Here is a 144,179-nt window from a genome sequence, read left to right as displayed (position 1 = left end):
CTCTTTTTCTTATTCTGACGTCTTAGCAATGGCTTTCTTGCTGCAACTCGACCTATCAAACCTGCAGCTCGAAGTCTTCTCTTTACAGTTGAAACTGAGATTTGCTTATTACGATCACTATTAAGCTGTGCTTGAAGCTGTTGTCCTGTGAAACGCCTATCACGTAAGCTGTTGACTCTCAGAAACTTGTCTTCTGATTCTGTTGTGGCTTTGGGTCTGCCAGACCTCTTCCTGTCAGAGTTTCCCCCAGTTTCTAAGTGCCTTTTGATGGTGAAGAATACTGTACTCACTGACACCTTGACTTTCTTTGCAATTTCTCTGTAGGAAAGACCAACATTCTTAAGTGTTATGATGGTCTGTCTCTTTTCCATTGTTAATTGCCTTTTTCCCGCCATTTTTATAGCAACACACTACTTTATGCAGTGCACAACAGCTTTACATTGTTAACCCATTTCTTGTTCCCTGAAAAAGGCCTTTTTGTAAAATTCTGAAATGTACATTCAGTTTTGGGTAACCTTACTTTTTTTTAACCTCAGGCAGTTCACCACTTACCTTTTGTACCATATCAATCTATTCATTGGACTTGAACTGCTAAAATTTCAATAAAAAACTAGAAAAAATGGGGTGTTCTAAAACTTTTGACCAGTAGTGTATACTGGTCAAGCATTAAATCACATCCACTTGCAAATAACCATTAGAGTAACACAACATATGAGGAAGGCAGTAAACTAACTTTCTCACACATACAACCATAGGATTTGCAACTGAATTGTGAGGCCAGAGGGCCCTCACATGCTGCCTCATGTTGCTGCCAGCCAGGTCAAAGGAAATGGGTGGGACTTATAGAGTAGGCCATGATTAGTAGTGAGTGAAGTCAGGTGAGTTTGGACCATGATTGGGAATGAATGAAGTCAGGTGAGAATGGTTGAGTCCATGCCATGAAAGTGGGCCACTGAATAGTATGGCTCTATTCTACACAAGTAAAAATGGAATCATATGCTTCCATAGCTGGCCAGTGCTCCGTAGATGGTGCGGGCCAACATACTGTAGCTTCTGTTAGCAGTCCCCCAGCAGGCCCCGAGCAGCCGGGTGAGTGGGTGACTGTCCGAAAGAAGCGTAGCGCTAGCTCTAAACCGGGGAGTGCACATGACGGCGGTCGCGCTAAACCGGAGCCTTTGGCTAACCACCAACATCTTTGCCTTTCTAACAGTTTCTCCCCACTCAGTGATACACCAGCTGAGAAGCCAACTCTGGTTATTGGGAGCTCTATACTGCGGAACGAGAAGTTGGCGACTCCAGTGGCTGTGGTCGTATGTGTCCCTGGGGCCAGAGCGGGCGATGTAGAATCCTATCTAAAGCTGCTGGCTAAAGATAACCGTAAATACAATAAGATCATACTTCACGTAGGTGGTAATGATACCCAATTACGCAAATTGGAGATAACTAAAATTAAGGTTAAGTCACTTTGTGCATATGCAAAGACAATGTCGGACTCAGTAGTTTTCTCTGGACCCCTGCCAAACCTAATGTCTGATTAGGAGAGACGGCATTCATCCCACTTTGGATGGAGCCGCTCTTATATCAAGAAATCTGACCAAGTCTATTATCGGTCATAAACCATGACAACCCAGGTTTGATATCAGTAATCAGAGGTGCAGTGCTACGCGCTCCTCTGTGCTTCCGTTAGAGCAGTCGCCGCTCATAGTTCCATAACCACGATGTCTGTCCCCTGATTCAGATCAGTTAAATTAAAAGGTAAACAAAAGAGGAGCTATACTTAACCTAATTGGAATTAAATCTAGCACTGCAATGATAGAACAGAATAGGAAAATTAGATGTGGACTATTAAATATTAGATATCTGTCTTCTAAAGCAGTATTAGTAAACGATTTGATATCAGATAATCAAATTGATCTATTCTGTCTTGCGGAAACATGGCTGTGCAATGAAGAATATGTTAGTCTAAATGGAGCCACTCCTCCCAGTCAAAATAATACTCAAATTCCTCGAGGGTCTGGCCGAGGAGGGGGAGTTGCAGCCATTTTGGATTCAAGCCTGTTAATTAATCCTAAATCTAAACTAAATTAGAACTTGTTTGAAAGCCTTCTTCTTAATCTTCTACATCCAACATGGAAAACATTACAGCCAATTATATTTGTTGTTGTTTACCGAGCTCCAGGTCCGTATTCTGAATCTGTATCTGAATTCTCTGAGTTTTTATCATGTGTAGTCCTTAAATCAGACAAAGTTCTTATTGTAGGTGATTTTAATATCCATGTGGATGTTGAGAACGATAGCCTTAGTATTGCTTTCAACTCACTACTAGATTCAATTGGTTTCAGTCAGAGTGTGCATAAGGCCACTCACTGTTTTAACCACACCCTCAACCTTGTGCTGGCATATGGCATCGAAATTGAAGATTTAATAGTATTTCCGCAGAATCCTTTATTATCAGACCATTCGTTAATAACTTTTGAATTCCTACTACCCGACTATACGAAATTAGATAAAAGCTTCTACGCTAGATGCCTATCTGACAGTGCTATAGCTTAATTTAAGTAAGATATTCCAACAGCATTTAACTCAGTTACATGCCTTAACAGAGGACTCATATGTCAACTTTAGTCCCTCCCAAAGCTACGCTACGGACGACTTTAGACTCTGTTGCTCCCCTCAAAATGAAGATGATTAGGCAAAGGAAACTAGCGCCTTGGTATAACTCCCAAACTCGCAAATTAAAACAAACTTTGCGAAAACTTGAAAGTAAATGGCGTTCCACCAAACTGGAAGAATCTCGTTTAGATTGGCAAGACAGTCTGAAAAAAAATGGGAAGGTCCTCACAAATGCCAGATCAGACTATCACTCATCACTAATAAAAGAAAATAAGAACAACCCAAGGTTTCTTTTCAGCACTGTAGCCAGGCTGACAGAGAGTCACAGCTCTACTGAGCCATCTATTCCTATAGCTCTGAGTAGTGATGACTTTATGAGCTTCTTTAATGATACAATTATAACAATTAGAGATAAAATTCATCACCTCTTGCCCTCAACTTCTAACGGTTCACCTTTAAACGCAGGACTGCTAGAAAGAACGATAAGACCTGACATATACTTAGACTGCTTTTATCCTATAGACCTGCAACAATTAATGTTAAAGGTCTCTTCAGCTAAGCCATCTACCTGTCTCTTAGACCCCATCCCAACGAGGGTACTTAAAGAAGTGTTACCCGTGGTTAACACTCCATTAGATATGATCAATATGTCTTTATTAACAGGTTATACATAACCTGTTAATGCACCGCAGTCATTTAAAGTAGCTGTGATAAAATCTCTTCTGAAAAGACCCACCCTCGATCCTGAGGTCTTAGCCAACTATAGACCTATATCTAATCTCCCCTTTCTCTCCAAGATCCTTGAGAAGGTAGTCGCTAATCAGTTATGTGATTTTCTACATATGAATAGTTTATTTGAGGACTTTCAGTCAGGATTTAGAATGCATCATAGCACAGAGACGGCACTGGTGAACGACCTTCTAACTGCTTCAGACAAAGGACTTGTCTCCGTACTTGTCTTACTATATAGTGCTGCATTCAACACTTTTGACCATACCATCCTGTTACAAAGACTGGAACATTTAGTTGGCATTAAAGGAATCACACTAAGCTGGTTTAAGTCCTATTTATCTGATCGATCTCAATTTGTTAATGTTAACGATGAATCCTCCAGGCACACCAAAGTAAGCCATGGTGTTCCACAAGGCTCAGTGGTTGGACCAATTCTCTTCTCCTTTATATATGTTTCCTCTAGGCAATATTATTAGGAAACACTCAATTAACTTTCACCTTAATGCGGATGACACCCAATTATACCTATCAATCAAGCCAGACGAAACCAGTCAGTTAGCTAAACTTCAAGTATGCATTAAAGATATAAAATCATAGATGACCTACCATTTTCGGATGTTAAACTCCGACAAAACTGAAGTTATTGTGCTGGGCCCTAAACACCTCCGAACCTTATTATCTAAAGATATAGCTACTCTGGATGGTATTGCCCTGGCCTCCAGCACTACTGTCAGAAATCTAGGAGTTATTTTTGATCAGGAAATCATAAAGACGTTACCTCCAATTTGTCTGCAGCTGGTCTTTTCGCTTTTGGAATGGCATTTGCCTTCAGATACCGGGACTTGACGCTCTTTTCGGTGAATTCGTCCTCATCAAAATGTTCGCTGCAAACACGGTAATCTCTCTCACGTAATGTTCGCAAGGGAGTTTTCACATTAAGCTGAAGTGCAACCAGCCACAACTGTAAAATCTCCCAGTTGCAGAGGGGTAGACAATGAAAGCTCAAGCACAAATATCTCTTCATTTGGTTGCCGCAATATGGAACGGCACAAACTTGAACCATTTTCTCAGATTACTCCTAATCTAACTCCAAGCTCGGTCTGTCATCTCTGCGAGCTCCTCTCTGCTCGTTGCCTAGTTACCTATGCGCATGCGCAATAGCTTTTAAACTTTTGTACTGCAGACGGTCGCTCTGGTATGCTGGCTGAGCTGTGGGGTCAGGTTACAGCATGTTGCTTCAGTCATTATTATGGACATAACCACGGCAAATCGTTTTTTGGGGGGAAAAATAGGTTTTGGAATATGTCAGGATTGTGAGTTCTGTTATGTTCTGTTTCCTGTTTTATTTTGAAGTCCTTATTGTCTCCTTTGTCTTGTCTGGTTTACTTCCTGTCTTTAGTTTTCCCTCCCTTGTGATTGCCCTAATGTGTTTCACCTGTTTGCCCAGCCTAGTTTCACCTGTCCCTTGTTAGTCCTCGTTACCTGGTTTATTTAGTCTCTGTGTTGTCTTTGTCTGGTGTCGGATCATTTCATTCTTTTTGCCCTGTTTTCTGTTGCCGTGTTTCCTGTTGAATGTTCTTCTCTGTGCTGTTGTGGATTTAGTTTTTCATTTGTTCCTGCCTGGCTACCTTCTGGAGGACACTTTGTGTAAGACTCTTTTTGTTACAATAAATCACCTCAAACTGCATTTGGGTCCAAGCGTAGTCTTTCCTGACTAACCCTGACAGAAGGCAGAGGCCCTCAGGCGGCCGGCGACACAGGCAGAATCTGTCGGGCGGCCAAACTGGTCGGCGAAGGTAGAGCCCCTCAGGCGGCCGAACAGAAAGGCGAGGAGCCTCAGGCGGTTGGCGGCAAGGGCAAAACCTCTCGGGCGTCCGAACAGGTCGGCGAAGGTAGAGCCCCTCAGGCAGCCGAACAGGAAGGCGAAGGTAGAGCCACACCGGTGGCCAGGCAGGACAGCGAAGACAGAGCCCCTCTGGAGACCGAGCAGGACGGCGAAGAACCTCTGGAGGTTGAGCAGGATGAGGAAGACTCTCAGGCGGCCGTCGGCGAAGGCGATACCCCTCTGGCTGCCGTCAGCGAAGGCGATGTCCTTCTGGCGATGTCCCTCTGGCGGCCAGCGGCGAAGGCAGAAACCTTCTGGGGGCCGGGCAGGCGAAGGAACAGCTGGGCTGAAGACAGGCGAAGAGTCAGCCGGACTGGAGACAGGCGACGAGTCAGCTGGGCTGGAGACAGGCGCCGACAAGGTAACTGGAGCAGAGGTCGGAGGGACCGCCGACAAAACCCGGGGGGCAGGAGTCGGCCGATCCGCCGACAAAACCCGGGGGGCAGGAGTCGGCCGGACCGCTGACAAAACCCGGGGGTAGGAGTCGGCCGATCCGCCGACAAAACCCGGGGGGCAGGAGTCGTCCGATCCGCCGACAAAACCCGGGGGGCAGGAGTCGGCCGGACCGCTGACAAAACCCGGGGGCAGGAGTCGGCCGGACCGCCGACAAAACCCGAGGGGCAAGAGTCGGCCGGACCGCTGACAAAACCGGCAAAGTCTCTGGGGCGCCGGAGACCGGCAAAGTCTCTGGGAGGTCGGGCGACGTAGACTCTGGGAGGTCGTAAGCGGCGGTTCTGAGCGGCCGCACATCAGTGGCGATTCCGGGCGGCTGCACGTCAGCGGCGATTCCGAGCAGCTGCACATCAGCGGCGGTTCTGGTACACGGGGCGGCTCACGCTCAGGTACACAGGTTAGCTCCGGCTCAGGTACACGGGTTAGCTCAGGCTCAGGCACACAGGTCAGCTCAAGCTCTGGAACACTGGACAATACTGAAGGCTCTGGAGGACAAACAGGCCAGCAGACAGGGAGGCCGAATTCCATCGCTGTAGCCTGCCTGCGCACCTCCATAAGGTGCCTAGCGAAGGCAGGATCTTCCTCATGAAGACTATGAAAAAAGTCCATCAAAAATTCTCCCACTGTGTCCATGGGGTGAAAAAGCGGTACAAACTCCATAACTGCTGGGTCCATATCTGGTTGGATCATTCTGTCAGGGTTAGTCAGTAAAGACTAGGCTTGGACCCAAATGCAGTTTGAGGTGATTTATTGTAACAAAAAGAGTCTTACACAAAGTGTCCTCCGGAAGGTAGCCAGGCAGGAACAAATGAAAAACAAAATCCACAACAGCACAGAGAAGAACATCCAACACGGCAACAGAAAACAGGGCAAACAGAATGAAATAAGCGATACAAACACAGCACACACAGAGACAACACAGAGAAAATCACTAACAGGGGGACAGGTGAAACTAGGCTGGGCAAACAGGTGAAACACATTAGGGCAATCACAAGGGAGGGAAAACTAAAGACAGGAAGTAAACCAGACAAGACAAGGGAGAGAATAAGGACTTCAAAATAAAACAGGAAACAGAACATAACAGAACTCACAATCCTGACAGAATATTGGATTGTATGAGTTCGGCAATTGTGTGGACTTCACCAGAAAACAGGAAATCAAAAGAGGTATGTGCACTGGCTAAATTAACAAAACTTGTATGCCTTTCTGTCACATCTACTGCAGTCAAAATTGCTGTGTTCACTCAGAAGGAATAACTGCACTTGGGTAGGCACTTGTAATGACATTTCAAACATGTTTAGAGGCTAAAAACAAGTTTAAAACTTGCCCTGTTTAAGCCTGTTGGGTGCTAACTCTAGTAGGGGGATAACACGGTGTATGCAGCACCGATTGTTTTCGTTTTTCTTGCTACTGACAGTACTCCAAATTTACAAACAGAGCTACGTGTTGAAATCGACCGGAATTCTCCTTTGAGACTCTCCAGCTGATCCAGAATGCTGCAGCGCGTGTTCTGACAAGAACTAAGAAAAGAGATCATATTTCTTCTGTATTAGCTTCTCTGCATTGGCTTCCTGTAAAATCCAGGATTTAATTTGAAATCCTTCTCCTGACCTACAAAGCTCTAAATGGTCAAGCACCAACGTATCTCGAAGAGCTCATAGTACCTTATTGTCCCACTAGAGCACTGCGCTCCCAGAATGCAGAGTTACTTGTGGTTCCTAGAGTCTCTAAAAGTACAATGGGAGCCAGAGCCTTCAGCTATCAGGCTCCTCTCCTGTGGAACCAGGGGTCCGTTTCAGAAAGCAGGTTTAGTGAAAACTCTGAGTTTGTTAACCCTGAGATCTGGGTTTTCCGTTTCAGAGAGAGGTAAGAGAGGTAAGAGAGGTAACTTAACCTCAGAGTCAGTTACTATGGTAACTGAGTCTGTGAACCTAACATGGTCGGGAGCAGGTTTTCTTCAAGAAACTTGAGGTTTCTTCTGTCTCATTTCCTCATTCATTCATTCAGTCTGTATCAGGCGCATTTTAATGCAGTTTGTTATCTGCATGAATAAAAAAACTTATTGTTAGGCAGATTATAAAATGTTTTTGGTTACACTTTACTTTAACTTTTCTAAATAAGACTGACATGACACTGTCATGAACGTGTCATAAAACATTATAAACAAGTCATAAACGTTTATGACAACTCTTTTTTAGTAAGTGTCATTCGGTTTTGTCATGACACGTTATGGTTATGGTTAGGGTTAGGGTTCATGTGTCATGACTGTGTCATGACAGTGTCATGTGAGTGTCATGTATTCATGACAGTGTCATGTCACTCTTATGTAGAAAACTTCAAGTAAAGTGTTACCATGTTTTTTTCTCAAACATGTCATGTCCTTTTGTCGACGATCCCGTTGATGAAAAAGCTGTATTACTTCACAGAGAGTTTACGTCGGGAGATGATATTCAGTCCCGACTAAATGTATTTTCATTTCCACATTTTTTCACAGTCCATCAGATATGTAGATACCTTATCCGTCCTCATATCACTAACATCCACCATCGTGGACATGCTTTAACATCCCAGCAGATTCTTTATGTTGCATTACGTTTTTTGAAAATGGCAGTTTTCTTTATTGGTGTGTTTAGGGATCATACTGTAATAGTAAAGCCGCTGTATGCAGAGCCGTCAGAAAAGTGTGACTCGCTCTGAAACGTTTTTTAAACGTTTTTTGTAGTGTTCCTTGAACAAAAACCAGTGAGAGCCATTAAAAAGAAATAAATTATTATAAATTATAGTTCTGTTAATGATCATGGTGCTGCAGCCTCAGAATGGGATATAGTAGTAGCTTACTTTTTCGCCCGCAGGATTGCACCCTAATGAAATTATAGGTGTAATACAATTCCAGTTTTCACCAGTAATATTATAAGTTAACTGTGATTAAATATGAAATTAATACACTGTTAATGCTTACGCATTGACTCAAGCAGCAATTTTCTCCCACACCAATTCTCTCTCTGTTGCAGCAGAAACCGCTGTCTTGCTTTTTTAACGAAATGCATGTTCAAACTCGCTGTTTGTGCCCATGAGTATTTCCGCCGACCAGTTTGTTTGTGGTTGTTACCATGGTGAATCGTAGTATCATGGCTCCATTCAAACTGCCTTTTTATTGTGGTGGTGCACGCGCGTGAACATACTCCGAGTTGATTGAACCAACTCATATCAGCTGTTCTGGAACCGAAAACTAGTTTCCCATCTCATGGTAAATCAACTCAGACATCTGGGTTACACTCAGAGTTTGTTAAACCTCCTTCCTGAAATGTACCCCAGCTCCCGGTCTGTGTTCGGGAGGCAGACACTGTCAACACCTTTAAGAGTAAACTTAAAACTCTCCTCTTTGATAAAGCTTATAGTTAAGGAGTGAGGAGTTGGCCGGCGGGGGAGGGTGTGTGTTGCTGCAGACACGGAACCTCTTCTTTGCTTCTCTTTGTAGTCGTCAGATTCACCAACCCTTATAGAACTGGCTCAGGTCTGTCTTGCACCAGTTCTTAATTATGCTGTTATAGGTTTAGACTGCCGGGGGACTTCCTTCCTTTGACACACTGAGCTCCTCTCTCCTCTCTCTTTCCATCTGTGTGCATCCATGTTCCAGAAATGCGAGTTACTAACCTAGCTCTGGGGAGCTTATTCCCCGGAGACCTTATGTTTTTTGTCGCCCAGCAGTTTTCCTTGGATTAGGGTGGCACCTACATCATGGTTGCAGCTGTCGCCGTGGTCCTGCTCCGCGCCCTGCTATGCCCTGCTACACCCTGCTACGCTCAGCAGTGCCCTGCTACGTCCTGCTACGCCCTGCAACGCCCTGCAGTGCCCAGCTACACCACAAACTACTACAACTACTATTTCTAGTCATAGTTCCATCATCTTTATTGTGACTATTATTACCACTGTTCATCACACCCCCCAACTGGCATCGTCAGACACCGCCTACCAAGAGCCTGGGTCTGTCCGAGGTTTCTCCCTAAAAGGAATTTTTTCCTCGCCACCTTCACACTAAATGCTTGCTCTTGGGGGAATTACTGGAATTGTTGGGTCTTTGTAAATTATAGAGTGTGGTCTAGACCTACTCTACCTGTAAGTGTCTTGAGATAACTTTTGTTATGATTTGATACTATAAATAAAATGTAATTGAATTTAGAGCCAAGGCAGACCATACTGTATCTAAGGCTGCATGTTGCCTTAGACCAGTTTTGGGAAAGTTACTTCCAAAATGTAATACATTATTGATTACTAGTTACTGTCATTTGAGAGTAATTAGTTATATTTCAATATTACTGTCTCTGAATTGTAATGCTTTACACTACTATTGCATTACTTTTGAGTTCCTTTAACCAAAATAAAAGCAGAAGTATGACTTGGCAGGTAGTTAGTGAATTTCACCACAGTCTCATCTTTATCCATTATATACATCATAATTTATTCATAATATTTTGTATTATTAATCTGAATCCGCAAATTAACTAAAGCTATAAAATAAATTCCTTCAACGCAGCGTAAAAAACTCCTGAAAATAATGTCACAAATGTATCCGTCTCTGCAGTGATTTCAACCACCCAATCCAGCAACATGAATTAACGCTGGTAGACTTTTTTTTCTGTGCCGAAATGTTTTGCGTTGTTGGTGAATTCTTAAAAAACATACGGCACTAAATGTCGGGTTAAAATGTTTTGTAACTCGCGTTACTGAGATTGTGAAATTTTATTAGTAATGCATTATATTACTGCGTTACAGCAAAAAGGAATAAATTACTGTAATTGTGTTACTTTTGTAACACGTTACTCCCATCACTGCCTTAGACCCTCATCAGCCAGGCTTACAATCACCAAAATGTTGTTTGCATTGGCCAGTCTCATTGTCCTCTTACTGTATAACAGTGTTCACTCAATGCGAGGGATGAAATAAAAAAAAAAGCCACTGGACGCCGAGTGCAGAGTGAATAATCACTCCTACAGATTACCATAATATCTAGCTAAAAGCCTACTTCTTCCTCACCTCACTGCCTACCTTTACTAGTGGCTGTACAATTAGAAATAACAATCCCTCATATAATATGTGTCCCAAGTCTAACATGACGCCTTTGCTCTTTCTTTCAGAGTTGCAATATTTGGGCTTTGTCTTTGATCAGTATTTTACATTTAGGTGTTTAGCTGTTACCTTAATTTAGACTCAACCATGAACATTATAAGAAACCAGTGTGAAGTAGGGGTCTGAACCATAGTGCCTTGACATTTCATGGTCTTCATGGTAGGACGCCTATGTAAGGGAAAATGGAAAATACATAAAATGTGTGTATAAAGGCAGACTACAGCTTTTTATAGTTCATTAAATCTATTTCATAGTGCACATTAAAGGCAGTGGAACAAGCAGAGGGGCAAGAATTTAGCACAATTTACCTTTTCGCCATCAGCTAATCTTAAAAGGATAGTGACATGCACAACATAATAAATGAATACGATCGAAAATAAATGTGACAGAGGCTTTGTAATGAGCATGTCTTTGATGACAGCATTAGCTTACATTGCCATACTGATATTATTCCCTGTTTTCTGGAGCTAAGCCAGGTTTAATATAATGTAATAGCACTGAGAGTGTTGAGTGGTTTGTTGGAATGAACTACATTCTTTGCTTTTAGTTGAATATCAACAACATGAATGTATGGCCTGATGGAAAGAGCTGTGCCCTTGCCCCATATTCAGCATAATAATACTCATCTGCTTGAACATTTATTTTCCCTGTATATACTAGAATCTTTTATGTTCCGCACAGATTTTTTTTAATGGACTGTCTGGTTTATTTCAGCAATGTGTTGGACTCTCAACTCAGAAGATATCTCCATCTTGTTTGAAGAGGTTGGGGATGATCCACCTCAGCTTGGCATTACCTATGACCATGACTGTCCAGCAGCAGGCTGTTGGCCAGTCTGGACTTCACACCATGCTGGGTAGCATGTGGGAAATTTGTGTTCTCAGTTCAGATAGATGTAATTGAGCATGGTGGCAGGGGCGATTCCAGGATTTCTTTAACTGGGGTGGAATCTGCTTAGAAATATAGGAAATATTGGATAGGATAGAACAGCACAATGTCATTTAGCTAAATAAAACACGTTACATTCATTATCATTTGTTTTTATTTTCAACAAATTGTGTATCCAAATACCATGCCACCCACCGTCTCTAGACCCACCCCTGCATGGTGGAGGAAAAAGGCAAATGAACTCAGATTAGTGTCTAAGCTTATGACATTTACAAACTAAAACATTTGTATGGATATCAGTGTGTTTATGTGCACACTATGTGTGTATCATGCACAATTTATGTAGGTCGTTTATTCCACTCTTTATAAACTTGATTTTTTAAATCCTTTTTGCCTTTGTACTAGTGCAAACAGTCACGTCAGGCCGACTGTTTTTCAAATAGAGAAACTTTCCATTTATAAGGTCAACATTCATGGTTGTTTGGCTCCATAATCTACCATAAAGCCAAAGCCAAAGTCCACTTCTGAAAATGGCTCATTGAGATTTTGATCAATCTTGTTCTTTCGGTGAGACAGACTTAGGAAATGCCATCAGAAAATTGCATTTCCCAATGACATTAGGCGCCCAGTTGACCATCCAATTCCATGTGTTTCTATTGAGATGTTAAGATCTGATATCGTTTGGGTCAGAAAACCTGCTTTTTTTTTTCTCTAAGTGAGGCAATTAAATTTCCTTGATGGTCTCTGAGAGCACTTAGCTTAAGAGAATACACTTTTAAATCAAAAAGCTTTCAATCATCTCAAATCATATTTGGGAGAAATTTGCTCCAGAGTGTAGTGTCACATGCAATGCTATTGAGCATGTGACAGACTCGTGCTGAGATGGGCAATGTTGGGAAAGGTTATCGTAAATGTCTCTGTGGGCTGGTCATTGGCTGCGACATGTTGTTTGTTGGCATTACAATGTAACTTCATATCAAAGACTGGACAGGATAAGAGAGGCTAACCTTAACTGAGCAGAGGACTGGCAAATTGAAACAGAAGATGAATAATTAGAAATATTTTGATATTTTTATGTTTTACACTCACAGAAAGAGACACGAGATTGATTGTGATATAAAAATGATTATTTGGTAAAAAGTTGTTGACGAATATTTAGCATGCAATAAGAGATAAATGGACAATTAACACAGGGACACAGGATTAGAAGATGGAAATGTATTTTTCATTTCACTGTCTTTAAGAGCAGACAAACACACCTTTATCCATTCCTTACACTTTTGCTCATCCATTTTTGGTTTTAGAAGGCAGGCCATATATAACTGACAGAATGTAATATGTTACGCCAGAGATCTCATTGATTCCATTCAGCTGATTGTATTTGCGTAATTTGAATATCGTTTTTTAAATAATGGAGTACTTGAATTTGTGAACCCTATAGACTACTGAACATAACAAATAGAGGAACGACATGAATTAAGTTAGATGTTTAAAGTAAAATATGAAAGTGCTGTAAATTCAATGCCATTTAAATTTCAGCATTAAGTATTCAGTAGTCATTAAATTCCACATATAGGTAGTGAGTTGCTTAAAACAATGTAAATCTTTATGGCCATTATTTGCCATTATTCATACCTCTACTGTGCCAGAAGTATACAAAAAATAGATTACCTGTTTGTGACAGTGTTAAACATTATATTGAACAAATGTAACATATGAAGAGCTTTAGTTCTGTGAGGGTGAAAAATAAACAAGATGACCATCTGGCAAACCTAAAATCAAATACCTCTTTCTCTGTAACTACTATACCTGTTCACTGGTTTACCATCCTGCTCTATTTTACGGCAGCTAATTAGGCAGGTTTTATAACCAGGTTTACTTAACTCTGTCATGCAAGGATGAATTACCATTTTGCACTTCTCACTTAATCATTTTAATTACCACAGGCAATGCATCAGGCTGTCTTCAGGGTATGAATAATTGCAAAGATTATTAGATGAGAATACAAACTGTATCAGGATATACAGCAAGAATATCTGGTATAAGTTTTGAGGAGACTGAAGGAAATATGGTATGTGAGTTTGTACTACCTACTACTAGTTTTACATGTGTTAGATGTAACAATTTTACAGTCATTCAGTGTCCGTCCTCCCTTACAGAGATCATCATCAAAAGACAGAAGGCTTGCTGTTTACACATTTTAATGCTTGTGTGCATCGGGAGTGTGTTTGGGAGGGGCTGGCCCTTTGCTGACTTTGTCCTGACATTCATTCCCACAGTAGCGAAAGAGGGCCAGACGCCCCCTCCACACAGATCAAAGAAGGGTGTGCCACGCTGCTGTGGGCTTACTTGAGAGACTACCAACATGAAAATACCACATCCCAGTCCTCAGTGGGGGGCCAGTCTGTAATTGTATCTTGTCAGACCTCCAAAGTCCCTCTCACAGCTTCGTACCTGACATTTTCCTCCAATGAATTTATTTTTCATTCTTTGGTATTTTGGCAGCAGTGCCACTTGTGACCAAATTTAGCTCTTTCCTCCCACCATGTGTACTGTGAGCCAATGATACAAGTGTGTGGAAATTGCACTTTGTATGAAAAGAGAACGTTACCCCCATCAAGAAAAGGTCACATCAAGCAAAACTGAAGAACGGGCAAATGCACCAGTGATATATCAGGTTATGATTCATTGGCTTATATGTGCCTCACTGTACACCATTTTGCAAGAATAGAAATTGCCACTGAATTCTGAACACCACGCAAGAGAAAAGCCATATACTTGATCCATCTTCAGAAACAAACATACCATGTGTGTGATCAAACAGAACCAAAAAGTATATATGTTTGGCATTTTACAGTAAAAGTCACCACTGCTCACATCAATTCCATCAAATTACATACAATTTGACACAATCATTTTATGTACAAAGATTCTGAGCTCTAACCACCATAATGCATTGTCAGTTTTTCAGAGAGGTACATAACAGCTCTGGAAGACATCCTGCGTGGTGCCTGTGCCAAATACCCCGCATCCCAAGGATCTCACTGACATCCCACCTGATGAAGACTCTGGAAAGGCTGGTCCTGGTCCATCTCCGCCCCCTGGTGAGCCAATCCATGGACCCACTTCAGTTTGCCTATGAACCTGGCACTGGGGTGAATGATGCTATCATATACCTTCTCCACAAATCTCTCTCCCACCTGGAAATGGCTAGAAGCACTATGAGAATCATGTTCTATGATTTCTCCAGTACTTTCAACACCATCCAGCCAACGCTTCTGAGGGAAAAGTTGGAGCACACGGGGGTGGACCTCCACCTCACTCGATGTATATTGGACTACCTCACCAACCGACCTCTGTTTGTAAGGACACAGGGCTGTGTGTCTGACAAAGTTGTCTGCAGCACAGAGGCCCCACAAGGAACAGTCCTGGCCCCGTTCCTGTTCACCCTCTACACTGCAGACTTCACCTATCACTCAGGAAACTGCAACCTACAAAAGTTCTCTGATGACTCCGCAGTTGTTGGCCTCATCACAGATGGGGACAACAGGGAGTACAGAGAACTTAACAAAGACTTTGTGGACTGGTGCCAGCGGAACCACCTCCAGATCAATGCTGGGAAAACCAAGGAGCAGATACCGCAGGTCTTTCCTGCCTGTTGCTGTCAGACTCTACAATCAGCACTGCTCCCAGTAGACCACATGGACAAATCATACACACCAGGGCTGATAAAACGTGCAATAAAACATGTGACAATTGCAATTACTGTAAATACATTTTAGTATTTAATAATTACTCTCTTTAATTATATTTATTATTGTGTGTTAACATGTGTGTTAATACAAAAGACACATGTCTTTCACTTTTCCTCTTATCCCTTGCTGCTGCAACAGTGTGAATTTCCCCATTGTGGGATTAATAATAAAAATTAAATTAAAATAGGATTTTGGATCTCTTGAATCTTGAATAACACAGCCAATAAAGGTTAAGGCTCACTGTTTTTGGTTTCACTACATGTCACCAAAAAACGCCTTGAATGTCTTAGGAGTGGATTCATTCAAATAGATTTTTACACAGACTTTAAGACCTGATAACACAAAAGTTTTTGTAGCTCATGCTGTAAGAAGGCGCTGTCAGTTTACCACAAACAAGATTCTCTGTCATTGAATTGTGATTGTATTTTTTTTATAAAGAAACCTGTATATAATTTCAATGCACACCATGCCAATTACCAATCACTAATGCAGTCCTTAAGATAGGCATGGAAACCTTTCAAAGTCAAGTTTTGCCAGACTACACAATATACCCCGACCTGGCAACACAAGTTGCCTGAAAAAGGTGGCCTTGTCGGGACAGCTGGTATACAATAGCTTCATAAAACCTACCCGAATTCACAAATATGTAGTATATTACTACAGACGTGTTCTCACGTTGCAATGTCTACTGTTGCTATTTAGAAGGCAGCGAGCCTGAATAAGTTGTCAAAAGAGCGTCTGTAAAACAGTGGATGACACGTTTCATTTACTATACAGTCTTTACAATAAACGTCCTACAACACCTTGTCATAAATATGTCATAGCAGCCCTAATTATCAAACTTAAATAAACTAGTAAGCTATATTACATTAAACATAAACATAAAAAAAGCCTTTTTTAACATCGAAGGCAGGGGACTACAGATGAAAATAGCCTTTTGGCTAATTCTGGCTTTTTTAACACATGGGAAATTATGTGTTTTATTAGTTTGTGCTGTCCCCTAAACTCAAACTCAAACTGTCATAAGTGGTTGGTTTTGACCAGTGGCGAACCGTGGTCCTGGACCCTGGGCCTTCAATAGGACCATGGGACCACACATGGCAAAAAACAATCAAAGAAAAGCAATAACAATAATAGCCACAACCCTATGTCACATTGAAGTTTAGCAAAGAATTCTTGAATAAACCTATAATAAGGTTTATTCAAGAATTCTTTGTCCTAAATAGCTTCATAACCATACAGCTATTTCTATGTTCACAAAACACAAAGGTCATTATGCAAAAACCAGAAGACCAAAGCTGGTTTTATAAAAATAAATGACAAATTTATCCATTTGGACTTGTCATACAGTTTGATTACACTATCAAATTCTCAATAATTCTCTTGACCGTAAGTAAAGTGGAACCATTTGGACTTTTCGGTAAGATGTCATAACATGTTATAAGGCCAGTTTGTCCATTCTTCCATCTTCGTCCACTCATCCGGGGTCGGATCGCAGGGGCAGCAGCTCCAGCAGGGGACCCCAAACTTCCCTTTCCATTCCACATTAACCATCTCTGACTGGGGGATCCCGAGGCATTCCCAGGCCAGGTTGGAGATATAATCCTTCCACCAGTCCTGGGTCTTCCCCGAGGCCTCCTCCCAACTGGACGTGCCTGGAACACCTCCCTAGGGAGGCGCCCAGGGAGCATCCTTACCTGATGCCCAAACCACCTCAACTGGCTCCTTTCGATGCAAAGGAGCAGCGGCTCTACTCCAAGTTCCTCACAGATGACTGAGCTTCTCACCCTATCTCTAAGGGAGACGCCAGTCACCCTCCTGAGGAAACCCATTTCGGGGGTAGGGTAGTAATGAAAATTGACCGGTAGATCGAGAGCTTTGCCTTCTGGCTGAGCTCTCTTTTCGTCACAATGGTACGATAAATTGAACGTAATTTCACCCCTGCTGCGCCGATTCTCCAACAAATCTCTCGCTCCATTGGCCCCTCTCTTGCGAACAAGACCCCAAGGTATTTGAACTCCTTCACTTGGTGTAAAAACTCATTCCTTACCTGGAGTAGGTACTCCATCGGTTTCCTGCTGAGAAACATGGCCTCAGATTTAGAGGAGCTGATCCTCATCCCAGCCGCTTCCCACTCGAATGTGAACCAATCCAGTTGATCCTCAGTTGAGGTCAACAGTGTCCCATCCTTACTGTACACAGCTTGGATGGTTCCCCGCTTCCCCCTCCTGAGGTGGCGAACGGTTTTCCAGAAGCACCTTGTTTCCGACCAAAAGTCCTCTCGATGTCTTCTCCGAACTTCTCCCACACCCGCTGCTTTGTCTCTTTCATGGCAGAGGCTGCAGCTCTTCGGGCGCTTTGGTATCCTGCAACTGCCTCCGGAGGCTTTTGGGATAACATATCCCAGAAAGACTCCTTCAGTCGGACGGCTTCCCTGACCACCAGTCTCCACCACAGTGTTTGTGGGTTATCAACCCTTGAGGCACCTAAGACCCTAAGACCACAGCTCCCCGCTGCAGCTTCAGCAATGGAAACTTTGAACATTGTCCACTCGGGTTCAATGCCCCCAGCCTCCATAGGGATGCACGAAAAGCTCCGCCGGAGGTGTGAGTTGAAAGTTGGACAGGGGCCTCCTCCAGACGCTCACAATTTACCCGCACTATCTGTTTGGGCTTACCAGGTCTGTCCAGAGTCTTCCTCCACCCCCTTACCCAACTCATCACCAGATGGTGATCGGTTGACAGCTCCGCCACTCTCTTCACCCGAGTTTCCAAAACATACAGCCTCAGATCAGATGATACAATTGTAAAATCGATCATTGACCTTCGGCCTAGGGTGCTCTGGTACCAAGTACACTTATGAGCATCCCTATGTTCGAACATGGCGTTCGTTATAGACAATCCATGACTAGCACAGAAGTCCAACAACGAACAACCACACGGGTTTAGATCAGATCACACCTCTCCAGACGGGGGCCCCGGGCTTCCTCCGTGCAGGGTAACTCTACCTCTTCCCCGTTGAGTCATAGGGTTTTTGAACCATTCTTTGTCTGGCCCCTCACCTGAGACCACTTTGCCATGGGAGACCCTACCAGGAGCAACAAGCTCCAGACAACACAGTCCTCAGGTTCATAGGGACACACAAACCTCTCCACCACGATAAGGTCATGGTTCCCAGAGAAGATAAGGCCAGTTTGATGACAGTGATTTATGGAGTTTTGGACAGATAGCTTTATTTGTTGCTAAAGTAACAGTTGATTGTTAATAACTGTAGTTGGCTGCCTTTAGCTAGTTAGCTCGGTTTGCTGTACAGCTTTCCTATATCCTATTTCCTGTGATCAGATCAGTCAGGAAGGATATTTAAACCAGGTCAGAACAGGGCCTTAGTGAGCTTCGAAATAACTCATCGGTAAGGCCCTACAAATTCAAGTAGTACTGACAGTTTACTTTACTCAGTCTCATTTCCATCCATTTTTACAGCAATACAAATTACAGCAACTAATACAGACGGACTGACTGTATCAACTCAATGAAAGGTTCAGCACAAACACATACTGTAGTTAATCTGTTCAGTACTACACCTCTGACTTACTGTAGTGCTCCTTGAAATCTCCCCGTGCTAACATGCTGTATGTTACTGAGAGGACTGAAGATTAGCATATGACATGACAGATTACATTAAATCATGTCTGCGCCGTGCTTTATGACATTAGCCTCTTAGCCCAGGCATACAGATGCATGCAAATGCTCCCCCAAACCCTCTTATTTAAATCTGCTAGATGACATGGCACCTTTGATATGATTATTAGTCATCTAAGCGACTCGACTTCACCCTCATCAGATAGGAGATGTCAGCGAAGGTGAGAAATGATGGCCACTTTGAACATGAACCTTGACAAGCTGCTCTGAAACACTGAAAAGCAGACAACTGACTGAAAAATGTTATTTAACAAAGGATGTCTACGAGGCGATATTTTCCTTACTCTGACTTACTCATGTGATATGTTGGACAAAAAGTCTCACCGTCTCCTAGAATATAAAAAAAGAAAATTGTTGAGAATAGGTTGTTCTTTTCATGCTGTCCAACTCATTAGCAACAGAAGTCAGTCTGTCTCAGTCATAACTGCTGCCCAGATGGCTCTCCAATCTGCCCCGTGTAAAGAGTGAATCATCATAATCACACATAATCTGCTGTTTAACACATGCCTTTTGCTTCAATTTTTTAAAATTATACACTACAGTAATACATAAATCAAGCTCTTTCTTTTTAAGACCCGCAAGCGACACAGAGATTGTTAGTTATCGCGCATTCTAAAAGAATTGAGCGATCTTGATGTTTCAACCTCATTCTAATTGTCAGTCTCATCTAGTGTTTGCATATAGTGATACCCATTCTCCTACTCATTTGGGAGGTAGGGATTGTAGATACTTCTCTCCAATTATTCCCAGTGTCATTGGAGAAGCCTGCAACACCACTTGAGTGTCTTGTCTGTGCTCCATGGTATTTAATCTTAATTATAAAGCTATCATTACAGCATGAACCCTGGGCTGGCAACAGTGGAGCCCTAGGCTCATCTGCTCCGAATCAATCAAACTAAGTTCTGCACTGGAGGACTTTTTCTCTTTTTTTCAATCAGGTCATTTTGATTCTCCCTTATCTCATTTTCATAATTATGATTGTCCCTTCTCTAATGGAGTAAAAACATGCTCTACTTTCTGCAGCTTTACATGGTCAAGTCATATATAAGTCAGTCTATATTTAAACTGTGTTACAACCTTGAACATCTAACCTTGCTTTAGTACTTTGTTGACAATAACGTTGTAATGTTTTTGTTTTTGTTTTTTGGTCGCAAGCAGAGCTTCAGTGAATAATCCAAAAGATCTGAATTTGTTCCCTGCAGTGCTTGTTAATAGATCCTTATTAACAAGTTGTTAATAGTGGAGGATGAGAGAAGAACAAAATAACTTAGGTAGTTTATTGTTTATGAGAAGGTGTTAGATATGGAGTTATGTGTTGTGAGACTCCCTCATTGACACTCAAATTGTCAGCTTCGGCTGTAAATCAAGGCAGTAAAATTGGATGACAGAGAGAAAGTTGGCAGCAGCCAATGACAAATTCTCCCTATCTCAAACGCAGCTGACATCTTCAAGCTGTGATCAAGTGGAATGATCAAAGGCATTCAGTACTCCACTGAGAGGTGTGTGTGTGTGTGTGTGTTTGTGTGTGTGTGTGTGTGTGTGTGTGTGCGTGTATGTGTGGGTGTGAATTTCATTAAAATTTTACTTTTGATAAGAAACAGTAAATTCATTAAAACAAAGTGTTTGTTCAACTGTGTATTTATTTGGCCAAACCTGTAATTACCAAAAGTAAAAAATTTCATTAATTTTTTCAACAGCGCCCTACATAGGTGTTTTTCAGGGACTGTACATTTGTGATACAGACTAGCAATGTCAGTAATTAAAATTTTATTAGTTAAATATCTGTGTGGGCAGGCACAAGAAATGGTTGGTAATATCACTTCCGTTCCAATGGCTAACTTCCAGTGACCTTAGTCGTTACTGAGGGCATACTCTACCTTGGCCTAGTTAAACCGTGTCCGAGCAAGTCCGGTTCCTTTAACTAGTGTGATCACTCCGCTAATCCGTGCCCTGGCCCGATTGAAAGAGGTGGGCTTTGTTAGGTTCTTACCTTACAGATGAAGGGGGATTGTAGTCGGCGAGTCCCACAATGTGATGATGTAAAAGTATGCTCTGGTCCTACATTTTTTATTGCAGTGTGAGTGCAGACCAGCGGGGGAAGTGGGGAGGGGGGACTAGTGTGAGCAACTGGGCCTAGTGTGAGTATACACATAGTAGGGCTGCATGATTTGAGATATTGGAGGGAATGATTTTTGTATCATTATTCTCATTTTAATTGAAAAATATTAAATTAAAACCAATTAAAATGATTATAGTGTGATTTTTGCGAGGATCTGTCCTAAACAAAGACTTTTTTCTTTAGTCTATAGGATACGATTTGTAGGACGGGACGTCTTTGCAGCACCACAATACTTAATTCAGAATGGTTTGACACATTTAACAAATATTGTGCCGCCCTGCCATTTGGATATTGCAATAGTCCATATTGCGATTTTGATAAAATAGGGTGACCAGATTTAAACAGAACTAAAACAAGGACACTTTGCGCGTGAACGTAGTGCTCGTGCACACACACGCTTTTTAATGTGAACGTGCCAGCCCAGGTCAGACATATACACAGACAGATATTTGACACAATTTTGCCAGCAGCACACAAGCCTACTGCTCACAACATAATGGGGTATCTCAGTTAATATTCATAAATTTTCTTGGTATGTAGCCTACATATCTAAGAAATAATATTAAAAGACATTGAGTGAGTTTTGTGTGGGACCAACTTTATTTTTAAGAATTAAAGAATCTTTTGGAAAATGCACCCACTGAACATGTGAAAAGGTATTTTTCATTGCATGGCACTAAACGAATTATTTGGAATTGCTGCCACAAGACTGAACTAAAGTTATGGTAACACTTTACGGTAAGGGTACATGAATTATGAATTCATGCATGAATTAATTGATGATTTGTGCATTACTTCATTCCTTTATAGCGTATGAATCATCAGGAATTGACATGAGTTCATAGCCTCTCATTCATGACCTCATGCATGAACAACACGTCAACTAAAGCATTAGGTACATCAGGTGGGTACATCATTATGCACAAGTTGTGTTCAAATCAGAATTTGCGCAGTGATTGTTGTATCTTCTAATGAATAAATGAATGTCCACAACATCCAAATATGTTTGCAAGTTTAATACAAACAGAAAGCATGAAATCTTTACAAGTTACATTCACATGTCTCACGCTAGCAACAACTTCTTCGGTCTTTTTTAACTAGAGTCAACATCCGGTCAGCTGAACATACTCTGATTCAGAACTCAATGTAATAGCACCTCCTTCTGCAACATCCGTTATTAGCAGCTAACTTCAGAAACAGTATAACAAAATTAACTATTATTCTTCATAGCTAAGTAACTGATACAGCTTACAGATAAGCATTCTTGTAACTTAATATTACAGTTAAGATATTACAGTTAGAGGTCGACTGATATGGGTTTCTCAGGCCGATGCCGATCTTTTGAAATCAGGGTCGGCCGATGGCCGATATATGCTGCCGATTATTTTTGGCCCATATTTGGCCGATATTTGCTTGTTTTTAACCTCTATTTGAAAGATAAAATTTAACACTAATAAGTACTTAAGATACACAAGATTTCTCAACAAAAACATTTATTGAACACTTGAACACCAATCTGCACTTGTATACTTACATTAAACATGTATAATGTAAAAACATATATTGTATAAATAAACAAAACAGGTAAGAAGAAAGAAAGAAAATAAATGTAACTTTGTCAAATAAACTTTTCAATTAAAAGATAAAGTTTAGTGCACTTAGCAGCATTTATCAAACAGCTGAGAACAATAAAATAAATTGACCATTTTAACAAGAGTAGTGCTGACACACAGTAGCAACCAGCAGCATTTCTTTGTTTTGGTGTTGGCTGGGTGAAGCGCTGCCATAAGGGGGTGGTTTTCTTTTCAGCCATCAGACTTGATGACTAAAAAAGGGGTAAAATACAAGGTTAAGTTAGTATTTTTGTATATTATCTTCTTCAAGTCATTTTATAGATAGGTATAGATATAAAATCTAACTAATATAAATCAGCTAATAATTCAGTGCATTGTAAGTGATACAAGGCTAAAAACGTTTCTATCATCTTCCCAAAAACTGTCCTGAAACATGTATTTGTTTTTTTGTTTTTTGTTGACAGACAAAGCCAAAGGGACAAAACCTAATTAAGGGGGGGAAACAACTTTAGGCCTTATGGTCAAAATTAAATGATTTAATAATAATGTAATAACTATAACTTATAACAATAACGTATTTCACTAGTAAATTGCTGTTGAACGACAAAAACAACCACCACGGCAAAAGGGTATTTTACAACAACTTTGAATGCACCGCGACGCACCGTCTGTGTTGTTCTTCAGACAAGTAGCTAAACAACGGCAGCAGCACACTGCTTAACATACTGCTGTTGAAATCCGCGTTGCTATTCGGTCCGGTAGATACGGGTCGTTAAGGCACAGGTGCCATATTAGCACCGGGTCTACTCCGTACCAACCCTAGCAACGACACTAGCAAAGCAAAGCCAGTCCTTCACTAGCCTATATGGTGCGGTGGTCTCTTTTAACTACAACTTCTTTCTCTGCATTGAGTTCACAACCCTCTCAAATATAGACACACAAACCGAACAAATAATAAAAGTCTACCGATTAATCGGTCGACCTCTAATTACAGTTAGGATACCACAGTGATGACCACAGTTTTTTGCAGAAAAATAAATAATCATGATCAGCTTAATAATTCATAATGATGTGCCCACGTACCTAATGCTTTAGTTGTGTTGTTCATGTATGAGGTCACGAATGACAGACTATGAACACGTCAATTGTTGATGATTCATGGGATTTTAAGGAATGCAGTAACACATAAATCATTAATTACATAATGCATAATAATACATATGCCTACATCAATTAATTCATGCATGAATTCATGATAATTCATGTACCCTTACCGTAAAGTGTTACCAGTGTTATTCCAACCAACAACACACACACACACAGCAATTTAATCTCATTTGATAGAGCAGATAGCTTCCCTATTGGAAACATTCATTCCGTATACAGTATTTGTTAGAGGAGTGAATTTGCTCAAGAATCAATTTGTTGGCTGAAAGCCTACTGTAAAATTGCGCACAGGTGTCAGCAAGTAGCGTGTGACGAGTAGCGTCTTTATGGTGGGAATGGTCATACGGTTCCTCTCGTCAGTCCATGTGTTGTTCATGAGTGAAAAGATCTGCTCAACGGGACACGTGGTGAACTGACAAAGGAGACCTACATTTTTGAACGGAATCTCCCTGCTTTTGAAATGCGCGAACATTTCCACCCAGCGCTCGTCCGCTGACTTTCCAGCGCACCTGGAGGGACTGGTTAAAATGAGACAGATAAGAAGAGGCATTGCGACAATGTTTACAAATATACAATGTAACGCTGGCTGCACATATTTTGACGCAGACCGCTACGATTGACTGACACACATACACATACACACACACACACACACACACACACACACACACACAAGCACAATTATACACTGGACACTTTATTACATGTCTTTCTACATGGGTTTAGTTAATGATCGGGCTATAATAAGACCAAGTCGACTATGTAATCGCTGACAACCGGGACAATTTCGTAGTGGTTGGTGTGAACCGGGACATTTTAGCGTCCTGACAGGCTTTTGTTGGGACTCGGGACACGCAACTCAGAATTGGGACTGTCCCGGTCAAACCGAGACGTCTGGTCACTCTACGATTAAATCACGATTAATTGTGAAGCCGTATCCCTTAGCCCCATCTGTGTTTTGAACACTCCATACACTACTCTGTGTTGTGATTTGAGTCACAGTGTAACATACGGTATGCTGAGGTTACAGGACTACCTGTTCCTGTGAGTTTTGACAGTCTGGTCATTTGCTTTCACCACATCTGAACCCATGAAAGAGAGAGTGCTAACACTAGCTAGACCAGCTGATGACTCAGCACATGTTGATATAACATCTACAAAAGTTACGTCTTGTGGGAGTCAATACTTGTTACAGTAGCTTCCTAGCTTCCCTTTTCTTTGTGGAAGCTAAACTATACAAATTTATCAGCAGCATGTGTCCTCCCAAATGTTTAATGTTGTGAAGGACAAGTAGCCTAGCTTGAATCAATGTTTAATAGCGTGAGGAGACGTGACGCAACGCCACAGTTGGCATTCGTCGCCACGTTCTTTGCCGTCTGCTTGGTGTGTCAGCACCTATGGAACTTATTTACCAATTAAATGGGGGATTTCTGGTATATTATGACTCCATGATAAACATTAAGATGTTTGTTTTCAAAATGTAGTAGGCCTATGCATTATTCTGTATTAGCAGGACCAATCATTCTGTAGTCTCTTGTCGTAATTCAAGAAGGATACAATATCCTAGACTCTAGGGCCCGAGAGCCACAGTTTAACAGATACTGTAGTCAGTGAACTTATGAACCTTCAATCCATAGTGGAGAAATTCAAACGAAATCTTACACAAAGACAACCTGTAAGTCACATCATGCATCATTAAAGACGATGGAACAGATCAAAGAGTAGATGAATTGAGCTTTTCAGCTTTCAACAGGCACTGCAGATACAGTATTGCTTCCCACTATCCATGCCACCTAGTCATAGCACAAAGGGGAAAGAGCCTGACAAGTGAGCATTATGACAGAGAAGATTATGTTGAGTTCATAGGTCACATTTCTTTAATGCGCAAAACCCTCCGAAATACCTTTTACTGCTGTCTGGGAGAATGCGAAAGCCTTACTTTAATGCGATTGAACGAAGGTCCTCGTTGGTTTTAAAATATGCAAAGAAGTACATGCTAACATTAACCACTGCCTACATTATTTATCCTCCTGAAAAGTGTTTTATCAGCACTAGGCCTGCTTCACTTTACTTTTAAATATTCAAATTAGAGCGGAACTAAAATATCTACCAGGCAAGAAAAGGGCTCTTCTACATTTGATTTTTAAATGAAGCTCACAAATCTCATGTTTGGTTAAAAATGGTTTGGTTTATTGTAAATTCTGTAGAGGTGCATTTTTCAAAGGAATTGCCAAAGGCCTAACTACCCACAGTAATCAATATCTTTTTTTCTATGAGACTAAAATACAGTTTTGACTGAAGGAAAGCTCAAGCTGATTTCAGTGACAAACAAAAAAAAAGAAGATGAAAAAAGAAATGTTTCCCAGATTACTATTTGATGCAAGTAATGAATTTAGTTCCACTTTGAGTAATGACTTCAAATCCACTTCAAAATGTTTTTTTAACTTGAGAGAGAACTTAAAAAATGTACTAAGAGCATGGTATGATAGTGTCTGAGAGGTTCTTAAACAAAATGTTTTTCACAGTAACACCATAAGGTCATAAACTAACAGATGAATCTCTCAACAGTTACTTTGTGTCCATTTCTCCGTCTTTAGTGGTTGATTCTCTCCCTGATGTGGACTTTATTTAGATGGCAGGAGGTTTTAGAGGGAGAGGGAAAAGCTTTTACTGTGGTTTACATTGGCCATGTATCATTGGGCTTACTAAAAAGTGAAGAGCTGTTCCTTGCTTTTTAGCACTCAATCTTTCCCCTCCCGCTCTTTATTCCCTAACACCCATCACAAATTTGGTCTGGTATGTGACTGCTAATTTATCCTTTCAATGTATGATATCCTGTCATCTCCTCATTTGTCCTTGAGTGTTTCTAATCTGAGATAATCCCAGTCAAATCCTTTGATTGTGTGTTTGGACGTGATCCATCTCTAAAGAAGCAATTTAATGGGCTTCATGGCACTTGGTGTTAAGTCATTTATCTAGTGGATTGGATGTGAATGCTTGTTTTAATAAGTGCTCTTCATGAATAGTAGGAGACGTGCCATTTAATTAGGCAGAGTGTAGACCTGTCCCATACCAACAACTTCTTCAAGGTTTTGTTTTTTTTGGGAGCTGAGTGCTTTATTAGAGAAGGTATGGAACTCTTCACATTTTGCATGTGTTTTAACTAAAAACCTGTGAAACTGTGAACTCTTAAACTATGCACATGATGTTTATGTACATGATATGGTGCTAAAAGATTGCATGACCCAGGCAAAAGGGCAACATTCTCACTATGCTGATGACTCATCTAGAAGACATGGAAATAAAGATCCAGCATTGTTCCTGTATTGCAGGGTAGTGCCAGTTAGTATTAGAAATTAAAATGTAATTATCATTCCTTTTTTGTTTAGTTCTAACATAACTATTTATTTGTATGCTGACTATGGAAAAACACAATTGGACAAGCAACACACAGGTTAGATTCATCCTTTATTTTTGGTATATTTTAACAGCATGTTGTACTTTTAAGAGAAGCTTTGAGAATGACAACTGAACTGACGTGTTTGGTTAACCTAACACTATTTTAGCTAAAGAGCTTGAATGGAGTCACAAGTGCAAACTTCCCCAAACCAAAAATAAAATATATGGCAAAACAGAACTGCTAGCATTGCTCTAAATTTATTAAAAGTTTATTTTATTAAACAGCATTTTGGCTCCCACACGAAGGATGTTCCGGTCCTGAGGTAGCATTTTTCTACTGTTATGTGTAAGCAGATAATATGAACCTACTACAAGAATAAATAACATAAATGTACAACAAAATAACAACAAATAAATTGTGACCTAATTCTTTTCCATATGACCAAGGCATATATATATATATATATATATATATATATAGGCCTAAAAGAGAACATTGTAGGAGACCTGGCAAAGTGGGCTGCCGAAAGGGAAAAATAAATGCCATAACTGTTACTTTGGAAATTTCCATTAATATTTTCACTTCGTCAACCTGCAGAAATATGTGTGGGGGAAACTCCAAGATCTGTTAGTCATCATTTCCCAGCAGTGAGCATACGTGACGGTTTGTTGCAACACAGTGTTGTTTATAAGAAAGCAATCTCTTCCATTACATGCTCCACCATTATGAAATATTGCCAAACTTATAACTTATTTTCCCTTAAACAAAACAATGCATGTGGCAAAAAAATAATCTACCTTTGTGGTGTTTTGTAATCATCACTTTCCCATTCACTACATCTGTTTTAAGACTTAAGTCTTCGCAGTGAATGCACCGGAGTTCACCCGATAGCTTTTCTTTGTTCTTTTTTTTCCTTTTGGCTTCCTGTCATGACGTGCTTCAGTGTGCAGCTGTGTGATTGGCTAACCCGTTTTCCTAACTTCCTCAAAAACAAAAACACAGAGCGATCAGCTGACAGTGAGTGCAGTAGTAGAAAGTTCTGATATACAGTAGTACATTTTAGATATTGACATGTTGCTTTGTCTCTTAATGTCCTTATAACCACAGCGAGAGAAAACTGAGGAAAGTTAACAGGAAGTGGCATCTGGAAGTGCTCAGAAGTGAGTGGAAGAAGTCGTCTCCCAGCAACAACAAAAAAGTGAAATATGGGCAGTGAGTACCAACCACTGACTTCAGCAGAGTCATGCAGAAAATTATTCATAGGTATGTATGTTGTTTCATGAGGAACATATATTACACTTTTATACATTAATAGTAATATGATTATTATCAGTTTTCTTTTCTTAATCTGATAACTACTTTCTGACACCCAGGTGAAACCACAGTGAGGCCAGGGCCTGTATCTATCAAGCATCTCAGAATCCCTCCGAGGAATTATGTTGAAAGTTTAACTAGGACTAAACCCATTCCTACCTCAGAGCAGAACTCCAGGGTCACTTATGATTCTTCCTGCACTTGTTTTCTGCAAGTTCTTCTCCTAGGAGAGTGGGATGACACTCATCTGCAAAGTAGAAATTATGATCATGTATTGTAGTTTTCTGAAAGGTTTTGTTTGAAATTTTAGAAAGTGGTCAAACAAGAACCATTTTGACATGTGTTATTAGTCGCAAAGTTAATTAGGTTATATGTGCAAAATATAATGCCAAAATGAATAAGTAGCTACTTTAAATATCTTAATTAATTGTTTTACAATGCTGATATATAGCCTGTAAATGTGCAGTATTACACATGCAGCAATAATCCCCCCTCTCACCGTTAAAGGGGCACCCAACTGATTTTGCACATCATGTTCAGTTTACTTCATCACAGACTTAGCATAATATCTGCTGTGGCTCTGAAAGGAGCTTTCCGAGGTCAGAAAAATAGCCCTGATGATGAAATCATCTTTTGATGATCATCTATTTTTTCAGGACAAACTGGGCTATTAGAATATTTGTGCTGCAGTGATGTCACTTGAATGTAAAATGAAGTTATGGGACCATAAAGACAAATGAAAAAGTAAAACGGAAATTGAATCTCACAGATAGTTATTGATATCACACACACAGCAATTCTACACAAGCATTTATGTTGTCCAAAAAAAAGTTCTCCTATGTCTTGGGAGTCAAACAGTGAGAAAATGAACATTATAACTTATACAGTGGACAAAATATCTACATTTCTTCCAAAAAAAGTCCAGACGCTTTTGCCTTCATGGGATTCACTTACTCCGATTCTCCACCGGGCGTGTCTTTGCTGCGTTCCGGCTGCGTTCTGGTTTTGTTCCGTCCTCCGCCACGCACAATACCACACCGGGAGCGTATCAAGAAGCGAAGCGTCTTGCTGCCCGACTCGCAGATTATATTGTTTTCTACAAGTACTTTACAGAACAATCACGTGTTTATTAGCTAGTATCTACCTTCTTCTCCAAGCACTCCTGTTATTAAACTGTCTTTTGGTAAATTGTTTCACTTCCTGGCCGACTGTACGAATGGCCCGCAGCTCGCATAAAAATAGACCTGGCACTTATCTTTAGCAGAGCTGAGGGGAGAGCCGCTTCATGCATGCTTCTGGGATGCGTCGTGGTGCGACTGGTGGAATATCAAGCATTGACTTGAATGGCAGCGATTACTCGCGGGGGTCGGCGCGTATCCATAACACATAGCTTGGTGGAAAATAGTGGTTATGCCAATACTCACGACAGTAATGCCATTTTTACTCTCTGTCAGAGTCAGTCACATCGAACTATTCTGCACTCGGGTCATTCCTCTTGACCAGGGGTCTTCAACGTTTTTTAAGCCAAGGACCACTGAACTGAAAGAGAGACGGAGCAGGGACCCCCCTTCTACATATATTGTATAAAATTAAGCTAAACTGGGTTTACAATTACATGGACAGCCTAAAGCCTTTATACATACCTTTTTAGGGCATAATACTAAGCTATTAAAAAATAGGTGGTGTGCTAATAATATGTTGGGCTCATGTTAAGCCATTTTTATTTATTTTTTTACTTTTAAAAAATACAATAATTTAACAATAATTTGGGGGGCCCCCTCCAGTAAGTCTGAGGACCCCCTAGGGGTCCCGGACACCCTGTTGAAGATCTCTGCTCTTGACTATATGCGATCTTTGTTTCATCTGCAATGATGCACACACACATGGATAGTCAGACCAGCCTTCCATTGGTTGACAAGATGTAAACAAGCTTTTTATTGGTCGGAATGCTTTCCCAGAGCATGGGAAACTAATGCGGGTTAGCATCAAAGCTAGCGGCGATTAAAGACCAAAAATTCATAAATTATGAACATAAAGTTTATTAATCTTGGATGTAAGAGTTTGGATTTTTTTGCTCAAAGATCCCAAAAAATGCTTTAAAAAACCTCCTGTAAGGGCTACGAAGACACCAAAGACATCAGTGGAACAGCGTGAGTGTTCGCTTTTAGCTGCAGTGAATGGTTAATTTATACGCGTTATGGTTATAAAATGATTAAGTCATGAATCAGAGATACAGTTTTTTGTCGTATATATATAATCTATATAATCTCGGGCTTAAGATGGTATTGAGTTGCATATTGGCAAATGAAAAGTTGTTGGAGTGCCCCTTTAACTTAGGAGCCCTTACAGTCGAGGGAAATATTAGTTATTTCTGTACTGTCACCATGTCTTGGGAAATACACTGTAACAATAGGAACATATGTCTCAAACATTAAAGGCCTATCACCAATCATTTTAAATAAATAATTAAATAGATGATTAACCCACAATTTGCATGAATGCAGCTTGTGGAAATGAATGAATCTGTTATCTGGTGCCTTATATGAGCTAGCAAAGTTTGATTCACTGCTGCTGTCATTGCGGATCGAAATCATCACTTTGGATAAGCTGCATTTTCCCTTTTTTCCCATTTTAAGGTTGTGATGAGGTCAGTTTTTGAACAGTTTATGTGCTTGTTTTTGCGTACGGCAAAAGTATAACTTTATTATATTATAAACTTAAAGTAATATAATTAAAGTCTGAAAGTTTTGGGCCAGTTTGGACTGATTCCCTACTTTTGATAATATATCTTCATACTTATATTTTAAATGTACTGTAGGTGTGTATTTAAAGTAAACTGCCATACATGTGAAAAGTATAGAGAAAACATTAAGTAAATCCACCTTCAAGCAATAATCTCAGTTTTAATTATATTGGTTAAAACATCCAGAGATATTCAGTGGATACGTCTACTCTATACTCGCATTTTGTGAATTCTTGAATCACATTATAGCTCAAATAAAGAAAAATAACATTTGAATTCACATTGGTTAGTAAAACACTAATATCTGCTTCCATCTAGAGGGGCTGTCGGCCTACGCTTAGAAGTCGTGACGGCCGTGGTGTTAACTTACCAACCCCCCAACCCCCACTTAACCCCACCCCCCATTGTAGCCAGATGGCTGTCACACAGGCGGTTCCTTGCCCAGACCATGCTGATTTCCCATCATTCTTTTGTTAATGAGGTCGTTAGCAATGCAGCGAACAATTAAATGATCTCAATCTGGCATTTTCCCCATTTGTTTACTGTATTGTGTACCGTACGGTGTTTGTTACTCATCCAATACCACCGCACAGTTTGACTACTTCTGTTGAGAGTACGGCTCCTATTATCCTTCTATAATTTTCTTTCTTATGATTCATGTCTGTGACACTGTGAAGCAGGGAATTAAAACATCACTGACAGACGCCCACTACTAAAAAAGCCATTTTTCTGATAGTCAAGTAGAGCTGTTGATAGAGTTTGCGTTGGTACATTGTCCTCTGTGATAGTGGGAGATCAGCATCTTTAACTGACAAACTTTGTTTTAGTACATCATCACCCTGTATGGAAGCAACACAGCCTGGAGCTGCTGCTGTTGCTGCTGCACAGAGGAAGTTTTGTTAGCTGTTAAATCGTGCGTTGAGGGTGGCTTCAGCCAGTTAGTAGAGCACTCACCTTCATGTGAAACGCTGCCGAACACTGACACCGCTGACAGTTAATTATGGGTGTCACAGATCCCGCAGACGTGTCAGCTCGGGTACGATTGACGCGCCGCATGTTTACATCTCTGTTGTAATGTTGTTTTCTAGTTCTTTTCTCGGCAGCAGTGCATCTGTTATTTAGCTCCAGAAGTGCCTCAAGGCATGCCATAATGATCGTAAAAGCAATACAGATTCAGGGGAATGAAATTTAAAAAAAAAAAAAAAGGACTTGTGGGTATAATTTGTGAACCTGCCATCACAGTACCTTTTGGAAATGTTTTTGGTCAGACTGCTGAAACACACAGACTGCCTGTTAGCTAGACTGTCATAATCTATATGTATGTTTCTGCACAGCTCCATTATTTTCTGCAAACTCTTCTACACATACAAAGTTATTTTGACAATGAGTGAAAACCAACTAAACTTGATATATTGTTAAGACAGGCGGACGATAAGGAAGCAAACATGAATTTTGACACATAGTAGTGTTTGGAAAGTGCCCTCACTACAATGATTTTCATTATTAGTCCAGGTGGCTGGTGTCAGTAACAGGGAGGTAAAGCTAGTGGCACGACCTTCCATATCCGGGATTGCACTGTTGCCGCCGGAAATTCCGTTAGCTTCCCCTTTCTTTGAGTTGGAATTTTAAACTCCTCATGTCCCTGCAGAGTAATTCGTAAATTGGTTTGTTTTCGTTGTTTGATTTCATTTGTTTACGTGCAAAATGTAGTTACTTTACTACTAACCAAAATTATAAATTAAAATAAATTTACTTATATTCTGCAGAAAAAAACATACAAGGCAAAACTGCTTTAAAAAGAATAATTAAAGCCCCACAAGGTAATTTTACAAGATGGCTCTGCCAGATGCCAGAGTGAGCCGTCAGCAGGGGCGATTCTAGGATCAGACCTTAAGGGGGGGCTCAGCCCCTAATGAGAATGTGACACAGATACAGTGTCTTGCAAAAATGTTAACCCCCCCTGCTAAATCAGTAATTTCACTGGATAACAATGAATATATGTATTTATTATTATAACAGACAAAGACAATGCAAAATATTGAACATATTAAAAAACTATGTCTAAGTCACTTCATGGACTACCAGAATCAAATCAAATGATAATGAGGTGTAAACAATAAATAAATAAAAAATAAAACTTTCCTTGACTGGGTTACAGGTGCATAGTGTTGGCGACAGAAACACAGGATATACCTGTTTCTTTGAACCTGTAATTGTTTGCCCTCTGTTGCTAACAGACAAGTTTGCAAACTCTAACTTGAAGCACTAAAATGAAAAAAACAAATGTATTTAATTTTTATTATTATAATTTTTAGGGTGGCTGAGATGAAATTTAGGCTTGAGCACCCCTAAAAAGGGTCTAAAATCGCCACTGGTCGTCAGACAGAATTTTCAATACCCAGTAACTGCACATTCTCTGTGGATAACCTTTGTTAAGTTTGCACTGCTTTGTCATGAGCAAGCATTTAGGAGCTGGAAAATAAAATTTGACAGGCCTGTACCTAGTCTTTATTCACGACCATCCACTATCTCAGTTGCCACCGTAAATTCCGCCGGATGTCCCTCTTTTCGGCCAGATGTCCCTCTTTTCGGCCAGATGTCCATTACTTATTGCTTTCTTTGTGTTGGAAACTCCGGTGGATTTATGAGGACTATGTTTAACTGCTCCTCAGATCTCTGCAGGGTAAATCCAGACAGCTAGCTAGACTATCTGTCTACTCTGAGTTTTCTGCTGCACAACTAAAACAACTTTTGAACATACATGTTTCACCAAAACAAGTTCCATCCCAAGGCTATTTTGCTGTGGCGCCGCTCGGCGCTTTGCGCCGCCCAAGACGATTGTGATTGGTTTAAAGAAATGCCAATAAACCAGAACACGTTTTTCTCCCATCCCGGGAATGCTGTATAGACAAGCCAGACCCTCTTCCGCAGCGCTGTGGAAGAAGGTCTGGCAAAGGGAGACTACAACACGTGTCTAACAAATGCCAGATTTCTGACTTTTAACCAAAATGGGTTCATCAGGGTTTTTTTCTATTTATTTCACAGCTTGTCTCACAGACATTAATGCGAGGTGAGATATCTGCCTGGTCAGTAATAAAATCTGCTTACACAGAATGTGATGGGCTACATTAAAAAAACACCCTTTGATTAAAAGAGTTTTTCATCCGAAGATAGATTTTCACCTGAAGCAATCTAGTTCAACGAGAGGCCCCAAAGGAGACAGGAGCCTCTGAGGCAGCAGTTTATCCCCCCATTCAGGCAAGCGCACAGATGACAGGTAGCCTTCACTGCTGTCTCCCAATGTTTTTATGAGATGAAACCAACACGCCTGGCTTCTAGCTACTGGCCAATATTTAGCTTCAAATGCTCCTGTTTGGGAATCAACACTAACAGAGATATTGGCCAAGTTTTCTGTTAAATCAGAGATGCTGGTTGCTGTGGGTAACCCCAGCCCTGGGCTAGGACCACATGTATGCCAGCTAGCGCATGATGTATTCCACTGCTCACCTTTTAAGTCCACTCCTAATTGAACCGGGACAAACGATTTTACTGCAAGATATTAGGCACTGTTTCAGCTGTGAGTTCAAATCCGATGTTGTAAGTTGTGAAGGCAGCAAAAAATGTGTTGTTGTTAACAATTAACAAATCCTGATCCTTCTTTGAAGAAAGTACCCTGCCTCTCGACCAATGTAGGCTGGGATACGCTGTCTGACATTAACAGAACTTTTAGCAGCTTTCAGTTCATTGTCTTTGTGTCATGGCGCCACAACTTTTGGTTCAGTTTCACCGCTCTTATCAACCTCATTTCCACCCGCAGCACACAGCTGTTATCCATCAGGAGGTGGAGGCTATCAAACCAAAGTTAAATATAGTGACTATTTGACTTACAGTCAAAAACACAAATCCAACTGAATGCTAATGTCACTGGTTATAGAAACAGACAACTGTTTGCGAACATGTTCACCATAAGAACTTTATATGGTGTACATCTTATATTTCTCAGATGCTCTGACTGACTAATAATTCTGGTGTATCTGACATACAGCGTACCTTGGAATCACAGTTCAACAGCAAGCTGGTAATCACTTTTAGCTTTATAAGTCAACAGGTAGGCTACAGGATCTGCATCAGCAGGGCCGGCGATTGCTATAGGCGACCTAGGCGATTGCCTAGGGCGTCAAAAGTGTTGGGGGCGCCGTGTCGCCCTTAGGTCTACTTCCCATTAATAATAGAATCAGAACAACAAGCGAAATAAAACGTGTTTATTAATCATGATCATCATAGGGCGCCCCCTCAGCCACACGTTTACTTGTCAACCTTTCATTACGCGACTTTTCCATTCTACGGGTCAAACTCAAACACACGGATCTCTGAAGCAGAGCTGTGCGTTGCTTAGTGTCCACTCTCGCTGTAAAAATAGAGACGAGCAGCGGCACAGACACGGAGCTGCTGCAAGCGCACCTTCCGTGGTCTGTGCAGCTTCAGGTTTATAATGGACGCGCTCTGCTGTGGGCATGCTGCTGCAGATGTGTCCCTATTTCTGCGTAGTTTTGTCTTTCCACCTCCGATGTAGAGCAGCGTAGCCTACAGCCACTTCCCTAAACTGTCTCATTCTGAGACCAGCGTCTCAAGCGGGGCTCTGTGTCTGTCAGGAGGTCTGACATCTACCGTATCAGCAGAGCAATCACGTAATGCACAGCAGACTATGGTGCAGGTGGATTATTTTCTGAAATATAGTGACTTTATTCTTGTAATAGTCTATTGTATTATCACTTTATTTTTCTCACAATATCACAACTCCTCCAAACCTCAGAGAACACAGATGAGATATACTGTATTTTGAATGTGCATAAAGTTTTGAACATGAGCAGATCTGAACACATCTGAAATATTACAGTCGAGGGATTTATTAGTTCATTAAAATTAATTAATGTATCATTCAGGTGAATAATTTTAATATGCACATTTAAGGTGGTTACTTCCTCAACAAAAGAAGCAAAAGTGGGAATAGTAAATGATGCCTAGGTTACATGTGTGCTGACTCAGATATAATTAGAAACATTGAGAATAAAACACAGAATGCCTGAGAGCCTTACTGCAAAATATTCCATTATGTTTTTATATTTGGATTGTAATCTCTGTTTCCCTTTAGATAAAGATATTCCCAGCATAAATTGATTCAGAAAAAGGTAAAAAAATATATATATATATATATATATATATATAAATTCACCAGAATGCAGGAAATGAAGTATTTAATGCTCAACATTTTCAGGGGGTGGACCCGCAGACCCCCCCCCATCATAAGTCACCATGCACACAAATCTGGAAACAAAACACTGGCTTTTGGGTTGCCAGACCAGTTATGATTAGACCAAATGTTGGTGCCATCTAACTTACATGGAAGCTAGAAACTAAAATGAACATACATTGCTACTCTATTGCTGATACAGCGCTGTGGAGATCTGGCAATGTGAGACTGGGGGGGGGCACAAAACTCAACCTCGCCTAGGGCAACCAAAGGGCTAGAACCGGCCCTGTGCATCAGTGCAGAACAAAATCACAACATCACTACCAGTGGTAGAAGAAGTATTCAGATCTTTTACTTCAGTAAAAATATTAATACCATACTGTCCTGCATTGAAAATGTTACTTAAGTAAAAGTATGTAAGTATCATCAGGAAAATGTACATGAAATAGTTAAAGTGAAAGTACTGAATGTCGAAAAATCCTCATATTCTTGAAACAAATCAAACAGTTCTGTCAATCAACTAGTGTTTAATGGTCTCATCATCTCAGCTGGACTTGTAGCCGTTATATTGTCGGCTAGTTTACTTTAAATCAAACATCAGATGTTATAAACTACATGTGTTTTGTGTACAGAAATCATAATGTGTAAAGTAAAGCTGTAACAGATGTAAAGTACAAGTACCTCAACATTTGGACTCAAGTACAGTACTAGAGTACATGTACTTAGTTACATTCCACCACTGATCATTACTGAGACACAAACCACTGTGCAATACACTAAACTGTGAATAAAATAAAAATAAAAAAACAGCAGCAGCAGCACATAACACTGTTATTAACAACAATAATGAAACAGCAGCACAACACGTAGGCTACATATTGTTGCATAATCATCACGCCTTTAGAATTTTTTTAGAATTCACATGCAGGATCCGAGCTATAGGTAGCAGCAGGGACGGACTGGGACCAAAAATTGGCCCTGGCATTTTGGCCCAGACTGGCACACCACGTAAGATCACAAATACCAGCCGTCCTTGCGCTCCCCTGAATATGTATAGCAGCTCCTACTACTTAAAAATACTAACGCCATGTAATGAGTAAGCAAGAATCAGTGAGAGTTGACACATTAAATACAAAAAAGTGCCATTTATTAATATAATAAAACGGTATACTCCTCATGAATCATACAACAAGCTATATATATATATATATATATATATATATATATATATATATTTATTTATTTATTTATCATTTCACGACTGAAGAGGCCCTGTGCTTTAATTTGAATTGGTCTATCATGAGTTTTTGTCTGCCAGTGCAGATAGAAAAGCTACAATTCTCGTTAAGAAAGTTTGCATGATGTGCAACGTTTATCTAGGCTACTTTAAGGACACAAATGCACAAGCTTACGGTTTGATGAACCTTAAGGTGGTGTTTTGCTTATTATTAAGATGTATGCCACTTTGTTGAATGAAAGGCAGGCTAATATAGCCTAATAATAATAAAACGGTGAGAAAATGATCAGTCAAGACTCAGATACCCGCGCACTTAGCCAAACTAATGCAATGATACAGTATAGCATGCCTATTTCTTATATTGTTGTAGTGTTATCATCAACAGTTTGTCCACCACTCAGTTTTATCAAGGGGTTAAGTGTTTTAAGGGGAGTTGTGTTTACCGCAGGTTGTAGCCTCACTCCCTCATCTCTGTCCCTCTCCTCCTGAGTCTCCTCCTCACTCTGCATGTCACTGTAGCCGACACCAGCACCACTATCATCGGCCACGGGAGCTGATGAAGGTCCTGCTACTGCCCAAAACATGTCTGTCCATTTGGCACATTTGGCAGCGCTTCTTTTTCTCACGCAGCTTCTCTGCACCTCCTTTGCGTTTCTTCTCCATGATCTCTATCACTATCCTAGCCTGGCAGATGCACACCCGAAACTGCATGCAGGCAGAAATCCCAAAGAGGGTGCTGTTTAAAGATATGACGTCCTCTGCATTGTCTTGGTTAACGTTATCCTCACCTAGCGCCACTCCACAGCTAGCTGCTGCTGTAGCGGCATGTTCATCGCTTTGGACTGTTGTTCATCATGTCTGTATCCCCAACAGTAGTCGTAAAAAAGTTTGTCATCTTTGGCAGCGTTGCCAAATACTTATCGGGACTTTTTTCTTTTATTTGAGCCGCTCGGGTAACTTAGTTTAATTTCGCGCTTAGACTCGTTTTGCTTCGTCTCTGTTTGTGTACTTCCCAGTTCTCCGGTCACTGTGTGTTTATCTTTCACGCCGCGCACCGTTATGGACTAGTCCATTTCAATGTGAAAGTAGGGGGTGTATGGAAAAAAATTGTCTATGTGATATTTTTAACTAAAGTGTTTTTTGGCCAGCCCAGAGTCAATTGAAAAAACAATGGATCGCCGATCCAGGCCTAACACTTTTATGGGCCGGACAAAAAAAAAGAAAAAAAAAAGTAATGATAATAAATTGTCTGGACAATCTGGGGCCCCTGCACACGTGGGGCCCCTAGGCTGCAGCCTAGTAAGCCTGTGCATTAATCCGCGCCTGAGTGCAGTCCTCTAACTACCAAACTTTTCATAAAACAGATTGGCCCATTTATGATTGCTAAGGATGCTGTGGGAGGACAGCATTTACTTTATTGTGTCATCTTTTTAGTGAGTCAGATTAGATGTGTTTTCTACTATATCTTATCAATAACAATCCAAAATTCAATGTAAGCCATTAGGTAATTAGGTACAGGCCTGTCAATTTAATCTTCCAGCTCCTCAATGCTTGCTCATGGCAAACTAGTGCAAACTTAACAAATGTTGTCCTCAGAAAATGTGCAGTTACTGGATATTGGTGTATTGAAAATTCAACATTAATTTCTTTAACGGTCCCACGGCATGAAAATGTCATGCCATGCTCCTTATGACCTCATAAGGAGCAAGGTTACCTCCCCTTTCTCTGCTTTGCCCGCCCAGAAAATTTGGCCCACCCATGAGATAGAGAAATCATGGCTTTCAAACAAGCAAAGTGGCAGTTGGTCAAGGCCACACCCCACCCTCCACCTTGCCCCCCTCTCTCCTCCTCAATAGCTACAGACACAGAAATGGCACATACTAAGGAAAACTCATTGTGGGACTGGCTCTAGTGGCTGTAATTCTGCACCAAGGCTGAATTTCGAGAAAGAGACTTCAGATACAGTATTAGAGGACACCTTAGGTCTATATAAAAGCATCCAAAGAGCACCATGTCATGGGACCTTTAAACCAATCACAATCGTCTTGGGAGGCGCTATGCGCTGCACGGAACCCCGGTGCCTCAGCAAAATAGCCTCGGGAAGGAACTTGTTTTGGTGGAACGTGTGCGTTCAAAGATTGTTTTAGTCGTGCAACAGAAAACTCAGATTGGACAGATAGTCTAGCTAGCTGTCTGGATTTACCCTGCAGAGATCTGAGGAGCAGTTAACCATAGTCCTCATAAATCCACCGGAGTTTAAAATTCCAACACAAAGAAAGCGTTAGGTAATGGACATCCGGCTGAAAAGGACATCCCGCCGAAAACGACATCCAGCGAAATTTCCGGCAGCAACCGAGCAATCCCGAAAGTGGAATGTCTGGGATGTAGACTAGGTACAGGCCTGTCAATTTAGTCTTTCCAGCTCCTCAATGCTTGCTCATGGCAAACTAGTGCAAACTTAACAAAGGTTGTCCACAGAAAACATGCAGTTACTGGGTATTGTTGTATTGAAAATTCTGTCTGACGACTCACTCTGGCATCTGGCAGAGCCCACTTGTAAAATTACCTTGTGAGGGTTTAATTATTCTTTTTAAAGCAGTTTTTTGCCTAAATAGGAATATTATCCCCTGCAGTTTTCCCATGGATGTTTTTTTCTGCAGAATAAAAGTACATTTATTTTAATTTATAATTTTGGTTAGTAGTAAAGTAACTACATTTTGCACGTAAACAAATGAAATAAAACAACGAAAACAAACCGAATTACGAATAAGATTCTGGCAGTTGAAGATAATCACTGAACAGAAAACAGAATTTTATTCCGCATTGTCACTCTCATGTCTGCATAGTCGTGTTCATTGTCTTGTCAGGAATGTCAACCTGCAACAATTACCTTTTAAAGCCCAGGTTCACTTTGGCGGCACTCCCACTGGGAACAAAATAAAGGTCTAAGGGGGTGGCAGTAGTAGGTTGGGAACCAGAGGGTCGCTGGTTCAAGTCCCAGTACGGACCAAAGTACAGAGTGTGGATTGGTAGCTGGAGAGAAGCCAGTTCACCTCCTGGGCACTGCCAGGTGCTCTTGAGCAAGGCACCGTACCCCCCCCCCCAACCGCTCAGGTCACTGGTCCAGCACTGGCAGCCCACTCACTCTGACATCTCTCCATTTGTGCATGAATAGGTCCTGAGCATGTCTGTGTGTATTTCAGGCCTGTGTGTAGTGATTTCTAACAAAAAGTGTAAATTGTAATTTCCCCACTGGGGGTCAATAAACAGTATAAATTAAATTAATAAATTAATGCTGTACAGGGTTGTTGAATGCTCTATTAACAAATAAGTTGCAGTATAAGTGGGAATATTTGCAAAACTCATTCTCAAAAGAAAATACAATGATACTAGGATAAATCCTGAGTCAATTAACCATTTCCTTTTTCTTCACGTTAATCTGCAAATGGCCTTTGATGCACTGTGAAATCAGTGCTAAACCATTCATAACCTATCTTTTCCTCTTCTGCTACAGAGACATCAGAGTGCTTTATATGCAGGGATGTTGAACTTCAAGCCAGTGACCCACTGAGGAATTTCTGTAACTGCAAGAATTTACTTGCCCATCACGTGTGCCTGTCCACGTGGATCCAGAAGGTAAGAAAGACTTTACATGTAGGAAACTTTGGTTTTGTTTCAACATTGGGGGGTTACACACACACACATTATAACTGGGCGGTCTGGAGGTTCTTCCAGATATAATTTTGAGCTTCAAACACTTCATTTCCTGCATTCTGGTGAATTTTTCAAATGTCTTTATTAATGTAAAGGGAATTATTATTCTCCTGCATTGCAAATCAACATAAATATATCTTTATTTCTCTCGCTCCTGTTGTGTTCTTTAACCCCCCAATGTAGCACAAGTAAACATTTATTGTTTTCCGTACATGTTTTGAGCCCCCATCATATTTTTGAGGGGGACAAATCTTCCTCTACTAAATGGGGGACATATCCCCTGCATCCCCCGAAATATACGCCTATGTTTGTTGGTCTTCTAAAAGTGAATAAATTAGTTTGCCACGTTAGCATTCTGTATTGAGACAAAATGTTGCTGTTTTCCTCAAGGTAATGAGCTAGCCTTCAAATAGCAATACCAATTAGTTTTAATGAGGGTTGCAAACAATGATAACACATCACTGTTATACTGTTGAAGCACAGCTGAAACAGTGAGAAGGGCCTCATAATGGACTGGTAGGAATCCAGGAAGCTATCATGCACCCAACACCTGTCACCTATACCGCAAAATGGCTTATTAACATGTGTAGCACTCCTTAACCCAGTAGTTGTATTGATACTGTGGTCACTGATGTGTTGTTTTTTGCACTGCACCTTCCAAAAGATCACTTTACACTCTTCTCAGTTAATGAAATGTAAGTTTCTGTAGGTGGGATACATTTCTCTTTCTGTTCAGGCATGGTGCTTATTGCTGCTCATGCTAATTACTCTTCCTCCATTAATTTTCAGCAAACTGCTGCTGCCAGAAATGTAAAAATGCATAATTAGCTACGTATAAGTATTTTCCCCAGAAATTAAAAGTTAAAGTTAAAAAGTAAGTGAAGAGGTGTGTTGATGTAAAAATGTAAATTTTAACTGTAGATTTGTTTACCCCTCAGCTGCAATTTTTCACAAAACTAAAAAAAAGTTTTTTATGTCACATAAACATGAAAATGCACTTTCGGAGCTTGTTAGTTTGCATGGATAGATGTTTTTTTTATAATCATTGTATAACTACCTTAAAGGGCATCATAATATCCCATATAATCCCATTATGGTACGACCAGCACTGGTTGAAAGCACTGGGCATACTAGGATATACAATATTCTGTAACTTAAAGCTGCATTAATCCATTTTTCTATATGGCTCAAATGACTATGTAATATGAAAAGTGTCATTTTTATTCATAAATCCACAGAAAATTATCACCCAGCCCTACTGTTCCCCACAGCTCTACAGAGATTTTTTAGCCTTATTTAGCTAATTGTTTTATGCAACTACTGTTTTAGTTTACAACTCTTATCAACCCTGTTTCAGTAGTAACCACTGTTATCAGCAAAAATAAACACACTGTAAACTATGAACACCAAACACCAGACTGACCAAGTTAGCAACTAGCTGGTGAACATAGCGGAAACAGGCATGCGTTTTTATAAACACGTTCGCCATAAATACAAAAGAAATACCCAACAGATTGATACAGCTTTAAGTATGTGTAGCTGTTAAAATAAAATGGCAAGCCAGGTTAAGGGGAGGTCCACCAATTTCAAAAGATTAGTTTAGTAGTCATGGGGAGTACTACTAAGCCTGTAAAAATAGTTGTATATACTGTAGTTTTACGTCAATGTGGGGGACCTTTGTCAAGTCTGAGAAAATTACCCTGATGACGTCATCAGAGTTCTAGGCTTGGGCTTTGAGATCACATTCTTTTACACAAAAGACGTTGTGTGGGCATTTAACAGGCAGGGAGTATATGATGAAGAGACGCTATTGCCACGCCATATGGTTAGTGTAGTATCCAGTATTTATGGAGCTTGATCCATGCTAGCGACTTAAAGTCAGGATATCTAGGAATCTACTGTACCAATATTAGTCTCGCTTTGCCAGACCTTCCTCCACAGCGCTGCGAAGGAGGATCTGGCAAGTCCACACTGCATTCCGGAATGGAAGAAAAACTTGCTCTGGTTTATTGGCATTTCTTTAAACCAATCACAATCGTCATGGACAGCGCTAAGCACAGGACAGAGCCACGGTGCCACTGCGAAATAGCCTCGGGAAGGAACTTGTTTTTTGTGGAAAATGTGTACGTTAAAAATTTGTTTTAGTCATGCAACAGAAAACTCTGATTGAACAGATAGTCTAGCTAGCTGTCTGGATTTACCCTCCAGAGATCTGAGGAGCAGTTAACAATAGTCCTCATAAATCCACCAGAGTTTAAAATTCCAACACAAAGTGTAGTTGCAACTTCTCAAAAAACTTCTTCGCGGGCGCCAAGATAGCTCACTTGGTAGAGTGGGCACCCAAATACAGAGGTTTACTCCTCAACACAGCGAGCCCGGCCTGACCTCTGACCCCTCTCTCCCCTTTCATGTCTTCAGCTGTCCTGTCAAATAAAGGCCTAAAAATGCCCCCAAAAATAAGGAAATATACCTTCCTCGCCACTGATTGCAGGATGTACAGTGTTCTGACTCATGTAGATCACCATGTCCAACTTCAACATGCAAGGCTATCCAAAGAAAGAAAGAAAGCAGGGGGTACCGGACATCTGGCCGAAAAAAGTGAAATGGAGCAATCCTGGAAGTGGAACGTCATGGATATAGACAATACCAATATTGATCAATATGTTTTAAATCTGTATCTCGCAAGTCACCCAGCTATATGGAAGTGCAATACTACATTGCTCGAGTACAGCTTTGACTGGATAGCCTAAGAGCAGATACAGTGAAAATTAATTCAATCTGTGTCACTTATTCACTTTTGGACTGTAAAATATCTGTATTTCCATGTGTGGTACGCACAGAATGCAACTCTAAATAATAACATCCAGCTCTAACTCTGTATCAGAATATACTGTATGTATCTGTAAGTTGCTTTACTGTACATAATATATGAATTAGTTATTATCACATAGAATCATTGTATATTGATTAAGTATAACATGTGTGTCTGCTGTTGAATGGTTTGCTGTTGTGCCATCCACTCCTGTGAGCTTTGGGTCTCTTTGGATACTCCACAAGTGGTAGACATCATGCTACAGCAGACCTTTCATCTGCACCACCCAGCTGTCAGAGTAAGAGCCACTTCCATTAAGTGTGTGTCTTCCCACTATACAATTATATACAGACACACACACACTCAGGCTCATGAAGCAGGCACACACACACACACACATGCACGCACAGAACACCGCTCTCTGCTGAGATTGTGTGCTGATGCTACGAGACTACTTTAGTTTTTTGTGCGTGAGAGAAGCAGACAGAGAGAAACAGAAAGAGAGAGAGAGAGAGAGCGTGCGACCTTTTAGAGTGCTCAGGGTAGGGAGCCCCTTTCCCTTTTACAGAACAGAAATCAGCAATTGACCTGTCACTTTTGCTCTGATAGCCATCTCTGGAAAGCAGGTCATGCACATATGTCTAAAGTGCCTCTTAACCACATTTTATGAAGCCAGAAAATGTAATCCAATAATGATTTGACTTGCGAGAGAAAGACAGAGCTAGCCAGCTGGGAATGATAGCATGCCCCGTTAGCACTCCTAAAAGCAGCTTGAAGAAAAAAAGGGCAAATTCCACGTCCTTATTTAATTTCACCCACAACAGTATCACACAGGTGTTGTCACTAAAACAGGCTGCGTTCAAACAATAAAACAGCGCTGGCATTAATTTCCACAATTGTTGATACGTACTTCAGCATGTTTGCAGCCGAGGACTATCTGAATGACTATCATCTGCACTGAGCCAAACCATACGCTATCTTTTTTTAGAATGCCTCATTTGTGCCCCCCCCTCTCCTTACCCATTTCAGGTTCCCAAAGACAAATAGCATGGCATAAAAACTAATTAGTAACCAGGAACTAGTTAGGAGATGCCCTTTGAAAAACATGTCCTGAGGCAGAATTTAAATATAGGGACAGAGTCAGTGACTGAGTGTGCCTAGGAGATCCCGGCCTCCAGGCGCGGCAGCACTTTGACCCCCGACCCTCATTACAGGGAGTGCATTCCTAGAGGGGTGAAATCCCTCGCAGCACAAAGTACAAGGGCACGGGGGGACTGTATGGCTTGTACCACACCAGCCGAGTGTGGCCTGGTGTGTCTCACTGCCCAACGACGGCTTGAGAAAATACAGAGCAAGGACGCAGGCTTTTGGAAAGTAATGGTATACCACACTTGCTATCCCGATATACAGTATATAATATGCATTTTAATTTCTACTCTATTGAAGTTAATAGGAATGATATTCTGCACACACAAAAAAATCCTCTTCAGAATTTGTAACCCAATCTACCTGAAATAAAATACATTGTAGTTAGGGGGGGAAGAAGTGAGAAGAGGGCTTTGGAAAATGGCAACAACTTGCTGGAGAGTAAAGCACTGACCAATATGAACACATGAAAAACATAGTGAGAAGATAAGTTTAAATGCTGACATGTCAGCCCACCCCCCACCCCCACCACCAGCCCACTCATGGGTTGATAATTCTCATCACTGCAAACAGACTTGGTTTACATTCATTAGCCCAACACTCACAGCAATCAGGCCATAGTGCCAGGGGCAATGGTTGTCTTTATAAAAATCACATTGCCTAATGACAGTGTTCTATAATTATATGCCATTAACATCTATCAAAATGTGCTCCTACATGCCACGCATATTAGCAGTGGATTTGGCAGTTTGTGTTTGTACAACTGCTTTTCTTGTTATTAGCATATTCAGATAGTTAGCACCAGCTTAAAGATTATTGCCAACGTTATTTTTCTTTCATGTGCAGTTCTGTCGTGTGAAGTGGTACATTACGTGTTTGCATTAAAACATCTAGTTATGCATGTCCATTTATTAATTATGATACTGATGAGGTGCAAAACACAACAACATTGGATAAAACACACACACAACTAAACATTTCACAACAATGTGAAATGTTGTGTTTTCTGACATGAAGTTTTCTGAAATATGGTTGTGTTTCCTATTTTGTTATTGTGTTGGCGTCTTTAACAGCTTTGGGTTAGAGATGCAATTACATTTTCCAAACAATTGTAATTAGTTTATTGATCAAAACACAAACAAATGATTTCTCACTCATGCATGTCATTCTACAGTCCATGCTTTAGAACTTTAGATGGTTCACTGTCACTAAATTACTTTTAAATATTGTTTCCTTACAGGGATTTGGGAGTGAAGACAGGCTGCGCTGCATTATCTGCAAAACCAAGGCAAGTACATCAATAGGTGTGTGTGTGTGTGTGTGTGTGTGTGTGTGTGAGTGCGAGAGGGAGGGTATTATAAAAATGCAATGACAGATCTGATGATGTCTCATTCTTTTAATCTTCTTGTGTGAAATGTAGGTAGCAAGCATTTAAGCAAACACCGTTTAAGTCATTAAACAGTGACTGCATCTTACAAAACAGATTTAAACAGAGCTGATCCATAATACTAATGAGCAATCAGGTCTTTGTTTTGCTCTGTGATTTAGCTGATTTTCCAACAGTTGTGTTGCTTATGAGCTGTAAGCTGTCTTATATTCCTTATTATTGCAGCAGAACACTCGCTGTGAAAAAAGGAGGGAGAAACATTACAATATTTGGCAAAGGATACAAGCCATGTAATGACCAAATCTGTATTCATTTCATGAGCAGAAATTAATCACACTTTCCTGTGGTACATTGCTAATGCAAATTTTCCGTCAACACATTGTGTTTTGTGTTTGTGAGTTTATTCGTGTGAAATGTTGGAGCTGATGTGTCATCACAGATGGGGTTGCATGCTGGATAAGGTGGCTACATTACTAACCATCTCAGATTAGGAAGTGTGCTGTTGATGTGTTGTATGTATTCATGCTTGTGCCGTGGGTCAAAGCATCAAGTGCTGGCTACGGAGTGTTTTATTCATTGTTTGCTCCACAGCGGCGGGTTGACAGTGTGATCTTTGCTGTCTGTTCTTGTGTGTATGTATGGGAGGGATCCACTCGGTGAAAGAAAATGTCACAGTTACTCTGACAATGACCTTTCAGGATTTCGGAGATATTTTTTAAACATGAAATCATGCGCACACACACACACACACACACACACACACACACACACACACACACACACACACACACACACACATACACACAGATTCACACACTGATGAAAGTTAAATGAAACATTTAGTCCGTGGGGAAGTCTCACTGATTGTTGTTATTCATCTAGGAATTTGTCTTTGTCTCCATTTGGGGTCAAAGACCAATTGGTCTGTAGTGTGATGCTTTCTTTTATCCAAGTCAACATGTCTCTATTACATACAGCTGGAGTTTTTCTTTTACCAAAAGGGTGATGAGTATGTTTTCAGGACATGGATTTTAAAGTCGAACGGAACTTGGAATTCTTCTCAATTTTTGTATTTCAATATAAACTATAATGATACAGTGGGTATTGTGTATATTTTTCTAAAGAGGATAAAACCTGTTTGTAAAAACAGCATTCAAACTTGAAGACCCGGGCTGGGTGTTTCCCTTGGCAGTGGTTGACTGACATTTGAGAGCCAGGGATGCTGGGAGATATGCTGTTAACTTTCGTGGCGTGCTACTGACTGGAGTCATAATCCTCATAATCGTATATCAGACAAATGATAACACAAGCCCACATAGCGTTTGTTATCAATCATTAGTGATGTAAGACACCTCTCCCTTAAAGTGATGGTTCAGAGTAATTTCACCCTAGGGTCCTTTGCACCATGACCTCGAGCCAAACAACCCCCCCCAGAAGCTTTTTTCACCTGGGTCGAACATTGGGAGAGTTAGGGTTATCAGCTGAATAGCTTAGTGCAGGCGCTAATGGATCCACATTTGTATCTCGTAAATGACCCCACTAATAATGCCCAAAATGATACCAAACGTCTACAGTAGTACAAATAGATTATGCACTCATAAAACGATGGATTGGAAAGTTTGTAATTACACCAGAAGTTATGTAAATAACACTTGCCTGTTGGCTTCTGCTCTCTGCTGCTGCTGCTGAGTTTTTCAGGGTGAAAAGAGGAGCTGCAGCAATGTGCAGTACAACAAATATATAGTGTTTTCTGAAAATTAAACCACATAAACCTATTCTGGTACAACCTCTAAATACAATTATGAACCTGGAAATGAGCATAATATGAGCACTTCAAAGAAATGCGAAACAACCCAGAGCGTTTTCTCCTATCCAGGAATGTATGTGTGGAGGGGCCAGACCTTACTCCGCAGTGCTGTGGAGATAGGTCTGGCAATGCGAGACTAACAAGTTACTAGCTTTCACTCATAAAGTAGAAGCTAGTTAGCCTAACTTGTTGCCAATATAAAGACTGGTTTCCACCAGACATTACTTTTTATTTATTAAGTCATTTGTTAAAGTGCTCATATTATGCTTTAGGCTTTTTCCCTTTTCTTTATTGTGTTATATATCTTTTTTGTCCATGTAATAGGTTTACAAAGTGAAAAAGCCTAAAGTCCACCCCAAAGGGACTTACCATCTCCAACAGAAAACACTGTTCACAAACTGCTCCAAACAGCTCTATTGTAGTCCAGCCTTTACTTCCGTATTGGACGTGACGTGCGTCACTTTGTAACATACATTATAATGCTCGCCTAGCTGCTAGCGTGGCACGCCCTCATACTCTGCTCCTTACTGGCTTGTAGTGCTAAACTAGGTACTGCGCAAGTGCGACTCCCAACAAAGATGCTACAGAAGTGAGATGCCTCACTCGGTAGCTAAAACAGAGAGCTCAACACACAGGGTGAAAAGAGGAGCTGCAGCAATGTGTAGTACAACAAAAATATAGCTTCTTTTTTTTAAATTAAACCATGTAAACATATTCTGATATAACCTCTAAATACAATTATGACCCTGAAAATGAGAATAATATGAGCAGTATCATTGGCAGTTCCTGTACATTCAGTGTTGTATTTGTCACACATTATAACAAGACTAGGTCAAAATCTAGTATATGTGGCTGGAACGTGTATGGTCAATGTGCTAAATTGTGCTAAATATATTATAACTTCCTGTGTGGCCTTTGGAAATGAAGTGATATTGCAGAAATGTTTAGTGCCCACCCACACAGATATTGCACTAATCAAGTCACAGTACTGACATCATCAGTTCAAGCCAAAAACACATGCTCCCTGGAGAACACTTCTGCATGGGGCGCTGTAATAAAACTTACATTTCTTCTTTTTAATAACTTCAATTTTGCAACAAAGTCAAGTCAAAACCAACTGCTTCTTACCTTATCTGTTCAACATGCTGCACTATTATACTTTATCAAATATTATGCATTGGACCTAACCTATAACCTTAAAGGATTCTGTGCTGTAGTGTACTGATTTGCTGTAAAAAAAAAAAAAGGAAAGGTCCCCATGATATATCAACAGAGGTTGAACTACTATGATGAGCTGTCATGTTAACCTGCAGACCCCTACCTGACTGTAATAATGTAACTCAGTGTTGTTTAAATGGAAGTCATTTTCATTTTTTCCCTGTTTCCCTGACAGTATTCTGCTGCAGGCAAACACATTTTTTAGGCGTTACAACCATCTCTGCTCTTTACCTATGAGGGGACATTTCTTGCACTTTTGCAGCATCTCTAACTGACCGTTGCAGTTGTCTTAGTCCATTGTACCGATGGCATCGTCATCAATTATTAATCCTGAGCAGAGACATCCCACTGAGAGTCCAAACAGCCATGAACAGGGTTTAGTGGCAGGGCTGGTGAATGCAGCAGTGCCATTTAGAGAATGATTGTTGGGAAGCTTCTGCTGTATATTGATATGAACTCTGCCACAGAAAGTTAATGCATCAGTATAATAACATTTTAATGTCTGCAGTAGCACGGCCATTTAATATTTGTCCACAGAGAGATGTATATGTACATCAGCAATGACTGTAATGATGATAGTGATAATCATTTGGTCCTGCGCTGCTATCACTCTGAAATGCATAACTGCAGTCATCCTTGTTTAACATTAAGAGGCTTTAGCCATTAAGACTTTAAGGAAGCAGTGCTCATCGTACAATCTGCAACTCAATGTGCCAGCCATTTCATTTTCTAGCTTTTTTTTCTTGTCGATGCTGCTTTTTCTTGTATGTTGTTTTTCCCCTTTTGCAACGTGGTCTCAAATGTGGGCCATTTGTATGAGTTATGCTAATGTGTTGGGGCAATGAATGCATTAATTTCATTAGCACATGGCCTCAAAGCAATAATTACCAGAGTAGGTGTGTCACAAGCAATCATGTTCAAATTTGCCAGTTAATTATTAAGATTTTGTTCTGAGGGACCTGGATTTGACACGAGTCGCCGAGGGAAAAAAAAAGAGAGGAGAAAGTTAATGCATTCCAGTGGCCGAGGCTAGGTGCTTGTTGTTGAACACAGTGGGGGTGGCTGGGCATTGTGGACCTACTGGCACGATTTTTGCATGTTGACAGCTCACATTCTGGACTAATTAGGCCTACCACAAATAGCAGAGGGCTAGCTGGTGCTCGGTCTATCCAGGAGGGTCTAATTATAAAGAAAAGGAGGTCCAGAACCGCCTAATGGCCTCTGCTCCCTTTGATTGGAGTCCGGTGGTGAAGACATTGGTTTGAGATTTTGAAGGAGAAAGCACATTCACAGCTCCCTTCCTTGGCTCTGATTAGCCCTTGTCCGAAACAGAGCTGGGGTCAGGAGGACAGACTGTGTGTCTAATGATGCATTCGTAATAAAAAATAGTAATTCTTGGTACCATGAGGGGTATATCACGTATAACTGTCGGAGCCATATTGGTCTAATAGAGAACTGGGTTGCTTTTATTTCCTGTCAGGGCATTTAATTTCACCAGTGTGCTGCTGCTTCAATTGTCTGGTTGTGAATTCAGTGTTAATTTTCATGACAGGACATAAGGACTTATAACAGTAAATATGCTGCAAGTCAGAAAACCTATTTGATTAGCTGGCATGAAAACAATATATGTCAAAAGCAGAGCACTCTAATCTTACTTGTTGATTGCTTGAAAATGTGAATGTGAGTTTGAAATGTCTGGTTTTGTTTGCAAATTCTAATTTGCTTAAAGATATATGTAAATACCCTTGAACGTAATGTCAATCATTTCCCATTGCAACCACTACAAAATGCAAGGATTGGTTGTTTATTAGTTTATTTTTATTTTTTTAAATCCAGTTGTTCCATTGGATCCATTTTCCGGACTTTTATTTCCTGGGAACACCCACCTAAAGCTACGTTCACGCTTGGCGTCTTTTTTTAAGCTGCCAGCGTCTGTTTTACATTATAATCCTATGAAGTAAACTGTGTTTTCAAAACAGTCCTGAGCGCTTTTTTAAACGCTATCACCGAATTTTCTGAGAAAAAAACCCCACCCTATGTCTAGCGCTTTTTTGACAGCCGGCCAGTGACAAGCGGATGAGCCAGACCTGTCGTTTTCACACAGGAAACAACAAGAAAAAATGGAGTCGGAACACAGCGAGTTATACAGTATGACCGGGTGCTCCATATACAGGGAACTTTAAAAAAATCTTAAACTTTTATTTAACGTTAGCAGCACCACTCTTTACCTCTCTGTTCTTTCAATTCAATTACATTTTGTTTTATTGGCATGAACAAAGAAAACATGTTGTCAAAGCAGTCGACAGAAAATGCATATATAGTACATATCACATATACATACATACAGTAGGTATCACATAGATTCTATACTGCACTGATAGCTATACAACACACTTCATTACAAAATAATTACATAACACAATATAATACTGTACAATCCTAAACCAGTTTGTAATGTGACATCTTATAGTGGTGAGTTCTCTAGCTCGCTCCACCACTTTGTTTTATCTAACGTTAGCACTGCTCGACATATCGCTCTAGCTAGGATACTGTAGCAGTAGCTGTTGTTATAGCAACAAAAGATGCTCTCGGCTGCTTTTTGGGATAAAAACACTACAAAAGCGCGCTAGTCAACTTTTTCTTGTCAAAAAAGACGCCAAGCGTGAACATAGCCTAAAACTATATCTTTGAAGGTGTTGTAAAATCCGACTTTCCCAATGTTTTGGGCAGACTTGATTGTCGACCAATGAGTCTGCAACCTGGGAAGCTATGACCGTCTACTTTTCTTACGTAATAGCAGATTACAGAGAGCTTCTCCAGCCATGGTAAATGTGCTAGTTTACAATTTGCTCCATCACACATATGGATATATTACTGATTGTTGATCTACTGTGGCTTGGATTGTACCTCATTTGTTTGTTCCTTTGGACAAAATCGTCTGCCAAATGAATAAATGTAAATGTAAATTAGTATGATTTATCAAAAGGAAAAACCTTCTAAAATGTTTAAAACCTTCTATTGGAGACTTTAAAATAGAAGTTATTACACTAGATTTTGTATAGTGGTAGCATTTTACAGCATGAGTGCCCAATTTGTGATTTATTTCTATTTGAAGGAATTAATCCAAATGAACTGGTTTTAAAAGGCAATTAAAATCATAATATAGAAATCAGTACAGAGTGACAGTCTAACCTGAAAGCTAGTTGATACACTTCTTTCATATAACTTCCATATCTTCTGACACAATTCTGCACCGTTTCCCCGCCCCGTGTATCTCAAGTGTCTCCTTAAAGGTGCTAGCATTTACATTCCCATCCCCTCTTTTAAAAAAAATGTTAATCATCACTTGATTTTATATGGAAAGCAGATTATCCTTTGATTTTGATGAATGCAGCAGCTGCCAGACTCTTCATTTGACTAAAAGCAGGACATTCTGCCGAGGCCTCTCATATGTCACTAAGCCTCTGTCAGGACAGTACTGTGACAGGAGATGACACATGAAAGGAATTCCTCCTCATGGCTTTCACAGGACAATGGAACACGGCCTTGAGGGTGTGTGTGTGTTGTGTGTGTGTGTGTGTGTGTGTGTGTGTGTGTGTGTGTGTGTGTGTGTGTTTATTTTAATTTTAATATTTATAACATTTAAAAATTCTAAGTAGTAAAGTAAGTAGAGTGCCCGTTTACAGTTTGTACAGTTTGGAAAGGGTTGATTCCTTGTCCTCCGGTATTGCAGCTTTCTCCAGACCCATTGTAACCCCCGAAATAACTTACAGAAGGCCCCCAAAGCACCTAATGTGCAACCCAACATTATATCGATACATTTTCAAACGAGATATGGGATTAGACAAAACTGTTTATATCGATAAGGTTTAATGTTGCGTTACATAACCCCTAACAATTAGCTTTACGGTCAAATAAAGTTTTTGTATCATACACTTTAGTCCATTGTACGCTCCCTCTCTTTTCTATGAGCCCTCCTTCCCTCCCTCTCTCTCTCTCTCTCTCTCTCTCTCTTTCTCTCTTTTATTCAGTCTGTTATTGTTGGTGAAAACAACTGAAGGAGCTTTTTCATAGGGCTTTTTATTTAACCTAGGGTAATTTAGGTAATTTCTCATGTACATGTGTTGCAGCTGTGTATTTGACAAAAAGGAAAGGAAACCCTGTCTTTGTATTTTATTTTTAATGTCTGTTTAAATGAATTTGTGTAATTTTTTGAACTGTTTTTTTGCTGTGCGCACCACATTATCTGCTGCTGTATTAAAACGTGGCTGGCCTCATAGAGAGGAAATCAGGGTGGATGGGTGGGTGTTAAAACAGAAGACTATCAAGCCAGGGAGCGGAGTTCACATCCCGGGGAAAACAAAAGACTTTCTCCCAGGAATTACTTGTTCCTTGGGAGTGTTTTTAATCCAAACCATGGTCGTTTCGGTTCCTAAACTAAACTTTTGTCAGCGCTTAACGCTCACTTTTTTCTTGCCTAAACTTAACCGCCGAAATGACCGGCAACTCGCGGTGCTCTGTACCTGGCACACAGTCACCTATTCTCGGGTAACTGAACCACCAACTACCGCTGACCTGACCATGCGGTGCACCATGCGCAGCCGGTGTTGCAGAGCTCTGTAGCGGCTAAACACATCTACTAACTGCCACTGATACGACGAGCTGTGACGGAGGTCTGTAGCTCTCTATGTCTCTATGTCACGTGACCAGCCGGCGGTCTCCTAGTTTTCATATGATTTCATGTTTTAGTGTGCCTACCTTTTTCATATGATATCATACGAACCCGTTCTTGAGAATGCGTTGATTTTCCAAGCTACTGTAGCTGTCACATTTTGCAAGAGCTGCATAAATAATTTTTTTATCTGCTTCAAGTAGTCTTGGAGCCGGATCTATAAACAATGCATACGCACTAAAAAATGCATACGCTATTTCCCATACATAAACTGGTATTTATATGTGTGGTGAGTAACAAATATAACAAACTTGGCATACACACAGTTTACTAGAGATAGCAGCGGGTGATATGATAAGGAGGAGCTTAAATATAAGGAGAGAGATGTGTCTTATACTTAAAATAGGAAATTGTCTGTCTTTGTCCGTACGCAGAGTTGAGTTGTAAATCTGAGTTTTATGCATCCGACCCCTGGTCTCCACAAATGTAAATGTAGCATCTGTATTTGGAGCAAATTCCACACAAAATTGAACACATTGAAACTGAAGAGTCACAATGTCACCAGACTTTGAAAAAGATAAGAAATAACTACTGCATCTGGTTTGGTTGGATAAGGTTGCACACAAAATGTAATTTACATCATAGCAGGATCAGTCTGTAGCCATTATTCCAAGTAAATACTTGGACTCTTGGTAATTTCACCCTTTTTATTTAACCTCCATGCCCTCTTTCCTTTTTTCTTTTCTTTCCTGCCATCCGTCCTCAAGCACAATTCATTTGAGTTCCTGTTTCGGGAGGGTCCTGAGGCTGATTCAATTAAGTTTCCTTTAATTGGCTTTCAGGCATCCAAACTAAAACTGATGGAGAATTAATAACAGGTCCAGTTGGTCTCTGCACTGTTTGCAACCTTGGACACATCCTAAAAAAAAGGAGGCTAAGTCAGTCCCTTTTTCCATGTGTCTGTTTTGGTAGTTTGATAATACAGCTGTGAAGAAAATGTGGTCACAGTTACTGTGTGGTCTCCGATCTTGGTATGCAATTCATCTCTTTGTCAACACACTGGAAGTTTGGTGCAAATCTTGTACCCACAAAAACATAACAGATGCCAAAGAAAACTCTGCATAGTACTCTGTAAGTACAGTATATCTAACTATTGCTACGTTTGCTAAAAGACGCATATGATTTCAAAATGTGTAGTTCTGTTCTCCAAAGCCATTGCATCCATTAAAAAGTGAAAGATTAAAACACTATTCATCTTAAGCCTATACAGTATGTTCTCTCATATTTGTTCCTAACTGAAGCACATGTTGTACAAAGCAAACATAAGCCCAAAAAAAAGCTATTTTTTTCTGTCTGACAAGTAGTTCTCTGTGGATAATATGGCTCACTTTGTGTCCAGAGAAAGAGAAATCATTTGCAGATGCATTACTATTTAGGTAGCTAACAAAAGATGAGTTGTGAAATGGCAGGATACGACGGCTGCTTAAATTAAGGTTTGAAGTTCACAAATCATTAACAGCCATGAAATCAACTTCTCCTCTAACTGTACTTTCCCTCCAGAGTCTGCCTTTGTCTTCAAACAGCGCCAAAGCAATCATTATGCTCACACATAATGCACCATAATGACAGTCATTTCAGTATCAAATTTTCAAATGTTAGGCCTTAATTCATCGTGGTTAAGTAGCTTAGTTGTAATTCACATTTGCTACCCTTCTTAGCAAAGTGCTCAAGGAATGAGACGTCTAAAGCAGGACAGGAGAGCAATGCATGCAGGGAAATTTATTTAAATACTGTCTGGAATACATGAGGCCTGTGTAGTCTTTTCACTCATAGACAGGGGCGATTCCAGGATTTCTTAAGTGTGTGTGTGTGTGTGTGTGTGTGTGTGTGTGTGTGTGTGTGTGTGTGTGTGTGTGTGTGTGTGTGTGTGTGTGTCTAGACTATAGCATAGAACATCTGCTTACAAAAATAGGAATATATATAGTATAGGATAGAGGTGCACAATGTAATTTGGCTAAAGAATTGGTCATACCATTGGTCATAAAATATCACATTCATTATTAATTTCACTTATTTTATAACTTATTATTATAATGATATACCCGAATACAATACACATTTTCTATAAGCTCAGTCTGCCAAAAAACAATTCCAGTGCTGGTTCCATGGTATCAAATTTGTTTATAGTCGTCATGGAAACATGAATTGGTCATGTGACAAGGGCTGGGAAGATTGGCAGAACAGGCAGCCCAATAGACAGTACTCTGATCCAATGGAAATCACAATTGTCAGATTGACAGCACTCAGCACGCTAGGGGGGGGAGCAATCATATTTCAGTTATATCATCTTAATATATAGCTCAACACATGTCAAGAAGCAGCAAATCCATATGCACAGGATCATTTCCATCCCATAATATCAGAATCAAAATAGATCAGCAACGTTGGCCAGTTAAAACCACACTTTGCTGAAATAAACTTTACTTTTGAGTTGGGAAAATTATGACATGCGCCGATACGTGCTGAAAAAGCTAATCATCAAAGAAAAAGAAAAAAAGGAAGAAAAAAAATATGATTTGTAAATTATTAGTATTATATTAATAATTGATAACATAGTTATTATTACATAGATTTGTCCTCAAACACTATTTTCTAGTGTCTAGTTTCATAGTACGGCGATATGGTGGTGGCCTCATTATGATGATTTGTTGGCATTAAAAACCTGCCTGAGGTTGATACATAGGCAGAAGGCCCAAAGCCTATTTGGACAAACCTAGAAAGAAAGAAAGAAAGAAAGAAAGAAAGAAAGAAAGAAAGAAAGAAAGAAAGAAAGAAAGAAAGAAAGAAAGAAAGAAAGAAAAAGAAAACATAACATAAACTGCATTCAATGACAGCTATTTCAGCTTCATGTTTTTGCTGCTTTTGATTCATACACTGTCAGAGAAGTCCGTAGAAATATGGGCTAAGATTCCGTGTTAATACGAAGGAATTTTCTGTAATGAGCAGGTGTTTTTCCTTATTTAGATTTTTGGATTAACAGAAACATCTGTTAATTGTACAGAGGATTTACTGTAAATTAAGAGAATTTGGTATAGAGAATAAGAGGAAAGGTGGTAATTTTCTGCCAGGACATTGTCAGTTTTTCTACGGATTTCTTTTCTTACAGTGTACAGTTAAAATACAGAACCTTTGAAAAAAACATTGGAAAAACAGTGTCACAAAGGTCGGGAAAAAGCGAGCGAACTTCGTAAAAAAAAATGCCCAAAATGTTTTTTAAAAAGCTAAAAAAAAAAAAAACGTCAACATGGACTTCTTTAAATTCCTATAACCAACCTCTGTGGCCAGCCAAAAGTTGTTGGAGCACAAATTATACAATACCAAATGTAAAAAAACTGAAAAACAACTTTTAGGGCCCTATTTTAACGATCTAAGTGCACAGCGCAGGTGCGTTTAGGGCATGTATGAATCCACTTTTGCTAGTTTAACGGCGGAAAAAAGGGTCCGTGCGCTGGGAGCATGGTTCCAAAGGGTTGTACTTAGTGTCTTCATTAATTCATAGGTGTGTTTTGGGCGTTACATGCAATAAACCAATCAGAGTGTCATCTCCCATTCCCTTTAAAAGCCAGGTGCGTTGCTATTATGATGGTGGATTTGCTAAGCAGGAAGGAGACATTTTCTGGAGAAGAAGCTAATCTGCTCGTGCGTAAAGTTGTAGCGCGCAAGCAGTATATGGCATGAGCACTATGCCACCAAAAGTCCATAATACTATTTCACATTGTTTCACATTTTTATTTTCAATCATTTGCATGTTTGTGTCCTGCTGTGTGTGTTTTACTAATGCGCTGTTAAAATATCAACGAAATACTGCGTTAATGACCTTCGACCAGGTTTTTGTTGGTCCATGGGGCGATCACTTTCCGCTGCCTCAAGGTAGCAATATGCCAAGAATGCACCTGAACACATCTCCATGTAAGACCAGCACGCTCATGTGCGCACAGATGGGCGCAGGTGCATTTTGCTATTTAAATGACGCGGGCGCTGGGCGGGAAATTGACAACTGCGTCGGTCCTAAACTAGAAAAGACACTTGCGTCAGGCTTTGCGCTGCGCTGCAAGATAGGGCCCTTAATCACATTCTGTGGACAATTTCTGTTAAAATATACAGACCTATGACTGTTAATACACAGATATTTTCTAAGAGTGTAACCTTTTTCACATACATAGTTGTCATCTACCTCATAGCAGACCTTGCTAGAGTGGATCAGTATTTTGATTATTAGAGCCCCTCATAGCCATTATGCACAGACTCTTTCGGTTCCAAACTGGGCTGTAAATTCTGAGAGAATCTGACACCCCTGCCCGAGGGTTACAGCAGAATGCTAACGAGGCCACGGCGACATTTCCATCACCATACAGTCAGTCGTACCATACATCAGCTCCGCGCTGAACATCTCCCAGCGACGCATGAAGTCAGTGACAATTTCAGACGCAACACTTTATTCGTATCCCCCCATATCCGCGATGTAATGAATGAGGCCATTTAAACAGGATTTACGATATCTTTCAAATTTGATTGCTTAGAATTTAAGAATTATTCATAAGACTAAAGCATCGTTTGTCATACAAGCGAGTGCTGTTTTGGTGGGAACAAATGGTTTTGTTGTAGTTTTTCAAATGAACTCCTTTTCATGCGCTCTTCAAATAAGCCATTTCTATGCATATACGTCCACACGGCAGATGTAATTAAAGTGGAACGAGGCTCAGGTGACAGCTCGCAATCAAGTTTTCTTCATAATGCATGGTGCCACTGCGGGGCTAAAGTAACAGATATAGATGCAAACGATTAAGAATATGCACACGTATTGTATTACACTGCAACTTCTGCTGAAACAAAGAGTACAGTGTTCATACCACAATACATGTCAAGATTTTTTGTTTGCTTAGGTTACCTCTGTTGAACTTCTTCTCTTATTGAACAATACAGAAAACGAATCATATTATGTTATCTCCCCTTGAGTTACATTTCCTTATTTCCACCATGAGAGAGGCTTCCTCGCCTTGTTACAAAGATTATTGTGCTCACTTCCTGAGGCTGTGTGACCATGCTTTGTGTGCAATGCCCAGATCATCTCATAATTACACAAGGATCCTGAGGCAGAGGGTGGGGACTCGAAGTGAAGGACCAGTTATGTCCACACACACACACACAAACACACACACACACACACACACACACACACACACACACACACACACACACACACACACACACACACATATACAAACACTGCTATAGCTTGGAGGCATGGCTTACTATTGCCACAGCCAAGAATGAGGCCTCTCAGGATAGATTTACACACAAATAAAACCAGTCTTATCTTGGCCCACATGTGAACGAGAACTGATTACACGGTCTACATTTCAATGCTCAGATTAAATGGAGTCAATTTCCTATGGCCTATTTAAAACCAATTCCAACCTGCAAAATAACAATGAAGCCACATCTGATATTACTGCACTAAAAAACCTCAAATAAGTTCAACTGTCCACTGAGAAACTGTTTCGAAACAGTTTTTGGAAGTTAAAGATGTGCTCAGTTTTGTAAGTGTTTTAACACTGGTGCAATTAAGTAATATAACACTTGTGTAACTGCAAGCCAAAATGATAATGTTGTTATATCTGTTATATATGTTGTTGACTTGTTGTTAACTAAAATGGAAATATAATGTGTCTAGACAAGGTACTATGTCTTCCTTAAACACCATTTCCTAACAATATTTTACGTTATGACAGTAAATAACTTGGTGGCAGACACTGTATTATTATTATTATTATTATTATTATTATTATTATTATTATTATTATTATTATTATTGTCACTTTCCTTACATCATTATTATTACATCATTATCCCACACACACACTCAGACTTCAAGTAAAATGGCTGCAAATATAATTTGCAATGCATTTATCTAGCTGGCACTCTTTTATAGAGTGACTTATGGTAAGAGAAACATATGAATCCAAAAATTGAAAACAAGTCCTGGATTGGGTTAAAGCTGCAACTGAAGATCATTTACATTATTAATTTATCTGCTGATTATTTTCATGATTAATCACAACTGACAAAACCCCAGGGTGCTCTGGTTGCCTAGAACAATGAAAGGCACCGTCCTCAGTTCAAATCTGGTCGGTCTACTGTCAACTCTGTAACAAAGGAATACATTCAAAGCAATGTAAACAAACAAATAAAATCAATTATACAACTACAAAAGTTCCATTTTCATATTGCTTGTTTGGTCTGACCAACAGTAAAAACATTCACTTTACTAGAAGACAATGTTCGTAAATAGACACTCCGAGCACTCTGGCACATACTGTTCCATTGGTAACTTTGGAGCGCTGTTGGTATATGCTGTTGGGTTATTCAGAGCAGCAGCACACACTGGGAGTAGCAGAGCGTACTCTGGGCACTCTGTCTGAGGAGATGCAGAGCGCCAAAGGCAGTAAATGGGAGATGAACAGTTGAATCCATAGGAAAGTTTTTCTTAAATTAATTTTAACTTTAACTGGTAATTCATATAGAAATATAACACAGCACTCTCATTTTAGTGTAGAGTGTCACATTGGATTGACAGACGCACCCAAAGGAAAACAGCAAATAGTCACTATTCATATTTGAAAGACCAAAACCAGGTAATTATTGTCTTTTTTGCTTAAAAAGACGCACCGGCGATTCCAAGCGATGTTTGACAACACAACATTTTATTGTCATGGGGCGCACGCTCTTCCAGGTGAACTATCCGGCCGCCCCAGTGTAGGTTTGTTTTCTAAAGAGATGTGAAAAAAATAAAAAAAATAAAAAACATCAACGTTTCAGCTTTAGAGCCAAATTATCTCTTCACACGTTGGTCTGGAACACATTTAGGTCTCCCTTTACAGAAAGCTGAGTTGGTTTTCAACATTTTGATATGAAACACATGGGGATTAGTTTAAATACAAGTACCCTAGTAAACCTAATAAAAGGTGAATTTAAAAGATATGTAAAAATTATTTTAGACCTCAGAGGGTTAAACAATGAATCAGTTATTGAAATGTATATTTGTTATGTTCTATTCAAAATAGACGCAATAATGCAAATTCCATTTAACGCCACTAATTTGTTTTGAAGTGCGTTAATACACGCATTCTGTAATTTGGGCCTTGTGCCGCTCCATAGTTTTGACCATTAGCTCGGGGTCACAGCACATTATTTTGACCCACAGTGGGAACTTGGGTCTTATGCTTTGACTGTTATGAAGATAAAGGAGAGGCCTTTCACCGGCGCGTGCGCCAAGCACTTTCTGCAAGTGGCCAGACAGCGGGGCCTTAAACATAAAGTCGGCACACTGTCCACTGATAGTAATGTAATGTAATTTTATTTAAACAGGGACAATGCTCAATTCAACATTAACCTTGTATAACAAGGAGAGATGCATTGTACCAGGTTGTAGCACAATTGTTATTTTCTGACCGTAGTCCCTGGGCAAGTAGGTAAAACAATAAATATTCAATGCAATTTACATACAAAACATCAGAATATACAATTTCAGAAACACATTCACACCTAATTTACAAACATACAAATGTGCAAAGTTGTATCAATAAAATTATCATGGGCTCAATCGTTCCCACATTGCGGCGTCCAGACAACTCCTGTTGGAGCACATGCCTCCACCGAGCCATCACAGCTTTTCTCACTCTTTAGTCACTGTTTGTTTGAATTTATATATTGTATCACCCTGTTTTGATCCCACTTAGTAGAAGGGGATGCTTGATTTTCCCACATGTGAGGTTAACCCTCTGAGGATGAAAGACGCACTGGCGCATCCAAGCGATGTTTGACAACCCTCCTACTCAAAAAGCAATATCCCAAAATTTCATTATTAGACTTTTTTTTAAAACTATTTTATCCATATGTTGCAGTACTTTGTGAACCTATATTTTTGGTAAACTCATTTCAAGCATCGGAACAATTCCTACAACACATCATACAGTAAGTTAAGGTTTGTTTTCAAAGGGGATTTGAGGAATTTCAAAAAGCGAACATCCACATTTCAGTTTTAGCGCCAAATTATTGCTCTAGAAAAAAATGTGGGCCTCACTATTCGGAAAGCAGAGTTTGTTCTGAATCGCATCTGTTTTATGCAAATACCCTAAAAAGGTAAATTTAAGAAGATGTGTAAAAATACCTTTAATGAAAGTTTTCAATCTTGGTTACAAATAACATGAATTTTAATTACATGTTATTTAGCTGACACTTTTATCCAAAGCAACTTACAATTGCTATATATGTCAGAGGTCGCACGCCACTGGAGCAACTAGGGGTTAAGTGTCTTGCTCAGGGACACATTGGTTGATATATCGCAGTGGGAATTGATCCCAGGTCTCCCACACCAAAGGCATGCGTCATATCCACTGTGCCACCACCACCTTAAGAAACTACAAAAGAAAGGGCCCAAACTTAAACAAGTTCAACTAAGTAATAAATAAACTACGTTGCAGCCTAACCAAATGAACCTCCCTTCTAAATGAAGCACCAGGACTGATATACCCACATGGACTACCCTACCCATACACTAAGGGGAGCTTAACTGATACACATCTAACATCTAGCATCTAACCTACTTAGGAGATACCCAACCTAAACAACCTATTAAAAGAAATTATTTACAAAGAATGAATTAGCTTTAAAAAAAAATCATGAGAAATTTACACAGTAAGGATTATTGTTGGAAACTCTAAGTTCCAGTCCTCCCTCCTTTCATCTCCCTGTTGGCTCCTTCCACTTCCTTAAAAGGCCCTTTCTCCCAGGCTTCAGGCACTGGGGGCCAGCAGCAGATACGGCCGCCACAATACCCTTAGACCTCGGAGGGTTAAAGACAATGACATTGTTTCATTTTGCTGACCAATGTACTTGTACAATGTGTCTGTTGCTGTCATTGTTTTTTGTTGAGCTGTTTAAGAAAATAGGATGTCTAGTTAACCTTTCCAAGTGTAAAGTGAGACACTACATTGTGTTATTATTACCAAGTAATGTTCCATTCAGGTCAATATGGCCATCTGCTGTTGCTAGATGGGCTTGAGTTTGACAAATTATGCTTTCAGCATATTATTTTAGCGTACAGTACCTTGGAGAATGTTCTAGACAGTGTTTGTCATTGTTTTGGATTGTTGCAATAATAATAAACATTTGCAGAAAGCGAGAATATTTGTCCGGTCCCATTAGGTTTCTTTGTTGCATGGCCTGGCTCAGGTAAAACTATTTTGGGAAACATGAACAAACACAAACATTGAATGCCACAGAACGTTCTTTTACTATCCAGTTTGACAGTCAGTCATAATGGAAAAAGAACATAAACTACTTTAAAGTAGATTTTCTTCATGGCTAAATTACGTATTATGGGGTATCGGTGCATAAACTCCGATAGTGATATTGGTATCGGAACATCTCTATTATAAACTGAGCAAGGGTGCCTTTTTATTGCTGATGAATTCAGCTTTTCATTTGTAAGAGGAAACATTGGTTATTTCTTCTTTCTCAATTTAAGGGATTGAAAAATTAGTTTATCTACCATCAGATCTCCTGAGAGATCATGTTTTACTCTAAACATCATGTAAAGCATTTACATAAGCACTCATGGTGTTGCACACTGCTTTGTTTGGAATGAAGCTGCAGACGTGGCAGAAGCATGTGACTGGATTCACACTGGGTGTTGTATGTTTTGTAAGGGACATCTCTTGAAAGCATGTGGATAGAGCTTATATTGACAGGAACAAAATTAGGTTGGTCTGTGACTCATAAAGACATTATTGGTCAATTTCTGTGTAACATGTACTCTAAATGAGTTTTCATTGTCTATCCCTTTAATGGATTTTTTTTTTATATATTTTGAAGGCTAAAGTCATTGGTTCTGCTATGAACAACTCCCCCACCGATCATGTAAGGCCACTCTGATTGTTCATAAATTAATAGGAAAAACCTTCAGCGATAGGGAGTACGTACATTGGTTATTATATTAGTTATTATCTTAATAATTGGATTTAATTAACTTCAGAAATAGGGTTAACTCTACCAAAAAAAAATTATTTTACAAAATGTTCTCTAAATTAAAAAAATATTTTATGTTTAAAATAAATGCCTTGTAGATTCAATTATCTGAATTGTGAGGAGGTATTGTGTGTGTGTTTAAAATCCCACACTTCCCACATATTGCAATGCCTCAGCAAAGCTCTTGATTAGCTGTGGTTTTTATGTTTGGATGGTCCATTTAATTAGGTTATGTACGGGATAAAGGCCAGCCAAAAGTAATCACAAGGATTATTTATTCTTGTTAAATGAGGCTCCATCTTAACACCACAACTAAAGGTTAATGTTCTATCGGTATATAATTTACTGTCCACACTCCAGAGGCTGCCCCCCACACACACACAGTGGAGGAGGGACAGGAGACTCCACAGGTATGGGGGGGGATGGAAAATAATTTGTAGCATGATATTGACAGTAGTTGAACTTTGGATATTTAACGGCCCCCGCTCTAAGCCTTCTGAAATACTGTACAACCTTCATTTTAATAATCTTACTTTGGCTCAGGTGTGATGCTCAAGTTTCCTGGAGCTTTAGGTGGGTACAGCCCATCACCATTCCTAATCTCTCCTTTAACTAACCACAGATAACTCTCTGCACATGTACTGTAAATTATAAAGCGTGCTTTAAAGTGAATTGAAAGGTAGATTTGAAGTGACATTGTGTGATTAATTCTGCCGCTCTCTAAATGACCCTTCGTTTCTGTCTTCATAGGAAAGCTGTTCTAATAGTCTTTCCAATAGTGATTAAAATTACAAAAATGTGAATCTGTAGGTTAATAAAAATGGTAATTTAACTAGTATCTGATTTAATTGACTCTGAAGAAGTACTTAAACGTGTTTGCACTCTGGAAAATCTACATGGCTCAGCGGCAAAGAAATTGGAATATCCAGCTGTCAAGATAATAAATTTGACTATTTCATCGCTGTAATCTTCATAAAATCTCCCTTTGTGCTGGTCTCTATGGCTCACCGCTAATGTAATAAATCACCTCCATGTTTGGAATTGTTTCATGTGTTTTAAAGTAATTGTAATATACTCAAAAGACTCGAAGTGTGGTGATCAGCCAGTGTTCTTAACCTTTGTAGATTCAAGATTTGGAAAGTTTAACTCAAACTTCCACCTACATCAAACTTTTGCCGTGTTACCATAAAAATGGCTCTTGCTCTATCAATGCATGGTGGGCAGGATTGTATGGCACCATAAGATTATTTATTTTTAGACATAGTGGTTCATTTTAACTCCCCTATTCATGGGCGAAAATTTCTTCTAACAAATTGGGGGGACAATAAACATAAAATTTCTTAAGAGCAATTATTGAAGGTGACACAAATATTACATACAAAATTGTACTTGTGTAGAATATATAATATGTAGGCTGGCAAAGCTGTTTTATTCACTTCAAAAGTCGGATGAAGTGACTCTTTTCTCTAATACAGATGATGCGGAACTGAGCCTGCTAGTAAACAAGCTAACGTTAGCTAACTAGCCAGCCAGCCGGCCACTAAATTAGTAAAATATAAAAGCTTAATGTTTCATTCACACACTCTTGTCACCGCGTAGAAAAGCACAACGCTCTCGCCGGATGAGTGACACTTTGTTTGGCTCATTTTTTAAAACCAGTGTGTAGCATGAAAGCACGGTGGATGGAATTTGCAAGCTAGCTAAAAACTATCCAACAAGCTACCAAACAAGCTAAATAACTTTATATCTGCTAACATAGCGGACTCGTGGAAAAATACATAATTTTTTTGTCATGACTAATTTATTAATGACTTAGCATCATCTGTATTAATAATATATAATGAGAAATAATCACTTAATCCGATGTTTAAAGTGAATAAAATAGCCTTGCCATCTTACTTACTGACATGATTCGTTCTCTACCACGAGTCCCACTGGACTTCTGTGTACCTTTAAGTAAAGGGATACAAAAACAGTTAAATAAATGGACCAATAGATGCCGTTGCTCTGGACGGAGACCAGTGAAGGATATTAGAAGCACTTTTCCGGTGAGGGCTGAGCGGTACTGCGCAGTTGCAAACTGAGCTTGAAGATGTAAATGTGATGTGATGAACCTGTTTGAAAGTTGTAAGTCTTCTGGTAGCTGTGCCAAGAGAAATCTCAATCATTATGAATCTTGCAGAGCCGGAGAGCGTAGATGTAAGGAGATAACATAGACACAGGCTAATTATTGCTAACTAAAATGCTAGTTAACATTAGTAATTAAACTTAAACAGCTAATGTAAGTCAAAAGTCTGCAAGCTTCTCCTGTACTATATGGTAATTCCTCTACTATGCGACAGTAAGTCGCGTGGTTATGACACAATCGTTAGCCTATTTTTACGAAAACGTCTGCTACGGAGCCATACCGTGAGATAAAAGGTAATGGAGCCTTTTATACATTGTCGTGTTTCTTTAGAAATAAACAATGGACAAATAGAGTCTTTAAACGCTTCAGATGTAAAGTTATTTGCTGTCAAAGTGATGTCAAAATGAATGGCAGTCAATGAAATGCTAACGGCGGGTGAGTGCTTGTTAGCATCAAAATGGTGCCATAGGAGGTACGGGTTGTGAGGAGAGGCTTACCCCCTTGGAGAAAACCAAGCAGTGGACCAAACTACTATGGGGCAAAGGAGGGGGGGACTCAAAATGTTTCTAAACTTAAAATGCATTTTTTTGCCCTGTTTGCGTTTGTATTGTTTTACTACTTACACAATTTAATTACAATACACAGCATGGTTTTAATGATGTTTTTAGTGGGGTGGATCCTGCACTAAATAGTTTTACTTCCATTTATACGCATACCAACCCTGTCTTCTAAAAAATAATGTTTCCATACAACGAAATTACTTCATTTACGTTTCGGTAGAAACACATTTACCAGTGACTGCCGAACAATGTGAAACGGTTGCTGTTTTAAACATGTGGTCAACGTGGTGTATTGAAACAAAACGACTTGATTGGGTTTGGGTGATGATAGTAAGTACAGCGGTCTCCTGGGTGAAATTCCTGTGTTTGTTTGACCCATCCTTCCACCCCTGCCTCCTCCTCCCTATGCAGACTTCGATTAGAAACATATTTGTGAGATGTCAAAAAAACTACATAATCACTAGTAAAAGATTAAAAAGGAGCCTATACTGAGTCTAAATTTCGGGCAGAAATGATAGTGTCCGTACCCAAATAATGTATTTGTTTATGATCCTAGTGTTGATTAATGTCTGTAAAGTTTGATCAGAGGAAGCCTGAATAATCAGATATCATGTGTTTGTGACATAACAAAGTGTTACCGACATGGTTTGGTATGTAAAAGTGTCTTGCATGCCCATGATTGTGGATCCCATACGAGGATTGCAAACCAGATAATTCTTTCAGGGGTATAATTTCTTCTTTTTTTTCATTTCTTATTTATATGATGCCAAAAATATGCTCTCAGGGCTATCATTTTTCTGTGGCTGTTTGCAAAACTGGAGAGCTAAGAGGATTTATCTTCTTGACCCATCACACAAAGACAATGAGCTGAAGAATAGTGATGTCCAACAGGGAGGACTGAGGGTGTGCACACCCACCCATCCTCAGGCCTCCTTCTAAAGACAGAATCATGTTACAGGCAAGAGACCCATTACTCTTGTCTGTATCAACTCGCACTGCCTTTCTAAAAAAGCCAGTGCATGTGTGTTGGTTGCAGGGATTACTGTATGTCAGTATTATATCTCTGACTTGTTTTGACCAGCTCGGGCTTCAGGTTTCTCACAGTACACCGCATTAGATATCTGCAATGGCAGGAACAGGACAAAGCAGCTTCTCCCTGTCTCCAGTATACGCCAGCACAGTTTCCGGCTTTGCATGGAGACTAAGTAATAAAACGATTTTGCAGAACTCCTCACTTTTTAGGAGTCGTTTGCCCCGGGGCTAGGGCTAATGGTTTACTCACTCCCCGAAAAGGCCCTCAGGCTCCAGGTAGTCTCACATTGTCAAGTTGCTCTCATTAACTCCTATAACTCCTGGAGAGATAAGCGTTAGACAGTCACATACTGGAGGCCTTACACGTGTAAGTGCAATAGACTGACAAACACATTTACAGGCAAAAGTACACAGTTAAATTATAGTATTTTTTTAGTTTGGAAACAACTTTTTACACATGAATTGCTATTCAACAGGCCAGTTTGTAGTGTTTTTATGCCCAGTATAATATACAGTTGTTGATTTGAATTAGTTCTGTGCTTTAAATCTATGTTCCACATTGGTAGCGGTAGAAGTACTTCAATAAAAGCAGCAATACAACAGTTTAACAATACTTTGTCATCTAAATATCCTTAAAAGTACTTAGAGAATGAGCTCTTTTAATTGCTATATTACCTAAAATAAATAGTATATCTAGTTATTATTATGAATGTGTTATGTGGATAGAATTGTAACTGCTACTGTTGGGTAGTTTAATCCATAATATAGCATCATATTTTACAAACTGATCATATGTTTGACAGTGTATGTAAAATCTTGATCTTTGAAGTTACTACTAAATGTAGGCAAGTAAAAAGTACATTACATTACATTTCATGTCATTTAGCTGATGCTTTTATCCAAAGTGACTTCCAATTAAGTGCTTTCAACCTTGAAGGTACAAAGTCCAGACAACAAGAAGTAAGTGCAAGTATATTATCTTCAAATAAGCCAAACTACAAAGAGCCATATGAAAGTGCAGCTTTTTTTATTTTTATTTTTTATTTATTTATCCAAGGTGCAGTCGGAAGAGATGTGTTTTTAGTCTTCGGCGGAAGATGCGTAGGCTTTCGGCCGTCCTGATGTCAATGGGACTCATTCCACCATTTAGGAGCCAGGACAGCAAACAGTCGGGATTTCGTTGAGTGATTAGATGTCCCTGGCTGTGAGGGAGCAGCAAGCAGGTTGACTGATGCAGAGCGAAGTGGGCAGGCTGGGGTATATGGTTTGACCATGCCCTGGATGTAAGCTGGGGCTGATCGTTCGTGGACCTGTATGCAAGTACCAGTGTCTGGAAGCGAATTCGGGCAGCAACTGGTAACCAGTGAAGAGAGAATTCGGGCAGCAACTGGTAACCGGTGAAGAGAGTGGAGGAGCGGTGTAGTGTGAGAGAACTTGGGGAGGTTGAAGACCAGTCGAGCTGGTGCGTTCGGAATGAGCAGCATTTCCCTCTGAATTGTAGTGCAGTACCTCAAGTACCTCAAAGTATACTTAAGTACACTGCTTGAATTTCTGAAATGTCTGCAAAAGTACTGTACTGTAAAGTAAAGTACTGTGACATTAAATTGCAATCCCAAAAATCAGTCCCACCATTCATTTATTTTTATTATTAACATGCCAACTTTCCACCTCAGCCAAACATAAAGACTTTTTGTTCAGCCTTAATTCCAAATCTGGCATTTTGAATCAATGCGCAGAAAATGTGTCTCAGAATAGGGGGATAAAAAACATACCGAATGCTAAAATTTTCAGTTTTATCACTCAAGTTATCCCTATCACAGGGCAGATTATACAAGAATTATAGGGCTGGGATAAAAAAACTTGAAAATCGCATGTATCGTTATTTTTTTTGCGACGATTTTTAAAATCGATTGTTTTCCCTAGAATTGATTTTTTATTTTTTTATTTTTTACCAATGATTCACCTAATATATTTTCAGTTTATACAGTACCGGTGATGGCGAATAAATCATATCCGTTTTCTGACCGAAAGCATAAAATGCAGAAAATACATATGTTATGTACTTCTTTACAAATGATGTGATGTGCATTCTTTTTAGAAAACAATTAGTTTTTAGGAATGTCTCATGATATATTGTCTCTAGAAGTGTATTATTCAAGGAAAAGAAAATCGCAATGCACAATACTATCGAATCGCAACCCGTTCTCACTCCCAACTTGTAAAATACGGACGCTTCAGCAGTGGCTCTCAGCGTCAGATATGACGCGAAAAGCCCCCTTCAGCGTGTGTATAGAACGCACCGGGCAGAGCAGCAGCTCCACGGTGCTTTAAGATGACGTAGTATTAAGAGCGACAACAGTAGCGAGTAACATGAAAGCCCGAAATTCTGCGTAGGAAGGTTGTTTGGGGTGGTGGATGGGTCAAACAACACAGCAACTCCTTTGACCCGTGTCACTGAAACGTTCATTTTATAACCCTGCCCACGATCTTTTCCTAAACCCAACTGTCCCGTTCTTCTTTTCCTAAACCCAACTGTCCCGTTCTTCTTTTCCTAAACCCAACTTTCCCGTTCTTCTTTTCCTAAACCTAACTGTCCCGTTCTTGTGCCGCATGTCAGTTAAAGAATGTCCCGACCCAGAGTGTCCAAAGTGACATGAAAAGTCCCGACCAAGTGCCTTTAGATAAAGTGTGTTTCGATATGACGCTAAAGGAGACTCTTAGCGTCAATAACAACCCTAAAGGCACATGGCCAAGCGTCCGTATTTTAAGCGATGAGAGTGATAATGTGTTGCGAATCAAACCGGGACAAAGGCTTATTTTCCCAGCCCTAAAGAATAAAAACATGTTTTGGGAATTTTCACATGTCTGGCAGCCTTAATGAAGTCTGGTGTATGTTGCTGACAAATTGTATTTTTTACTACTTTCTACTGAACTCAGCCACATGCAGCTGTCAGTGATGTGCACATAGATGCTTACTTAAAAGACTGTGCAACGTAGGAAAGCTTTTTTGCACACCTCTTTTGTCGGGCAGGTGCGTAGGATATGATCAAAAGTAGCAGATCAAAAAGTTTAGAGAAAATCCCGCACACTGACTATTACGCAAGCAATAATTTATTTAGAAGAAAAATACAACGTTTCGGTCTCAGACCTTCATCAGGTAAATTCCTTTTTGAAGGTCTGAGACTGAAACGTTGTATTTTTCTTCTAAATAAATTATTGCTTGCGTAATGGTCAGTGTGCGGGATTTTCTCTAAACTTACTTAAAAGACTAAAAGTATAATTGAATAAAAAATAAAAGTTACACCAACTTTTTGGAGATACACAAATTCTTCTGAATTATACATTGGACCTGTAAACATCCTGGGTACTCTCACAGTCACCTGTTCCACTGTTTCTCCTTTAATCTTGATTAAACATGGCAATCTCTTTGTTTGACAATGTTTGAGCTGCTGGACCGTCGCTCAGTAAAATATGCACAGGGGCCTAAAGAACTGTAGAGTAAATTATAGACTGCTAAGCCAACATGTTTTCATAAGACACAATCTCAGATAGAGGCAGTCACTTATGTTAATCTACTCATCCATTTATTCACCTTACAGCTGACTCATATTAAAGCCTTCTGTTCTGACAGGTGCAGAAGAACTGTTATTTATTTATGTTATATTTATATTTGTTTGGTTAGTGATGTATGTTACTGTTAAAGAACTTTTCCTTTTCCTTTGCATGTTTATTGGACCTATGTTTTTTTAAGTCAGCTTTTTCACTAACCCATATGAACACACCATTTTCTGCCAAAGTTAGAACAGTTTTGTTTATTTCAAATGAGAGATTTTTAAATATCAATATGAATCTTTGAATTAGCTTTCGTAATATAGGTGTTGACACAACACTTTATTCTGTTGCTATAACTGCTTGAATAAAGCACTACACATTAGGGCTGCCCAATAAATCGTTTTCATCACATTGCAATATCAACTTGCACAATAAATACATTGCGAAAGAGCATCAGTAGAAAACTGCACTTTCAATGTAATTATCAATCTATTTTTTTAATAGTGCCTTTTTAGTTCAGTTCAATATTCAATTTTTCCAATAAAATAATGTTGTAAATAATTATCTTTCAGTTTATTTTTTTTAACAAACAATTTGTTGTATTTTAGCAGTATACTGAAAGCAGCAGAAAGCCAGAACTGAGTACACTTTAATATGTTGCAATAAATGCTGGTAATATCGTTAGCAATATTCAACATTATCGCATATTTTCCTCATATCTTGCAGCCCTACTGGGATTTCATAACAGTAAGCCCTCCCACTATTGTCAAACCCAAACTGTCCCCAAGAGATTTCTGGAAATAACAGTGTATTAAAAGCATTCTTTTTTTTTTTAAATCCCAAAATGTTTTTACCTATACGACACATTTTTCTCCCTTCTTCTTCCTCTTGCCCCGTACTTGTGATTGTTGAGGTTGAAAAAGATTAGGGGGAAATAGTGCATCATAAACTGGCTGCAGGCCTCGGGGCAACAGTGTCTGCTCTAAAGCTGGATAATCTCATATCAGTGTGGCGTGTTCATTTAGCTTAAAAGATAGGACCTTTTTAGAAGCACCTCCTTGGGTTATTATGAAGCTTTTCATACTCAAGATGATAACTCATTCTGGCACCTGTGTAATTTACTAATGTCACATGATTTTAGCCTGCACTGACTGCAAACCCCGGGAAGGAATTACAGTGCACTGCAGAGCCTCTGCAGATATGCCAGCCACTGACATTGAGGCAAAACCTGGTTGGGTTGTGTTTTAACTTCTTTAATTAGATGTGTTTACTCTGTATTTTATTTGCAGAGATCATGGAAGAGCCTGGGGGAAAGGTAGATTTAATTAAGGGGCATTGATGAAAGCACACATCTCGCACAATCTCCAAAGTGTTTCCTCTGATATTGCTGCAAAATATCCTGATGACAGGTGGTGCTGGGGAGGAGTTGACACGGCTGCGAAATAGAACAATTTGGATTCATTCTCACCATGTGTAGGTGGGAGAGTGTTATAGGTCTTCTGTTATATCACTGAACTCAATTTAACTGCTAAATAAAATCCATTTAGATAAACAGACTGAAACATGAACAAAAAAAAGATGTGATTGCACATAAAGGAATTGTGATGGTCGGTGAGATAGTGGAAATGTACGAGCAGCTTTGCAATTAGCAAATGCAGGCCTGCCACATTGTCAAATGCCCTCACGCTCTGTCTCTGCGATAATTGTCACAGCCCCTCTCTTTCATTACAATCTGTCACAGAGTCAACCATATTCATTATGAATTCTTATCTGCTTGTGCTTTAACATTTGCCAGATGGCACGTCGGTATCAAAAGCTAATAATGATGTAGTAAGGAAATTAAGACTTTATCAAAAGCTACTTAATGCCAGAAAAAAGGAAAATCCAAATACATTGATGCATCAGTTGATCCTTGATGATCCCATCTGTGAAATTGTAAAAGGTGAATCATCCTATCTTAGAGGTACAGAATATGCAAATTGGACAGCAAAGCTGAAATTTGATTGGGTTTAGCTTAACTAATCTCCTTTGGTCACAATTTAAGTTTGATGTAGAAAGAAATTCAATTTTTTACACAGATTTAATCTGGTTTTCTACTCTTCAGGACAGATTTCACTAGTAGGATAAAATGGTATGGAATGTAATGTAAAGTCCATAAAATATCAAAGGAAGATGACATGGACAGCTACACAAAATAAAATGAGCCCGCAGACATTTTATATACATGCCAAGTCCCAACAAAGGTATTTACGTTTGCCACAAGCTGCAGGTCCACTGGTCCAATTAATACATGCACAGAATATCTCAGCTGGTCAACACATGGAACAATGTGATTTAAAAAGCAGCTGGAGAAAGAGAAAATGGATTTAATTTGACTAATCATATTTTTGTCAGGAATTAGTCATTGGGATTCCTTATGTATAGGACTCAAGTACCGCAGGCGTAAGCATCGCGTATAGCAGCATAACGCAGCTATTTTTATCTCGGCGCCCACGTTATCCAATCTGTCCGGCCACACCGGGCGCGTAGTGTTCGCGTATGCCTGCGCGCTGCAGTGATAGTTTCGGCGTCTCCTCTATTTTTTACGCGGTAATCACACACAGGAAGACCACAGTGCAGGCACACAAAGAGAGAGAGACAGACAGGCGGATAGACAGGTGGGAGTGGCCTGGCTGGAGGTGGTAGGGGTTGTTGTTGGATGACTACCAAACACAGAGAGAGAGAGAGAGAGAGAGAGAGAGAGAGAAAGAGCAGAGAGGAGAAGGATCGCTTTGTGATCTGCGAGTAGAAATACGCGTCTGGTATGAATAGCCAGGCGCACGATCAGGCACGTATCTACGCCCTACACTTACGCCTGCGGTGTGTTCCCGGCGTAAGTGTCTACAGCCATGCTGACGGCTTTGTGAGATTGTGACTGAGCACAGCGGTGGGTTGAGCTAAGTGTTCAAATTAACATGCTAACATGCTCACAATGACAATGCTTGCATGCTTAGCAGGTTTAATGTTCACCATCTTAATGTAGTATTTTAGCATGTAAACATTTGCTAATGAGCACTAAAGACAAAGGACAGCTGAGGCTGATGAGAACGTCTTTATTTCTGCAGGTATTTGGTCATTGACTAAAGTATTAGAGAAAGTGAAATTTCGATCAGGGGTTAAACGTTTTTAGAATTCGCCCTCTGAGAACCATGATTGTATGTACCAAATTTTAAGACAATCTATTTAATAGTTGTTGAGATATTTCAATAAATACCTAAAGTCAACTGCATGGCGGCGCTAAAGGGAACGTCAAAAGATCGCCAAAGTTTAAAATTCATTGTCTGGGAACCATGAATATATGTTAAAACTTTGAGCTTCTGATGGCACTAGAGGGAAATTTAGAGGAATACGTTAGTCACTGGAATGTATCCTCTAGGGCAGACATCACCAAATGGCGGTGATGTCTGCCCTAGAGGATACATTGGTCCAGCCACGGACCAAATGATGGGTCTGTCCGGACCTGTGACCAATTTCTGATCAACGAATGAGAAAAAATCTTGTCCTGTTTTCTTTTACTTACAGTGTAAGCCTCAAGTTATTGTTCTAGCAGCTATGTGACAACTTGTTTTTCTATGCTAAAATATCCTACTTTGATAATGAATATTGTTGAAATGATAAGAAATGTGTGGTCCTGATTTCATTTGATAGAAACAGGGGTTCAATTCAATTCAATTTTATTCATAGTGTCAAATCATAACAGGAGTTATCTCAGAACACTATACAGAAAAAAGAGCAAGCATTTGGTGTGACAATGGCGAGGAAAAACTTCCTTTCACAGGCAGAAACCTCGGACAGACCCTGACTCTTGGTGGGCGGCCATCTGCTGCTGCCGTTTGGGACACAGATGGGATACAGAGATACAGATATACAAAAATATTATTCATAATAATTAAGATAATAGAACTATGACTATAAATAATAGTAGTAGCAGTGCAAGGTGTAGCAGGGCGTTGAGCAGGACCACGGCAGCAGCTGCAACCACGAATTAGGTGCCACCCCAATCCAAGGAAATCTGCGATTCTGGGGAATAAGCTCCCCGGAGCTAAATAAGTAACAAGCATCACTGGGACATGAATGCACACAGATGGAAAGAGAGAGGAGCCCAGGGTGTCAAAGGAAGTTCCCCGGCAGTCTAAAACTATTGCAGCATAACTAAGAGCTGGTCCAAGGCAGACCTGAGCCAGCCTACAAAGGCTTGGTAGATGAATCCGACAACTATAAAGAGAAGCAGAGTTAAGGAGGGGGTGCCGTGTCTGCAGCAACACCATCCCCCGCCGGTAGGGGGGTAGGCTGTTGATTGCAATTTAGACCTTTTGAGGTGCGGACCTTTGCTGGGAGAATATTTTAGTATCTGGACCTCTTACCACATACCACTGCTCTAGGGATCTGAATATCTGTACGAAATGTGATGGCAATCCATCCAATAGTTGTTAAGATATTTACATCTGGGGGAAAAAAGTGGTGGGCCCACCAACTGAAATATTGACATTGTCGTCACTAAAGCCATACTGTGACTGTTGCTAAAGAGAAGACAAACAAGATGAGTGTGACATTACTCTGTTGTTGTACTGATGGAATTATTGCTGTGGAAATGTACACTATGCTGAATTTATTCAGACCACTGGTACACATAGTGGAAGTTTCCATCAACAGCTAACAACATAAACAAATTAAAATGCAAGCAGGTTTCTTACTAAATTATGACACAATAAAACAGGGAGAATTAGAAATACTGTTTCAAGGCTTTCATCCTTCTGTGATTCTACCATTAATCCTATCTAAAATGCAAGTAAAGCCAGTTATTAATATGTCTTTCCTCTTGAAAAATAGGCACAGAACAGAGGGAGAATTTCAGCAATGCACAATAAATAGCTGAGAATATTAGGCTCATGGGAACTAGAGGTTTGGTGCTAGATTTTTCTCCCTCAATGACATCTTGAATAGTTCAGGAGTTATGGACAAAAGTTGTGGAAGATAATGTCTGGTGACATAGACTTGTTGTCACATTTTTCATCCACTACTATCCAGTCCCTTTGCATTCTGATCACACCTCTTCAGGCAGATAACTATTTTCCTCAGGATTAATGTCCCAGTTTCAGCATCCTCCAACACATCACAGTTAATGACCTTGATTTAAATCACAAGAAGGTATGTAGGAACTCATATTACTTCCAAACAAGAAAATAGATCAGCCTTTAGGTGTTGTTTTTGTCTGGCCCTGTGCTACACAACTTTTGGCCTGCAGCTATCAGTGAGATAGGCAATCGCCTCTACTCTTGGTTTGATTGATTCATTGCAGGTTTACCAAGCTGGGACACCTCGCTCATGCATATGCTGTTTCTTATTTCTGCATTTTTGTTTGTTTTATTGTCAGATACTCTCTGCATTTGCTGTTTGATTTTAAAAGCTTAAAGAGTTTGACGCACTGAATAATCGTGTAGGTTATGTGGCTTTACCAAAGTGAAAGGTATGATAAGCTCAGAGGATGAATTAGTGCTACTTTAAGCTTGTCACAATTTTTTTAAATTTCCAATAATTCCCAACATCAAGGCTAAGCTGATGACAACATCACAAAAATGACAAAAGTCAAGTAGAAGCAAAGCAAACTGCTTATAGGCCTGTAAATGATTTAAGGCTCACAGGAGGTGAATCCTGAAATGTGTGACATTCACATTACACACCTCCCCCTCAAAATCTCTCTCTCTCTCTTTCTGTCTGTCTGTCTCTGTCTCTCTATGTCTTGTCTCTGTCAGTCTTGATTTCACACACCTGAAATACACAACCACAGTTTACATTGGATGACTCTTTGCAATTATGTTAAGCCTAACTGACACCATATGTTGATTACAGAAAAGTATATATTGCATATATACATACACACTATAATACATATAATACTTTAAAAAAGTCCATGACAAACACATACAGTGGGAGTGACAATGTAATAATTATACTGTAAGTGGTAAATTGCAGTAAGGTAATGCAATTAATGTTTCTCATTAGAACATCCTTGCCATAATCTGAGCCACTCATTGAAGCTGAATAAAAATAATTTGCTTTACCATTATTTTAAGTGAAAAATAGATGTCAAGTAAAAAAAATTAAATAGGAAAGTCATAACAGTTCAAATTAACTCTTAATTAAATTAACTTAATTTTGTAGCAAAGTCAAGTAATTTCAAATGAATCGTCGCGATCAGTGGATTCACGCGCAGGACTTCTAGAAAACCATTTTGACAGTTAAAATGTAAAAAAAATCTACTTGTAGTCTTGTAAAGTGTGACCCTGCAAGATCCCCTGTCTTTGCAAAATCTTATCTATATCTTATAGTCTGTGACTATAAACTCTGATTATATGACATATTTTCTATAGATGTGAGATGGTAGGCATTAGTAACATACAGTAGTCTACAGTTATCAAGCCCTGTGAAAAGTGTCAACCAGTTCTCCATTTATCACATTTTCACCAACAAACTGAAGAGGTAATGGTAAAGGTCACATTTTTTATCTTGAGGTACGTTTGTTGGAGACCTGTCACTAAGATGTCTGCAAACTCATTGCACTACTATTGTAGAGGTATACCCCCCCCACGCACACACACACATGCATGTCACCAGCAGGTGCATTCTCAATCGGCCTACTACTGATAGCAGGGATTGGTGTCCCTCTGATAAGGGATTTTTTATTTTTAACCATTTATCCAACCATTTTCATTTTCTAACCATTTTCATGCAGCCACCCAAATGAGTACCAGCTTCTCTAAATAGTGTATCAGCAAGTGGTTTTCTCAGGAGGGAGCTAACCCTTGGAGGAGTCGCTTAACGTGGACGAGCACTTTAACCGATATACCTTTATTCTGACTAACCTACCTGTAGCTATGTTTGGCAGTGTAATTATTTCACTGAGCACTAGAGGGTATACAATCAGACTATTTACGATTAGATGTCTATTTATAGGTCAGTTTGAAAATGTAAATCATATTTGTTTTGGGAACCGATGTGAAGTTTTATTGGCACTCACTTGATTAATGAAAATAAAATCTTCTGCCTTCAATATTGAGCAAAGGAAGAGGATAAGAGACATTCGGTTGGAAACATGTTTTTTTTAAGTAAAAACAAATGTATTTACTTAAGATCACAGCCTGTTAAATAATATGTAGAAATAATAAACCAAAACTGGGTAGTAAACTATGCAGTGTGTATAAATTGAAGTGTTCCAAGACGCAGCAGGTTGCAGTGACGCATGTGTGGCAAAGCTGAGCGCATTCCTGCACAGAGCCAATAGACAACAGCTTCAAATGGAACGAGAGCATTTATGACATTTATGTCCATGAGACAAATGACTAACAAACATGAGTCACATGTGGTATAGATAGACTTTAGCCTCCAAATGTGATGTTACTGTGATACAGTATAAAAATCATAGCCTAGAGGATGTCAGATATTAAAAGATGACTTACCACCTATGGTTACCACTATACAAGTACATTTTAGCAGACAATTTGTTGTGTAAAATTATTCTTAATTTTGGGGATCTTTTTAGATTCTGTTACATAGATAAATACACAGATGTTATTTTCTATTAAGCTCTCAAAGCTGTGAACGAACGGCAACATCTGGATTTGATCTCACAAGGCCTGAGGAGTCTGACTAATCACAAGAGTAACCCAAGTAAACTATTGCAGATGTGAGATACTTGCAGGGACTGGCTCACCAAATAACTTCATTTAAATTTGCAGAAGTGACTCTGTCAATATGAGGGGTGATGGGTCATCTAATTTTCCTACCTCCCCTCAGTGCAACACAATCTGCCACAGACTGTAAAGGGATATGTTATTCAAAACTTGATTCAAAATCAAATACCATTAAAGCTTTAGTGTGTAACTTTTTTATATTAATGAATGTCTGTTACATTCAAGCCATTGCCAAATGAGTTGATACAAAGCTAAATAAGACTATCAGCTCCACACAACTCTCTGTATTTCTCAGTATGGCTATGTTCAGAATCCGGTGTCGTCTGGCGACTTTTGCGCGTGTAAAATCGAGTGAAGATAATTACCTCTTCTCAAGATCACGGAAGGCTTGCATCATGTGGATGCGCTGACAGTTTTGTTGTAATTACTAGAAACTACGCCCTATAGCTTTAATGCATGTTCCAAGTTCTCTGGCCATGTTCTAATTTAATTTAACACACTTTAAAACTGGGTCTGTGTTGTTAGGTAGAGAATATGCGCTGACACACAGACAGGATATTTTGAAAGACAAACTTGCGCAGACAACAATAGAGCTTGGACTTTTAAATGCTGCAAAGCATGCTCATTAATAGTGTAAAATAGGTTTCTCTCTACAGAAGTGACATAAATGGTGTAATGCTGGGCTTCATGGGTAGATATGTTGGCTAATTGGCTCTTTAAAAGAAGGTTAAGGTGTTTTAAAGGCCTCAAATTGGTCTTTTCTCCTTCAGAGCAAGTTTTGAGTGCCAAAAATAATTAGGGCGGTGTTGATTGTTATGGAACCCATATCACACTAAGGCAAAACAGACAGCAGGGAAGATGCCAAGGGAAGCTTTAAGAGTCTCATTTGAGGTAAGCTGAACTGATGCTCATTATAAACTGTATGAGTTCTGTGAGAGATAGCAATACAGATTACGTAACTATCTGGAGCCTTTAAAACAACCATTTGCAGTTTGTATAGTCATTATTCGTGGAATTGATTTCTGTATGGAAACACTTTTATTTTAAATGCATGATCTCTCAAGCCACGAGGAGGCCTGAAACTATAATTAAGAGACTGTCCTCACCCAAAAACTCACACCATTGGTCATTTGTTCAAATGCTTAAAGCAGCAATAATTGATTTTTTGGGCTTGAGGCATTTTTGGGGTAGTGAAACAAGCTGTTAACACAACACTGACATATCAACTTATAAAGTTGTTGTGGCACCTTGTGGCAACCATGTTGACAGTTGGCTGTTTTACACACAGCAGATATGCTGCAACATGCAGCAGGATAAATTTTTAGTGTTGTTGCAGGCCACACAACCATATATTCCATATATTCACTCGACTTTTGGCTCTGTTTTGGCCTCCACCACTTACTGAAGGAAATATCTACCTTTCAACAACTAGCTGATGCTTGGTGCTGGGCGGATAGTGCATGGTTTTTTCACAGTGGAAAACGACATGCTGGATTTTCTTTTGGATTTTATTAGAACGGTGAGAGTGAACCAAACAGTAAAGTTGTGGGCTGGAAAACCAAAAAAGGGCTGACACGACACCAAGTCCTGAAATTTGTCGAAGCTTAAACAAAATTTAACCATGGAGTTAACAGAACAGAGAATACTCATATGGTGTGTTTTTTTTGGAAGTCAGTGAGTATGTTTACGTGCACACCAATATTCCTCTATTATTCCAAATATGAAAAAATTCCGAATTTGATACAGGTCATGTAAACAGCATATTCCGATTGGATATACCGAATAAGGCCTTTTTCCAAATATAACATTTTCCGATTAAGACGTGGGATATTCCGGTATTATTCGGGTTTTAGCGGCATATGGAATATGCGTCTCAATCGGGGTTTTTACAGCCGGCATATGGTCAGCTCTGTGCGTTGCTATGGTTGCTGTACACAAACCAGCCAACAGTTTCCAAGGCTGCAGATCCCATAAGAAGGAGAAACACAGCTACTTTTAAACATTATCAAAGACTTGGATATCAACAGGTTTTTGGATATGCGCACACATCGCTACGCAGACCTTTTCAAGAAGCTGGTTGAAGGAATGAAAGAGGGAGGGTGTGTTTGCACGGTCCAACAAGTCCGCCACCGCTGGTAAACTTAGAAAATAAATCGTATTTTGCACGGCTACATGTAAACGCGAATATTATTGGAATATTCACTTTCATTAGCCACGTAAACAGCTTACTCAATATAATATTATATATATTATGTGCATGTAAACGTAGTAACTGACAAATGATCTGGTCCTCCAGCCGATAGGAGTGCCAGATCAGAATTTGCTCCCATCAGTATTTTTGGAAGGCAATGACAAGTTTGAGGTTTAGGTATGAAATATGAATTGTTAACATTCTGGATTATTACCTTTCCTACTCAAAGGGAAACTTCACCGATTAGCATTAAGCTTTGTATCAGTAGAAACCTGGTAGTATTTTTGAATGACCGTGCTTCCCTCCCTCATGTCCCCCTGAGAGGGGAGATCTCTGTATTGTGGGTCTGGAAAAAAGCCTCAGATGACGCAAAATGACGATTTTTGGGTCATCTGAGGGTTTTTTGCCCAGAGGCAAAAGACTACAGCCTGTATTAGGAGCCACTTCCGCATAGCCCAAAGGGGGTTGGACTGTCGGCTTTTTCCGGAGATTGCCGAGGAAAAAACGAGTGTCAGCCATCTTGAATCCTCGCTTAGCTTCTCAGCAGGAGCAGAAACTGTTCATCCCGACGGAAATTTTAGAACAACAATTATGTGCATTCAAACTACCACACACGTGTACCACCGGGATACATTGGAACACATCGGAGAATATGCAGGACACTTTATTACAGACGCAATACTCAACACACTACGCGAGCTTTGCCTGCACGGAGACCAGCGGTGGTGCTCGATTCCTGTGGCCGGTAAAGTGACCTCATCAGCGGGGAGCGTTGAACGTTGAGTGTGCCGGTGGAAAGCTAACGCTAGCCAGCCATCTGTTCACCAATCCTGCTTGCAAGTGTCCGCTCATTAAACAAACTGGACTACATCCAACTTCAAGGAAACTCCCAACGTGAGTTCAGAGACTGCTGTGCTGTGTTTTTGTTGTTGTGGAAATATTGCTGTGGACAATCCAGCCTGCTGCTCGGTCACCGGGTAAGACTACTAGTGGAGGTGGGCTGTGTTACCCGGACTGCCTGTTGCAGAAATGGGGTGATTTGTATCTAACTAACTGCTAACTGCTGGTGGAGTTTGTGACTGTAAAATGCCGACAATTCTAGCTACATCCCACGCAAATGTACGGCTGTGTTTATACTCAATGTTTATACCACAGCCCACCAAGAGCTAATGCTAGTAGCTATGTGTTAGCCTTCTTTTATTACATGGCTTGGTTGAATTCTAATGTAGAATGCGGTCTGTTATTTCTTGTTATACCATGGTCTGGGTGAATACTCGATTCTGATTGGCTGCAGCGTGTCCATTAAAAAGTGATGTAGGACACCTAGTAAAGGAGTTCGGTGAAACTGACTGTTTACTGTTCTAAATGAATGCGCTACATTAAATCAATAAGGAAATGTGGATTTATTATTTCCAACTTGTCCTCTGAACACCACAGGATGGCGCTAAAACACACAGGCTGCAAGAAGTAAGTTATACTGGCCCTCTGGACTGACTTTGTTTCACAGAGAATAACGTTATCTCACATATCTCAGCTCGCTGCTTCAGGCTGCGCCGCTGCAGCCGATAGCAACGTTACACATCGCGGATCAAATTCTTCGTAAAAGTCGTTATATTGTTTTGGGGACAATGACATGGCTGATAGCTAGCTTGTCTTGTTGTTCAACATACTGTCAAATTATTTTTACTGATTGCCAACTGTACACAATGTTATTGACTTTGGATCTTGCTAGCATAGCGTTAGCTTTCTGGCTCGTAGCTAAACTGAAGGGTTCTATCAGCAGAGCGGACTATATAAATATCTCCGGTTGCTAAGGGAGGCAAGTCGTATCTAAGGTTCTTCCTAATTCCTGGTGGAGAGAACAACGTTTGCATTGCATAAGAACCTGATGGATGGGAATGATTGTTCCAGGTATTAGTCAAACCGTCAGGCGTAACCAGGGAAACGGAGTTATTGTTTGGATAAACTTTAGATTTTGATTGTAAAACTAATTAAAATATGAACTAATGTTTTAAAAATATGTTATTTGGCAAGTGACCATGGTATAAGCGGGTTAATGCCCTGCGAGGTTTCCATTGTCAGGTATTAATGGACGGCTGCGCGTCGGACGGTTCACGCTTCGCCGTCGTCCATTAATACCTGACAATGGACACCTTGTCGGGCATTAACCCTTACATAACAGACTGTTGCTAAGGATAACACACCGTTGCCATGCATAGCAGAGCGTTGCCATGGACACAGTTCTGTTCACTCTGGAGCTATCAATTAATCCGCTGAAAGAAGTCCGGATAATGTATCAGCTGTGGCCAAAAAAAAGCATGTTTTATATGTGTAACACCACTTGAGCCACGGTGAAACGTTTTTTTCGTGTATATGGTTGAAATGACAATAAAACACACTTGTTGAGTTGATCATCTCACTGTCTGTCTGTAAAGGGTAGGCGTGGCTTGGGAGTGGCCTCATACAGCAGCAAAGCAAGTGCATTCTGGGATTTGGTGTCTTTCATCCATATGAGCCAAAAACACATTTTCTGGCTTATCTCGGCCTAGAAGGCACCAATTTCAATTTTCTTTTCACATTTCTACTACATTAGTGACCCAATTTAAAGATATATTCAGCTTTCCAGTGGTGAAATTTCCCTTTAAGTTAGCTTTGCCGTTATTGTAGATGTTGACTGTAGACACAGATAAATATAAATTTACATTGCACCTGTGATATTACACACAGTTTTTGGAAAAGATCCTTTCTGTTCAACTAAAATGTAAATTTGCTTGCCATTTGGTGCTACAGTAGTAGGTACAAAGTGTACAGAGCTTTTTCCGCTTAAAAAAGCTTCCGGCTGCTGATCAAAGCAAGTTTTGATGAGAGTGGAGAGACTGCACCAAAAGTTGCGGGCCGTAAAAGCAATGTGCAACAATGAGAGGCTTGTAGAGCTGAGAGGAACTGCAAAATTGGGGTGATAAGACTCTGGGTTTGTTAATACATGCAACAACATTCACATTGCGAATAGTTATTTTTACATTGTTAATAAAAAATAAATATTGTTTTGCAGCTTAACGCCTGGATTTGGTTTATTACTCTTTTAGTCTATTAGTCTTTTAGTTAAACCAGAACCGTATATAGAGAGAGTTTGGCCAACTCATATCACAGGCGCCATATTGGATACTACGTCAGATGACTCTACAGTGTAACCCTATTTCTAACTTGAAATAAATTGCTTATTTTCACCATAAACAGGCATATATATGTTATTATCAATGTTTGTCAATATGTAAAATCCCCTTACGGAAATATTCCAGTGTATATTTACCTTCTATATCGTAAATGGGCCTCTAAAAAATGCCCATTGTAGTGAGTGACTACGTCGCCTAATAAGTCTCTGACCAGTGTTTACCTTTCTTTTTCTCTTCAGTCTCCCGAGTCCTGACGTAACCTTTCATAGTTCATCCATTGCCGAGGACAGGTTAATCTTACTCTATGGCAACAGTTGTAACTGTCACTAATGCTGCAGTGTAATGTACTGCATTGTTAGGATATTATTATTATTATTATTAACAGACATTGATAAACCCTTCCCATATGGTAGCCTAAGATGTTGTGATTCATAACTTACTTGCGCTACAAACACCCGATTTCTGTACTTCCAAAAACGTCATGACTTGCAACAGAACTCTTACCAAAGTTACTCATAGTCTTTTGACAAAATACACGATAAGACGATGATAATGCGACTGACAGCATACGGGTAAAAAGTGATTTTTGGTCAGGTGTAAATCGCGGTAGGACAGGACCATAACGTTATCACGCTAGCAATAATAACTTAGTAGTTACCGAGGCAAAGTTATGTATTTATAATATTTGGAGATCTAAATCAACATAAATAACATGCCTGCATGGTCACAGTATATTATATCCGAGTTATAGATGAAAATTGAAGTCAGACTAGCTTAAATTCAAGTCATGACTATGGCAAGATCACAAAGATTTCTAAGCATTTAGGTACAAGGAATGCTAGCGAAAAAACTAACTCTAGCATAAGGCTTGGCTTATTTCATTCATTTCTAAAGCAGTGTTAGAACGTCTTTGACAGCATGGTACACATTAACAATGGTATTACTATATTTGTCCTATGTAATTTGTTATCATAAGTCGAAGAGAGAAGTTGATATTTACCTCACACAATAATGAGTAGTCACTTGCCCTCCAGTTTGCTCTTTTCACCTGCCTTTTTTGTTCACGGGGGAACTTGTGAAATCTTTTGCCGCTTCCATGCCTTTCATTGCCAAACGTGAGCAACAGTAGGACATTTCATCAGTTTTCAGTGATTTATGCCATTTTTTAAATAATTTATTAAATGTTTCGACTATTCCCTGCACTATGTCAATGGGAATCAGATGAATGTTGATATCCGACATGGAGTCCACGAAACATGTGACCACCTTGGAACCAATCGCATAATGGGATAGCTCAGAACATTCGATTCCCTAGTTGGCCAAACTCTTTATATACGGCTCTGAGTTAAACGAGACATTTTTAAGTCACCACAAAGACACAAATAAAAAAGCTAAATAAGCTAAGGTAACAGCTAATCTAAATTTCTGAAATCTAATTTTGTTAATTATAAAATTTTAATTTGGTTTTCCTTTGCACAAAAATGATTCAAAAATACCAAAACATGTTAACCTACATGGCTGATTTGTAGACCTAAACTTTTAAAGTTGCAAACATAGTCTCTATTCTACGGAAGAGGATTAGGGGCACAAAAAATTTTAAATTCTGAGTTTAAAGTCAGAATTCTGAGAAAAAAGACAGAATTCCGACTTTAATCTCAGATTTCTGACTTTATCCTCCGAATTCTGACTAATCCTCTTCCGTACTATTCTTTGGCAATGACAAAGACCAAACGTTAATCGTCACATACCCCTCTGAGCGCACATTCCGCTATCGCAGCTGTTTGGGGACTTCCACATTCCACCATTGTGAGGGTCCATAACGCTGACATGGAAACATGGTGAGCAGTCGGATGTCCTAGTAGCCTCATTCTCCCTGCTAGCAGAGCATGTCCCAACTGTTGTCAATTTATCAATGTATCGTGCACTAGTGGGCACAGTTTGAGCCACCATTAGGACAGGTGCCTCCATCCATCATGGCCAAGTCACTTATTCCAACTTGTCAGGGGAAACTAAATGGAGCTTTTGAAGAAATGTAAACAACTCTCAGTGGACAATCAGAGGAGCCATCTCAACACTCCAACTGGAGAACAGAGTACAAAGAGAGTTCAGTCTTCCATTAACATTCAGGGCCTCCTGTGCTCATGCTGATGTTTTTCCATATGTCTTTTAATTGTACAGACCCACCGATATGCAGCATATGAGCTGTCTAATGTTGCGTTTTAAGTGCTGCATGTTTTCATCTAGATGTAATTATCCTATTGTCTTGATTACCCAGAAAATCACTCTACTGTACACTGCAAGAGCGTTGCATCTCTCAAACGTTATATTTAAAAAATAAAAATAAAAATCTTAGCTGATTTTTCGTTATTTTTTTGTGGTTCATTTTGCCTCGTCCACTTGTGAATTATGGAAGAAGAAGGGGGAAAACAATCTGTGACAAGTGTCTCATTCTCCAAGATACATACAGCTGAAGCTTGTTTAGTAGAGTTTCATTTTGACAATTATAATCGTATGAGGATTGCTCTTCCCCTCTAGGCTAGCTGCACTTAATTCATTTTTGTTATACTGCTGCACAATACAGCCAGAGGTGAAGTGAACTGGGTTTTAATTAAAATAAATTAGAAATTGGGGGATGCACAAAGCTGTTAATCAATCCCCACCAATCAGCCAGGATAATAACGGCAAAATAACCATCAACAGAATTAAGTGAATAGAGAGAAAACAGATTGATAGGTTTTTCTTTCTTTCTAACTCACAGTTCTAAATAAACATTTGCAGTCATGATGAAAGCTTTAATGGCTGCTAAATTCTCATTATTTTGTAGGTTATCCAACACCAACTTCACTCCCACACACCACATTCTACTTATTTGTTTCCCTGGTTGTAACTAATATTAACCCAAGAAAACAAATGAGAAATATGGAAAGTGATGTCTGTTAACAATCTGGCTACATTTTAATGTATCTGTGATTTCATTACTCGTGTCTCTATATTTGTTATTACTCATTTCATCATATTGCATTAGATATCTTTGAGGTCACAGTCAAACATTGGTGTTTTTCATGGAAGACATTTTGACATATCAGAGGGTAGAAAAGCACAGGTGTGAATAATAAAATGAATGGTGGCTGAATTCCATTTAGCTGTCTAACTGCATGTCAATCACTGCTCATGCACACGCATTCATTCTCCCTTGTGGGGGGAGGGGCTTCAGAGATAGACCTTTAAAACCTCTTTGAGACCTTTCTGTTTAACCAGAAACAGCTCTAAAGAAGCTAGCGCTAAACCCACCAGTCTCAATTTAAAAAAGCAATACTTTTAGCGTGTATAGATCCAACATATTTTCCCATGGAAATCAGTAAACTATGTGTTTATTTCAACCAAAACTAGTGTTGTGATGGTTGGAAAAGTGCAAAGACGACCCAACACAGCTTTTCATAGTTTTATTTTGTTTCTTTCAACTTTGAATGAAGTGTATTTTACGATGCTAAAATTTGCATGGAGTCTGGTGGATTTAGCAAACGCAATTTCGTGAATGTTTTCATGTTTAAAAAAAGGATCTTAACTCTTTAATAGAAAGGTCGACCTCCTTAGAAATCCTTTGCCTAATGTTGTCAGACCCTTAGAATATTAATCTGAGGACATCAGTGGCAAATCCAGCACTTTTGTGTAGGTAAATACAAGCTGGACAACTGCCCTATTCACTTACATTGTAGCTTGTTTCGCCACTACCGACTGCAGCGATCTTGCTTAATACTGGACCAATGTCAAAGATTGTTGTTCCCATCAGCCACGTTGAAAAAAACGGTATTACCCTTTAATGCTAATAGTAACATCTACTTTTCCTACTAGAAGTCATAATGTCTGCTGTGGAAAAATGTCTGCTGTTAAAAGTTAATTGTTTCAGTGGTTGGCTATGTGGTTAAACCTTGTGTTGTCCTCGGGTCAAATTTGATCCGTTTTCAGAAATATGGGTTTCTTTCAACCAAATTGCCCAAAAATAACATGGATGTACGTTGTGTGAAAGCCATAAAACATTCTTCACAGGTAAAATTTTGGGTGTTTTGATTCAATTTTAGAGCATTTGAAAAAAAAAAAAAACTACAAAACAAACAAAATTTGTCTCCCGACTAAACTTTGACATAAACTGTGAGTCACTCAACATAACTTTAACTAAGTTAACTACTAGGCAATATAATTCATAATTTCTGCTTTTGTAAGAGTGACAACGGTAGGGAGTAGTATTAAACCCCGAAAATCCACATAGGGAGACTGGTTGGGGTGGTGGATGGGTCAAACAACACAGGACTGGGGTTAGTGTCCTGCGTGTCACGTTTCCTAAACCCAACTCCCCCCTCCTTCATTTCCTAAACCCAACTGTCCTGTTCTTCTTTTCCTAAACTAAACTGTCCCATTCGTATCCCGTGTGTCACGGAAACGTACCTTTAATAAGCACACCAACGATCTTTTCCTTAACCTAACTGCGTCAAAAGTGACGGCAATAGCCCTGACCAAGTGTGTTTAGATATTACGCTAAAGGAGACTTTTGGCGTCAATAACAACAGCAAAGGCACCTGACCAAGCATCCGTATTTTACGCAATGGGAGTGAGAATATTTTGGGTTTTCCCTGCCATTATAAGTTTGCATAAGGTGCAGCACCCGAGCAGTTTTGGGCAGCACCTAAGCCAAATGAATGAATGTAACTAAAAGACTTTTCTCAGTTATAATGATTGTAATTGGACCTCAGTGGACTTCTTTAGCAAGTTTTGTCTTTAAGCTTTTTGAGTGTTATTTATTTTTGATGTGCTCTAGCTTTTCCAATGTTTTTAGACACAGATAGGGTATTAATAATGGTCCAAAATGATGTGAAAAAGAGACTCAAAACTTAGTAATGTTCTGTTTGTTTTTACTATTATTATTACTATTTTATTGTCTTGTAAGGTGACCTTGAGTGTCCAGAAAGGCGCCCATAATTGAAATGTATTACTATTATTAAAGCTATAGTTGGTAGTTTCTGCCGCCCCCATGAGGAATTCTAAGAAATGACAGCAAAACTGTCGGCGTGTCCACATGATACAAGCCTTCCTTAACCGTACACACAGTTGCTAGTAGCCATGAGGACACGGAGGATTAAAAAACATGATGGACTCTTCAGAAGAGGTAATTATTTTCACTCGACATAGAACTTTGAACATGCATTAAAGCTATAGTGCGTAGTTTCTATTAATGACAACAAAACTGTCGACACATCCACATGATGCAAGCCTTCCGTGATCTTGAGAAGAGGTAATTATCTTCACTCGAGTTTCTGCGCAGGAAAGTCACCGGACGACACAATCTTCTGAACACAGCCATACTGAGAAATACAGAGAGAGTTGCGTGGAGCTGATAGTCTTAATTAGCTTTGTATCAACTCATTTGGCAATGGCTTGAATGTAACGGACGTTCATTAATATCAAAAAGTTACGCACTAAAGCTTTAAAACTACCACAACAGAGCTTTTGAAACAATCGCTGAGAGTGACTGCATCTGTTGGAATCTTTAAAAAAACAGCTAAAGACGCATCTTTTTAGTCAGGCATTCATTTAGCCACATTGCTGACTGTATTATTTGGTATTTATGCTTTCGTGTTTTACTACGATTTATTGTGCTTTTCATGACTAGTGATCAGTTTTAATGTATGTATTTATTTTGCCTGTGAAGCACTTTGTGACTCACAGTGATAGGTGCTATACAAATAAACTTTACTTACTTACTAAACTTTACAAAGGGACACAAACTAAAGAGATGCCAAATGACCACAGAGACCCAAAACAATCCCAAAGAAAACAAAAATGACCAAAAAGGGAAATTGCCTTTTTTTTTTAAAGTTATTTAAAAAACGTAAAATTTTCTTAAAGGAAGGACGTCCAGACCCCCAACCAAATACGTGCACCTAGGTCTTCTACAAATCGAGGGGAAAACACTGGAAGTGTTTCATTAAATTAAATGGTGCCACGTGTGTGAGTATGACAGGAATTAAGTATAAGCAAATTTGTCCAGCGTCATGAAGAGCACTCCTGTTGATTAGCTCAGAAGCTCTTGTGGGGTCAGTGAAAGCTGTTATACACATCATACAGTTTGAATCATTTAGCAGAACCCAAGTCATTTTTCCTCTAACAATTCGTATAATGTATGTTGATGTAAGAGCAAAAAAACATTTTTATCTAATTATCATGCTCTTTTAAAAGACTTTTCCATGGTTATGAAAATAACAAAAACAACAGACTGCAACCTGATCCACACTCAGTACGAGCGAAGACATGGAAGAAGAAAATATCACACTTTTAATCCAGACACATTTCATTTCATTCTGATATATTGTTATGAAGTGAATTCAATTCAACACGAAAGTAATTATATCTATTATATTCAAACAAAATGTTGTAAACCTTTGGCCATGCTAATCACATCTTCTTTTATTCCGAGTGAAGACTCTAGTTGTTTCTTTCCTTTCATATTTGATATGCTTATTATCTAATTTTCTTTTGAAGGCCTTGATTATTCCCAGTCTGAAAATGAACAATAATTGCTGCCCTACTGCTTACAAAGTCTGCTGAACAGAAGAATAAAAGAGTAGTCTTTTCAATGGTCAATCAACAAAGACGTATATTAATCATGATCCCACATTACAGTTTCTTGTTTTGTGCATGAAACATGGCTGTGCAAGAATTAAAATGTCTTTTACCCTCCCAATTATGTGTGAGATTTGTATGGTTACTCTGGAACATAATATGAACAACAAGGATAAAATGGAATTTACAAAGAGGAGATGGGCTTTGATCACATACGGTATGCCTTGAGGAGTCTTGCCTGAGAGTCTTTGATGTGAATCAGTGCATGAAACACAGGTCCAATTGGCCCGGGGTGACCCTCAAATTTGCACTCTTTAATCATGTGTTCGATGTCAGGTGTATTAAAAAAAAATGCTCCCTCTTGCTCTCCTTGTGATTTATAATTTTTTTTTACCATTATTGCATAAGGCAAATTTCCTGACAGAAGTGTGTGAAACAATTTGCTGCCCTTAAAGGGGCGGTACACTGAAAAAAAAAAAAAACAGCGGGCTGGGATTGCCTCCACACAGCTCTCACAGACCGTTCCCCAATTTGTGAAATACAGACGTTTTGTCACAGGCGCATGCACTTAACATGCACGCACGGCCGGAGCAGCTATCAAAAGATAAATCAGAGAAGCTCAGATTACAACACACACAGAGGGAGTATCTTTATATAGCAAAGATGTGTTTGCTCCTATATTAATGTTCTGAATGTCGAGTACAGAACCTTTAATTATTGCACAAAACCCTACTGCTTGCTGTGAAAGCCGTTACAGAGGACAAGGACAGGATGGTTGGAAAAGCCCAAACAGTTGTTGTGTTAATACCTTCATAAACACTGGGATTGCAGCACCTAATTACCATCAGATGGATGGTACTGAAAGGTCAGTCATAGCCTTTTTTTCACCACACAACCAACGTAGCTCTAGGGATTATGATCTTGGTCTGTTCATCCGACAACATGGATGGATTGGATCTTCCATCTTGATATGAAGACACTGCAAAAACTAATAAACAAAGCCCCCCTAAAAAGGGTCTAAAATCGACCATGCCCTCAACAAAAGCAGCTTCCTACAAATTCAGCAATACAGCATAGCAATAAACATAACTGTTGCTTTCTTAGGCCTTTGTGTTCTTGAAAACACAAGTATTAGTGCTGGTTCTAACATGCTCCCTATCACTAGTTCCTAGTAACAGAGACACAAGGCATGAAAGTAGTTCTGTAAGTGACAGAAACGGTAAACTCAACAGCTCTCATTCCTTTGGCCTGTGTAAGTTTCCTACATCTATATTTGACATTGCTTTCTTAGTGGCAGTTTGTGAGGCATGCCACATATTTTCCTGACCATTCTTCTGACATATTTTACAATCCATTACTATTGTTACCTCAAAGCTGGTGAAACCGGAACTTTTCTAAGAAATAGGAGATGCTCCAGCTATAGGGGAGGAATTTTTTATGACCTAGAAAAAATAATCACTGAACTGAACAGCTGGGACAGCAACAGCCCAAACAGAGAATACATTATACACCTTTATTCTTCCCCATTTCTTTAGACCATTTTTGGAATAGTTTTGGCTAGTTCATAATGAAAAAAGGTACATATGGTTCCTTAATCTTGAAATGGCAAATGCAAATTGTTATCTGTCCATAAACTAAATTCCATTGCTCCCTGTGTATAGACATTCCTGTGTGATTTAATAGGGTCTTCTTATTTCTATATGGAGATAGAATTGGAAGACAAATAGGATTTAAGGAAACATATTACCTCTTGTCCCTCTCTGAATACAAAGGGCAGACCTTAGTGCTATCACAAAGAAAACAGCTTAGCAGCAGTGCATTTGTTTTCCATTCAGAGAGAGAAGCACTCAGTCTTTCCAATCGTTACCTGTCTGTGAATCAGTTGCTCCATTAAGGACAGCCTAAAGAGGGAGGTGCTGTCTAGGGCTAAATTGCAATTAGTCGGCCTGCAAGTGAGGCTGGCACCAGTTAACTTGGGATATTGGAGTGCAAGGGCCCCGTAATCAGGCTTTGGTCATGTAGAACAATGCATAAAATTAAATTGACATTAATGAATAATTGTGTAATGAAAATGGAGGAGTGGAGTTAATTGCATGTTACAGTGAGTGTAATGCCCAGATAACCTTGTGTCTAATGCTATTCTTAGACTGACTGCCAAGACTCTCACCGTGGCTCCTCTCGGCTGGAAGTCATTAAAGCTAGCGAGTAGATAATGCCCGTGTGCCGAAACCCAGAGTAGCTACAATCTTGCAAAGACTTTCTTTCACAGGCTTTTTTTCCCCTAAGTGGGCTATGCTGAAGTCATTTGTTCACAGTCTGAATGAAATTAAAGGTCACTAGTGCTACGCATCTATGTCTGGATGGGCTTTTAGAGTGGGGCCCACTCACCCACGGGGGCTGTCACACGGTAGAATGAACACCTTAAGTTGACTGAGGGCTAGGATATTTGCCACAGATGAAAAGGACTTGAGTGACAGCTGCTTTGACTAATTCATAAATGTAACCCATGTTGAACTACACCTTCCATTTAAAAATGATTCCAACAATTAGATGTCTTGTTCAGAATATCAGATTGAGTTGCACATGTTCACATTTTCAGATTCATAGACTATTTTAAAATGTCATCGACTTCTCAGTGACAGACATATAATTAGACTTATAATATGCACTTCCCAACTTGGGAACCCCCCACCAGGGGGTTGCAAGATAAATCTGAAGGGTGGCGAGGTGATTCATGGAATATGAAAAGGAGATCAAAAACAACTTTTTTTTAGATGTTTGGCTAGTTTTGGCAAGTTTTATGTAAAAAACTATGTAATTTGGCTCCAATTTTAGGTAACATATTGACATACATCTAAAAACTGGCAATTTGTCTACATGCAAGCATACAATTTATTATATGTGGTGGCCCAATGGATAGTACTGGGGCCTCACATTAAGGCACCGTTCCAGGCCTTTCTGTGTGGAGTTTGCATTTTCTCCCCGTGTTTGTGTGGGTTTCCTCCGGGTGTTTTGGTTTCCTCCCACCATATAAGACATGCATGCTAGGTAGGACTACAGTTGAAAATTAGCCTACTGGCACATTTACAGAAATGTTGATTAATGTGCATTGTCCTAATCAAAATAAAATAAATCTTATATATGGAGAATAAGGGTTCCAATTTAAATGAATGATACATTAAAGGTCCTATGACATGCTGCTCTTTGGATGCTTCTATATAGACCTTAGTGGTCCCCTAATACTATATCTGAAGTCTCTTTCCCAAAATTCAGCCTTGGTGCAGAATTACAGCCAGTAGAGCCAGTCCCACAATGAGCTTTCCTTAGGATGTGCTATTTCTGTGTTTGTAGCTATTGAGGAGGAGAGAGGGCGGGGCAAGGTGGAGGGTGGGGGTGTGGCCTTGACCAACTGCCACTTTTCTCGTTTGAAAGCCATGATGTCTCTCTCCCATGGGTTGGCCAAATTCTCTGGGCGGGCAAAGCAGAGAAAGGGGAGGTAACCTTGCTTGTTATGACCTCATAACAAGCAAGATTCCAGAACTGCTCATCTGAGCTTTCATTTTCTCAAAGGCAGAGCAGGATACCCAGGGCTCGGTTTACACCTATCACCATTTCAAGCCAATTGGGGACCATAGGCAGGCTGGGGGAACGCATATTAATGTTAAAAAACCTCATAAAGTGACATTTTCATGCCATGGGACCTTTAATACTTAATTGGGGTTTAAGTGGAGCAGTTCTTCCAAATAAGAAATCATCTAGAAATCAACTGCTTTTAAACTTTAAACATAATTAAAGCTTTAGTGCATATCTTTTTGATATTAATGAACGTCCGTTACATTCAAGCCATGCGGTGTGTGGTCATGGAAGGCTTGGGTCAAGTGGATGCGCTGACATTTTGTTGTCATTACTTAGAATTCCTCATGGGGGAGGCAGAAACTACGCACTATAGCTTTAAACTAATATAGAACTTTGATTTTACATACAATTTGTACTAAATTAGGCTACTCAACTCATTCCAGGAAATTGTTAGGAAGTAATGGACCCGTAAAAGAAAAAGAAAAAAAGAAATCACTCATTGGTTGACCAGCACTTATTAAACAAGTGATGATGGGTGACAGATAGACATTACACAATTGTACGTGGGGGTACCACTGCCCAAATTGTACATACAGAATAATATTAGTAATACAATATGTGTTAGTCCACGTTAGAAATAAAAAACTGCCTCCATTTGTTTTGCAAGGACGTGACACAAAGGCCTAAGGGGCATACATAGATGATATAAACCCTCAGTGTGGGCCCATCTGCAGCAGCCTCCCATAGGGAAAATCAGTGAAAAGAACAGCAATGTATCAATTTACTAGCTGCTAATTTACCATTGTCTCGGCTCATTAAGCCGAAATGCATCTCTAACATCACATTATCACAGTAGCATGCAATAAATAAAGCTAAAGAAGCAATGTTATAGTAATTTACCTGATCATTTGTGGTAATCACTGATGTTTGCTCATTGCAGTTTGCTGTTAATGTACTGAATGACTGAAAGCATGTTATCCAATCATCTATTAAGTGGACCCTAAGAGGAATGAAAATATTCAACCTGGACCCTATTTTCCTATGTTTTTGTCTTTAAGTGACTGATAGGAACAACAATCTGTAACCGTATGGTGCATCATCAATTTGGTCCACTTAAAGTGCTTAATTTTGCCACTGAAATGCTCTGATTATTATTCTAAGTGTCTGACATCATTATGGAAAGGAGCCCTACAGAGGTAGGCCTTTTAAAAACCTATTTAAGACCTTTCCGTATAACCAGCAACAGCTCTGAGGTCACAAGCGCTACACCCACCAGACTCCATTTAAAAAACAATACTTTTAGCGTGTATAGAGCCAGCATATTTTCACATGTAAATCAGTAAACTATGTGTGTACTGGTGTATTTCAACTGAAACTAGAGTTGTGAGGGTTGGAAAAGTGTTTTCATAGTTTTATTTAGTTTCTATGGACTTTGAATGAAGTGTATTTTACGATGCTAAACTTACGGTTTATTTACATGGAGTCTGGTGGCTTTAGCGAATGCAATTTTGCGGATGTTTTTAAATAAAAAAATAAGGATCTTACTCTTTAACGGAAAGGTTGACCTCCTTAGAAATCCTTTCCATAATGTTGTCAGACACTTCGAATATTAATCTGAGCCTGTCAGTGGCAAAACAAGCACTTTTGTGAAGGTAAATACAAGCTGCACAATTTCCCTATTAACTTACATAGTAGCTTGTTTTCGCCGCTGTCGACTGCAGCGATCATACTTAATACTGGGCTAATGTCAAAGATTGTTGTTCCAATCAGTCACTTAGACACGAAAAACATAGGAAAATAGGGTCCAGGTTGAAAAAAACAGTAGTTACCCTTTAACACAGCCTTTAATTTTTAACCTTCTTGTTTGTCCTGATCAGAACATCGTTTTAGACAAAGCTAAAGTAAGGGCCCCTGCTTAAGTAACATCAATGAGCATGATGTCACTGTGTTTAGTTTTACATGTCCATGCTCTTCAGGACTTCTACAGTATCTACTGTACACTATGGCCTAGATAGACTCCCCTAGATATGTCAATCTAGTCCTTTTCTTTAGTTTTTCATTTCACTTGGTGTTGAATTACAGAGCTTAGCATTCATGTTGATAGTGCACACAGATGTAACGTGGCATGATGTAATGCTTTCCATCTTATCAAAGGCACTTAGGGTACAACCTCAGGCCCCTCATGACCCTTACTGTATGTGTTTAGTTTCATTACAGATGGTGGTGACGAGGCACTGTTACCTTGAACAAGTCCTGTCTTGTACAGTTTTACAGTTGCATTATTTCATTGGTGAAAGAAGCGGGATGTCACACTGGAGGAAGAAGACCAAGTCATTTACAGTACCCCTGCCCCCCTCACATTCTTTACTGTTATTCACTAACCAGGAGTTTCCCAAAGTGGAGTCCCTAGAGAGTTCCCTGTGAGTTTCTAAATCACTTCCGTGGAGGAGAACTTGATGTCGTGATTTGAGGCATGCTGGAGTTTTAATGTTGTCAACAACTAAAACTGATATGTTTTATGGGTGTTAACAACCCCTTTCCTCCACTAACCTTAGACTGGTTACACACTGCCTGCGTGGCGTTTCTGTTGCGTGTCAGCTGCGTGGATTTTTTACAACCTAACCCACTTTAACTAAACATAAGAATGTTGTGATGAATATTGGTCAAAACTACATATTTTGTCCCACCTGGAATTTACACTGAATAAATGTATCACATTAGCAACACATATTAACACCACTAATGCAATTCATTTTACAATCTACACTGTTGTCAAGCTTCAGTGGGCTCAAAAGCTGAATATCTATGTATTTGGCCTGTTTCTTTTAGCTAATTTAGTTATGTCTAAGGTTGGGGACACTGGTCTGTTAAAACATGTGTTTTGACATTCTAATAACAAGCACAGGAAGCGTTGACATCTGGTTACATCTGACAGTCTGAACAAATTATCCATCTAGTTTATTCCTACTCTCTAATATAACCCACGGGAGTGTTTTCTGTCCTCATATTGTATCTAAACCAGAGAACATAACAGTCACAGTTTTTAACACGTTAACGTTGTGCAACAGGCGCAGTTTGGTTAAGTTAATAGGCACAAAAACTACTTAGTTATGTTTAGGCATTAAAGTGGCGCTGAACGACACAATGACGTAGCTCCGTTGGTTCCGTTTGTTCCTTTCGGTTAAAAAAATCTTGCCCTTTACTGCTATTTTCAAACAGGACACGGACATCGGTCTCCTGGTCGGAAATCCTGTTTGTTTGACCCATTGACCCACCACCACAACCTGCCTCAATCTGCGCTCTTATACTTTCTCACATCACTTTCTGCTTTGCATTATTATTATGACTATGGCCACTAAAGAGCACCACTATAAACGTAAATATGAGAGGTAGTTCGCTAGATCAGGAGTACCGTACCTGTCTAGGTCACAGCTAAGCAGAACTAACTGCATGATAGTGGATATGGTATTTCTGACTGTTGCATGTGCTTAAAAACCCTTAACAATAGCGTGATTTAATAACAATGCATACAAAGAATTCCCCAAAAATAAGACAGTATTATATAACAATAAGTTTCTGGGAGGAGATTTCATGACACCTACAGACTCAAAATGTATGTGAACAGCATGGAATGTTAGGGCTGAGAAAATAGAGCAGTCGCTTTAGCTTCATGTAATATCGCTCCAGGCTTCACTCTCAATATGAGCAGCACATTGCTTGAGTTCTGAACATGAACTTTGATCCAGTCCACTGCATACTTTTCATTGCCTGGAGACCATTTTCTAGATGTCTCAACTTCTGCTGATCTACATAAATGGATACATCCAAACTGGTCAGGTGGTTTAATTGTTTATGTCAACTTAAAATGTTGATGTATATCAAATGAATTAAAAAAGTCTGGGCTTAAAGTCTTCATAAGCCTTTAAAAAAACTTTTGCGGCACATTGACGCTCGCAGCTATGCAGACTTACCTGTCTGAAAGGGAGCAATGAATAATTTCATCACATTTTTCATTTCACTCGAGTGCTGAACAAACAGGAATCTGTGATTAACAGTTTTAATTAGGATTCTAACTTGACAAATTCTTACAGCCTCGCAACGTGCCTAAGATGAATAAATCACTGGCCTGGGATCATCAAGCTGCCTCCTAAGTGAATGTGCCTTGAGATTACTTTGTGATTCCACAAACTGTGAGTCAGCCAAGGCTGAGTGTGCTTAACTAATCCTCTTCGCACCACATGTCAGGTGGAGGAAGTTTATGTCCACTCAATGAGCCGACTACCCCATTCAGGTATTGGACCCCCAGTGCTCTGCAGTGTTTCTTCTTTGACTCTTGAAGGCTGGATTTCAAAACTAAGTGGAGCCAGTGTTAGTTAGCCTCACAGCGTGTAAGACGTCTGCACACCTGGGTTATGAGGGCACTATAAAAATAATGTTAATGATAATAATGAGTTTTATTTAGAAGTCGTGCTTTGGTGCACATACGGTTAATTTACAGTTGATACTGCCAACTAGTCAGTGAAAACAGAAGAACATTGTCTTTTTCATAATTTATGTGATTATTTTGTCAAAGAACAAAGGAGAAAAGACCCTCAAAGTCTTTCTCTGGAACTAAACAGTAGTTTTTATTAATTGGGCTTAAACTGGTATTGTTTGTTGTTTATTGTTTATTTTGACCCCCATCAGTTGTTACCTTAGCAACAAATACCCTACATGAGGTCCATATTGAAGTCAAACTGAAATTAAAATTAATTTTAGAATCATCAGGAAATGTGTTTATTATCTGCTTTTGTTAAATTTTACATTCAATTCAATTGTATTTATAGCATCAAATCATAATTAAAGCTGCGAGCAGCGATGGACGGGCCCTCGCGTCTCTGCGCGCGTCAGGGATATCTGGCGGACACCGATCCTTGCGACCGTGCATTCGCGCGGCACTCAGACGCCGCAAATCATCAACGAAGAAAAGGGAACTCCCCGCCGAGTACAACGATACCTCACACAAGACTCTACATCATATGGTTCATTAGCTGTGAAAAGGGGCGTGGCTAAAGCGTAGGGAGCGGGTCAAACCATCACCAATTAAAAAGGAAGTCTCTGCTGAGTTCAATGATACCTCACACAAGACTCTACCTTAGATGGGTCAGCATGTATGAAAGGGGGTGTGGCTTAAACATAGGGGGCGGGCCAAACAATGACCAATGAATAAGGAAGTCTTTGCTGAGTTTGTTGATACATCACATAAGACTCTACCTTAAACGGGTCACCAGTTATGAAAGGGGCCGTGGCTTAGGCGTAGGGGACGGGCCAAACCATCACCAATGAAGAATGAAGTCTCTGCTGAGTTCAATGATACCTCACACAAGGGTCTACATCAAACGGGTCATTAGTTATAAAAACGGCTGCCACGCCACGCCCACACCGTCTGACGAAAAGTTTTTCTTATAATAACTTTTCATCTTTAAGGTGTTGAGATGGTACAGACCAAGTTTGAAGTCCATCAGATGAAATCTCTAGGAGGAGTTTGTTAAAGTATAGCACCTTGACTTTTAGGCCTACTTCCTGTTGCCACTAGGGGGCGCTATGACTTTAAGTAAATATCAGCCTTTAATTGTCCTCAGGGTTGGACTCTTATGAATCCTGAAAAGTTTCGAGCCAGTTGGACAACGTACACTCGAGTTACACCCACTTCCTGTTTCGGTGGCGAAACGCACAAAATGGCCGCCCCGCCACGGCCACGCCCTACGACGAAAAGTTGTTTTTTTTAACCACTTTTCATCTTTAACGTCTTAAGATGGCACAGACCGAGTTTGAAGTTGATCGGATGAAATCTCTAGGAGGAGTTCGTTAAAGTACGACATGTGGAAATGGCCAAAATCGCACTAATTTCGAACTTTGAAATCAAAATGGCAGACTTCCTGTTGGGTTTAGGGTATGGCTCTAATTAAGTTTTTTGTACATCTTGACATGTTACATATGTGTACCAAGTTTCGTGAGTCTACATTAAACGCACTGCAGGGGCTCAATTTTTTTACTTTCTAAGGGGCGCTAGCGAGCCATTTTTGTGCGCCCATTCCCGTAAATTTTCACCAGACTTGATGCGACCGCCAAATTTGGTGAGTTTTTGAATATGTTAAGCCCCTCAAAAAGCCAATTAATTTGCCGGGAAAAAGAAATAATAATTCCTTCAGTTTCAATAGGGCCTTTGCCGCTGTCGGCACTCGGGCCCTAACAAAAGCTATCTCAAGACACTTTACAGATAGAGTAGGTCTAGACCACACTCTATAATTTACAAAGACCCAACAATTCCAGGAGCCCAAGAGCAAGAATTCAGTGTGATAGTGGCGAGGAAAAACTCCCTTTTAGGGAGAAACCTCGGGTGGTGAGTAGAACTTCCTTTTAGGGAGAAACCTTGGACAGACCCAGGCACTTGGTAGGCGGTGTCTGACAGTGACGGTTCGGGGGGTGATGAACAGTGGTAATAATAGTCACAATAAAGATAATGGAACTGTGACTAGACATAGTAGTTGTAGTAGTTAATGGCGTAGCAGGGCACTGCAGGGTGTTACAGGGTGTTACAGGGTGTAGCAGGGCACAGCAGGGCATAGCAAGACATAGCAGGGCACTGCAGGGCATATCAGGGCACTGCAGGACATAGCAGGGCATAGCAGGACATAGCAGGATGTAGCAGGGCACTGCAGGTCACTGCAGAGCATAGCATGGTGTAGCCGGGCATAGCAGGGCGTGGAGCAGGACCACGGCAACAGCTGCAACCATGATTTAGGTGCCACCCTAATCCAAGGAAAACTGCTGGGCGAAAAACATAAGGACTCCGGGGAATAAGCTCCCCAGAGCTAAATTAGTAACAAGCATTTCTTGGACATGGATGCACACAGATGGAAAGAGAGAGGAGAGAGGAGCTCAGTGAGAGGAGAGAAGATCTCTTGTTGTGACAATAATATGGCATGTACAACCTGCAAGGTGCAATTATTTTGTGTACGTGACTTCCACAGGACGGTTTTTAATCAAGGGTGATCCCCAACATTTTAGCCTCGCTGACGAGTGTTGTAGAGGTTAATGAAAGACAAAATAATTTTTTTCTCCTTGGTGCATGACTAGAGCCAAAACTATGCACTTAGTCTTAAGCAAAGTTCAGATTCACTACAAAACATGTTGCTAGGACAGTGATAGTGAGATACTGCAAATGTATTCTGTGAATGTGGGACAGGAGATCTCCCCTCTTTTGACAATTTCTCCTGTGTATTCCCGGGAGCAGTTCTGTCATTTAGCTTGTAACTGACTTGACCAGCTGAAATTAACACTACGTGCTGATTGGCTGTTTAAACAGGGGACGTGACTGGACCAGCTGACTTCACTACAAGTTGATTGGCTGTTGAAACAGGAGACTTAACTTGACCAGCTGACTTTGCTACGAGCTTTTTGGCTGTGATGTGCCTTATGTTCTAAAACAGCCACTAGTGACTTGACAAGCTGAGTCGCAGGCTACACCGTCAGGGGGCTTGAGTCAGGTGAGATGGGCCATTTCACACCACTGCAACTTTTCCCTGCAAAGGTCAAAAATGGTTTTGTCTCGTAATGAATCTTTGGTCTGAAATAGACTTTAGAAATATTTTTTGGTGACCTAAATTGAAATCTTATTGAATTCATTTCTCAACCTTCTGTTTCATATTTATCCATTTTCATTGCATTTCATAAGTTAATGTGTGTTATCAGCAAACATTGTAAGGCTTTGTTGAAAGCAATTGGCATATAATTGATACATTGAAATACAGAAAAACAATGGCACCAAGGGACTTCCCTAGGGGACACCATAATGTACTATACTTGATTAAGAAAAATTACAATTTAAAAGAACTTCCGGTTAACCTAAGAAATATTAAAATAATTAACAGATTGTCGTTAAGAGTATTTCATGGTTTATTAAATCAAATGCAGCACTAAAATCAAGCAAGACCACACCAGTCACTGTCTGTATCACTCAATAACTATAAAACTGATTATCTCCATTAAAGCTGTGCTGGTAACGCAACCCTCTTCATATGTATGCTAAAAGTCTGAATCCATTTTTTTTCATTTTATTGAAAAATAATGTGGAACTTAGTCAAACAACACTCTTCTCATTAACTTGACAAGTAGAGGGAGAATACTGATAGGAAGACTTACTGATTCACAATCAGTTATGATATTCAACTAGTTCAGCTAATCCCTAAACATTATGTGTTTATGGTGTCAGATGAGATGCTCCATAAAGCAGTTTATTTCTACTTTTTTCCTTTAATCACTAGTCAAGCCTGTTCTTACTGTGCATTAAATGTAAATTTATATCTACAAAAAGTACTGCACTGTAAGTTTTGTAATAGCAGTTTGGTTAGAGTTGTAGATGGAGACGCACCATCCCTCAACCCCCGTGACCCGCCCTAATTCCAAATTTAAACATCAGTAATGTGCACTGGTGTCTGAAATTCCATTGTGAAATGTTAGATTTAAATCTTGATGATATGCATCGTAACTATTGTAATCAGACATCCCAAGCTTCGCCTCCATTATTAATTGTCCAAAGCGTAATGATTTATTGTAGTCCTGCAGAATGATTATTAATTTTCTGGTTGATTATACCTGTGGGCGGCAACAACACTGTTCTGCATATAAGTGTCTGCTAAATGAAATAGTGTTCTTCACATGAAAATATGTCCTTGGAGAAACAACACCTCATTTTTACTTTAATCAAACATATGTAAAAGTGCTGTTGATTAAGGATACTGTGGCATGCACTCAGAGGGGAAATAGGTAATGCACATTATCTAATTATTTTCTTTGTTCAGACTTGCAAAGGACAGAAAACTTTTATTGAGCATGCAGATAAGTCCAAGTAACTGTTCTTTTAAATCATATTCATGCTGTAACATGGCAGGTACTTCAGTACTGTACCCCAAACTGCACCTGCACCGCAATAGAAACCTGCAGCCCCAGTATATCACACTGGTGTGACACTGGTAGTTTACATTCCAAAGGAAGAGCGGAGAGTGACAGGAGTGTGTGTACAATACAAGCTGCTCTCAGCCAGGCAAGTCTGGGTACGCCTGAGCCGCAAACAGCAGGCCAAGTTCAAACTTCACTTCGAGAATCACTGGGATCTCAACACTTAGAGGAATGCACAGGTGCAGACACTCAGCAGCAGACAATCCCAGCTAACACTTGATCAATTTGACACTTTGCAGGGCCAATGCCAATGACAAGTTCCTGTTGGATTGTGATTGAGCCTCCTGCAACAAAAGAAAGAAGTCCATTGAGCTGCTTTTTTTCCTTGCCTCAGGTCTTGCAGTAACCTGGCTTAGAAAATCCCTTTTCACTCTCCTGCTCATTTACAGCATCACAGCTGATGGTTGTGTAATAACGCTTTAACTCTGATGAGCTTGGCATTGGTATCCAGTGGCATATTCATCTGTCCATGTCCAATTAATCAATGCTGAATCACATGCTGGTGCTCTTACATTTACTGATACCAGATGACATGTTTTCCCTGGGATCACATTCCTACAGAATAGAGTACATGCATGTATTTCTATACTAGCGCATTTTATTAATATTGTGTAGCAATCAGTCAGGAGAGAATCTCCGTAGAGTTCCATTTGCAGCTTCGTTGATCACAAGAGATATTACTGTCCCTCAAACAAAATTTCCCATGACTTTCATTAACTAAATTAGATTAAATATCCAATTAAATAGCTTCACTCAAAAAAATTAAAAAGGAAGGACATGATGTAGTGTTTTAATGATACTGATTAGAGATGTTGCTTAACATCACAGCAGTCTTATCCTAAATCGGATGTGTATTTATCCGGAATAGTACCTCTGACACTGTGCTGAGGAGGGAAGACAGCGCTCTGTTCACCCCGCCCTCTCCGGCCACTGAGAAGGCGAGGCAGATTAATTAACAGACCTTTGCAGCCAATGAAGACAGGTGGCAATAATCCTGACAAGAGACAGATCTGAAGCCTCTCATACAAAACCAATTTCAACTGCACTCCATTTTTCAAAAGCTCATCAGGGTGAAGAACGAGGGAGTTGAACCCGTGTGGCTGCAGAATTTGTTTCTCTCTGATTGCCTTGTCAGGATATCTTATCCGATGGCAGATGACCAAAACCCCACCCTTCACAGACAAACTCTCTCTCTCTCTCTCTCTCTCTCTGACACACAAAGTGTTTTTACACAATGCATTCTGTCTTTCCCACTCGCGCACATCCTCTCGCACTGTCTTACACTTCCCCACAAAGGCGCACACCTCCAGAATTGAGGTTTCAGCCAAGTTTCAGTCAGTGCACTTGTAAGCGTTCCAGTCTCACACGGCACAAATGCAGTTTACAATAATAACAGATAGATAACAGGGGTAGATTTACCACTCAGAATTCTTCTAATATTTAAAACGAACAGAGGTATACAAAAGCTGGCTGCATACTTCTACTCACGGGCCTTCAATTCTGCAGGCAGAAATAACAATCGACACTTTGAAGAGGTGGTTTGATCGGTTCGCAAACCATTTCACAGTGCATTTTGGGTACATATACACCTGTAATTTCATGTGATCAAGCACTATCTGATTGCAATCCGATCACCCAAAACACATTTTAATGCCTGGTGTAAATGTCTTAGATATGCTAATTATATGCTAATTCTTGACCTTGGCCTTGACACTGTGGGTATGCCTTTGCTCTTGTGTTTTGGTTTTGAAAAGGCTATAAAAAGACATCACACTCCAAACTCTTTAGATACAGAGAATACAGCCCCAACCACACCTCTTCAACATTTGGAGAAAGGACTATATTGCTATGATCTGGACAATCCCTGTGTGTTTGTTTTTTATTCAAAACATTTGTAAAATAAACTGCACAGGAAAATTAAAAACTACAGAGGGCTTTAAATCTGGCTATTTATCTTAATAATTATCTTAGGTACAATGAAGTTATTATAGTAACGCTCCACTGGCAATTAGTACATAATAATGTGCTGCACTTGCATTAATGTGATTGAGCATGTCTGCTTATAGGGATATGCATATGTAACATTCTTTCCTTTCCTTTCCACCACTCAAGCTAACCCTCCCCAAGAGAGCCTCAGTGGTCGATGATAGGATCCACCCTGACTGTCCAAACACCTTCCCTGAGGGACATTCATTTCCAAGCAGTCCCATGAGTGAGTCAAAAGAGAGAGAGCTCACTGAGCATGAAGAGTAGGGAGTGAAAACCACACGTCTCTGTTAAAAAAAAAATGTCTCTTTTTTTTCTCAGGGAGAAAGTATAATGGCAAATTAATTTCCCAGAGATTAATGTACAAGGTAAATATTTTAGTGCGAGTACTTATCTTCTAAAAAGTCAGAGGATGGACAATTCCTCACTCCCTTCCCCCTGCCCTGCTCTCCCCAGTGTGGGTTGAAACAGCTTAGATGCATAAGGAGTCTAATGAGAGAAGAGATTCCAAGCTGCCTGATGGCTCTCATCAATCACCTTTCTCCTTTGGAGGTGTGATGCCGGTCGGGGGAAGGGGCCACGGAGGGTCAGGTGGGAGGGAAGGCATCAGGCTTTTAATCTCAATAAGTTAATGGACTTTCTTGTCTGGTCCTGCTAACTAGAACTTCATCTCTGTTGTTAGCAAACAGGCAGCATGTACACAGGAGACTGTCTCTGGCGCTGCTTGGCATTTCCACATTACCCAGTTAATTCGTGTTGCAACTGAAATTAGGAGATCTAACTAAAGTTTGTCGATACACTGATAACGGGCAGTTAAAGGTTACTAAGTACTGTGTTCAGAAAAACAAATCCAGATATCTCCTGCAGCAGGTATACAGGTATACAGGTACAGTTCCTTTGAAAATATTTTAGCAGCTTATGGCAAATGTGTATGATTCTTCATTTAGCTGAATGAATAAACAGTAATCATCCCAAAACTAATAAACCACACAAGACACAATACTATGATTGATAACATCCCCGAACATGACATCTGAAGGTGGAATTGACAGTTAGCTAACCCTGCTCCCTGAAAAAAATGTATGTCTAAATTATCATAGCTTAGCCACTGTAACAGTCCTGCCAAGCTTTAGGGTCTTGGTGGTTTTATTTTTTCATCTTTCCAAAACACAAAAGCTAAATTATAAAAAATAAATGTGTTTGTCTGCTTTATGGAAAGCTGCTAACGTTAGCATACCTTGCTATCTAGCTCACCAGCTAAATTCATGGATGTATTATAAGAACTGGATATAGCGGCCCATAATGCAGGCACACTAGAGACCTGCGCCGACCGAGCGGGCTACTTCCGGTTTAGCGCTCCACTAATTTAAATGGAGATTAAATGATTTAATCATGCGGCTCTTGTAGACTTTCCAAATGTTATCTGACCAAATTGAAATTCTGATAGTGAAATAAGTGAAACATATCCACTGATTTATAGACGTGTAGGTCCTTGGAAAAAGTATATTAGGGCCAGAGGGCATCATGTGACGGGCCGGGAGTTGCAATTCCACTATTTGGCCACTGTGTTCAATTTGTGTCAAAGCTATGCACACTTCCTGGGGGCCTGCCTAAAGTAGTACTGGTTCTTTATTCGATTCTGTGAAGTTTACCTAAGATTTAGATTTTTTTTTCTACTGTATAAGTGAAACATCTACATGTAACTTTAAATTGAGGACTCTCTGTATGTGCATATGTGTGTGGGTCTTTCAAGCCTGCCCAAAAGACATTGCATGCTGTTGTATAAGCCCCTATCCAGCAGCAGGGGTGGAGCAGTATTTAGAGAATTTACACAATTAAGTTTTATTTTAATTTTTTTAATACTGGGAACCAAGCAATCGGCCCGTTCTGAACAGGCACACACTTCAAACATGCACTGCACTAGTATTGTCTGAAAATACAAAAGCTATAAGCATACATCTTACCTCTGTGTTGAATGTTTCTGATGAGTTTTTGCCTGTGACCTGTCAGCTTTAGCTAACAGTCTTAGTGAGCATGATATTATATAATGTACGTAACCATCAAAAGCATATTTTAGACTTCTCTTTTCCAGGGTTTTCATCTTTAAACCAGGCAGCTGAAAACATTACTAAGTCTGCCATAGATACAATTTCTACTCAACTCACAGAGCTAATGTTAATTAGCCTATCTAGCCAGTTACAGCTGATGTAATCTCGCAACAGCATGTAGCCTGCTTTGTTTGACAAAGCAGGCTACATTTTGTTTCCAAAATTACTTTGAATTTAGAGTCAATCTGCCTCCATTATCACTGTACACTGCATATGTGCCATCCTAATTCAAAGCTTGACAGGCATAGCAAAAGTAACAAAAGGGGATCAAATTATAAATCATTCATTAATCTGACTATGGTATGCCATATCATCCCTTCGCCTCTGTAGGTGTTTGTTCCCAACCAAGCATTACATCTGACAACACTAAAACCTGTATGTAATTAGTGTTTTGATATTATATCAGATTGAAATGAAATGGCAGGTCAAACATGTGTGACCATGACTTTATAAGGATAATATTGTATTTTTGCCTTTGACCCCTTTGCTTTACCCATGTGACAGATCTGGTTAATTATCTCCATGCTGGACAATGTGTTGGTTGTACTTCTGGAGGGAGAGGGGGTAATGTGGAAAATATGCAGAAAATGTATTTGGGTTGACTGTCCGGTTATTAATAATGTTTGTGTTTGGATAAATAGTGCCCTACTTTCAGAATCTTAGGATCTACTGTAAATATTCCCAATAGGCTGCTTCCTTCCTGTATTGATTGATTGGTATAGTGTTTAAAGGTCATAGTCATAAAACATCAGGATGTAATTAACACACTGTGATTTTTTTAACCAGGGGTTAATGCATTGCGTGTTGACTTTTAAGTTATAGTTTCACAGTCTTGTGTGGATTACCGCGTGTTATTTGAATGTAAGATTAGGTGCAGAGGAAATGTAATTTGGTGTTCCTTACCAAAAAAGGGGGCAGGTAGGTCTGCCAGGCCTGTGATCCATATCCTCCATATAGTGTGTCCTTAATCATAGTTTCCTTCAAGGAATAGATGGACTATTGTGTCTCCTTTTCAGTCTGAACCACTAACCTCCAAAATACTAAAACACTGCTTAAATTCAGAGTCATGTAAAAGACAAGACAGATGTGATGGTCTGTCTCCTTACGGTTACCGGTCTTGTATAAAGTACTTGAAAGCAATACTTGAGTAAAAGTATCTTACCAGAAAATGACTTTGGTAGAAGTTAAAGTCACCTTTTAGAATATTACTTAAGTAAAAGTTTTAAAGTATCTGACATTTACTGTACTTAAGTATCAAAAGTAATTTTCTGATATTAAATGTACTTAATTTTTAGAAGTAAAAGTAAAGAAAAACTTTGATTGTGAACTTTATTGTGGCTTCCTTATAATAAAGCATAATTTTCAGGGTTTCCACACATACTTAAACATCTAATTCAAAGACTGACATTAAGAAAGAAAATAACAGAAAAAGAATTTGAATTTTTTTGTGTGGAAGAATCTTTCACTCCAATGTACGACAAACATTTCTTGCAAGTAACGAAGATGCTTAGGGGAAATATAGTGAAGTAAAAGTATACATTTTAGTTAGTACAGTAACAAAGTATTTGTACTTTGTTACATTACAATACTGACGGTTACTTTACTCATCTTCTTCACAGATAGTAAACATGGCTGAGGCCGAGGGAATACAGTGAACATACTATAGTTGCTTTTAAAGCTATAGTGCGTATTTTCTGTCGCCTCCATGAGGAATTCTAAGTAATTGCAAGAAAACTGTCGGCACGTCCACATGATACAAGCCTTCTGTGATCGCGCACGCGGCCCCACCCCTTTTCCACGATGTTGCTAGTAGCCAAGGAGGACACGGAGGATTAAAAAAACACAATGGACTCTTTAGAAGAGGTATTTTTCTTCACTTGAGTTTCTGCGCTCGAAAGTCACCGGACGACACAATCTTCTGAACGTAGCCATACTGAGAAACAGAGAAAAAGAGAGTTGTTTGGAGCTGATAGTCTTAATTAGCTTTGTAGCAACTCATTTAATAATGGCTTGAATGTAACGGACGTTCATTAATATCAAAAAGTTAAGCGCTAAAGCTTTAACCGGATTCAAACTAGCTCGGCCTTGAAATGACTAAAGGCTGAGGTCCCACTGATGGGTGTGACGCTAACAGCTTCATTCAAATGTGCCTTCTCTTATGATTGTCCCCAAAATGTGTTCAATTGATTTCGACCAAACCTTAAGGACTGACCACCACACTAAGTTCCATTTATTTATTTTTTTATACAGCTTTGTATTATCAGGTTCTATATCCTAATAACAAAAGAAAGCCTTCACTGTGTGGCAACACATTGACTCTGTTGTTACCTTGAGAGTGGAGTCTATTCATATTTCCTCTAAGATTGAAAACACGTGGTTTGGTTTGTGAAGACATTTATCTCAATGTCTGGGCTTTCTTTGGCAAAAAGGATGGAATAAGCTTACTTTTTTGTTCTTTTTCTGTCTAATAGCCTGTGCAGAGACGAAACTGGTATGCATTATGAAATCAAATGCGAAAAAGATTTAAAAATTCAACATTAGCTTTTGATGTATGATTAATTAACTATTCATTTGATAGAAATCTTATTAGTTGCCATGTTCCAAGTGAATTGAAATATATGTTGTTGTTTTTTAAATGTAATGACCTGACTGTGAACCTGATCAACAGCTTTGGCTTGTTAAGAGTCAATTTTAAAAATCAGCCAGGATGTTGAAAATGGTTTGGTTTAATAGAGCCTATATTTGAAAAATAACTACTTTTACTGACTTGCGTGGCTACAGTTGCTTAAACCCAATAGATCATGTATAGACAGGATGGAATGTGACATTAACACAGTATTTACAAATTCCTTTGCTGTAATGTTTATCTGACAATCCTTACTATGCACATCACAGAGATAGTTTATAATCTAAAAGCACAAGAAGGTGTTTGGTTTTCATTTGGCTGCACCACTATTCCACCTTGAGAAGGAAAAATTACCACAAAAGAACCCGATATGAGTGGAAATCACAACCCAGTAATTTAATCAGAGTGACTAAAATGAAAGGAGGCAAAAGTTCAGGATCTGAATGCAATGAAATGTATCAGTTCCTTAGAACCTACTGACATAGCTCACTTGTGGAGGAGCAAGCCTAGACAGAGAGAGCCGAGTAATGAAGATGGATGCATTCTGTTATCAGGCAGCCACTTACTGGGGCCTGATGTAACCTTAAACATTGAGGATAGCTCAGTTGCACAAAGAATCTAATTAATGAATAGCAGCCATGAAAGAGGACAAGGTAAGTGTGCATTTGCAGATGAATTCCAGACACTAATCAAACGCCGTTCAAGTGGGTTGGTTTGTCTCCAGAGCAAGGCGATATTTGGCAAGGATTTAAGCCAATGTTTGCATGCCGGCTTGATGACTGCATGCATGCTTCAGTGTTTTTTATGCATGTGCCTGTGTTTTATGTTTACTTTCTGTTTAACTGTTTAAGTATTTTATACAGTTTTTGAAGTGCCAAGCCAGAGGTAAAAAAGGACTGAATGTATGAATCAGGTTGTATTATTGAGTTTATTCCAACAATAGGGGTTTGTTCATTCTCCATTATGGGGGTCACATTACAATTACTATGATTTCTATTTAGGTAAAATTGTGTCCTGTTTTACTCGTTCCCACTGTAGCTCAGTATATATTAAATATTTTAAGCCAAAAACACACTACACAATTTAAATCCCAATGGCCACAGCACTAGTTTGTGTCACCATAAACAGTCAGGGCACATTCTCTTTTAATGGTAGGTTTACAGTAAAAAACGTAGACAAATGTTTTAATGACTAAAATCTGGATGTGATCCATATGATCCATTCTTTACTTATTTAGAATACATTGTGTCATGTTTTCACACGATTTTAACAAGACTTAGGCCTACTCCACATGTACATGGGTAAGTAGCTTTTTTATACATTTTGTCTTTTTGTCTGGGGTGGCTGTGGCTCAGTGGTTGAGCGGTTGCCTGCCAATCAGAAGGTTGGTGGTTTGATCCCTGTCCCTGTAGTCCCATGTCGAAGTGTCCTTGGGCAAGACACTGAACCCCGAGTTGCCCCCCCGATGCTGTGCATCGGAGTGTAAAATGTGTGTGAATGTTTGACTGATGAGCAGGTGGCACCTTGTACGGCATCCTCGGCCACAGCGTATGAATGTGTGTAAATGGTGAGTGGTTCCTGTACTATGTAAGCGCTTTGAGTAGTTGTTAAGACTAGAAGAGCGCTATATAAAAAAAACAGTCCATTTACACCCAAATAGCATTTTGGGTCACTGTAAACAAAGCTTTATGAAAACCCTGGATAGGGTAAATAGCTCACGGTACCGTATTGTGTGAACAGTTAACTTCATTTAATATTTTATGCAGCGTTTTCTTTTGCAGGGGGGGGGGAATTTCCACCAAAACAAGTTCCTTCCCGAGACAATTTTGCGAGACACGGTTGCGTCCGGAGCTTAGCGCTGCCCAAGACGATTGTGATTGGTTTAAAGAAATGCAAACAACACAGAGCATTTTTTCCCCTCCTATACCAGAATGTAGTTGTGGTGTAGACAGACCTTAAGCGTGATTTATGGTTCTCCGGAGGCTCCACACAGAGCTTTCGCCGTAGCCTGCGTAAGTGGCCTGAAGTTTATACTTGTGCGTTGGTGTGTGCGTCGATCTCTTTAAGAGAACAGCGGGGCTGACGTGTGTGTGCGTGGAGAGTGTGTGGTATAGCGAGTGAGAGAGTAACAACGATTAGCTTCGGAGCGACTACCGACTCTAGAGTCATAGTGAGAGAAACAAAGTGTCTCCCCTGTTATTTCTGACCACGGTGGGAAATCGGTAGCAGGAAAAGTTAACCCTATCCTTGATTTCATGTTGTTTAGGGAGAAGGAGAACCAGGAAATGAGTAGAGAAAAATGCAACGCTACCAAGCCACGGCCGAGTGACGTGCATCGCCATGATGTGTAGTTAAATTTTTCGAGAGGTGCACGTCGGGCCACGGCGTAGGGTCCAGCGTAGGTCCGTGTCTCCACGTACCTACATACGTAGCCACGGCGTAGATTTAACACAGAAGCATAAATCACGCTTCACTCCACTCCACAGCGCTGTGGAGATAGGTCTGGCAATGCAATAGGCTACTACTAAAAACCCTCTACAGTGGTTGTGGCTTGAGATCTTTTATTGTTTTTATGCATCTAAAACTGAAACCATTTTGATATGTTTTTCAGTGATTAGACATGTTTTTTGTGATTGTGTGGTGAAGTCATGAGACCTGCTTTCTCCTCTCTTGTCCAGTACCAGCTCCAGAGGAGTTCTCCATGGCGGTCGCTGAGCTTCCAGTGGCAAACGTGGCTAGCGGTGATCGCTGCGTGTGTTCTGCTGGCTCTGGTACCTTATGTTGTTTACTGCATGATGACCACCTTCACCAACCCTCCTCCTCCCAACACCTTTAAAGTGGCAGCAGTCTCTTTTGGTCTGCTGACAGAGATCCTCCTAATCAAGTGAGTATTTATTTTTCTTACTCCATATGAATTAGAGTTGTTCCGATACTCTCGCATTGCCAGACCCTCCTCTGCAGCACTGCAAAGGAAGGTCTGGCTAGTCCACACAGAATTCCGGGATGGGAGAAAAACGTGCTCTGGTTTATTGGCATTTCTTTAGACACAATTGTCATGGGTGGTGCCAAGTGCCGGACAGAGCAAAGGTGCCTCTGCAAAATAGCCTCGGGAAGGAACTTGTTTTGGTGGAACATGTGTACGTTCAAAATTTTGTTTTAGTCGTACAACAGAAAACTCAGATTGGACAGAGCTGTCTGGATTTACCCTGCAGAGATCTGAGGTACAGTTAACCAAGGTCCTCTGAAATCCACCGGAGTTTAAAATTCCAACACAAAGAAAGCGGAAAGTAACAGACATCCTGCAGAATTGCCGGCGGCACCAGAGCAATCCCAGGAGTGGAACGTTGAGGATATAGACTATTCCGATACCGATACCAGTTTCAGAAATGCCTCCGATACTGCCTGAAATGTTTTATCGGTATTGGTGAGTATGTAAGTCTATGGCTGGCTGTCAAACTAGAAGGAAGGAAAAAATGGCATCTGAACAAATCTTTAGTATGAATTGACCCTCATATCTGCACTTTTTAGATTTGAAGTGCCCTTGGTCTGAACTTCATATAACATGCCAAAAACAGTCAGAACATCAATGATAAAAATGGTGATGGTGCTGTTTCTTCTCTCGTTCTATTTTGGTCTTAGAGGTGTTTTCATCTGCCAAATACAAACAATATTATATAAGTAACATTTCATTTTTTATGTGATTTTTTTTAGTAAGAAGTAGTGAGTTTCGGTGTCATCCAAATAATCATCTCTGAAAACGTGCCGTTGTCCGACCCCCACCTCTCTTGTTTTCACTTCTGCCTTTTTCCCATTTAGATATTGCTAATTGGAATGGTGCCTGCGGAACTGTAAACCATTAGTAAATGAACAGTCTGTTTTTATCAACATCTAGCTTGTAAATAATGCATTAGATTCCTGGCATAAACAATATCTACTCTGTGATTAGAAAGCAACATTTGGCGGCTACTGTAATCAGATTACAAATACAGGTTTATGTAATCTGTAATTGCCTAAAACAGCACCCCAATCAGGCTGCAAATTTATGTAGAATACCTACTGGATGAATTAGAATTATGTTTGAAAAAAAAGAAAAATAATAGTCCTGATAGTATGTTTGAAATAATGTGCCATATTGACTGTTCTTAATCAACTGAATGCTGGGATTTCAAAAAGCTCCCCTGCTTAATAAAATTCATTGTAAAATATGATGGGAGTAGTAGAAGTGATGTAACCCTCCAATCACCCTAAACTGCTTTTCGTGCCAGTAGCAAAATTAAAACTTTGTGTTCTACATCTGTCCCTCCTCCAGTATTTGTCTTAACTAAAATAAGAGAGGCTGTTTGTAATTAACTCAACAAGGCTCGTAACTTTTGTTCCCCATTAAGTGCCTTTGCGAGGAATGTGGCTAGTGAACTGGTAATTAATAAATATGGTTGCACTGGTTATGTGCTTCTGCATCATTATGTTGTCGAAGCCCTACTTCGTGGTCATAATGAGCTGTAATTTTATGACAGGAAATTGGTTTGTTTACCACACATTCAGCAGCTTCAGACGAGCTACATTCTTGGCAGATCTCGGCTGCAGGTATTTGCTCATTGTTTGAGTTGAAAGAGGTTCAACTATGTTGTCATGCTAACCGTTATACTGTTAAAATACTAACACTTTGTTAATGTGCATGAATCCTTCAAAATAACTTGCCATTACAGTTTTATGTTGTTTTGTAGCTTCAAAGCGTTAAAGGCAGGGTTGGTAATATTGAAAAGCTAGCAAGGTTTGAGAGTAGCATCTCCTCAGGGCTCTGCCTAACCCCTCCCCCTGCCCTCGAGGCTCACACTCACACACAGGCGGTCACAAGACATTTCCTGAAAACAACAAATCCCCCCCTACCCCCTCTTACATCCTAAATAACGTACCTGTCCAACAGAAAGACGGCAACCATGGAAGCAGTGGCAACTTTTTCTGAGTTTCCTCCTCAATTCTCCAGTTGATAGACCTACCTCCACAGCGCTGCGGAGTAAGGCTGGTTACACACTGTCTGCGTGGTGTGAGCGTGGCGTTTCTGTTGCGTGTCACCTGTGTGGCGGCTTCGTGGATTTTTCTATGTCTTTACACACCAGAAACGTGTCTGATGCTGTGCTGGTTTCCCATTGATAAAATGAAATACCATGTTAAACATAAATATATACTGATTTGATTACAGCAAAGACAATGTCGGCAGTATTGATGGAAAAATAGGCTACAGAATATTTTGTTCTGTATTGACAGGTACAATATTAGAAAATTGATTACATTAAATAAATCATTCCCCAAAGCATGGGGAATGGCATGGGGAATGTCAAGTTTTATGGCAAGTTTTAAAGAAAATGTGGCCACGGCCCACATTTTCTTTAAAACTTGCTATTTTCATAATTTTTCATCCTGTAATATTGCTCAGAGGTTCCAGTTAATGTTGCTCGATGTGACAGGAATTTAAAACGGAATGTGAGGGACATCCGGCGGGACTTCCAGCGGCGCCGGAACTATCCCATCCCCGAACCGTCGTCGATCCAGACTATTTTGACTGCAACAACGCGCATTGAGCTCAGGCTCATACACGGGAGGGAAAGAGTACGCGCAGCAGGGCAAGGAGGCATTTCATTGGTTCTTTCCAAGCAGACCGCGAGGCAGTGATTGGTTGGCGTTTTTACGGGATTACAGAAGCTACAGATGAAGGATCTTTTTTGCTCCTTTTTCAGAGCCCATAAGTTATTTATGCTGTCGGTATGTTAAGACCATTTCAAACAATATATAATAAAAAGTGCATATTGGAAATACTTACCAACCCTGCCTTTAAACGAATGAAATAAACCAGTTCCTCAGATATGTTATATCATTATATACTGTACATGTATCTGTCTGTTGGAAAATGCAACCTATGACACTGGAGGTATCCCACTGCCCTAAACAGGTTTCTGTTCACTGATGCTTACATTATTAATGGTACAATTGGGAGGTTGGTGGCTGCCCTTATTAGGATTGGTGGGCCTCAATGATCCGTGCCCCATGGTGCTTGTGCTGCCTGGGATGTGCCAGCCTCATGCTGCCCCCTGTCAGGGTGCATCTCAGTCACACTTCACCCCAAGGCCCTTATGAGGAGCAACCCCCTCTTTTCTCATTGCCCTGGTTCTGGTTGTCTTTGACACAGAAACGAGACAAACACTTCAGAACGAGCTTTGATTGTGTTGAATCCATGTTGTGTACTGTTGTGTACACATGTTGTATGTTTTTTTTTATACCTTACTCCTGATGAAATGGTAACATGCGATAATATTGGCAGGAGGGCTAAAGCGTTTTGCTTCCCCCTCCCAGTGAATGAACCCTCTGTGTCTCTGTTACCTGTTGTCTGTTGCCCTGGCTACAACACTTCAGACGCAAATATTTGTTCGTCAGATTTTGTCGTTATAGTTTAGTTGTGAATAGAATTGACGAAACATGTTGGTTGAGAAAGTATATTTTTGCCATAATGAGAAGTTATGGTTATTTTAGTTAATTAGTGCAATGTGTTTTATCTTTATCTGCTGTTCATTTAAAGGATAAGATTGCCAATATTCTTCACGAAAAGACCACAACCAACAGTGAATTGATCCAAGAACTAATAGGCATTGTTTGCATACTTTATACTGATTCCATCTCACGTACAGCGTCCTGCTGCTATAATTTCTTCTTAGAGGACCAAATATATCGTAATCTGCAGCGGAAAATAGTCCCCAACAAATGCAATATTTCCTTCTGTTTCAGTGACATTTGCTAAAAATGAAAGTGTTAACTCGTGACCCATTTCTAACCATTGACATTGTGCGTAGGAACGAGTGGGCTTACTTGTTGAAAACTATTGAATTGAATCAGACTAATCATTGATGGTAGTTGGTATGTTTCTGTTTAGTATTGTGTCTTTGTTTTGTTTAAACAGAAGAAGAAGCAGGAAAAGAAAAGAGCACAGCAGCTTTGGGTTAGAGTGCTAAAGGCAACAAATGAATGTAAATGGAGACCTACTGAATTGTGCATCATTTGTTCTTCCTCACAGTCTACTTACAAACTTCTTTCAAATGAATGCTTCTCGTTTCCATCTACGGCACTCCGGCATCCTTTCAACATTTTAAACCCCATCCTTGTGCTGCAGGTCTGTTATTGGACACATTCACAAAGTCACGTGACATTCGTCAGGCTTGAACTGCCTTTCAGAAGGCTGTCACACAATATGCGCCCTCTCCTTCCTTTACTGTCAAGGCGAGAGTCAGGGTGCTGAGACAGTGTCCTGACCACGCAGCTCTGCACTGTGAATTTTTATATGCCATTGCCTGGAGGTTAGACACTCTCATTATGCCGTGTTAGATTTATTAAAATAGATTATGGAAATGTTAATTAAGTCATTAATTACATTATTTAAGCAGCATTGACAGATAAGGGAGTGTGTGTGTGTGTGTGTGTGGGGTGTTGAGCTCCCTGGGTGGTTTAAAAGGATGTGATTGGTGACAAGGGACACTGTGGAGATGGCGTCTAACCGCTAGCGCTGACATGATACAAAGTGGCCTACACTGCTCTCTCACCTCACGCTACTGTCTACAGCAGTTTGCAGAGCTGCCTGAGGACGAGTAGCTCATCGCCCTTTTGCAGATATAAGTGTTCACAAGGGTACAAATGTGCTTTTTTTTTTTTAAGTAGCAACTACACATAGGTTAAGTGAATTTGCGGACAGAGAGAGCACAGTGCTTAGCGTCTACACGTTTTGCATTCTGCTTTACATTTTCCTTTGTGTGAGCATTTGGACGAAGCATTTGCTGTGACATTGAAGCAAAGGCCTCAAATTAAAATTTCCAAGCTGCTCCAAAAGGAAAACACAGCGGCACAATTGTAAGATGAATTACCCCGGAGTTGATACTATGGACTCTCTTATCTGTTGACAGTTTAGTTACCACAAAGCACAAGAAATGTGTTTTCCAATTCTCCGAGAATTGAGCTTTTTTTACGTCCCATCAAACCGTATATTAAGGGAGGGAAAATTGCTCTGATCACACTCGATAAGAACAAATGATAGGTGTTGTAAACAAGCAGAATGCTTCAATTCTGATCCGAGACATTGATTTGCCTCGGCAGACAATTACTATGTGGACTGAGGTTATACATCCAGTCAATCTGGGAGAGGGATTGTTTGTTTGCGGTCCGGTCTATTGCTTTGTACCAAACAGTTCTTAAAAGTGTTAAACAGTTTTATTAAAATGCATCATGAACTGTTATAGTTAATGTTTGTGTGTGTGTGTGTGTGTGTGGGGTCTGAGTGAGTGAGGAGAGAATGACTGCCATGAGTTCGTCATTCCGTTTATCCAGGCTAGCATCGACCTTATTGGATTGGCCACTAGTGTAGAAGTAGTAGTATAGTATTCCATTTCTGTGGCATTTCTATGGGCCAATCAGAACTGTAATCGCGTCTGCTACATGACGTCTGCTTGAGGACACCGTCTACCCTGAACCTTGGCAAAATGTGTCTGGCTTTTGTTTTGCGGAGGCTCCACGCAGAGCTTTCGCCGTAGCCTACATAAGTGGCCTGAAGTTTATGCTTGTGCGTTGGTGTGTGCGTCGATCTCTTTAAGAGAACAGCGGGGCCGGCAGGTGTGTGTGTGTGTGTGGGGAGTGTGTGGTGGAGCGAGTGAGGGAGGGACGACGATTAGCTTCGGAGCGAGTACCGACTCTAGAGGCATAGTAAGAGAAGCAAAGTGTCTCCCCTGTGCTTTCTGACCACGGTGGGAAATCTGTAGCAGGAAAACTTAACCCTCTCCATGATTTCATGTTGTCTATGGAGAAGAAGAACCAGGAAATGAGTTCGGGGGAAATGTAACGCTACCAAGCCAACCAAGTACCTAGCTAGTGCCAGGTACTTTTTTTTCATAATGGAAAAACAATTTACCTGATGAAGGTCTAAGACCGAAACATTGTATTTTTCTAAATAAATTATTGCTTGCATAATGGTCAGTGTGCTGGACTTTTTCTAAGCTTCTGATCTGCTACTTTTCTTTTTTTTTTAAGATAATATTTTGGGGCATTTTAGGCCTTTAATTGACAGGACAGCTGAAGAAATGAAAGGGGAGAGAGAGGGGGAATGACATGCAGCAAAGGGCCGCAGGAGTCGAACCCAAGCCCGCTGCGTCGAGGAGTTAACCTCTATACATGGGCACCCACTCCACCAACTGAGCTATCTGGCCACCCCTGATCTGCTACTTTTGATCATATGCTACGCACTTGTCCGACAAAAGGTGTGCAAAAAAAGCTTTCCTATGTTATAATGGAAAAACAAAAATGGCTAGGCGAGTCAAGCAGGTACCATGTAATGGAAAAACGTAAGTACAGTACAAATTTGAGGTACTTGTACTTAACTTGAATATTTATATTTTCGGGTACTTTATACTTCGACTTCACTACACCTCAGAGGGAAATATTTTACTTTTCACTCCATCATTACATCTGGCAGCTGTAGTTACTAGTTACAAAATAATCAATAAATAAATAATTATATTATTATATCAATAAGGCTGCATTGTTCCCCAGGGGAAATTTACACACTACCCAGCAGTATGTTAAATAATATATAAAATATACATGAATAAATTTAAATTAGCTCAACATTTACCAGCTGCAACATTAAAGTGATAAACACATTTTCAGTCATTATAATCCAATAATATAATATATAGTCTATTATTCTAAAATGGGCCATTCTGCATAATGAGTACCTTTACTTTTGGTACTTTAAGTATATTGGGATGCTAATACTTTTGTACTTTTACTGAATCCTGTGGCTCATCTTGCCTGTTGTTAGACATTGCAATTAAAAGAATCAAAATGCAATTGTTTATCAAAACAATATGTTGTTTTCTCGTATTTTCAAATTGCTCTAAAGGCTCCATTTGCGTATTAAAATCACTAAAATTATCTTCCAATGGAGAATGTCCCCGGGCCCACCTATCTGATTTTTGTCTCGTAGCATGTCACCTTTTCCACTCCTTTAGTTTGCAGGTCTGGGTTAAATAATGAGCATGATTCCTCAGGTCCTCCATCAGGTTGTAGGCAGTACTGGAAGGTGTATGTCTTGATATTAAGTGGCTACTGATTGTAGGAAATGATACAGTACGAGGCTGCCTAGCCAACTCAGAGTCAAGCAATCATGATTAGCTCCTACATCAGTCACATGAACCTCATGATAACTCATTCATTGCTGTGATAGTTCCTATATACCAAGATGAACAAAACATAATAGCACTTAGCCCCCCACCCCCGCACCATCACCACCACAAGACTAAAACATGCATATTTGTCCTGTCTAATAGCAGGGGATTACACTGTGAGAGAGTAAAGTATTTTGACGTTTTAGATCTTTCAGAAGAAAATGTATGCCCATAGCATGATAGGTGGTTATTGTAATCTCTTGGCCAATCACCAGACAGTGATATACTGTAACAACTCTGACTCCTCAGAATGCATTCCTATACAACTAATTTACATTAGTAAATATGTTTTGTAACAAATGTAATTCCGTGAATAGTACGTTTTATCATTGTAATGAGGAAACAATTACATTGAATATATCTGAAAACTGTTCACTAGCAATGCTAAATGTGTAAATGTTCACTTTAAACATATTTTATTTCCTACCATATGTGCTCCTAGCAACTGAAGCATAAGACATGGAGACATTAGACTTTTTTCCTCCAATATTTTAAAAGAATAGTTTGAAATTTGAAGAAAATAAAGACTAAAAACAGTGGAAATAGCTAGTCCAAAAAACAATCTGCCTACCAACACCTCTAAAGTTCTCCTATTAACATATAACGTTATATCTTGTTTATTTCGTACATGAACTACAAAGATGACATATTTCTCTCCGTGACAAAGCCACATTCTTTTAGTAGGAAACCGGATTGAAAAAAAAAGTATACTTTGACTACATTGCTGCAGGTTTTGATACATACAGATACATGTAAAAATGCAAATCTAAATGATGCAACAGTTCTTGGTTTGGACACTTAAAGGTGCAATATGTAATATTGTATGTAATACTGGCAGCTAGCAGTTAAAATAGTTACTGCACTACCAATTCAAAATACTGGAGAGTCGTTTCCCCCGCCCCCTCCTGCCCAGACTCGAAGTTCACGGGGGTTGCCAGGCTGAGACCGCAGCATTCACAACAATGTTGCTAGACGCTTTTCTCACATAGCCAGACATTACTTCACAGCACAGCAGAGTAGCTAACATTAGATTCTAGTCTCACATAGCCAGACATTACTCCACAGCACAGCGGAGTAGCTAACGTTATTTGCTAGTCTCACATAGCCAGACATTACTCCACAGCACAGCAGAGTAGCTAACGTTAGATGCTAGTCTCACATAGCCAGACATTACTCCACAGCACAGCGGAGTAGCTAACGTTATATGCTGGCTATATTGACAGTCATAAAAGCCCGTGCTCACGCGGAGCTCTGTAACCAACTGACAGACACACTTTTTCGGCTAAAAATTACAGTATGAACCGCTAAAAACACAACAACCTCACCGTCCTCTCCACACACCAGTCAGGCACACTTCCTCGGCTTAGAATTACAATACGAAACGCTAAAAATACCACTACCTTGCCGACGGAACACACTTCATTGGCTTAGAATTACGGCAACAATCGCTAAACACACTGCAAACTCACAGTCCTCTCTTCCAGATTTACAGCCCCCCTCTCGTGGCTTAAAATAACTCACCGTTGTCGGCTCCAGCCGCTGAACTACACGTTGTAAACAGCCATGGCCCGCTTGCCTGGTCCTCCTGGTAACGTTAGCGGTTAACAGGGTTAGCATGGCGGCGTTAGCCAGGACCAGTCGGGATCACTTTACTGGCTATGTCTCAATTGTTTTCGCGATTAACCAACTCGGGTACTCTAGCTATATAATTCAATGTGAGTACACAAATGTTGAAATGCCCGTCTCTAGTGGCTGTGATAAATTAGCCTGAAGATATGCTTACCTGTTCAGTAGGAAATAAGCCAATTCTGCGTCCTTTTTGGGATCTAAGCTGTCTTACCAGGGGTTGTTACGTCTCTGGTCACGCAACTGTTAGAAACATGCTGTTTTCTTTTTTTTTAGGTTCGGTAGAATCTATCTCCGTTGATCCTGTTCGTTTGTGTGCTGCTTTCATGGCTGTACTACCGTTATAGCTGTAGCGCGCTGGGTTTACGTTTTTACAGGTATATCTGGCAACCCGGCCTAGCTGTCAAACTGGGCAGTTGATAACAACACACAGGCCAAAACATAAACATAAATTCCGTCACGGAATGTAAATTTCAAAAAGAAAAAATACTGACATTAGCATTGTTGTCAGAAAAGATAGTATTTCAGTTTAACATGTTTCCTTAATATCTGATGAGGCATTGGTGTCATTTTTGGATTTATTACAGTACAAATATTACATATTGGACCTTTAAATTGCACAGAATACCTCCACTTCCTAAATATTTGGAATGAAGTTCTCACTGGACTGTGTGATTACATCATATCAGGAGGCCAAGCAGCACCCTGGATTCAGCTGTAATGTCCTCTATACTCTAAGGCAGTGGTTCTCAACCTGGGGGTCGGGAACCCCAAGGGGGTTGCGAGATAATATCTGGGTGTCGCCAGATGGTTTGGGGGTGGAAAAAATTAAATAACATTCTAGACTGGGGAATTGTTTTGACATTACTGTGTAAGTTCGGTACATTTCATGTGTTGTATCAGAGAATTTCTAATAAGGGAAGAAGTTCCACTCTCGGGATACTTCCGGCTTCTGAACTGGTTGCAGTTCCACTCTGGTTCCATATAGGGGGCGCTCACAGGCGAGTGCAGAATGAATGGTGGTCTATGGAGCTATACCCCTCAAAATCCACTTTTCTCATGATAGAATTTTTTGTCTAGTAATTTGAATGTTACATTCGAAAGGGGAGGCTAAGAAAATACACACTGCTGGGTGGCTATTTTGTTCTAATAAGCCTTTTAAAATGTCAATGACGTCATACACATCGTACGGCCAGAGATACTGCTTTACGGCAAGCTCTGAGTTGCTTCCTTTTTCTCTCTCGAGGCATCGACAACACAGCTGACAGGTTAGGCTCTCCCTGTCAATACAAATGCTAGAAAGAGGTTTGCTAATGTTTTAAAGACCACGTCGAAATATTCACTCTGACATTCTGGTTCTGCTTCGGATGCCGTCAAGCGGGATCTCTGATCGTTATCAGTCCTTCACTGACCAATCAGCATTCATTAGCAGAATGCTAGCATGTTATGGGAAACAACGATTCAACCTGTAAGAAATCGAAAGGACATAAGTACTCGTTCATTCAACTTTCGACCTATAACCCATGTTGAACTTGCAAAAACTACAATCAAATCTGAGGTTTCGACAATCAGGTGAAAGAGACAAATTTAGCCGTCTAGCTCCATAGAGTCCCATTCATTTTGCACTCGCCTGCGATCACCCCCAGTGGAACTCTGCTGGAACTGCAACCAAATTCGATACAATGGGGCTAAATAGTGAAATGGCTCTCCGTAGACCGGCTCTGGTTATATTCAGAGCTTCATTTGTAAATCAGGAGGTCCTGAAACCCAGAAAGGCTGGGTGCTAGCTGCTAAAACTAAACTGTCATTAAAGGAAAACATTATTTGTTTATGTGTATTAATCAGTGCCGTCGTCTGTCGGATGAGCTGTCGGCCTTCATTTTGGCCGACCTAACTTGCTGGGTTGGAGTGCGGGCAGTCGGACTAACCCGGAAATAACGAGCGGGATCAGTGACGAACGCCTCTCAAAAGCTGACGAAAATCTTTTAAACTGACCTTTGTCGATCTGAAATAAAGACAGATTCAGCAACTGTATGGCCTATTTCTCGCTTAAAATGTTTTCAGAAACATGTTTCCATGAACTATTTTCGTAAAATACAAGATCGTATTTCGAACAAGCCTTACTATCGGCTGGAGAAGCCAGACCCACGTGACGCGTTGTCATTTCCGGTTTTCATTTTTTGTATTACGTCTCGCACAAGCGCAGAACGCACGCTCAAGACGGCGTCGCCTCACTGTGTTCCAAGGTACTTTTTGGACCTCGGGAAGCCGACTGATCAGTCCGACTGCCTTTTCTGCCGACAGTCAGCAGTCGGGTTGGTGTGTCAGGGGCTTAAGGCAGAGATATTCAACAGGGGGTACTAATAGGGGGAGAAGGACTTGATCATTACTATTATACTAACAAAGTTATTTGGTTTGAGTCAAAGTGTGAATGTAGCTAATTTGACCTACATAACAGAAATATGTGGGATGAAGTAATCAGACCTTGAGTCCCTGAGTCTGTTCTCTCCTAATGTTTGTACTGGGTGGTGTTTTCTCAGGTGTCTGTCCAGCTACATCTGCAGTCGTTACCGGCAGGCTGAGCAGAGCTCCTTCACAGTCCGGCCCAGAGGCTTTGACGGGGACAGAACGAGTCCGGGCCGCTGGGATCAGTCTGCAGCCCCGGCGGCAGCAGGCCACGCTTCATCGACGGCCTCACCCAGTCAAGTGGATGCAAGGAAAGGGGATATGTTGAAGAGTGAATGTCTCAGCTTTTTCTGAACCACTAACATAATGAGTTTACAGAATACAGGGTCATAGTAAATCCTATGGGTATTAGCCGTTCAAGATATCGCAGCAGTTTATCAGCGTGGCATTAATGAGATCTTACACTTTAAACCCTGTTCCCGAGGTTTCAAATATTCTGGTGTCAAACCCTTACACTCTTTATTCAGTGGGTATATTCTCACATATTGCAAATTGATCATAAGGAAGCTAATGCACGCAGCTTGCATGTTCAGGCTCCGGGAGAGAAAAAAAAAGCCTGGAATCACTCTCTTTCCTTAATGATGTCCACACAGAGACAATGGGGCGCCGCTCTGATTAGTGTCACCTGTCCTTGTGCATCTCATCAGCTCCATTATGGCTCCATTTCCCATGCTTCTTCTGCTAATTGAATACCCTGTGAAGTGGTGACGAGGATGGGGGCGAGAGCAACGTCTGTTCCGCTGCTGCTTCAGAAATGAGAGTGAAGCTTCCCAGTGAGACACCACTGTGGTTCTTAAAACATAAAACCATTATCATACAGATGGAAAAAGTGCCCTGATGCTATATTTCCTTCATATCGTCTACGGATTTATATATAACAGCTTTCAATTAGCTATAACTAATATCTGTCCGTTAAATATACTGTAAGGCTACAGCCAGCAGCTGGTTAGCTTAGCTTAGCTGAAGTCACCTGTCGTTTTTTTGTTTTATGTGGATCAACGTATATTCACCTGCAGTGACTGGCTTTTTGCAGTGTTGACAGGGAATTCTCAGAGAAAAATAAGATTGAAGTTAAACAGGTAGCACGAGACAAGCATGAGTAGGCTTAAATTCACTAATGGGGGTGGCCTGAAAGACGGAAGAATGCTCTGTCAGTAACAGTCACTCCTTTTCTAATGAGCTAAATGTTTATTACAGTAGTTATGACTGTGTGGTGCCGGTGTGTGACTGAGTGAAGCCAAAAAAAAGGCCACTGGCCCGGATGGACTACATGTCCTTAAAGACCCAATTAAAAGGAGTCTTTACAAGGTCCTTCCTGTACTATTCCAGTATTTGTTAAACACATGTACAGTGCAAAACTATCAATCATTAAGTTTGTTCCCAAAAAAGCCAATGTGTGTATGGTGAATGACCATACACGCCATCAGTTCCGTGCTAGTCATCTAACTTCCTCTGTGGTACAGATGCCGCACTGCTATGTTAAATATCACTAGGCTATGTTTTATTTGATTTTGTTCAGCTTTTTAACTCTGAACTATGAAGACACGTCTTTTTACAAAGACTCACTGATCTTGGGGTCAATAGTGACTTCTTTCTGACGGACCACGGAGAGTCTCCGTCGGTGGAACAATGTCTGACTTGCTAACTGTTGGTACAGGTGCTCCTGAAGGATGTGTTCTTTCTCCTGTACTGTTCTCCCTGTTGACAAATGAATTGAAGATGACATAGCTTTAATTAGGGCCCGACCCCAAACGTGCCAGAGAACCATGAAATTTGGTGGGAGCATTGTAAAATATTTTTTCCCCTCCTAACAGGAAGTCAGCCATGTTGTATTTTGTGCGTTGATTTTCATTTCAAGAACACATGTTTGAGGACTTTAGGAGTCACAAAAACACACCCATGTTCAATCTCTGGGTCAGTCTGGTGTACAATAGAGGTTTCACGGAATCGTCGACTATTTGAATATTCGACCATCAAAACTACTAATCGATGCGGCGCATTATTGTCAGATATTCGTTCATCTCTGGTTTTAACATGGTGCAGTAATGAAGTAGTGGCAAGTAATGGCAGATACATTATGCATGTAATTACATCAGATATGCAGAAGTGGCGGTGTGGGTTAACAAGTCATAGTTGGTGCAAGGCGGTAAACTTGTGTAAAGGTCTCGCACGAAAGTTTGTGCGAGAGTTCAACTAAGTGTTTCTATTGGCAGCAGCCTTGCAGTGACTGTTATATCGTTGCTCGAACAGCAGTGGATAACAACAAATTATGTGAAAGCTTCCGTTTTGTGTATAAATATGAAGTTGTCACTTATATGGCGATATCCGAATCTGCGTTCCAACGCTGTGACAAACGTCTGAATGAAGCATTAAGTTGTTAACTTTTACTCATTTAGCGGCTGGCTTGCTAATTCCACCATGCTGGTTACAGAAAATGATCCAAACAGCAGGCTGGTGGCCAGTGGCAGCGCTGGATCTAACAGTCTCTCCGGCGCTACAAGACTACTTCAACAGGAGGAGATCAGAGATACCTTTCGCTCTTCTCCCGGGGTAGTCGGCCAGCAGCGGGGGGCACCACGGGGTGCGCTAGCTAGCTAATTCTTGTCTAATTTGTGGTCTCCTTAACAGTAAATCCCTCTGATTACAACAAGAACGTGGCATCATATTTACACAAGACGGATCCTTACAACCCATTAGACAATTTTTTAATGCTATCCAAGAGTGCAAAATGAGGATAATAAATGGCCTGTAGCGAGATTGCATATATATTTGACTATTTGTCGACTTTTGGGGAGTTGTTGATGACTACTACTATCTATTTTTTTGAGCTGTTGTTTTTCTCATTTGTACTTTCACACTGAACGCGAATATTACGCGGCGATAAAGCAACGTAATTCTTTTTCGAAACAACACACCGCAAATAAAGACATCAACCAATCATGTTGTGTTGTTTACTTATGAGGATTGACGAGACACATTTTCCATAAAAGCCCTAAACATATAACCTACACTGCATACTGTTTACCAGAGGGAATTAAATTCACTCAGAGTTATTTGCTCAAAAGCAGGTTTAGCTTTTCCTGCTTTGGCATCCCGACCATGGTTGGACAGCACAGTGGGAGACAGGGCTAACGTTAACCCCTGTCACTCTACTCAGCACCCGGAGAAACAAGACATGGTTTTGATGAGCTGCCGCATTTCTTTGTGCTCAAACTGCAGACTCTAGCTACTGTCCATTCATTTGATATTTTTACCGTAAAACGTTATCTCCACTGCTCTGATCACCCTCTCTCGTCTGCTCACACCGCATCTCCCGTCACTTTCTCTCTCGCTTCCAAGAAGGAACTTAAACTGTTCCACTGACATGGTAGATAAGCTGGGGCAAATACTCGAAACGTTTATTGAAAACTGTCGCAAATTTGCATCGCTGCTGGTATGAATAGCTTTAATGCAAAATATTTACAGCCCAATTGTCATTTCTCTGTTGTTTATTCGTCACGCCCCCGGTATGTAACGGCCTTAAATCGTTTTTCTTTCTTTGGGCCTATTTTCAGTTTTGGATTAATACACATTTGGTGCTCTAGTGCAATGGTTCCCAACCTTTTTGGTCTGAGGTACCACACAGCCCTGTCAGATGAAATTGCCTAACCCGTCATCGATTCCCAATGTATGTACCAAATGTATAACACTATTCATTGTATAAAAGTGAATATTGTTAATTTTTTATACAATTGAAATGTCATAAGGTTGGTTTGGTCAGCAATCATACTAATACAAGGCTACCACTACTTGGAGTGAAGCTGAATGTTTCAACAATATATGTATTACTTTTAGCTAACTATTTCAACCGTTAGCTAACTATTTAAATTTTTAGCTTACTATTTCAACCTTTAGCTAACTATTTTAACTTTTAGCTAACTGTTTCTTCATAATCATTCAAACTGTTTTTAATTCTAGCTAGTTATTTCTAACATTTATTCATTACTTTTAGGTAAACTTCAGGGCTGCAACATGTAGTGTTCAGGTGTTACAGTTGACTTCATGTTAATATGTGGATATATTTTTCCAATCAAAGCATCATTTCTATTTTATTCAAATTAGTTGAACTACTGTACGATATTTCCACGTACCCCCTGGCAACTGCAGAAGTACCTCCTGGGTTGAGAGCCACTGCTCTAGTGAGTATTTGGGGCAGCAGGACAGTGTATGAGGGGTTGAGTCACACCCCCCAGGAAAAATAAAGAGTTTTGAATTGAATTGAAACATAAGAGATCAAACCACATCATCTACACCATTCGGTAAATGTTCATGTCCCCCAGTTTGTACCACAGGCTTTATGTTATTAGTTTGTAGTCTACAGGGCCAAACAGAGACCACTCTGATGACATCATCTAAATAACCCTGATGACATAATCTGGGTTATGTGCTCCCCCAGAGGACATTATACAACTGTTGTAACTTGAATGCATGTTTGCTATAAATGTACTGTAAATGATTACTCCTTTATAAATGTAGGAAATATGAAATAATGATGTTAAATAACTGAATGTTGTGTTATTGTAAACAATTATTGAACTACTATATACTTGTATATGGAATGAATCAAAATGGAGGCAGGCCTCTGATGTTTACACTGAATAACGTTCAGGTCTATCTGCATTTAGTCAAAGGAACATACATAAGATATGTTCCAGATCAGCAAACAAAACCTTGAAATAAGGAAAGTAGTTTATTTTGATTGGATAAGCATTGCCAGCTGTGATGCAGGGCTGTAATGTTGGTACCTCTCCTGCCAGGCAGGAGCTTTGCTGTTATCTGCATGTGCCTGAGGCACGGCTAATGTAAAAAGATCCTCCTCACTCTGCTCTGCTCTGCTAACAGTGAGCTCTGCAGGCTTATCCTGCTCAGTCCCTCTCCGTTTCACCTCTCGGTCACAGCCAAGTGACTCTCAGCTGTGCACCACCTCAGCTCGGGCCTTTCTACAGACAGAACAGAAGAAGTACAGCAGTATCTCACACTGCTGTGTATCTGGTTAATGCCACAACAACAGGACTGCAGAGGCTTCCCAGTGTCCCCATGCCTGTATGGTTCTGGGGCTTAATGTGTGCGCGTGGGGCCAGATGGACACTTTCATGAGTGTGGATTATTCTGCCGGCTACATCTGGGGCTCCACATGGTACAGCAGACTGCGGTAAGAGAGGCAGGTGGGCTTGTGGGGAGGGCACCCCTCCAGTGGGCTCTCTTACATCTATACCCACCGACAGGGCATTGCCGCAAATGGCAGACTGAAAGGTTACTAGACAATCCTGCAAAACACTTCTGCTTCTCTAAATCCTGGCAAACATCCACTTCTGGCCATAACTTACAGTCTGGCAGCAACAGCTTACTGTTTCCAGATGTCAGATATGTTCTTTATATATCTTTTATTTGGCAGATGCTTTTGTCCAAAACGTTTTCCAAAACGTCACCCAGTGACTTTCTAAAGGACGCTTTGTAATGTAGACAAGAGGAGCCAGGGATTGGGCCACCACTCCTATGATTAATGGCCTACCTCTCAATCAATCAATTAATTCATACATTTTATTTGTCACCTGAAATCGTACCAGTTACAATTCAAGTGAATTCTTATCCCATCAGCTCTTAGAACTTGTGCTTGATTCATCATGAAGCAAAATGTGGCCGTCAGATCTGTGTACTTCCCATTTCTCCTGTCACATTGTGTTTATCTTTCGCGCCGCCGCGCACTTTACGGACTAGTCCTTTTCATTGTGAAAGTAGGGGGTGTTGACCTCTCTCAGCAAGCAGGGCTCCTGTAGATCCTGGGGGCGCTGATCTGCCAATTCCCTACACAGTGAAATGATAGAAAACAGAAAACCGCTTCGCGGCGCAGAGGATTTATTTGTATTTTTTTTTAAGTTCTCGTGCCGCCCCCCATGTGACATGAAAAAATGCCGCCCCGGGCGGCTGCCCGGTTCGAGTGTGCCAAAAAACACCACTGAATGCGTGGATGTACGTTGTATGGAAGCCATGAAAAATTCTTGGCAGGTATAACGAATGATTACTTTTTATTTTTTTATTTTATAGCATTTGAAATAAACTGTGATCCACTCAACATCATCTGATCTTAACTATCAGTCAAAATAATCTACAATTTCAGTTAAAGTTTTATTAAACAAAAAAATAGGTAGTATGTCATTTAAATTATGTTTATTGACCATGTATTTAAAAAAAAGTGACAAAAAGGTTTCAAAAAGCGTTTCAAAAAGCGTTTCAAAAAACGTTTCAAAAACGGTGAAAAAAGAGCCAAAAAAAGTTCATTTGCAATTTTGACCCGGAAGGAAAACAAGTTCACAGTCTACAGGAAGACAACAGTTAATCAAATTAAATAATTAAACAGTTAACTGCAAATGTTCCACCAAAACAAGTTCCTTTCAGAGACAATTTTGCAGAGTTTAGCGCTGCCCAAGACAATTGTGAGTGTGGTTTAAAGAAATGCAAACAACCCAGAGCGTTTTCTTTCTCCTATTCTGGAATGTATGTGTGGTGCAGCCAGACCTTGAGAAAGAGAGACTACTGGAAACAAGGTTGATTAGAGCAGTTAAACTGTGCCAAAACAGCTAAGTTGATGGCGGTTGAGCCGAAACAATAAGCTGAAAGATGGTGAAATGCTCCATATAGCTGAGAGTAGCTGCTGGGAGCAGTAGATGTTTACTTTGCATTAGCAGTAACTTAATGCAGCTTTAATATGACATTAGTACAGTAAACAGTGAGGCTGATATCAATGAAATAAAAGTACAAACAGTAAAGGTTAAATGATTTCCTGTAAATCACTCTTGAATAGATAGGCAAACTAGCATGGAAATGGCGGACTCCACCAGTAACAATGAAAACTACAATATAGAGAGGTAATTGCTGAATGTAATATGTAAAATAATTTATCAATATTGCTTAAAAAATGCACACGATAAATAATACCAAAAATATTTTATATTTATGAAAATCTTCTAATCTCTAATTTTAAATTGCCTATTCCCTAGTCTCGCATTGCCAGACTTTTCTCCACAGCGCTGTGGAGAAGGGTCTGGCTAGTCCACACAACATTCCGGGATATCTTTAAACCAATCACAATCGTCTTGGGCAGCACTATGCGCTGGATGGAGCAACGGTGCCTCTGAAAAATAGCCTCGGGAAGGAACTTGTTTTGTTGGAACATGTGTACGTTCAAACGTTGTTTTAATTGTGCAACAGAAAACTCAGACAGACATAGCTAGCTGTCTGGATTTACTCTGCAGAGATCTGAGGAGCAGTTAACCATAGTCCTCATAAATCCACCGGAGTTTAAAATGCCAACACAAAGAAAGTGGAAGGTGACGGACATCTGGCCAAAAATTAGGGACATCCGGCGGAACCTGAACAATCCCGGAAATTACCGTCGTCAATATAGACTATTCCCTTACACTAACCAACACTGCCTTTAAAGATATAAAAAGAAATAAACTATCTTTTACATTTGCATATTATTTAATTTAATATTATTATTACTTACATACTTTTACTTAAGTAACATTTTCAACGCAGGACTTTTACTTGTAACAGAGTATTTTTACAGTGTGGTATTAGTACTTTTACTTAAGTAAAGGATCTGAATACTTCTTCCACCAGTGTTAGCTGCGATTCATAATTTCCAAGTCTTTTCTCTCCTCCAAGTGTTCCTCATGAAACCAGAATCCCTGGCTGCAGATAGGAAGTCATGACTGATGTTTTTTTCTGGCCTGTGATAGAATCACATAGGACCCCGAGATCACCTCTGAAGGACGAAGGCTGCTGAGTGTCCGGCCATGTATTCTGGCCGTCAACGCAACATGACCGCGGTCTGATCCTCCGCGGGTCAACTTGAATAAATTAAATGAATTACCAGCTGCCTTGTGCGAGCTCGCAGGATGCAGGGTGGCATGAGCACGCCATTACAACAATGATAAGGATATCTGCATGGCCTTGTGTTAAAGGAATTACACATAGCATCCAGAGCCTTTAAGATAGTCTGACAGTTGTGTGTACCCTGGCAAGTTAGTATGACATGAAAATGTGCAGAACGGCTTGGCTGCTGCTTCGCCCAAGTCATGGGGGCACTGAGTAGTTGGCTTGCTGAGAAGTAAAACAAAAAAGAAGAGCATGGAGTCTTATTGTGATGCAAATGGACACAGTATTGTGCCTAAATAATGCATAAATACATCCCGTTTGTGCAGATAACATCACAAGATGCACAATAAAACAAAAGGATGTCCTCTGAGGTTATTTAAAGCGATACGACATCAAATCCTGACATTGCAATAAGTGCTTACTGCCTGTCTTACTGGTTTTGTCTCCAGCTTTGATAAAAACAGATGAAGGATAGAAGGCTGCTTTTGAATCCTAGCCACTATGTGGGAACAGCCATTTACATAATATTATGTATATTGTATTCTGCTCCATTCTAACGTTTGAATGTAAACTGAATTTAAGTCTTTAAGGAAGAAGTGTTGTAGCTTAAACGCAAGACACGTGGCAAGGTGTCCGATAACTTTGTCATCTACCTGTAATCCAATGCAGCGCAGAGAGGGGGGATCGGCCTCACTTCCCCCGGGGTGATTTATGATTGAGGACATGTTAATAAAAATATCAAAACAATCTGAGCTCTGGTGGGGAAGATACCGGACCACTACGTACATCATGCTCGACAGGCCTGTGCAGGGAATCGCCTGCTTTGTGATATTATGCTTGTGTAGATGCCCCGTTGCCCCGCTCTTGAATACAATATGCAGCTGTTGTTGTTTTTTGGGAGGGTCGGTGGGGGTAGCACTACTCACACAAGGTGACATTTCCGTGAACATGTGCTCCTCCTTACCTGATAGGTGAAAATGGTCCAAAAGGAGCCAGGAATGGTTTTCCTTCATTGAAATCTAATGCAAAAACTCATATGAGTTTTTTTTTTTTTTTTTTACAAAATACAAAACATACAACTCGGAACATGAACAAATCCCCTCCACCCCCTTCCATCATCCCCACCCACCCAGACAAAAATCAAGAAAAGATGACACAACATTCAACAAAAATGGTAACAAAATAATAACAATAAACCAAATAAATATATGTATAAATGACAACACCATAAGCCCATCATGTACATCTCTCCACAGCACAAAGCTTCCTAGGAGCCCTCCAGAAAGCTTTATATGACATTTTTTCAAACGCCACCACCCTAGCCATCCCACAAGCCCACTCCTGGATTGACGGCACCCCTTCATTCTTCCATCCTCTTAAAATAATCTGTCTGGCTATCATCAAACTAGTCTGGACCCAGCTTCTTATGTGCTTATCTATCCCACTTAGGATTGACAGAAGACTTTTTTTAATTAGGAGCTACCTGGGTCACCTGTCCTTTTAAAATATCACATGTACTATCATATTTTACCCCAGTGGTACAGGATTGAGGAACATGCTGCTTCGAAATCTGTTCTTACTAAAGGACGCATATCCCAACTCACTGGAGAGACACACTCCAAATAGTTCATTAAATGCCTTGAATGACTGGATGAAAAGATATAGGGCTGTGTTCACTTCTCAAACAGATTTTTTTTTTTTCCCTCCCTCTCGCCTTTGATGGATTTATATCAAGTATGGGCGTGGACACAGAGTAATTTAGTATGTGTTAAAAGCCGCTGCAGGGATGTAGACTGTAATACTACTCACTCAATTCCACTTCCAATATCACAGTTTGTGAAATCTCAGTGATTTTCTGTCTCCATGTCTTGCCGAACACAAAATCATCACAAAGTACTCAAAAGGGAAAAAGGTTCTGAAACATGGAATCCACTCCGAGCATACCTTGATGCTGTTGTAATAGAGCACACAGTGTACTAATGTTGTTGAAGTGTTACACTGATGCAGTTATTTGTGTCAAAAACTCCATTTTGGAGGCTTTTGTGATGTCTCCTATGAATCAAACAGAATAAATTGAATTACAATATGCTGAAAGATTATTAAGGAATTTTTGCCCAACAACGGCAAAAATAAACTTCCTACCCCAGCTTTAAAGGTCCAAGTAGTATTAAATGTTACCTTGTAATCATGTTTTATTTTTTCGCCAAGACTGTCAGATGTCAGAAGTACATCACCACAGGAAAGTAGCTGAAGCCATTTGCCACAAAGACAGTGTTAAGTTAAGTGAACAGTGAGATTTGTTGGGGGGGGGGAGATTAACAGCCTTTTAGTAAAAGCTTAATCCCTCTTAACACAGCTACAGAACTATACATGTTTGTGTGAAGGAAAAGTGCCATGTCACTTGTAAAAGTGCATTTTTTCAAATTGCCTGTGTTTAAAAAAAAAATTGAAATCATTGGGGAAAAGATTAAAGGATTATTCTGGTTTATTACAATATGGGTCTTACTTTTGGCCCATTAGTTATGATAAAATTGTACTCACCAATTTAATTGCTGAGACGTGGGAACACGGTGAAGTCGGACGGACAAGAAACACAAGTTGTAAACAAGCCAGCAGATTAGGCCTGGCACCTTCTCAAATAAATTTGAACAAATAACATGTCATTTATTCGCATTCAATCAAATGCAACCCACATCACCTGATTGTAAAACACACATCAGAGCTGACATTGTTCTGTTCCTTGGTGGTGCCTTTGCTGACCCACTGAGTAACAAGCTAACAGCTGACTTTAGATTCATATTATACAGTAATAGCACCAGTATGCTTTGACTGAAGTTCTTGTTAGATGGTCGAACAGAGTTTGATGGATAGGCTATTTAATAGCTAATGTAATGTGAGGATTCGATATGTGGTGGTTGTATCACTCTAAATAAGAAGAATCAGCCAGATGGAGACGGATAACTTTGTTCAGCAGCACTTTACTGTTCTTCACAACAACAACACTTAATTTTACTTAATCATGTAGCTATAACATGTAGCTGAACTAACCAATCAGACACTAGCAGAACTTTAGTCTTGCTAGTCCACACAGTAATCCTGGATGGGACAGAAACGTGCTCTGGTTTATTGGCATTTCTTTAAACCAATCACAATCGTCTTGGGCGGTGCTATGCACCGCATGGAGCCCCGATGCCGCTGGAAAATAGCCTCGGGAAGGAACTTGTTTTTGTGGAACGTGTACGTTCAAAAGTTGTTTAAGTCATGCAACAGAAATCTCAGATTGGACGATAGTCTAGCTACCTGTCTAGATTTACCCTGCAGAGATCTGAAGAGCAGTTAACCATAGTCCTCATAAATCCACCAGAGTTTAGAATGCCAACACAAAGAAAGTGGAAAGTGACGGACATCCAGCCCGAAAAGGACATATGGCGGAACTTGAAACAATGGAGCAATGCTTCCTCAAATCCATTCCACTTGGCTCACTCAGAGTCCATATAAATTAAACTCATTCCGTGTTTTCACTACTCGCAGCAAGGTCAACAAAGCATCTTACCATATCTGCTGCTCAGGGGGGTCTGGGGTCAATGTAATGCTTATCAGTTCAATTTTCTAAGCACAAACGGACATTTGGAAAAACAGAAAAATGGGTTCAAATATCCAATTTTTCGTTTTTTTCCACCTTGACAAATTAAAAAATTGGATCTTTAAACTGTTTTTCCAATTTTCTGTTTTTATTCAGAGGATCAGAAATTTAGAAAATTACAAAGTTGCATCTGAGCTCCAATTATTCAATACTCCAATGGTATTTTCTTCCTCTAGTTTGTGGAATATGCAGGTCATTAACTGCATATGGACCAAAAAAAATAAAAACTGATAGACTTTGGGGTCAGAGGTGCTTGCAACTGATGGTTTCGAGTGGGGGGCGGGGCGTAGCTAGGCGGAACGAGGGAGAGAATACCATTGCAGTATTGAATAATTGGAGCCCAGACGCAATTTTGTAATTTTCAAAATTTCTGATCCTCTGTATAAAAACAGAAAATTGGAAAAACAGTTTAAAGATCCAATTTTTTAATTTGTCAAGGTGGAAAAAAATGAAAAATTGGATATTGGAACCCAGTTTGTGCTTAGAAAATTGAACTGATAAGCGTTACACTGACCATCTGGCTGTGTGCTCACATAGTGTCACTAAATAAGCTGGTATTTAAGTGAATGTTCATTATTTGTTCGCCTGTTGCTTTTAAAGGCATCATGTAGTCTTTGTTGCAGCATTAAATTACAGTACACATGTTACTGTCATAACAACATGTTGTTAAAATGTTAACAGTTGAAGTTATCTGACGTTTTTTTGCTAGCTAGTTAGCTAGCTAGCTAGCTACAGTTATTTTAACATCAATCAACCAGTGTTAGCAGCTCTTTGAATCCTGGTCAATGAGAGAAGCTAGTTGTTGTACCAGTGCTATGTGTTGATATTAAAGCCAAGGTGCTACTGTATGGTTATCTTCACTGACTAGCAAGGGAGGACCCACCAACATTTTCTTTTGCTTCCGACACCCATGGCGCTATAGCATGAAACAACAGGCTCGTTCGAGATGAACTGCGCCTCATCTGTAAAGTGGACGAGAGCAGGCAGCAGCAACAGGAGGTGGTGACAAAAATCTGCGGTCAAGTCGGACAGTATACAGCCGTTTCATACAGCCTTCAGGCTGAACAGGAAGTCACACAAACACTCAGATTCTGTTAGGTCAGATTCCTAATTAATAAAATGTTATCAGACCCATATCAGCTTGTACACAATCTCCAGTTATTTTGTATTATGGTAGAGTAGCTGTTAAAATGCTCTACATGTGATCTGTTGCTGATGTTAATAAACAACAGACTGTAGATGATCCGTAATCTGAACAGATTTAGTCTCTCTGACTTCTAAACATCACTATCAGCCACACAACATGTGTGCTGTACAGAATAAGCCTTTTAAATCAGACAAATAGCAATTAAAGTACCTCCAATTCAAAAACAATAACAAGTTTATATAAAACATCATCATGTTGAGTCGATTCTGAACCAATCACTTGTTACAATAGATGCAGCTGAGAGCCAGGCGTTTTTCCATCATGCCCTTGGTCTTGCAGTTGGTTGAGAGCAACTGCGTCGACTGGCTCTAAAACCTAAACCTGCGTCCGCCTTGATCTTGTGAGGTTATCGGTGCCCACGTGCGCATAACGTCAGAGCAAGTCGGACACAAATCTAACCGGCATGCATTGGGCGGCGATCGCCCATGAACGATTCTACGCAGGCCTGGCTCATCTCGAACGAGCCTGACCCCTTCTGGATGGGTTCACTTTCTCTCAAAATAACCATAGCTGTCCAGTTTTCTTATTTTTTTTTTCTTCTGTGCAGACTGACGTTACCTCTTACCTCAACCAGTGTGTAGAGCACACGTTCAGTATGTTTACCTGGGTCACGTGTTTGTGCCAGCTGGGCATGGCATTTCATTGAGTTACTTGCATGGATCATGTTTCTGCAAAGTCTACACGTCGTTCATCTGACGTCTGACTTACCAAATATGTGTCTATTTTTATTTTAACAGCTGTCTACACATGTTTACTTGAAGCACATTTTTTTAGTCAATTCTTTCCATTTCTATTACAATGATTGTATGTTGGGCTCTAAACCCTGGCAAAACATTGGTGACCTACACTCAATACTGTGCCTCAACACGAGGACAGCAGACGAGCAGCTGCTCTGCTAACGTGCTGCTTTTGCTACAAAGCCTGTGTATGCATTGTGTTAGACGGATGGCTTTTGTGGCCATTCAGTACAGCAATACACATTTTGGCATACTGACTGTCGGACATGTTGTACGAACATGCCACCGCCTTACTGTTATTGCAGCTTTGAGTTGCATTTTGAAAAATGTTCATGTTTCTGACATCTTTTTTGTGATGTCAACATGTTCCCAGATCTCATCAGTTAACTTATTATTGGCAATAGACCCAATCGCAATGTTTGTTTACAGTAACTTTCGGCCAGAAAACTCCTGCGTCCCGTAAATACAATTTAAAGGGTAATTACCGTTTTTTTCAACCTGGACCCTATTTTATTTCCCTCGCCTTTTTAAAGAGGTCTGGACCACTATAGGGCCAATTGTCCAAAAAATTATTAACAGCAGTCTGGAATCAGGAGTTGTCCCAGCTTATTGCAATGAGGCAACTGTTGTACCTCTAATTAAAATGCAAAATCTGGACGCTACCATTTTAGCTAACTACCGATACTCGACCGATATCAAAGCTTCCTTTTATTTCTAAAATGTTAGAAAAAACTGTTTTTGCACAATTACAATCCTATATAGATACAAATGGTATTTTAGACATTTTTCAGTCTGGTTTTAAAGCTTTTCATAGTACTGAGACTGCACTTTCAAGAGTTTTTAATGATCTTTTATTAACTATAGACCGTGGGGACGCAGTTATTCTTGTGCTTTTAGACCTTACACAATTGATCATGCCATTCTTATCTCTCGCCTAGAGCACTGTGTAGGCATCCATGATACTGCCCTGCAGTGGATCAGATCGTATTTATCTGACCGATTCTTTTCTGTAAAACTTGGTGACTCTACATCATCTATCGCCCCCCTTCTATGTGGAGTCCCTCAAGGCTCAGTTCTTGGACCACTACTGTTCTCCTTGTACCTTCTCCCTCTTGGAAATATTTTTAAAAAATATGGTATTTCCTACCATCTTTATGCGGATGACTCGCAAATCTACGGACCACTGAGAAGAGATGCAAATGGTTCCCTGACTCCTTTACTTGAATGTCTCAAGGATATTAAAACCTGGATGTCTTTTAATTTTTTTAATTTAAACGAAGAAAAAGCTGAGGTCATTGTGTTTGGACCCAGTCGGGTTTGTGACTCCACTCCCGTAAACCTTGGTTCCCTGCAGCAATATGTAAAGCCAGTTGTTACCAATCTAGGAATTAAAATTGACAGTGATTTTAAGCTTGACAAGCAGATAAACATGGTGGTTAAATCCAGTTTTTATCAACTGAGGCTTTTAGCTAAAATTAACCCTGTGTTATCTTTTAAAATTTTTGAACAAGTGATTCATGCTTTTATTTCGACCCATTTGGACTACTGCAATGCACTTTACATTGGCGTGAACCAAACTTCCCTTTCACGCCTACAGTTAGTCCAAAATGCAGCTGCTCGTCTGCTAACAGGAACACGGAAACACGAACACATTACTCCAATTTTGGCCTCACTCCATTGGCTCCCTGTACATTTTAGAATACATTTCAAGATTTTATTGTTTGTTTTTAAGTCACTAAATGGGTTGGCACCTCAGTATTTTTCTGAGCTCCTGCACATTTATACCCCGTCAAGGTCATTGAGGTCTAGGGATCAGCTGCGGCTGAACATGCCCAGGACCAGACTGAAGACCAGAGGAGACCGCTCTTTTTCAGCAGTTGCTCCCAAACTGTGGAATGATTTACCACCGCACATTAAAGTTGCGCCCACCCTCCACACCTTTAAATCTCAAAAAAACATATTTTTATTCCCTGGCTTTTGATTCACCGTGAGAGCTGTTATTGTTAGTGTTATTTCATTTATTTTGTTGTTCCTTTTGTTTTATATGTTTATCTATGTGAAGCACTTTGGTAACCTTGTTGTTTGTTTAAATTGTGCTATATAAATAAAGTGGATTGGATTGGATTGGACCAGACTACATTTAAAAAAGCAATACTTTTAGCATGTATAGAGCCAACATATTCTCACATGTAAATCAGTAAACTATGTGTTTATTTCAACCAAAACTAGAGTTGGGATGGTAGTAAAAGTGCAAAGATGACCCAAAACAGATTTTCATAGTTTTATTTTGTTTCTATCTGTATTTTACGATGCTAATATTTATTTGCATGGAGTCTGGTGGGTTTAGCCAATGCAATTTCGCGGATTTTTTTATGTTTAAAAAAAGGATATTACTCTTTAACAGAAAGGTCGACCTCCTTAGAAATCCTTTCCATAACATAACATAACAACAAACATTGTTGTTCCCATCAGTCACAAGGTTTGAAAAAAAACGGTAGTTACCCTTTAAGGCCCTGAGCAAACGGGGGCGAGGAATAACTGGATATACTCTCATCTCATTCATCTAAAATGCATGTTTGATGCTTTCATATGTCAACACTTTCACTAATATTAGGTTGAGGACCTAATTTACCTGTTGGGCCACAGACTAAAAGAAAATGACACCACCCAAACTAGCAGTCAATCTAACTGGCAGTGAGATGTTGCTGTTCGCAACGCTAGATTTGGTTCATCAAAGAAGAAATAGTACACAAAACAGATATGTTAGACCACTGTGTTAACTATATATCTTTAAATGTTACAGTTATGGCTGAAAATGACAACAGAAATAAACAAGTTTGCCGATTACACATATCTTCGCAATTCAAATCAACAGTTGGTTCAATCAAGAGAGACTTCATTTAAGAGTGAAATATGTTTTATTAACATGGTGCATAACAGGTTGAGATGTTAAAGTTTTTGGAGATTAGACTCCATTGCACTGTTAAATTATAAGGGGTATAGAGGCCATGGATATAGGAATATCCCCCTGATGGAGTCTAGACACTGGTAGTCTCACATTGCCAGACCTTCCTCCACAGCATTGCGGAGGAGGGTCTGGCTCGTCCACACAGCATTCTGATATGGGAGAAAAACGTGCTCTGGTTTATTGGCATTTCTTTAAACCAATCACAATCGCCATGGGCAGCGCTAAGCTCCGCACAGTGCCGCTGCAAAATAGCCTCAGGAAGGAACTTCTTTTGGTGGAACGTGTACGTTCAAAAGTTGTTTTAGTCGTGAGAGAAAACTCAGATTGGACAGATAGTCTAGCTAGTTGTCTGGATTAACCCTGCAGAGATCTGAGGAGCAGTTAACCATAGTCCTCATAAATCGACTGGCGTTTAAAATTATAACAAAGAAAGCGGAAGGAAATGGACATTGGCGAAAAGACATGCTGGTGCATGCATGACATCTGGTGGAATTTCCTGCGGCACCGGAGCAATCCCGGAAGTGGAACGTCGAGGATATAGACTAAGACACTGGTGGTGGTGATGAAGAGATAAAGGAAGCCTGAAGATCTGGATAGATTTGATTTGATTTGTTTAGCTTAATTTGTCTACCTGGAAGTGATTTATTTGTTAGCGCGACGTCACAGTACTACAAAAATAAGACTCAAGTTGTAATAAACCAAAATGATCCTGTAAACAGGTATGTGCTTTGGAAAGTTGCCCAAATTGGTGATTCATTGGACTTTCACTGATGATATGGGCTTTTTTTCAACAGTTGGCAGCTGATAATTGACAACAACCAACATGCGTGCAGTCTGGAAATTATATCAACACCCCTGCAATGTGTTTCACCTTCAGCTACCATGAAAACACCAGTTTTCAGTTAGTTAGCAGCAGTACCTTTATTGATTTCAAACCAAGTCGTGGTTTCGAATCACTGTCTCCTAACAGTGCAGATAGTGCAAGATAAATTCAATCCAATATGAGCTGTTGCACCCTGACACCAGCAAACTTAGACTTGTGTAAATGTTGAGATGTGTCCTCCTTTTGTTCGCTGCAGAATTTGCCAGCAGCTCATTTCCTCCAGGAACGCATTAACAAAGCAGTTAATTCTATCATTAATTAAAAGGAATCACAATTCAGTGAACACTTCAAATTAATCTTTTGAGATTTGCTCTCACACAATGCTCGCATTCTATTTTCTTTGTCTCATCGAAGAAATTGCCGCTCGAGAGGCATGTTTTTTTGGGGGGTTTTTTTTGTGTCATTTGATATCAGTCTGGTCCTGTGTAGCTCCGCTAGCAAAGCATGTCGCCAACACTGCCAGGGTCAACGCTTCGATGGCAAAGGGATCCAGCCATGCAATACATGAATATACTTGCATATACTTGCATTAGCAGGGGGCTAACACAGGAGTTTTGGGCTAAAAGAGCATCTAATTATGAAAGTGTGAATACTCTAAACCAGTTATTCTCAACTGGTGGGTCGTGACCCAAAAGTGGGTCGTTCTGGGTAGGTCGTGGACAGCTGGTCAATAAATAAATAAATCATATTTAATGCGCATCTGATTTTGGACTTGTCTTTTATTTTGAAAAAAAATATTTCTGTGCCAGCTACGCAGCAGTCTAGCGCTGTAGCCATGGTAACCATCATTTGATTAATGTTCACTTTGGCAAAAGGCAAATATGACCCATAGTATTTAAAATGTGGATTTTGATGTACATTGAGTTCAAAAAAGGGACAGAAACTCCAGTGTGTGATATGTAATGAAGTGCTAGCACATGAGCGCATCCAACCAAACTGAAGCACCATTTAGAAAGATGACGTGCGTGTGTTTTCGAAAGGCTAGTTTTGAAAAATAAATTAGCTTGGTTTGAATTCTATAAAAAGTGTGTCGCGACTTAATGACCATGGGAAAATGTGGCTCACAGGGTGAGACCAGTTGAGAACCCCTGCTCTAAACTGATTTTAAGCGTTATTAATTACATTTAATTTGTGCTGTTGTAGCTTGCATTAAGCAAGAGTGCTCTTTGGAGCAGTGAGTTCACTTGAAATTGATCTAAAAGGCAATGTTTTCTTTATGAATCCCACATTCTTTGTCTGGAATAACGCAGCGAAATAGTTTCGCAACACAAGCAAAATGTTTGATGTGGCCATTGGCCTCACTGGGCTGTTTATCTCCTCAGTCACTGGCGTTGTAAATACTCTGTGCTCGGCGTCTCCATAGTATGGAGCTACTTGGAGGGTGATAAGGTGCTA

At 40.0% G+C, this 144,179-nt stretch overlaps 1 protein-coding gene across 1 annotated transcript; it reads left to right on the top strand.

The window, feature by feature from the left end:
* The first annotated feature begins 28,384 nt into the window (after positions 1 to 28,384).
* Positions 28,385 to 129,973, top strand: LOC120566080. The gene is made up of 5 exons (XM_039812324.1): positions 28,385 to 28,674; positions 41,471 to 41,592; positions 46,869 to 46,916; positions 113,757 to 113,962; positions 125,501 to 129,973. Exons 1-5 carry the CDS (start codon positions 28,617 to 28,619, stop codon positions 125,718 to 125,720), a joined length of 654 nt encoding a protein of 217 aa, XP_039668258.1. The 5' UTR covers positions 28,385 to 28,616; the 3' UTR covers positions 125,721 to 129,973.
* The last annotated feature ends 14,206 nt before the right edge of the window (positions 129,974 to 144,179 follow it).

Source organism: Perca fluviatilis, chromosome 9, assembly GCF_010015445.1.
Source record: "Perca fluviatilis chromosome 9, GENO_Pfluv_1.0, whole genome shotgun sequence".
NCBI classification, from domain to species: domain Eukaryota; kingdom Metazoa; phylum Chordata; class Actinopteri; order Perciformes; family Percidae; genus Perca; species Perca fluviatilis.
The sequence above is the reverse complement of the archived record's forward strand: the minus strand, read 5'-3'. Positions and strand labels throughout refer to the sequence as shown.

Coding starts and splice junctions, on each gene's coding strand:
- LOC120566080 (XM_039812324.1), top strand. CDS start 28,617: ATGGGCAGTGAGTACCAACCACTGACTTCAGCAGAGTCATGCAGAAAA. Junction 41,593..46,868: donor TGTCCACGTGGATCCAGAAG/GTAAGAAAGACT, acceptor GTTTCCTTACAG/GGATTTGGGAGTGAAGACAG. Junction 46,917..113,756: donor GCATTATCTGCAAAACCAAG/GCAAGTACATCA, acceptor TCTCTTGTCCAG/TACCAGCTCCAGAGGAGTTC.